At 40.6% G+C, this 120,000-nt stretch overlaps 4 protein-coding genes across 6 annotated transcripts; all 4 read right to left on the minus strand.

Annotated features, from left to right (window-relative positions):
• Nucleotides 1–15,561: 15,561 nt before the first annotated feature.
• socs3a (suppressor of cytokine signaling 3a) lies at nt 15,562–17,432 on the minus strand. Its single transcript, XM_057347108.1, has 2 exons — nt 17,301–17,432; nt 15,562–16,979 (listed from the first exon to the last, which is right to left on the minus strand). The coding sequence occupies exon 2, from the start codon at nt 16,946–16,948 to the stop codon at nt 16,325–16,327; it is 624 nt and encodes a 207-aa protein (XP_057203091.1). The 5' UTR covers nt 16,949–16,979; nt 17,301–17,432; the 3' UTR covers nt 15,562–16,324.
• Nucleotides 17,433–23,724: 6,292 nt separating this feature from the next.
• cyth1a (cytohesin 1a) lies at nt 23,725–60,440 on the minus strand. Of its 2 annotated transcripts, none has more exons than XM_057345144.1 (13): nt 60,317–60,440; nt 48,627–48,709; nt 46,534–46,598; nt 44,850–44,916; nt 44,643–44,761; nt 41,797–41,877; nt 41,586–41,698; nt 41,086–41,234; nt 40,172–40,283; nt 26,440–26,516; nt 25,990–26,058; nt 25,334–25,488; nt 23,725–25,190 (listed from the first exon to the last, which is right to left on the minus strand). In XM_057345144.1, the coding sequence occupies exons 1-13, from the start codon at nt 60,423–60,425 to the stop codon at nt 25,112–25,114; spliced, it is 1,278 nt and encodes a 425-aa protein (XP_057201127.1). In that variant the 5' UTR covers nt 60,426–60,440; the 3' UTR covers nt 23,725–25,111. The 2 variants fall into 2 exon arrangements, with proteins under 2 accessions (XP_057201127.1, XP_057201128.1); XM_057345145.1 differs by lacking the exon at nt 60,317–60,440 and adding an exon at nt 57,466–57,681.
• A 2,207-nt stretch (nt 60,441–62,647) lies between these two features.
• Nucleotides 62,648–94,686, minus strand: usp36 (ubiquitin specific peptidase 36). Of its 2 annotated transcripts, XM_057345841.1 has the most exons (22): nt 94,553–94,670; nt 89,917–92,710; nt 80,678–80,939; nt 80,376–80,597; nt 80,163–80,273; nt 78,968–79,070; nt 78,818–78,885; nt 78,619–78,689; nt 78,454–78,536; nt 78,247–78,358; nt 78,015–78,155; nt 77,796–77,896; nt 77,521–77,656; nt 77,102–77,410; nt 76,525–76,728; nt 70,281–70,384; nt 69,540–70,115; nt 69,272–69,423; nt 64,779–64,958; nt 64,459–64,574; nt 64,097–64,231; nt 62,648–63,879 (listed from the first exon to the last, which is right to left on the minus strand). In XM_057345841.1, the coding sequence occupies exons 3-21, from the start codon at nt 80,928–80,930 to the stop codon at nt 64,100–64,102; spliced, it is 3,174 nt and encodes a 1,057-aa protein (XP_057201824.1). In that variant the 5' UTR covers nt 80,931–80,939; nt 89,917–92,710; nt 94,553–94,670; the 3' UTR covers nt 62,648–63,879; nt 64,097–64,099. The 2 variants fall into 2 exon arrangements, with proteins under 2 accessions (XP_057201824.1, XP_057201823.1); XM_057345840.1 differs by lacking the exon at nt 89,917–92,710 and having other exon boundaries at nt 94,553–94,686.
• A 5,869-nt stretch (nt 94,687–100,555) lies between these two features.
• timp2b (TIMP metallopeptidase inhibitor 2b) lies at nt 100,556–104,040 on the minus strand. The gene is given in 6 exon segments (XM_057345843.1): nt 100,556–101,187; nt 101,189–101,353; nt 101,566–101,690; nt 101,773–101,878; nt 103,431–103,531; nt 103,817–104,040. Coding segments are annotated over 6 exon segments (663 nt in total). The 5' UTR covers nt 103,929–104,040; the 3' UTR covers nt 100,556–101,133.
• Between the last annotated feature and the right edge of the window lie 15,960 nt (nt 104,041–120,000).

A 120,000-nucleotide genomic window follows, 5' to 3' on the forward strand; every position in this document is an offset into this window, starting at 1 on the left:
AGTCAGAGGTTGCCGGGTAAACTAATTTCATTAAGTCTGGCTGCCCAATGCATGCTCAGAAACATAACAATAGTTATTTTAGTCACGATCATGCAACTTGCTAAGGCAGGTGATAGGTGGAATTCTGGTACATGTGAGCTTTAATAAATATGCCCCATTTATTGTTGAAAATCAAAACTCCAGTCCATCCTATCCTGACATATTGATTTTGCGGTAACAAAATAGGTTCCTTTCAATCTACCGGTAATAACAGACTCTGAAGAATTCAGATATAATCAACAATAACAATTTATTATGCCAGGCAGGTACAACATTAATGAAATCATAGAATGCACATCAGAAAATCCAAACTTAACAGACAAAGATGATCAATATAATATAATAATAAAATAATCATACCTGGCAAAATCGTGACACACAGCTGCAGTGTGGGAAGTTCTGGTTACAGATGCTTCCAAATCGAGACACACACTTGCAGTGTGGGAAGTTCTGGTTACAGATGCTTCCAAATCGAGACACACACTTGCAGTGTGGGAAGTTCTGGTTACAGATGTGTACAGTACAAAGTAGGGAAGGAAGGAGGCGGGAACCGGCGAACATTCAAAAACTTTAATAAAATAAACAAACAATACCACAGAAATAAAAGGTGGCTGCCAGCCACAAAAACATAAATACAAACTTAACACATGTCCAGGCCCGGTCCTCTCTCGTCTGTAGTCCTGTCGCTCGTCCTCGTATGCTCCCGATCTCCTCCGTGAGACATGCGGGACCGGTGTGCGCACAGCTGATTCCCACTATCACTCACGCCACCGGCCCCGCCTCGTTGCCTCACGGCTCTCGTCCCGCCTTCCTCTATACAAGATGCTTCCCTGAGTCTTTTGCCAAAGCACCTTATATACCCAGATGTAACAAAGCCAATGGTCAGTGAGGAACTTGGTTTGTTTGTTTTCTCTTGACTGAAGAGAGCATCAAATGGGATCTCAATCTATCTGTAAACAAGATTCCCTGAGAAAGGCACACCTCTTAGAGAAGTGCAGGTTATGTCCTAAAGTTAAAAAGCTCTAATACACTCTTTGTTAGGTTTGAAAGAACTAGACCTTTTACCCATCGCACCATGACCTTTAAAACAATACCAAACATGATGATCAAGTTTTCATAACATGACAATAAATGATATAACAGTATGAAATGTGTAAGGACATTTCCAGTGGTCAAGGCCTGACGAGATGAAGGGGAGGGGAGAGGTGTGATAAGAAGAGGGGGTTCAGTTACTGGGCATCAACAACCCCTGATGGGAGGGCAGGATATCATTCCTCGGGATCTAGCAACAAATGGGGTTTAATTGTTTTGTGTCAGTTCTTAGTACTTTTCCAGCTGCCTTACAACCCTATGCCAATACAATACTTTAATGTTTCATGAACTATGTTGCCTTGCTGTTTAGTTTGTTTATATTGAAAAATGCTGACAGATATACAGATATCTTTGTAATGCCTCCTATCAACATAGTAATATGTTTCTATGTTCTTTCCCGCTCATTCTCCTTCACAACTCCTTCCTGGTGGAACATTCTTCCCAACTCAGTCCGGTCAACCACATCTCTCACAACATTCAAAAAACTACTTACAACCCATCTCCATCTCTATACTCAACCCAACAGGTATTGCTCTGGCTTTTGTGGAAATTAGTAACTTGGTATTAGAACCTATTGTATTATTTAGGGGTGTATGGGGTGTTCAGGGAGGGGTAGCACCTCTGGTGTGGGGCATATCGTGTCCTTTTAGGGCAGCTCGCCCACCTTTGGTCCCCAATTGTCACTCAGCTCTCACATGTGGCTCCCAGTAGCTGTAGCATGTGCAGCGGCCACACCCCGTGCAACAGCTTCGACAGGCTGGCCAAACCAGGTTAAGGGTAGCCGTCGGGTCATAGACCTTCGGTGATAGTGGGACTTATCTGTCCCGCGCATGTGAAGACTGACTCAAAAACTGACTTCAACTCAATTATGCTCCTTCCTCCAAAGGAATGACATCAATGAAGAATTCCAGTCTGGATTTAGAGCATGTCACAGTACAGAGACTGCTTTGATCAGAGTTACAAATGATCTGCTACTGGCGTCTGACCGAGGTTGTATCTCGTTATTGGTGCTGCTAGACCTTAGTGCTGCATTCGATACCATTGACCACAGCACACTCCTACATAGACTCGAAAATTATGTCGGCATTAAGGGAATAGCTTTGAAATGGTTTAAATCTTATTTATCCGACCGTTTTCAATTTGTAGCAATAAACAATGAGGTGTCACGCAAATCGCAAGTCCAGTACGGTGTACCACAGGGCTCAGTCTTAGGGCCTCTGCTCTTCGCATTATACATGCTACCTCTAGGAGATATAATAAAGCGACACGGAGTTAGCTTTCACTGTTATGCTGATGATACTCAACTTAAATCTCCCCGAAGCCTCATGAAACACAGCAGTTCCATCGAATAATGGAATGCATAGTAGATATAAAAAACTGGATGAGTAACAACTTTTTATTACTGAACTCGGACAAAACGGAAGTGTTACTTATTGGACCGAAAACTGCTATAAGTAACAACCAAGAATACTGTATAACTATTGACGGATGTTCCATAAAACCCTCGTCGTCAGCAAAGAATCTTGGCGTTCTATTCAATAGTAATCTGTCATTTGAGAGCCACGTCGCCAACACCTGTAAAATTGCATTTTTCCATTTTAAGAATATATCCAAACTACGTCATATGCTGTCAATCTCAGATGCAGAGAAGTTAATTCATGCATTCATGACATCAAGACTAGATTACTGTAATGCACTGTTAGGTGGTTGCCCTGCAGGCTTATTACAAAAACTCCAATTGGTCCAAAACGCGGCAGCTCGAGTTCTTACACGTACAAAAAAGTATGAACATATTAGCCCGGTTCTGTCAACCTTGCACTGGTTACCTATAAAGCATCGCGTTAACTTTAAAATCTTGCTTATTACCTATAAAGCCTTACATGGTTTAGCTCCTCAGTACTTGAATGAACTCATTTTGTATTACAGTCCTTCACGTGCATTACGCTCTCAGGCGTCCTGTCAGTTGGTAATACCTAGAATTTCAAAATCAAGTGCAGGTGGTAGATCCTTTTCCTATCTAGCGCCTAAACTTTGGAATAGTCTTCCCTGCACTGTCCGGGAGGCAGACACACTCTGTCAGTTTAAATCTAGACTAAAGACGCATCTTTTTAATCTTGCATACACTACTCTTCCATAATATAAATCTTCAGAGGGTTTAGGCTGCATTAGTTAGATCAACCGGAACCAAAAACACAACTGATGAACTTGTTGCATCAAAGAGTACAGAACAGTACTCTACTCTCAGCCAGTCTTGTCTCATTGTTCCAAGGTTACCACAGCGAGCAGGATGCAGTTCATGGCCTGACCTGATGGTAGAGCGGAGAATGGGAAGTGGGGACCTGACAAGAGCTGAGATGATAGAGCTGGATAAAGAAGGACGCGGTCTCTTGACATGTCTTCACCACAAAATTTCAAATGCTGTTAGATTATTAATGATAATCTTAAACTATAATTTATTTTATTATTTAGTTTATTTATTTTATTTAGCCTTGTTGTGCAAGTTCTCTGGAGCTTGTGCAGAGGCAGCAGCTTTTGCCAGAGGGGAACTGGAATCCCCTGGTTGGGCCTGGGTTCTCCTGAGGTTTTTTCTCGATTAGAGTTTTGGGTTCCTCGCCACCATTTGCATACTGTTTTTGCACTATCTGCCTGACCGGGGGGGCTGCTTTAGAATTTTAAAGTTTTACTTAATTAATATTGCATATAGGAATTTATTATCTGTTATATTTGACCTGTGCTTCTCTCTCCTTTATCCTAAATGTGTGCTCTCACTGAGCGTGTGTGTGTGTGTGCGTACTTGTCTGTGTACGTACGTGTGTGTGTGTGTGTTGTGTGTGTGTGCGTGCGCATCCGTGTGTGTGTGTGTGTGTTGTGTGTGTGTGTGTGCGCATCCGTGTGTGTGTGTGTCTCTGTGTCTGTGTGTGTTGGTGCGTGTGCGTGTTGTGTGTGTGGAGTGTTTTGTGTGTGGGTGTGTCTGTCTTCTGTGTTTCAACCTTTTCTTGTTTTTGCAGGTACAACTTTGATTGTTTTGCTTGTAGTCAATGTGTCTCATGTGCAGCTGCTTTGTAACAAAGAAAATTGTAAAAGCGCTATATAAATAAAGTTGAGTTGAGAGTTGAGAGTTGACTCCAGCAGATTGAGCAGATGAGGCCTAAAAAATAAGACCAACGGTCATGAAGGCGGTTTCTGCAAGCGACGTGGTACGCTAAGATCAGAGCATGACACGAAAGACGACCTGGTCAGCCACTGCGCCCGGCCCATCTCTAACTGTCTCGACTTGTCCTGCCATTGGAGCAAGATGGAATCTGGGAAGAGAAAGTGAGGCTGACAATGCGCACCTCCCCCTCACTTTAATCCAATCCACGCGCAAGTCTCGACATCCCCCAACTACTGTACTTAAAGTCCTGTGGCGATAGGTGAGCGACGAAGCAGCAGGTGTGGATTCACTGGCAGTTTCACACAGGCGGCTCAGGTCTAATGGTCGTCTTCTTGCTGACCGAAGCAACAGCTGGATTCGGCGTCAAACCTGAGTGACTGAGCAGCCCTCTTTAGGACGGCACTGCTCACCTCCGTAGTAAAAGGAAGGGGCTAGAAAAGGTGCCCTAAACATGGTTTGCGTCACAGAACCCTTGCCAGCTTGGAGGGGATCCCATCCCATGCGGTCGAACAACAAAACGTAAGGTGACACCACTCACTATTGGCACATGGAACATACGCACGCTTCAAGACAACCACTCAGCAGATCGACCAGAAAGAAGAACAGCCCTGGTCGCCAGAGAGCTCGCAAGATTTAACATTTATATTGCGGCCCTGTGTGAAACTCGTCTAGCCAATGAAGGTCAGCTCGCAGAAACAGGAGGAGGTTATATATTCTTCTGGTGTGGACACAGCAGCGATGAACATCGTGTATCTGGAGTTGGCTTTGCGATTAAGAATTATCTTATCCGCAAACTTGCCAGTCTTCCCAAGAGCGTGAACGATGGAGTCATGACACTGCATCTCCCACTACCGAGTGGAAAGCAAGCCACACTGATCAGCGCCTACGCGCTCACAATGACGAATTCGGATGAAGTAAAGGACAAGTTTTATGAAGATCTTGATGCCCTGCTCTCATCCGTTAAGCGCTGACAGGCTGATTCTACTTGGTGATTTCAACGTGAGAGTAGGGTCCGATCCCTCTGCCTGGGATGGCATCAATGGAAAAAATGGAATCTGCAAATGTAACAGCAATGGCCTACTACTAGAGGGCTGCATTGGGTTTGGGCTCCCGCGGGACCCAACGTAAATCTCGCGGGAGTGGGAGGTTTTACCTTTGCTGCGGGAAGGAGTGGGCGGTCAGAAAATTTCGCAGGAGACCCGCGGGGAACGGTGGGATTTGGCGTGTAGTAGAAATGGAGTCAACACAAGAAGTTGAGAAGAAAATTAAAGCGGCTGTTTACTTGACAAAAGCAAAGCAAGACAAGTCAGACATCTGGAAACAATTCTCAATTGTCACTGAAAAAAATGGGAAAGAGTTAAACTTCGTAAACTGCGATAAATGTGCAAAAGTGTTCGTTTACAACGGACATAAATCTGGCACCTCTGCCCTGAGGCGACATACCTGTACAGTTCTCTGTGGTCAAAGCAAACTCTCGTTCCCCCATAAAGCACTTCCTGCTCACGTTAAGCAAGAAACTACAGAAAAATGTGTCACACTTTGCTGTAAAGACATTAGACCATATGACTTCGTTGCCGGGAAAGGCTTTGTTGACATAGTTCAGCACTTTGTTAACATAGCCGCTAAATATGGTACATTTGATGTGAGAGATGCTCTGCCACATCCACAGCATTGTTTACTTCATCTTATTTAAACGCAATCATGTTTAAAGTCTGATATTCTGGATTTTAACTTGAACGAATATTTAGTCTGAGTATTTGTGTACTTTTTCACAAGCTGTGAGATAAAGTCAGTGGGGGCGGGCGGGAGTGGACACAAACATTGCGGGAAGGAGTGGAACACGCAGGTGGCAGGAGCGGGCGGTCCTGGTCATACATTCGGCAGGAGTAGAACACGTAGGTTGCAGGAGCGGGCGGTCCTAGTCATACATTCAGCGGGAGCGGGCGGGTGCGAGTTTAAGAAAACAGTCCCGCGCAGGGCTCTACCTACTACTACTGAAGACATGTGCGTCTTATGACCTGATCATCACCAATACCATCTTCTGCCTGCCCACTCGCAAAAAGACGTCCTGGATGCACCCAGGCTCCAAGCACTGGCATCTTATTGATTATGTCATCGTGCGGAGGAAAGACAGACGGCATGTAAGGGTGACCAAGGCCATGCCGAGTGCTGACTGTTGGACTGACCACAGACTCATCATCTCCAAATTAAGCTTTCACATCAAGCCAAAGAGACGTCCGCAGGGAAACAAAGCTGTGATGAAAAAGATCGACATCAGCAAACTGAGGAACCCCAACACTGCAGCTTCACTAGCAGAAGATCTTGACAGCCAACTCTCAGAGCTGCAATTACATTTACATTTATGCATTTGGCAGACGCTTTTATCCAAAGTGACTTATATTGCATTGCAGTATACATTTTGTTTCTGACTATGTGAAATCCCCTGGGATTGAACCCATTACCTTGGCATTGCTAGTGCCATGCATTAACCACTGAGCCACAGGAAAGCTTTTAGAAGGAACTGCTGAGAAGGACTGGGAATGCTTCCGGGATATTGTGCACTCTTCTGCGCTAAAAGTTCTTAGACCCTCACACAGGAAACAGCAGGACTGGTTTGATGAAAATGATGAGAAGAGATCAAGGCCCTACTTGCTGAAAAAGCACCGCCTTCACCGTGCTCATCAGAACGACACGTCGTCAACAGCTATGAAAAATGTCTTCAATAACACTCGCAGGACCATACAGAGCAAGCTTCGCAAGATGCAGGACTCCTGGCTGAGTGCCAAAGCAGATGAAATCCAGAAGTTTGCTAATAGAAACGATGCCAAACTGTTCTACGAAGCCCTCAGATCCTTGTATGGACCTCAGCCCTCAGGGAGCTCCCCTCTACTGGACTCGGATGATGCACCTCTCATTACTGAGAAGAATCTGAATCTGTTGGGCTGAGCACTTCCAATCTATACTGAACCGCCCATCCTCCATCAATAATGAGGCGATTGACAGAATGCCCCAGGCGGATATCAACCACAGCCTGGACGTCTCACATCAGAGACTGAAACCTTGCAGGCCATCAGCCAGCTGTCCAGTGGCAAGGCCCCAGGATCTGACGTAATCCCAGCAGAAGTCTATAAGGCTGGTGGTGCAGTGCTTGTCGACAAACTCACTCAGTTGTTCCAGTTCTTCTGGAATCAAGGATATTTTCCTCAGGAACTGAAAGACGCGTCCATCGTACATCTCTATAAGAAGAAAGGAAACCGACAAGTCTGCGATATCATAGAGGAATATCACTGCTTTCCATCGCAGGCAAGATCCTTGCACGAGTGATGCTGAATCGCCTGATTGACCACCTGGAACAGGGCTACAACCCGAGACACAGTGCGGCTTCCGCATAGAGCATGGCATGGTGGAAATGAACTTTGCAGCCCGACAGCTCCAGGAGAAGTGTCAAGAGCAGAATCGTGAACTGTACACCATCTTCGTGGATTTCACCAAGGCTTTTGACACAGTCAGTTGTGAAGGTCTGTGGCGTATCATGTTGAAGTTTGGGTGCCCTGACAGATTCATCCTGATGGTACGTCAGTTCCACGATGGCATGACGGCATGCGTTCTGGACGACGGAGAAGTTTCAGAGGACTTTCCAGTCACAAACGGCATCAAGCAAGGGTGCGTGCTGGCACCGACCTTGTTCAGCATAATGTTTTCAGCCATGCTGTCAGGCGCCTTTCAGAACAGCTCCTTGGGAGTCAACCTGAGATACAGAACCAATGGGAAACTGTTCAACCTGCGAAGACTCTAGGCTGTCACCAAGATAAAGGATAACTGTGCCCTGAATGCTGGATCAGAGCAGGAAATGCAAGCCAGCATGGACAAATTCGCAGCAGCATGCGACAACTTCAGCCAGCTCCAAAAGCCCAACACCAAAAGTCTACCATCACAGTGAAGGGACAAAAGCTGCAAGAAGTGGACCAATTTACATACCTTGGCAGTACCCTCTCCCGCGAAGTGACAATTGACATCGACGTCAACTGCAGAATCGCCAAGGCAAGCTCTGCATATGGCAGACTGAGGATCAATGTGTGGGACCGTCGTGGAATCAGCCTTGCTACAAAGCTTAAAGTCTACCGGGCAGTAGTGCTAACTACCCTGATGTATGCCAGTGAGACTTGGACTGTATACAGGAGGCACACTAGGCAACTAAACCACTTCCACACGACTTGCCTCAGTGGTGCCCACACATGTCTGCCCGACATGTGGCAGAACATTCCGTGCCCGTATCAGTCTTACCAGCCATTTGCAGACACACCGTGGACAGCCCACAACCCGTTAGATGTCAAGGTCCTCTTCGAAAACGATGGCCGAACATCATCATCATTATTGCTTCTGTAAGACATCGCTTTATTGCTCTCTGAACTATCTGTACGTCGCTTTGGATAAAAGCGTCTGCAAAATGACAATGTAAATGTATCAAATATCACATATCAGAGAGATGTGCTTTGCTTATATAGAGAGCAATCAAATCAAACCCTGTCAATCAAACCCCTCATCCTAAATATGAAACTTCAACAGGTTGATAATCATATTAAAGTATTAAAATTTACTCTCATGAGTTAAAATCTGATTACACTTCTTACTTGAATGCATGAAGAACTGGCAAAAAGCATTCATAGTCTTACACTGAGGGGGAAAAGTCATGTCAAAGAGCAGAAAGTCATGAAGTTTTAGCATGCACCTAGTAACTATTCTACATAAACACCCTAGCCCTAGCAACCACATATTAACATGGCACTCACAACACCTTAGCAACCACGTATTCAATTAATAAAACTAGGGCTGTCAAAATTAACGCATTAACGCATGCGATTATATTTTTTCCGATTAACTCGTTAAAAATATTTACGGCAATTAACGCAGCATCCGTTTGTTTTGTCATCCTTTGTCTTGGTTACATAATCATGCTCTTATTCGTGTACAGGCTTTTAAACCACTTAAGAGCAATTTGAAACAGTTGCTTTGACGCGTTCAGTGAAGATAGACAGCTTCTAGCTGTAGGACGCAGCAAAACGCAATGCGAGGTGAAGAAATTATTCGAATGTAAAAGTATATTTTAAAACATTAATGTTATGTGCGATTACAGTTTTTCTCGATTGCTAACACACAATTCATGAAACAACTCACCATTTTCTGACAACCATAAACACATTCTCAGAACAATACACCAACTTGTACAAACCCCACACACAAACAGCCTCAATTTGCAAAGGTTTAACCATGTTCTCATTCAGAAAACACAAACACACAATATAATTAACTGAAGTGTCAAGTTGTAAAATCAAATAGCACACATTTGTCCATCAGTAAACATTCAGTTGCAAGACTGATGACACACCAACCAGAATCTCAGGATAATATCAATAGGAGCACAGGTAAGTGTGCATCCTAGAATCATCTACTGCGCTTTATACTACTTACAGTAAACATTATAGACAGTATAATCACAGTACACACTTTATATGAGAGAAATTTCACTATTCTGTATCCAGTAAACTGTAGCATGTGTACACCCTCAAATTTGTGATTATCAAGTTTACAAATGTGCATTTGTAGCCTTTTTTACCTGTTCCGTATTTTTTGCAGAAAATAGTACACTTTTACGAAATTGGGCCAAAGGTGCAGAGGATGCCATATTTTTTACATCGCCTCCTATTGACAAATCGCCTCACTGTTTTGTTTCCTTTATCTTCTCTGTAAGTCGCTTTGGATAAAAGCATCTGCTAAATGCCTGAATGTAAATGTTATTTGTGCAGATGTGTACTGAATTGTGTTGCATGACCAGTTTAAATTGTTCTTTGGTTTTTGAACTTTTCTTGTCTTGGTAACGTGGTCAGGCCTGATGGTGAACGAGAACCCAAGCGCAGGCAGGCAGTAAGGGGTTAACAAAACAAGACTTTATTGTACACACAAAGGGACAGAAATAAAACACCCACGAGGAGGTAAATGATAAGGTAACAAAACAATACTTTAATAACCAAACAAAAACCCACGATGGGGTGCAAAACAAAACCGGAACTACATAAACGGGAACAAAACTAGAACTCAAAACAAAACACTTCCCATGAGAGGGCAAAAACTAAACAAATACCAAAACAAGGAATAAATCACACGACAGGGGAAGCTAGGTGAACACGAACCACTCACAAATCCAACAGGACCGCAGGATACCACAGAGACAGGACGTAGGCACACGAGTACAGGGTGCACGTACAAACACACATGCAAACGTAATCCAACAGCACAAGACAAAGAAACATGAGGGTATATATAGGGAAGACAAACTAGGGATAACGACAAGGGACAGGTGTGGGACATTAAACACTCAGGGAAACATAAGGAGGAAACAAGAGGAATGGGGCCAATGACAAGACACTGGAGAGAACGTATATTACTGTCAAACAGACAATAATATGTTTCTCTCCACACATAACCAAAAGCTTTGCAAAAGGCTCTGCTACAGGACCAAGAAAAACATGACTAAGGAGGCAGAGCCTGAGTGATTAATCAGATTCATTTTTTATCGATTGACAGCACTAATTAAAACCTTAGCAACCACATATTAAGTGATAGAAATACTCAGAACTCCTTAGCAACCACATATTAACACGTAAAAAGCACAAATGTTCAAATATTTTGTATGAAAATGTTTGTACAAATGTAATAATTTGGCAAATACTGTATGAGGTGGTTTCCTGTATGGGTTTAAGACTAGTCATATACTGACACATTTTAAAATACATCAGTCTCAGTCCCAAAATGCACACAAGTAATGTTTTCTTTTGTAATCAATGTTTGTAAAAACTACTTAAATGTCCTAATTTAGACCAACAGTAGTCCTGGCCTAATCTTAATCTGAAACCACCCCAATATGTTTCATTTATTTGTAAATACATTATTTTCAAGGTCATGATGACTCGCAGTACCCAGATGTGCCGGATGATTTTATTAGTTTAGAGCCGGGTGTTATATCAGACTAGCCAATCAGAACCGAGTATTCCAAAGCCCCATATAATAAAATTGAACACATTAGCAACCACAACCATGACATCCACCCACATCACCCATCATGGAAATGTCAAATCTATTTGTATTTTTTCTCTCATTCTCATTTATTCTCATTTTAAGGGGATCACATTATGTACAGTATGATATTGAAACACATTCCTCTGGTGTTCTCATGTGTCTTTGAGCAGAGTTCCATTGAGAGCACTGGACATGACACTATAAGCTTTTGGGAAATGAACACACGGTGCCAATGACATCACTTCCTCTTCATCACCACACAGCTGCCAATGACAGCGATGTGCTGGAAAGGGGTTGTCCCTCTCCACAGCTTTCATCAAGACAGCGTGTGCTGTCTTCATCACATCATTTTCATAAATGTCTCTGAGAGATTGACTTCTTGGAAGTTATAACAGCTACTGTGACGTCTGAGAATTGTCTTTTTCAGAAAATTATTTTTCTGGTTGTCTTTATACCAGAAGTTTATTCAAGCATGTCCTATTCGTATTCTTCATTTGGACTGGAAACAAGAACGCATACTTTCAGTCTACTTTTTGTGTACTTCTCAGAAAAAAATGTCGTGTGATTTCTACTGGTGGTCTTAAAGTATAATTACAAGTACTCATTAATAAACTAAAAAGTCCCCAGACAGTATTAAAATAATATACTTACAAGAATACTAGTACTTACAACATAAAAAATATAATTGAACTTTGTATACTTGAGCCTGAATATACTTTATCCAGCATGCTTATTTGTTGTAAGGAAGTAAATTCATGAATAATGAGTCAATTGTAGCTTCATACGTGGCCGGCGCGTTCTTTAGTCAGTTATGTCTCCATCAATAAATATATTTTATCAGTCAGTTTTGAATATTTTTCATTCCACTGAACTTCCCTGTTTCTTAAGAGATGATGTGTCACTCTAAAAGAGCGACACACGGCTGCTGAAAGAGAGGAAATGTGTGACGTTACCACAGATCGCCGCCTTGTATAATCACACAGAAGTTCTCTGGAATCACATGATCTCTTCATAGGCTACTAGTGAATTTCACATTTGTTTATGGAGTACACTGGAAAATTTGGCTGGGTTACATACGTGACATGACTCCAACGATCTTTCAATGAACAAATAACTATTAAATAGTATTAAATAGCTGAATAGTTCAGCCTATAATGAACATTTTCTCCTCATTTGTTGTTACCCTCCTAGTTGTCACAAACCTGTATATGTTCTTTTGTTTCATCTCAGTTAACAAAAATATGTGTTGCTAACATTCCCATTAAGCTATGAAAACGTTATTTTTGCATGGTTTAAAACTTTTAGAGAGCGTTCCTGTTAGCCGGGGTGCTGTTCCCATTATTTTGGCTTGATAAGTTATCTTGGCTAGTGGATATTACAGTTCTGAGGAAACTTGAGTTGGTGAAAAACCTGCAGCGTTTTGAGCAGCATGATGCCATAATAACAGGTTTGTATATACAGCAGACATACAGTAAACACTCACGTGAGCATGAGTTCTGGTAAAAAAACATGACAGCTGCTTGTGTGTCGTCTTGTGTGCTCTGACACACCGGCATGACTGTTTCACTTTACTCGAAATATCTTTGTAGCAGGAAGAAGAAAGCAAAGGGTGAAATGTGTCTGTTTGTGTCTGTTCGCACTACATATTTAACAACTGAAAAGCCAGTTTGTTCACAATTCGATTCGTGAAATCATTTTATTTGCATTTTACTATAAAGTGATACAGTTGATGTTACAGTTTGTGCAGGGAACACTCGAGAGACTTTTAATACTCGAGAGACCAATATACTTTTAATATTATCCAGGATGAAGAAGACACAGACAAGCACAACACCATTTACATAAACAATACCAGACAAAGAACTGAACTAAGGAGAGAACTTAAATAAGACAGATAAGAGGGGTAGACAGGTGATGGGAATTAGCAATGATGTCCATATGATAGGGATCAGGTGAGACGAGTGCAAAGGATTATGGGAAGTGTAGTCCAGTGGTAAATGAGGGCATGCGGACCGTGACAGTTCAGGCTTTCTTGGGGATTCTGGGAAGGCTTCGGGACACTCTGAGAGGCCGGACGGCACCGGCTCAAGGAAGAGCTGGGCAACGGGCTCTGAGAATCCCGGATTACTGCTAACTATTAGTTACTAACTAACTAATCATACACAGCTTTTATGTTTTTAAATATGCTTTTACATTCTAATAATTTCACATTTTATCTCCAAATTAATGTAGAAACAACATATTTCTTTAACAGCATCATTTTATGAATGAAAGCCAACATTCTAATATTGTTGGCTTTGCAACTGATGTCTCTATTAAATATATTATTTTTTTCTACTAATCAAACCCGTTATAATAAGTGTGCCTGTCTTACAGGTAGGAAATATACAATAAATAAAGTTCTCAAACACTTTACAGTCTTTACTGCTAAATACACAAAATAGAGAAGAATCCTCATTTAAGCTTCAAAATCACATTGATTTCTTCTTTTCTTTTGTTCTTTGATTGACATTAGTGAGAGGAGTCACAGCAGCAGATTTAAGAACGCGGCCCCTTTAACAGCTGCCGCACTAAGCAGGGGCCCAATTCACATTTTGAGTCTTTTTCCGCGCGCATATTCGTTATTTTAAATGTAGACGTGCGGCAAGCGCACATATTTCTAGTCGATATGGAAATATTTCAACATTTCAGATGGCCGCGCGCGTTTGAAGAGAGAAAACGGTGCGGCTCGCGTTTTCAGCGCGATTTTAGACGCGAAATGTGAATCGGGCCCAATGCGCTTCCTATTTACACTACTCTTTGCATTCATTTAAGACTTCATTTAACTCGTTGAAGACTGAGCTTATGAAAATACTAGACAAAATGTGCTTTCTGACATAATCTTTTGTGTTTTTGTTCATTCAAGTACGAAAGAGAAGTTAATTCTGGTACGCTGTCTGACAGATTCTGACGCAGCCTCATGTGTACACCAGACTGGACCGCTGTCGCGTTGCATTGAGCCATGTTCCACAGCCAGAAGCTGTCAATCTATACTGGACGCGTCACAACCATTTCAAATCGCGCCCTAATAGTTTAAAGGCCTTTATATGAATAAGAGCGTGATTATACAATGTAAGATGATGACAGAAAAAACGGATGTTGCGTTAATGGTTAAAAAAATTTTAACGCGTTAATCTGAAAATATATATACAGTATTATTAAAGATGTTTTAGCCTAAGGATTTTGTGGAAAGTTTATTTTGAAATATGAATAATATATTTTATAGTATAAATAATAATACCTTTATAGTTGATATACTTTATAGTATAGTAATATGTTGAGGATTCTAAAGGTTTGATATCATGTAGTTTCATATATTGATCCGTGTGTGTGTGGTGATGACACGTGTGTTACTGAATCTCTCCTGCTGTCTGTCTAACTACAGTACATGCATTCCTGTTGCATTACCTTCACCGCAACACAACATGACACAGTGATTTGAGAAAACTGCTGGCTTTCCCGGCAGACTGAGAGTCACACCTCTTCCCCTTTATCACCAGCGAAAACAAACACACTGAGATAACTACACCTTACATTTGATTGTATTATATACACCGCTAGTCTAAACGTGTGTTACATAACATGGATGATTCTCATGAACGCCGTTTCATCTACATGCTTCCGAAATTGTTTATAATAAGTGTATGCCCTTACTTCCTGTTCAAAAGGAATTTTGTTTATTGGTGTACTTTGTTTTGTCATATGTGTGTTTGAAGTACTTTTGATGACTGTTGTTTTATGTCTATAATATATAGGGTAACGGTTATATTATTGTAGAATCTATGTGTAAGGCCTACAATACAATGTCATTTTCGACTATTAAGGTGGAACTATTTTCAAGAAACTCAATGTTCTGAACTTCTGAGATAAGCCTCTTACCGAGTGTAATCCTGAGCTTCCTCATATCAGTGTTACTGGAAGAAGAGTGTCTGTGTGTAATAGAGATGGGAGTGTTGCCTGTCACAACACAAGAGAAAACAATCAATCTGCTCTGACCTGATGTTTCCAATATATCTACATAACATTATATTATTATAGCCCTTTATTCTGCTACTTGCATGTATATTTTGCTTTTGTAAATCTTTGTTTAAACTATATTCTATATCTGTTTATATATATATATTATAAACCACTTTAAGTTGCACTACATACATAACACTTTATTTTATTACTATAAGTATCTTTCTTTTCGTTTGTTAGAGAGAGAGGTTATAAAATGAACTGTAACCCACTGCTTCTTGGGGCTTATTGCTTCATTAACCCATACCTTTTATTCATCTCCAGCCCCCAAAAAGCTCCCAAAAACTTGTCAGGAAGATTTGTTTTGCAAAATAGTGATCTTTAATAAATTATTGAAATGTTTTATAAATATAAATATGTCAAAACGTATGGCACAGACAAACCTACACAATCCAAATTCATCTTGATGCATGTAAACAATGTGAAACATGGCTGTTCGTAAGATAGCAAACACCCACGTCTGTTAATACATTCAATAATAAAAGCGCTCCTCGTGCGAACACAACAGACAGCAAACTTTTGTTCCACTCGTTCAAGTAAAAAACTCTTTGTACAGTTTGTGTCCTTCTCGGCAGTTGTCTTGGCATGCGTGAAGCGTTTTGACTTGTTACTCACGTCTTCCCTTGAAAGGCACGAATGATTACTTGGAAGGCGGCGGAGGCTGGTTTCTGTTTACTAGCTTTGCTGTTTCCCTGCAGATCTGGAGCAGCGCAGAGGTCTGCTATAATGGCACTGGTCTAAAAAGAAAAACAGTACAAATGTCCATTCAACAAAACGTTCGCCATATAGAATAGTTTTTCGGGCTCAGTCACATGACCACACGCGCTAACTCCACGAGCAGCTCCAGCTCGGCCAGTGCGCCACAGCTCAGCGCACATCCCCGTCAAGAACGCGGCAGGCAGCTCTTCAGATAGGAGCGTCGTACTCCTGTAAGAACTCCTTCAGCTGCTGAGGCAGCTGCTCTCTTTTACTGGAAACGTTCACGATCCCGTTGACAGTCTTCCTGCACAGATGCTGCAGGGACGACAGGGTGCACGTCAACGGCCTAAACAGCTCCAGGGGGATTTTCTCTCCTCCCGAGTAGATGTAGTACGCGCCGCGAGAGTTCCCTGCGGCCAGAGCGCTTCTCGAGGAGGGCATGTAGTGATGGATCAGCTTGAGCACGCAGTCGAAGCGCGGCGCGGACTGCGAGCTCTTGGAGTCCGTCTGCAGGTGGAAGGACTTGTTGTCGCACTGCACGCGCAGGTTCTTGGTGCCCGAGTCGGTTTTGACGCTGAGCGTGAAGAAGTGTCGGTTGTCCGAGCTGTCCCGCAGGAGGAACGTGCCGCTGGTTTCCGCACTCAGCATGTGATTGGCCTCTTTACCGCTGATGGAGCCCCAGTAGAAGCCGCTCTCCTGGAGCTTCACGACGGCGTGTTGGATCATGTGAAACTGCAGATTCGAGCTGAAGGTTTTAAAGCGGTGAGGCTGCAGACTGCTCTCGAACAGGCCGCTGCTCATAACGCTGTCAAACTTGCTGTGGGTAACCATGGCGCACTGTCAGCTGCGGATGACGAGTTACCTGCACGAGAAGACGAGACACGAGTTCAGATTGGTATAACAGAACAACACATTCAACGCGACAGTCCGTTTGACCACACAACGTCTTCAAATTATTCCATCGCTTTTAGAGAGTCAAGTTGGCTAAATTTGTATTTATTTGTCGTAAAACCAGAGTAACCACAAATTGTCTGACTGCAAGAACCACGTAGTTTAACCATGATAAACCATTCTACCCAAAACCATTTTTATGTGACAAAAACCATGGCTGATGAGACACAACAACTGCCCATAAGCTTAACTTCAAACTTTAGGTTTAATAAATTGTTAACGTTGGTCTTACCTGTGCTTGTTTTTCGCCTGAGATTGTTCTGGTGTGAAGTTAGTGTTTGGGCTGGTTAACGCTCTCTCTGTCTCTCGCGCGCGCGCTCGTGGGTTACTTATAGTCTTGTGTGCCCATGTTCTTGTTAGGCTCCTCCTCAGGGCTCTTCCAGTAATAGTAGGGTGTCTGTAATGCCATTCCTGGTAGCACACATGCCCCTCCCATCAGCTCTTCGGATCTTACTGTAAACCCTCTGTTGATGAACAGATACTGTTGCCTAGCAACAACTCCAGATGATTTGTAAATACATTCTATGAATGAACGTCACGAGTGCCGCTAGGAAGCACACAGTAAAGTACGTGTGACATCATAACTCATGACAAGTTCTCATGAAACACTACCAGAAGAACTCTCTTTGAATTATTATTTATGATATTCATATATAGAGAACAGAGAGTCATTTGACTTCGTTTGAAGATCAAAGAAACATTATATAATGAATGACTATTATTTTGTAGAGTATCTAGTGGAATGCTATATATTTTAGGGAAAATAATTAATGAAATAAAGTAGACTTTTGCTTTAAGGTCATTATTCCATCCAGACCATTCAAAAGAATGACTACCACAACATTGCTAATATGAAGTATTAAAGTGTTTATGTATTTGTTTATTAGAGAACTATGTAAACCTCTGGACATCCAGAGGCTCATTTCTGAAGAATCCAGTTTCATTTTACTCCAGTAAATCTCTCAGTAATGCCCACACTTTCACTAAGCAAAATGACACAACAGTACAGAATGTCTCATTCCCTGAAAATATTGTAGAATCCTTCAGTCATGAAGATGCTGGGAAAACACAGAGAGAGTGCGAGGAGCTGGAAAAGAGAACAGAAAGACTCATTACAAACTACAGAGAAAATCAGCTTCTGTTCTGTTCACCTGCTAGGGGGAAATCACTGTGGACTTTCACATCCAACAGAGAGGAGGTTTTACTCACTGCTAGAGGAAAGAACCGCTGAAATGCTGCTTAAAGAATCACGAGAAGAACCCATGAACTCTTTATTAGACAGTACACAACAGAAGAAGGTTTCTGTTCTCAGTTGTTCCTCCTCACATCTTTCTTCTCTTTCTTGGTAAGTCTGTTGTACTGGACTGCATTATTTTCTTGACAAATGACTCATGCAGGAATAATGCGTTAACAACAGACTTCAAAAGTGTGGCTTTTTGGTCTTGCATTGGCGTGTGCAGAAATGGTTTTAATCTGTTTTAAAGGAGAACAGCTGACTTCAACTTTTTCAGTCAAATCTTATTTGCCCTTTTTTGAGGTGTTTTTTGTCTGGGTTCTCTGGAGATACATGACAAAGTTATGTTTCTCAGGTTTATTGACACAAAAAAACTGTATAATCTCATAAGAAGTTGTTTACAAAATCAAAACATTCTTGAGTGGACAAATGATTTGAAGAATGACTGCAGCTGAACTTTGTGTTTACTTTCAGCTTTTGGGAACATTCCAAGACAAGACAACAGGCAGCAGTGTGGTCCAGTCGAATGTCAAATTAAACAGAGATTGTTTCCTTGATCTTTATTTGTTTTATAGGTGAAAGCTCTTTGTCTTGTGATAGCGAGTGACTTTTATGATGCCTCACAACACCTTCAGCCCAACTCAAAGAAATGGTATCTGTGTGATGTCCGATGATCCTGTGCTTTCATTCGGTCACAGTAATGTGACAGTTTGATGAAAGAGTAGACACACCTACACATTGTATTATTTCAATCATGATTATTATCGTCATTGCTGTAAGGAAATAACTAAACAGAAACGCAACATTTCCTTCTCAATAACATCAGTTCTTCCAGAACATTATTGATTAAAGTCCCCTTGAAATGAAAAATGACAATTCTTATTTTTTCATGAAATATTGCAGCGTTTACAGTAAATAGCTTATCAATGTGGGTCATTTTCTTTTTAAAATCCATGTACCCTCATAATCTTCAGTTAAAATCTGAAAATGCACTTCCTCCCTGAAATGACTATCCATCTCAAATGTCGTAAATTAGACGGCTTGGCCGGAGCATCCATTAACTCCTCCCCTTCAACTGTCAGTCTGCTGCCAGTTTCATTTCAAAATCAATGCAACAGCTGTTTTTACACATCCAATCAATTCGCCGTGAAAAACGCAAGCCACGCCCAGTTATATTCTCCTTTGAAATACCTTTTCACTCGGAAATGTATCAGAATACGGAAGTAAAAACGATCGCATCTTCCGGTTCACGGAGACTTTAAGCAAATTGTGCAAACGTACTGTAGAAGGAAAGTCTTACACAACATAACAGAATAAGATTTATTCGCAAGTAAAATTAGGATTATGGACTCCATCACATTCTGATGGGATTAAACAAATGATCAACTTTTCTAATGTGACATTTCAACCCTTTTCCCGTTGAAAGTGTTTGGTAATGAAAGGCCTTAATGTGCAAATATTACCGCCCCACACAACATTATTTACAGTCTGTTGTCTTGTAGAAATGTGGAATGTTTCCCAATATAACGCCAATGTGTGCAACCCTGAAGGATTCAAACTGATGTCACTTCCTCAAATGAAATAGCACTACTTTATTTTTGAAGGGGGAAATTTCACAGCACAGCAGGTTGGAACAGAAAGTGAGAGAGACATTCTGCATTTCCTCAAAAAATTCTCTGTAGGCTAATTATGAGAAACGCACATGTATGAGAGTTGCAAATATTGCAATATTTCAATGGCTAACATATATTTCACAATATACACAGAACTCAAGATATTTACACAGAAGGTACACAGAAGGTCAAGATATTTAATCATGTGACTAGATTCAGAAGGAAACTTAAGGGGGAAAATGGCATACACTTTTTTTCTGAGAAAGACCAATATAATACATAACATATACATAAAGAAAAAAAGTCACTGGCATCAATGACCTTCAATTCAATAATGAATGCCAAAGAAGATTTCACAACATACAGTATCTCACAGAAGTGAGTACAACCCTCACATTTTTGTAAATATTTTACAACACAGAAGAAATGACACTTTGCTACAATGTAAAGTAGTGAGTGTACATCTTGTATAACAGTGTACATTTGCTGTCCCCTCAACACACAGCCATTAATGTCTAAACCACTGGCAACAAAACGGAGTATACCCCTAAGTGAAAATGTCCAAATTGGGCCCAGTGTCAATATTTTGTGTGTCACCATTATTTTCCAGCACTGCCTTAACCCTCTTGTTCACCAGAGCTTCCCAGGTTGCCACTGGAGCTGGTGGACGTTAGAGACCTCGCGCTCCTCCACCTTCCGTTTGAGGATGCCCCACAGATGCTCAATAGGGTTTAGGTCTGGAGACATGCTTGGCCAGTCCATCACCTTTACCCTCAGCTTCTTTTGGGGTCGTTGTCATGTTGGAATACTGACCTGCGGCCCAGTCTCCGAAGGGAGGGGATCATGCTCTGCTTCAGTATGTCACAGTACATGTTGGCATTCATGGTTCCCTCAATGAACTGTAGCTCCCCAGTGCCGACAGCACTCATGCAGCCCCAGACCATGACACTCCCACCACCATGCTTGACTGTAGGCAAGACACACTTGTCTTTGTACTCCTCACCTGGTTGCCGCCACACACGCTCGACACAATCTGAACCAAATAAATTTATCTTGGTCTCATCAGACCACAGGATATGGTTCCAGTAATCCATGTCCTTAGTCTGCTTGTCTTCAGCAAACTGTTTGCGGGCTTTCTTGTGCATCATCTTTATAAGAGGCTTCCTTCTGGGACGACGGCCGTGCAGACCAATTTGATGCAGTGTGCGGCGTATGGTCTGAGCACTGACAGGCTGACCCCCCACCCCTTCAACCTCTTCAGCAATGCTGGCAGCACTCATACATCTATTTCCCAAAGACAACCTCTGGATATGACGCTGAGCATGTGCACTCAACTTCTTCGGTCGACCATGGCGAGGCCTGTTCTGAGTGGAACCCGTTCTGTTAAACCGCTGTATGGTCTTGGCCACCATGCTGCAGCTCAGTTTCAGGGTCTTGGCAACCTTCTTATAGCCTGGTAATACCAAACTCTGCTACTTCGCTTTGCCTTGTAGACAGAGTCTGGAAGGGCATAATTGACAAGCGTTTACTTTCTCGTGGGGGGGGGGCACTTGTCTGAAGTTTAAAATCATTGGTGTACCCATAAGCCAATCACATAACGTTTGGTTATAACGTATGTTATGCGCTGGCTCAGCCGCCTCGAACTTCCGCTGTAAACACAGGAATGCAGTGAAAACAAAACCATCAAGCGAAATACCGGAGCGAAGATGGCTGTGAACGACTTGTGCAGATTATGTGAAGTAAATCTAAGCATCCACGGTACAATTAGTGCATCTAAACTAATATTTGACAGTAGAGACAAACAAGAAAATATTTGCAGCCAACTGTCAAAGTTAGGATCAGTTCTGTTAAACACAGTTCTTCATTCATTTCGAGTCTGTCGGAAATGTTGCAACTTAATTGCAAGATTACAGCATGACATGGCAATATTTAAGGACTGGAAAAGAAAGGAGACACTGACCTGTCAAAAGGGTGCCAGTTCGAGCTCGACAGATAAAAGAGACCGAGATACACCCTCTAAAACTCCAAGCACCATGAAAAAGCTGAGGAAATCTCACATCCATTCAAAATGTGAACCAAACACTAAACACTAAAGAATCACATGGCACCAGGGAGGGAAAATGGCTAATTGGGCCCAATTTGGACATGTTCACTTAGGGGTGTACTCCCTTTTGTTGCCAGCGGTTTAGACATTAATGGCTGTGTGTTGAGTTATTTTGAGGGGACAGCAAATGTACACTGTTATACAAGCTGTACACTCACTACTTTATATTGTAGCAAAGTGTCATTTCTTCAGTGTTGTCACATGAAAAGATAAAATAAAATATTTACAAAAATGTGAGGGGTGTACTCACTTCTGTGAGATACTGTATACTGTATGATTACTAGTAATAACAGTACATTCAACATGAAATCTTTAACATTTGTATACTGTACTTTGAGGAAGAGAGCAGCAGTCTGAATCAGATGTTGGTTGTTGAAGTATTTCACAGACAGAGCTGGGTAGTAACTGATTAATTGTAATCTGGATTACGTAACCAGATTCCTAAAATCATAATCAGAGTACAGATACTATTTTATTGTTACAGATTGCATTACATAATACCTTTTTATTTTTTGGTAAGCCTACCACTTTAACTGTTAAAACAACCAAGCAACCCACAAAAGCAAGTCTAACATGTTTTTGTTTACAAGCATTTTGTTTACAACCCACAATAGCGAGTCTGATATGTTTTTGTTTACAAGCATTTATGTTCGCTATGTATTATTCAAGAACAGCCAGCAACAATAATACTATAATTTGCAGGATAAGTGTAAATCACAATTTTCGCATTCATTGCGAAACGGCATTAGTCATAAATCCAAATAGATGTGTGCTGTTGAATTGTCCATGCCCAGCATTCACAATATATCATCCATCTCCAAAACTTTTGTTCACAAAGGTAAATATTGAAAAAATATTGATATTTTCTCTATTGTTTCCATTGGATTTTGTATAAGATGATCACAAGCACAGGCAGGTGATTAATGTGATCTTTCACAACTTGATTTTCTTTGTTGTGTACTTGTCATTTGTAATCCAGTCTTTCTGTTGGAAACGTTTACATTTGCTATTAGCAAACCGTTATTAATGTGGCTATAATATATGCAGCTATTTATGAATCTAAATTATGTAGACAAAACCTTATTGTTTAGATTGTTTTGCCCATCACTGCATGACTATTACACCCATTTACATTGATTTGCTATCTGCACTTGATATCTATGTACACTGTATAAGGCCTTTTTTCTATTCTTCAACCATTGTTTTTGTAACTACATGTGCTGTTGTATTGCAATCATTTAGTATAAAGGCCTTTGACCAACTTCTAATACTTCATGTACTATTATAATTTGTTTTAAATTTTAACAAGAAAATAATTGTGGTATATTTATAATTTATTTATAATTGTGGTATATCTATGTGGTATACACATAGATACACCAGGTATAGATAAAACAGACACTTGTAAACAAATGTAATAAAAAGTAGTCAGATTACATTACGAGAAATGTTTACTCTAAGGGATTATGTTACTGACTAAAAATGTAGCCATGTACAGTGGTTTGTAATCAGTAACTGATTACAATTCTCAAGTAATCTACCCAGCTCTGTTCACAGATAACTCTGTAATGTCAGAATGCCACCTGCTGGATTTGTATTATACATAATGCACTTGTGTCCTTTGTGTTTCTGTCCTGCTCTCTTCTGTTGTGTATTTCATTCTCTTCTAAATGAACAACCATTTAAAAAACTAAAAACAAAGAAAAAGGATTTCATATTTTTATTTCAGCAAGGTCTCGCCACCACCCCAATGGTGTCAGCATTCCAAATGAGAATAAATGAAAATAGAAAAGGAAAGAAAATGTCACTAAGCTAATACAATGCTGCTACGTACACACATTTATAAAATGGAAAGCAATATTCTCTATACACTAACATATGTACATCTTACATAAATTAATCCAATACTGATTCAATATAATCATTTGCTTAAAGAAGCAAACGCCCAGACTGAGAGAAACCCAAGAACAGATGAAAGAATAAAAGTGTGAGATGAGACAAACCGAGGGCTAGATGCAATCATAATTAAACAAACGTTGTTAGGCACATTTATTTGTTTCATGACAAGCATGAATGAATCTCACAACATTACTGTGTTTTCATGTGTGTGTACCGAGAGGAAGAAGCATCACGCATGCACGTTCATCTGATCACAACACACCTGACCTGACAATAAAAACACAAAGACTGCTGAAGCTGAGAAAACATTCCACCCTTAATCCCCACGCAAATGCCAAACAAAACGAATGCTTTAACAGTTAAATACACACGTCTACCTCCGAGGTCACTTATGCACAACAAACATGTCGAAATACACTTATTGCCAGAGCACTAGGATGTTGATTCACTGAGCTCACAATGCGATGTCATTCATGATACTGATATCACTATACAATTTTTTTTACAAAATGAGTTGAGACAAATTAGAAATGAAACTGCCCTTTTGTTATTTCTCAAATGCTGCACATTTCTTTGTAAAATAAAATTTTACGCCAAGTAAAACTAAATTGCAATTTTAAAACGAATTCCAAATCAAATAAAAAAACGAATAATACAAAAGTATCTTTAATATAAACAAACTAAGTCTGGTTAACTTGGATTTTTTCCCATTTTTAAAAAAGAAACAAAAGTAAAAACAGCGGCCCCTGCGGGTCAAAACATGTATCGCGATTCATTTTACATCTCAACCCACTTGAATCGTCTAATTCTAATGGATTTTCAACTGGCTCACAGTGAATGTTACATCCCTACAGAGCCCTCCTCCCATTCAAATAGAAACTTTTCCACATTCTGTCAGACCCGCTGATTTCGAATAAAAGTGTGCAAGAGAGAAACGACAGAAGAGTTTTGGTTAAGTGTGAGAAACATCAGGTTCTCTTTGACACACACACACACACACACACACACACACACACACACACACACACACACACACACTTGAGCTGAGCGAGAGGACAGACACCGATCCTGGTGAAGATTTCTCTCCGGTCTGTCTGTATATGATGATGATGGATTGAGACGACATGCAGCTCAGTTGTCTTCACCAGCAGTTACACACACATCATCATCATCAGCATCCTGAGAAACGTTCTCTAGTGTCTCTTCATAGATGACACCTTCTTCTTTCTGGCAGCCAGCATCTCATAGAAAGGATCTCTGCTGATCGCCGCCCTGCGCATAAACACGGAGGAACGTTACAAAACGCTACCATCTGTCACAGCTGTATACGCACGTGTCAGATCATGAACAAAAGGCTGACTGGACACTGCTGTGCTCATCATCACGCGGCTAACTGAAAAACAGTCCCGACTCACTTGATGCTGTTGATCCACTCGTCTTTCTCCTCGGTGGTGGGAGCAGAGATGCGGTAGAAAGTGTGATTTCCCTCAACCACTCGACCGTCTGCCTCCGTCTTACAAGCCTTGATCACCTGATCTTTATTATGGGGTATGAAGAGCTCAAAGGAGTTCTGAGGAGTAAACACGCACATCATCACACAGCGTTTTCTCTTCATTCAAGACTGATTGTTGGTTTAAAAATGAATACTGCACACTTCACAATGACTACTACCTGCTATTTCACTAAAGAGTCTGTGATCGACAGTAGCATGCAGCAGTCACGTGAGCTAATGACTCAGTGACACCCAGTTATCTTCACATTCATTCGCATGTTTGTCTCCAAGTGTGTGTAAAAATGTCTGAAACCCTGAGTCACGAATAGAGATGAAAAGATCTGCTGACATTTCTTCTAGTTCATTTAGCACACTGGACAAACACATTGCATTGTGGGATTTCAGGCAGTGTGCTCTGCTGTATTCTGCACATTTTGGCAAATGTGGTGGGTCATCTGGTTCTTCTGTTCAGACACTGCGTATTATCCAGAAGATGATATGACCGTGGGTGAAAGTTACTGTAGCAGTTCATGCTAATATGAGAAAATATGTTTGCTAATACATGAGCAGATGGTTTACCGGTTTCTTGTCTTCGACTTCACGGATGCTGAGGTTTTCCAGTGGAATGATGCCTCGCGGTTCTTTATCCTACAGAACACCAGACAAATTCGTTTCTCATTGTACTGTACACCATGAATCACAAAAATGTACTAAAACAATTGGTCATTCAAACAAATGAAATATGATTTAAAGTCAAGCACTGTTATTTGTAGAGTGCTTTTTACTAATTGCATTGTATCAAAGCAGCTGTGCAGGAGAAAAACTAATAACTCATGCTAAACAAACAGAATAGATTAAGATAGCCCTACAAGTTATATGAAATAGAGACAAGTTATGAAAATCAATTTCATACACATATGAAAGCTTTTTTTATCTTTTAAGTTAAATCTTTTAAGTTAAATTGATTTTTTAAATAAAAAAATGACATGACAAATGTGGGTTCTTCATGTTTTAATAGTGTGTACTTACAGTAGTGTACTCAAAGTAGTACAGACAGTTATCAGTGAGGATGAACCATCGTCTCTTCCAGGTTTTAACTCGTCCTCCTGAGGAGCAGAGGAGATATGTGTGAGTGTAGAAAAGACAGACATCAGACGAGACAGCGGCGTGCAGACAGACAGACAGACAGCTCTACATGAACATTCACACCCAAGCACAGCAACACACATGCTCGAATGACAGCTGTCAATCATCTGTGTTCACTGTCACCATGACGACCAGTAGCTCTGATGGGATGCAGCATAAAGTTTAAGGAAAGCATCTCACCATACTGACTGTAGGATTAAACATTTATTATCACCTGACACTAATAACTACGGTGGCCGCTAGGTATCAACACACTGCAAGTGAAGAAAACACATGCAAATAGAAAAAACAACAGTAAATCAAGAAAACATCTTCATCAGTTTGACAACACATGTGCTGCAAAAACTCAAAACACTGAAACACACTGCAAGTGACAGAGACAACAGCGGAAATGTTTCCAACGTGACGCAAAAAGTGATGAACCCAACTGGGACGTGCTTGTAGTTTAATGAAGACTATTATATAAGAAGTATTTGCCTGTAAAAAACACAATAAACATATTACATAAACATATAACCAAATTATTTCTACACTTTTTTTCTTTACACTAAAGGGAGACATGAGTGAGTACACAATGAAAATTGTGAAAAGCACTATATAAATAAAATTGAATTGAACTTTTTGCGTCCCGTTGGAAACATTTCTGTTGTTGTCCCATCGCTTGCTTGCTGGTGCTTCAGTAATTGGTTGTGTTTTGAGTATTTGCAGCGATGTGATGTTAAACTGATGTTTTCTTGATTTGCTGGTTTTTTCTGTTTTCCTGTGTTTTCTTCCGTCCGTACATTGACACCTAGCGGCCACCGTATAAAAACACATCTACAGCTGCACATTCAGTAACATGTGTGATGCATGAACAATTCACAGCATTTATTCATCTTTGTTCATGTTAATCAATTGTTCATATTGTGTTTATGTTCATTCATTGTGTATAACTAATGTCTACAGACCGTTTTAATTTCACAAGTGCATTAGTAGATTGAAATGAACATTACACTAAGACGAATAAATGCTGTAGAAGTGCTTTTTAAAGTCCTCTAAAAAAACAACCATTAAAAAAATCATTTCAGCACTCAGTTAAGACAGGCTTTTGCCCCCATAATGCATCTGTCCGATTCACCGCTATTTTCAAAACAACCACTCTCTTGATGATGCTGTGAAGGAGCGTGAAATGGAAGTTGTTGTCTTTACTTTCAATGCCAATCGAGATAAATCCCACTGCACTCGCAAATCATGTTCATGGATGATGTGAAGTTTTTTTTTGTGATCAACATTTTTTATTGGTTCGAAATGCAACGAAAAGCACTCACAAAAACTACAACAACAAAAAAGAAACAAAACAAAACAAAACAAAACAAAACAATAAAGAAAGAAAGAAAGAAAGAAAGAAAACAAAGAAAACATCCAGACAGAAAAAGGAGGGCAAACAGACCTGCTTCCTGCTTTGTGATGAAAGAAGAAAGAAAAAATAAGTAACTATAATTTCTTCATATATTCTAGTATATCGGACCAAAAATTGTGCCAGGCATCAATAGTAACAGGTTTAGCCTTATTAAGACGTGCTGTTGTATATTCATAGGACACTACTGTATATTCACAAGATTGTGAATCCAATATGTTTTTTACACACAGTTAGTGTGAACCAATTCTGTATTATTGCTTTTTTTGCAGATATGAAACCAGCAAACAGCATTTTCTTTTGTATTAGACCTACGTCAAGATCAGAATCATCATTAAGAAGACATAAACTTGGATTTGTATCATAGTCATTATGTAATAGAGAGGATAAAGTAGAATTAACAATTAACAAAAGAAACAATTGCACATTCCCAAAACATATGGAGAAAGTACCTGATAATTTACTGTTGCAGATATGGCAATTACATGTTGCTTGTAACTTCATTTTAAACGTCTTATAGGGGGTAATGTATGCTCTGTGGATAACTTTGAAGTGGATAAGACAGTGTGCCAGATTTTTGGATGTTAAACTGAGATTTGACCACACCCTCTCCCAGTCAGGTAATATATTGAGACAAGATAATTCGCAATTCCAGATAGATTGAATAGAGAGAGGTTTAGTAATGTAATCATTGAGCTTGCCATATACAAATGAAACAGATGTCTGTCCATGAAGGGGAGCAATCAAATCCCACATAGGGTGTGGAGAGACTGGAGATTCCCAAGGAACTCAACATGCCTTGAGAGCAGATCTACGTTGAAAAAAACGAAGTACAAAGATGCTGGTAGAAAGAATTTGGCTCTTAGTGCCTGAAGTGAACAAAGGCCCAAGTTATCATACAGATCACCAAACGTGTTTATGCCCAGTGAGGACCAGGAAGGTTGAACAAATGGACGATTGCCACATAGAAAATTAAAATTGTTCCATAATGGTGAATTGCTAAAGAATTTGAACAGCCCTCCCATCAACCGTTCCATCAACCTTTTCCAGATTTGAATAGAATTTGCTACAATAGGACCAAATCTGTGGTTAACAGCTTTCTTTCCTGTACCAGTAAAAATAATATCTTGTAATCTATGTGGTTTGACAATGTCAAATTCAATCACTCTCCATGAAACTGTAGAGTCCGATTCAACCCAAGTATGGAGAGCCTTGATTTGGAATGACCAGTAGTAGTTCAAAAATTGGCACGGCCAATCCCCCAGAGTTTACAGAATGCTGCAGTGTGGCAAGTTTAAATCTAGGTTGTTTACTATTCCATATAAATTTTGAAATTAAAGTTTTACATCCTTAAAATAGTTAAGGGGGGAGAGAGTGGTAGCATAAAAAACAAGAAATTAAGCCAAGGCAACAGATTCATCTTAAATGTACAGATTCTACCTTGGAGGGAAACTTTGTGTTATTCCATCTTTCAATATCATTTTTGATCTTAGTTAAAATGTTGTTGCAATTGTCTCTGGTTATTATTTTATGGATGTTTTTAAAGATAGTAATGATATGTAAAAGAGTCCTTAACAGGGATAAATGAGGGAATATGGGATTTAATTTGAATATTATTGATCAGCATTAGTGCAGATTTGTTCCAGTTAATTTTGTAGCCCGAGAAGCTACCAAAATGATTGAAATCCTTAATTATGCAAGGTACTGAGGTGTCAAAGTGATCCAAATATAAGATTATATCATCAGCAAATAACGAGATAACATGGTTGTGTTCATGAATCCTAATTGGTGTTGCTTGAGACTTTCTAATAGCTTGTGCTAGCGGTTCAAGTGATAAGCAAAACAAAAGTGGGGAGAGTGGACATACCTGCCTCGTTCCTCGCTGAAGAGTGAACGAGGGAGATATAATATTGCCAGTCAGTACTGATGCTTCGGGTTAGTGATATATTGTCTTTATCATTGAAATAAAGCGTTTGCCAAAGCCAAAATGTTGCAGAACTGCCCACATATAGTTCCATTGCAGTCTATCAAAGGCTTTTTCTGCGTCAAGTGAGAAAACAGCACAAGGACTCATGTGAGAGTTTGCAAAGTCAATTAGATGGAAAACTCGGCGCATATTATCAGACGCATGACGTCCTCTTATAAAACCAGTTTGATCTTGATCTTAAACTGTGAATTACCTTTTCAATGCGAGAGGCAAGAACTTTGGCATATATCTTTATATCACAAGGAATTAATGAGATTGGCCTGTAACTGGAACAATCTAAAGGATCTTTTCCTCTTTTTAAAAGCAAAGAGATCAGAGAGGTTTTTTGATCCCTATGAAATACGCCGTGCTCGGTCGTGAGCGAATCAAGCATAAGAGGTCCTACGACATCCCACAATTCTAAGTATAATTCAGGTGGGATACCATCTAAGCCTGGTGACCTGCCCCTCTGAAGATGTTTTAAGGATTCATAGAGCTCTTCCATGCTTAGAGGGGCATCTAGAGTTTCCTTTTCCAATCCTGAAATCTGGGCCAATTCTAATCTATTTAGGTAGTTCTTGCAAGATGATTAATCAAAACTGGTTTCAGATTTATATACATTTGTGTAAAAATTCCTAAATATGCGATTAATCACTTTGGGATTAGTAGAGATCTGATCATCTGATGATTTTATAGCACTGATATAAGCCTTTGACTCACATTCCTTCAACCTAAGGGCTAACAAATGACTGGGTCTCTCCGACTCAAAATAGTACTTCTGCCTAGTCCTATGCAGAATGAACTCTGCTTTTGAATGTGAAAGCATATCATACTCTTTTTTTAAAGAGGATAATATTGCAGCCTGAGGATCTGTTGTAGGTCTTGTAGCGTTTGGATATTATTTTCTAGTTGTACAAGCTGGCGAGTTTTGGCTTTGGCAAGATTAGAAGAAAATGAAATGCAGAACCCCCGTATCGCACGCACACTTAGTCGTTTCCCATAGTATTTGAGCGTCAACGCCACAGGGTGTATTAATGGCTAGGAACTCCTTTACATGTTCCTTCAGAGAGTTAATGAATGCCAAATTACTGAGTAGTGATCTGTTAAAGCGCCATCTAGGGGCCTTCGCCCTATTACTGGAAAGATGGATATTACATAACACAGCCGAATCATCAGAGAATAAAATTGGTAATATAGAAATAGAAGAGTTAGATGAAATTAAGGCTGGGAATAAAAATATATAGTCTATCCTCGAGTTTTATGCCTATTAGAGAAAAAATGTGAAATCCTTACGCGTAGTGTTTTGAATTCGCCATAGATCAATTATGTTGAATTCTTCAAGGAATTTATTTAATAGCTTGGAGGGCAGATTAGCTGTTGTATCTAGATTGATCTAATGTAGGATCTAAAACAGCGTTAAAGTCACCTCCCAAAACTAAAGAGCAATCGATCTCAGTCAGTTAAGTATTGGAGATTTTTGTAAAAAACACTCTATCAGTCTAATTTGGGCAGTAAATAGATGCCAATGCTATCCTGTCATTATATCATTTGCAACAGATAAAGACCAATCTACCCTCATCATCACTCCCTGTATGTTCAATAGTGAGATGCAACTTTCTATTAACCAAGATAAGCTCCCCTTTAGTCTTATTAAGGACGCCACAATTTAATATGCTTGTTCTGAAAACGTGCTATATCAAATTGTTTTAGGTGTGTCTCCTGTATAAGGGCACAAGATACAGATTTGCGGTGTAGGTATTCTAATATTCGGGTGCGTTTGATTGCAGAATTTAGGCCGTTCATGTTCAGTGAAAAGATATTCAAATTATACGTTTACAGGAACAGGCTAGGTCTTATTGAAGAGAAGACATAAACAAAACAATAAAATAATACATGAGTGTTACTATATGTACTAGATAACAATTCGTCCATAGAGAAGATCAATTTAAAGAAGATTAAACACAAAGTATTGGGGAAGTGGTGTCTGTTGCAAGGGGTAATCTTAAGTAAGAGAATAGAAAGACAGATAACTATATACACAAACCAAAGCAGACCGCACATTAACAAACATGTAGGTCCGTATGAAATCAAAACATTTCGGATACGTGGCTGGTCCACTACAACGCAAGCCATATCCCCCCACTAAGGCAAAATTTAGTTAATTATCGAACATACAGGAGGTTAGCAAGTATCCATGTGTCTTTATCAGGTATCCATGTTTCTCACATCGTTGTCTTCACCCGTGCAGCTAAGATCGCCACGAGCCCTGTCGTTAGAGATTGAGATGGTAGCCGCTGTAGTCCCGTTACTTTAGAGAGCTGCAGCACAAGTCTTTCACTTTTTGAGGAGAGTCAACCATCATATTCTCGCCCTTATGTTGCAGCTTGAGTACCTGGGCCGTAAGGGCCGTAGACCCTGTGCTGTCACCTTCTTCAGAACTGAATTAAAACTCTATCTCTTAGCCGTTGTGGTTGGACTAAAGTCGGGGAAAAAAAGCAGAGTGATGTTGTCCTGTGCGTATGTAACCGGCTACGCCTGCCGAGCACCTTTTAGGATCTCTGACCTGTACTGCCACCTCAGTACCCGAAAGATAAGAGTTCGTGGCCGTCCTGACATATACTGTATATGATGAGCTCGATCAATCTCGATGTCTCGGCCTCTGAGGGACGGTATCCATTTGGAAAGGTTAGCTCTAAGGAAACCGGCTGCATCGGAGCCCTCTGCACCTTCTGGCAGCCCCACCAGTTGAACATTGTTCCTCCTGCTTTTATCCTCAATGTCCGTCAGCTTATCCGTAAGTTTTTCAAGTTGCTTTTTTAGATTTGTGACAGTACGTCTATCCTGACGTGCAACCGCCTGAACTGAATCTATCCACTCCCGTGTCTGTTTCGTCGTGTTAACTAACTTTTCGAATTCAGCTATTAGCATTTTAACAGAATCGTTGGTCGTTCGTATGTCTGTATGCAGGTCACGCAACGCAGGGGTCAATATAGAGTCTATCGCTTCTCTTACTGTAGAAGCTACCATTGAATCCAGTTTACGTTGCTGCTCCTCCAATGCTAATTTGATACCATTAGCAATAGCAGAGTCGAGATCCTCCCTGGAGATGGTGTCTTTGAATTTCTTCTTAATTGCCGATTGTTCAAGTTCCCTTTTCTGATCGCCCTTGACTGCTGAAGTATTCATGGTGGGTTAGGTAGAGATAAGATTGAAATTTACTGACAGGATTATAGTATATTTTGACAAAGAGAGCGGAGCAAACGACTATGCGTGCATTGTTGCCGAAGGGTCACGTGATCTCTGATGATGTGAAGTTTTATAACTGCTACTGCACCTGCTATGCATTTTGTTCATAAGACTCAATGTACATCGTATGGATAAAGTACACAAGTCAGCAAAATATCTAACACTGTGCTAGTGATTTTGGCATATATTCATGTCAATGAATACACGTTAAAGTATGCTGAACATTAAAGAGACCTGTTTCTTTATAGGCAGTGTATGGTCTATAGCAGTGGTCACCAACCCTGTTCCTAGAGATCGACCGTCCTGCAGACTGCAGCTCCAACCCTGCTTCAGCACACCTGTCTGTAATTATCAAGCAAACCTGAACACCTTGATTAGATAGTTCAGGTGTGTTTGATTGGGGTTAGAGCTGAAATCTTCAGGACGGTCAATCTCCAGGAGCAGGGTTGGTGACCACTGGTCTATAGAGAGCATTCAGGGGCCACGTTTACATGCAACCAAATAATCCACTTGCGATCGGATTTATGGCTCAATCGGACTGAAAAGCCTTCATGTAAACACCTTCATCAATCCGATTGAGGTCGATACGATTGAAATTTCAATTGGATTGAAAGGGGTGGTGTAGACCCAAACCAATCCGATCAGGAGGAAAAAGTTATGCATGTAGTTATCTAGTCCGTCCCCTTAGCCGAGATGTCCAAGGGGTTTTACAGCCCTTACTTCATCGTCCCCAAAAAAGGCGGGGGGGTGCGCCCCATCCTAGATCTGCGTACCCTGAACAGAGACCTGCACAAGCTGCCGTTCAGGATGCTCACGCAGAAGCGCATCCTGGCATCCGTCAGATGTCAGGATTGGTTCATGGCAATCGACCTGAAGGACGCTTACTTTCATGTCTCGATTCTCCCTCGTCATCGCCCGTTCCTACGGTTCGCTTTCAAGGGTCGGGCATATCAGTACAGAGTCCTCCCCTTCGGTCTGTCTCTGTCTCCACGAGTCTTTACGAAGATCGTGGAGGCCGCCCTCTCTCCCCTCAGGGAGAAAGGGGTGCGGGTACTCAACTATCTCGACGACTGGCTTATCTTGGCTCACTCGCGAGATCTGTTGTGTGCACACAGGGACCTAGTGCTCCGGCACCTAGATCGATTGGGACTACAGGTCAACCGAGAGAAGAGCAAGCTCTCCCCTGTGCAGAGCATCCTCTATCTTGGTATGGAACTCAACTCTGTCACCATGACAGCGCGACTGTCCGCAGTACGCGCCCAGTCGGTGTTGAACTGCCTGGATCATTTCACGCAGTCGGCGGTTCCCCTGAAACTATTTCAGAGGCTCCTGGGACACATGGCATCCTCGGCGGCGGTGATACCCCTCGGGTTGATGCACATGAGGCCGCTCCAACACTGGCTTCAGAGTCGAGTTCCCTGGAGAGCGTGGCACACCGGCAGCAGGCAGATGGTGATTATGCCTCGCTGCCGACGCACCCTAACCCCGTGGTCTTCCATGGCCTTCCTTCGGGCAGGGGTACCCCTAGGGCAGGTTACGAGGCATGTCATGGTGACAACAGACGCCTCCCTGCAGGGTTGGGGTGCAGTGTGCAACGGGCACGCAGTGTCGGGGCTTTGGACGGGCCCCCGCCTGCGCTGGCATATCAATTGCCTAGAGTTGTGGGCTGTGCTACTTGCACTGAAGAGGCTGCAGCCTCTCGTGCAGGGCAAGCACGTGCTGGTCCGGTCGGACAGCACTACTGCAGTAGCGTATATCAATCGTCAGGGTGGCGTTCGCTCTCTGCAGTTAACACGACTTGCCCGACGCCTCCTCCGGTGGAGTCAGCAGGTGACCCGCTCCCTGCGTGCCACGTATATCCCAGGCGACCTGAACCAGACAGCCGACGCGCTCTCTCGTCAGTCTACGCCTCGCGGAGAGTGGCGACTCCACCCCCGCGCAGTCCAGCTCATTTGGGTGCAGTTCGGGCAGGCCCAGGTGGACCTGTTTGCCTCCCTCGAAACCACCCATTGCCCGCTTTGGTACTCTCTGACCGAGGGACCCCTCGGCACGGATGCCCTAGCGCACAGCTGGCCGCGGGACAAGCGGAAGTACGCCTTCCCCCCAGTGAGCCTCATTGCACAGACCCTGTGCAAGGTCAGGGAAGAGGAGCATCAAGTGTTACTCGTTGCGCCACACTGGCCCAACCGGACTTGGTTCTCGGAGCTAATGCTCTTGACGACAGCTCCCCCCTGGCCGATTCCCCTGACGAAGGACCTGCTTTCCCAGGGGAAGGGCACGTTATGGCATCCCAGGCCAGACCTCTGGAACCTCCATGTCTGGCCCCTGGACGGGACGAGGAGATCCTGAGTGGTCTGCCCCCGGCGGTGGTAGCTACCATTTCTCAGGCTAGGGCACCTGCCACTAGGCGACTGTACGCCTACAAGTGGCGCCTCTTCTCGACCTGGTGTGCTTCTCGAGGAGAAGACCCACGGAGTTGTGCGATCGGGTCCGTGCTGTCCTTCCTACAAGAGAGACTCGAGACTAACCTCTCCCCCTCCACACTGAAAGTGTATGTAGCCGCCATTGCTGCTCATCACAACTCAGTTGCTGGAAAGTCTCTAGGGCAGCACGACCTGGTCATTAGATTCCTAAGGGGTGCGAGGAGGCGTAACCCGCCTCGTCCGCACTCCATACCCTCTTGGGACCTGGATGTAGCCCTGTCAGGTCTCACCAGGCCCCCCTTCGAGCCCCTAGGGGATGCCTCTCTTCCTCATCTTACGATGAAGACGGTTCTCCTTTTGGCGCTCGCCTCCATCAAGAGGGTAGGGGATCTACAGGCTTTCTCCGTGTCCCCTGACTGCCTAGAATTCGGACCCAGGGATTCTCACGTTATCCTGAGACCTCGGCCCGGCTACGTGCCCAAGGTTCCCACCGCTCCCTTTCGGGACCAGGTGGTGAACTTACAGGCGCTCCCCACTGGGGAGGAAGACCCAACCCCGTCCGTGTTGTGTCCAGTACGCGCGCTGCGCCTCTACTTAGACCGCACACAGAGTTTCAGGAGCTCGGATCAGCTCTTTGTCTGTTTCGGAGGTCAGCAACAGGGGAGAGCTGTCTCCAAGCAGAGGTTGGCCCACTGGATTGTGGACGCTGTCAAGGCAGCTTACCAATCCCTAAATCGCCCGTGCCCCCTAGGAGTGAGGGCCCACTCCACCCGGGGTGTTGCCTCCTCTTGGGCCTTGGCACGGGGGGCCTCTCTCGCAGACATTTGCAGAGCTGCGGGTTGGGCTACACCCAACACCTTCGCGAGGTTTTACAACCTCCGCGTAGAGCCGGTGTCAGCCCGCGTCCTGCATGGCCACATGTAGGACCGGCAACTGGTAGGGTGTACGCCTGTTCGGTTCTTTTCCCCCTCTCTCGAGTGGGTCAGTATACCGATTCAGCCTCCATTCTTTCCCCACTGGGCGAAGAACAGGCACTCCATCCATCACTAAGCAAGCACCCTCTGGGGCGGGCTGGGCAGAGCAGCCCTGCCCCTTAGGCCGGGTATCTCCTGAGTTATTCGCAACATAGCTCTAACCGGACCTAGTGCTACCAGACGTTGCAACTCCCCAGTAGGGCGGTTCCGTCTGATGTATCCTCATGCTGGTTCCCACCTTGGTAACCCATGACCTCCCCGGGTGGACCTCCACCTCGCGGTTTTCTCTTCAGCCGCACTTTCTTCCCATGAGTTCTTCCCCATCGGTGAGACCATGTTGGTATCTCCACTATTCTCCTCCCTGCGGTAGGAAGTGGTCTCTGTAGCGCATCCCCCACTTGAGGAAGTAGCGCTTACCCAGTGCCTTACGGTTCCGGGCGGCTTCTCGCTGTTAGAGAAACAAGGCCGCCGCCTGTGAGGCCGAAGGTAGGGGCCTTCCCACCTTTCAAGAAAGCTCTGGGACCCCCTACCTACCCACTGGTAGGTTACAATTTCGCGGTAGCGTTCACGGCTGACACGCCCAGGCCAGTCACCGTCGCTTCGTTGAGATTGTGACAGGGCACAGTGTTATGGCGTTTTCCATTGGAACCCCATCTGTCGGTTCGACACAACGTCGAGAGACCGACAGAAAGGGAACGTCTCGGTTACGTTTGTAACCTCGGTTCCCTGATGGAGGGAACGAGACGTTGTGTCCTCTTGCCACAACACGTGCTGTCCTCTGCAGCAGTCGTGAGAGGTCTCAGGCTCCTCAGAACTAAGGTGAATGAATGATGCACGCCGTCTCCCTTTTATACCCGGATGTCCGGGGCGGAGTCCGGCATGCAAATTTCATTTGCCAATTTTCATTGGCCTTTTCTAAGCAGTCGGAAACGATTGGTTCTCAGGGACGAACCCCATCTGTCGGTTCGACACAACGTCTCGTTCCCTCCATCAGGGAACCGAGGTTACAAACGTAACCGAGACGTTTTCATTCCATATGTGAAAAGTATTGAGATGTTAGACGCTTGCGGTGTTGCCAGGTCCGGCTATGTTTAAAGTACATGGACGACCAGGAAGTTTTTAAATGATTCTCACGATAAATGATTCTTTCCCGTGGGTTAAAAGAGGAATAATGTTGTTCATCAGATGTTAATATTTGGGCTATGCGAGGTCATTTGAGCTAGTTTTTGGATCGGTTTGAATAGCCATTGTTCTGGATTTGTTACGTGAATCTGCCAACCCTAGCTGTGCGCAGAAGTTTTGTTCGGAATATATTTCATGTACATCTAAACAAGTTTTTGAATCGTATTGTAACATTTAGGGGGCATGTAAACAACAGCACTGAAAGTTTCTACAATCAGATTGAATTCATTCGGACTGACAAAAATGGGTGCATGTAAATATAGCCATTGAGCTCAGGATGACCTCTGACCCCTGTATTCTGTCCGGATGGGGATTTTTCTAACAATCCTGTTAGTGCTTATTCAGTTTACTGCTCCTGCGATGTGACGGCAATAATATTGGCAAGTAAATGTTATGATCTCTTGTAACATGAACTGACATCATATCTGAATGCTGATAAAAACACACACAAGCACACACAGTGATTCAGGGTGATGGATGTACGCTCACTGCGCTTTTAAGATTCACATGATGATTATAAATGTATGTGCTAATGTTTGAGTCTCACTGATGGCCAAAGCACCTTCGGTCTGAGCAAATACAGACACACAAACAAACAAGCAAACAAACAAACAAACACAAACGTCTGTACGGCGTGATGAAGAGCAGCTCTTCAGTTCAGGTGCAGTTTTCTGACTCTGTCTTATCAGCACAAACACCACCTAGAGACAATTAATCAATTAAAGGGATAGTTGATCATTTATTGACCCTCATGTGCTTGTAAACATGTACATGAGTCTTTCTTCAGTGGAAAACAAAGGAAGATATTTTGAGAAATTAAATCATACAATCGAAGTCAATGGAGTTCAGTGATTCTCAACATTCTTCAAAATATCTTCTTATGTGTTCTGAAGAAGAAAGAAATGCCACGAGGATGAGTAAACGATGAACGACTTCTCATTCCTTCCCCTTTAACGTCTGTTTGGAACACATGAAGGTGAGAGAGTGTTTGTGTGTTGGGCTCAGGTCAGATACTGCAGATGCCAAAGCTGAAAAGGCACGTGAAGAGAATGTTTGGACACGACAGCAAATCACTTCACCACAGTAATCACAAAATCAAAACACAAGCACCCGCCACCATGTGGATGACCTACTGATTCCACGAAGAACACCCACAATCGGACAAACAAACACATATCAGAAAAAGTCACGATGAGAAGCTAACGGAGGGGACAGAAGCAGCGCTGACCACCTGAAGCACCCGAGAGCGAGCAAGCAAATGAGCGAGGGAAGAACAGGTGTACATACCTCCTGAGGGAAAGACAACAGCCAAAATCATGGGAACAATAACAAACAAACGAGGAGAAAAGGAAACAAAATTAACTTAAATAAGAAATCATACTCCCCACACGCTGTCACGGCAGATTAAGTGAGAATCAACACTCACTTCCGTTAGCACACAAACTGACCGCTGACCAACACTTTCTAGAAAGCCTCTGGTGTGTACTACAAACGGAACTTTCAATCACATACATTACTGTAAGAGCTATAATAAATCACAATACTGATATACCTTGAAGAAGTATAATGCAAATGTTGTGTTAGACTGCATTATAGTTGTTCAAGGTGTATGCTTGAGTATTGGACCACATTTCACATGAGACGTACAGCATATGGGCTGTGTTCCAGACAGGGATTAAAAAAACATAATTCACAAAAAACATTACTGTGTGCATCTAGAGACAAAACAATCACACGGATATCGTGTTTTCAGTTAAGACACCTGCAAGATTTAAGCCCTGTCCGGGAAACCGCCCCATTGAGGCTTGATAGAAAGTGTGCAGAGAATATACCAGCACCTTTATAACACTGTCATGTGTGTGATCATGTGGCTGATATATCTCTGCTTATAAAGATCAAGATAATGCACTCTAATAATGTCCTACACTTTTTGTTAGCAGCATGTTAAATGCTTTCGTTTTGAAGTTGCTTTGGATAAAAATGTAAATAATGTTATGTTAATCTTTTATTTTATTTCATCTTGCAAATGTTTGGAGACAACCGTAGACAATTTGGTCATGAATCAGATTTTGCTTTTCGCTTGAACATCAGTGATTGTTACTGCATGTATTTGGGTAGTTTACAAATGTACCGTACATGTGTCGTGTGGCGTCACACTAAAAATATAGAAAATAAACTGCTATATTTGATAAATATTTATATTTATAATAGAACAATGACAATGTTTTTTTCCCTACATTTTTGCTGTCGCACCGTAGGACGCATTTATTTGTCAACTAGCCACTTGCTGGTTAAAGGTCTATGTGGGAAAAGTATGATGACATTTCATCACATCATGTAGTGTGGAGTATGATTGGATTCAGTTCATTGTGAAGCCCCAAGCGGGAGTGCTATTTCACAAATTCTGTGTCCGTCCGGTCACACTCACCCAGTTTGAGCAGCCAGCCTTCTCTATCAGGGTTGAAGAACGTGTGAGTCAAGTCATTGCCATCATCTTCAGGGATTTTGAAGGGCTCGTTCTTGATGCTCTCATAGAGGTTCTGCACGAAACAAAATAACTGACTGTTAAATGTTACACAAAAAACATTCAAGTGAGATGAGGAGGAAACGTTTAAAGGGGTCATATGGCGCGAATACATGTTTTTCTGTGTCTTTGGTGTGTTATAAGTTGCCCATGCATGTATTAGACACGTAAAATTGGAAATATTAAAATGTCAGAACAAGAGATGCATTCTATGTAAAAGCGAATGCTCACCCAGACCTGCCTGAAACGCCTCGTGTAGCCACACCTCCACAAATCTACGTCAGTTGGTGGTCTGATTTGAGTAAGACCGCCCAAATGTATACGCAAGTAAGGTGGGCGTACCTGTCAGTACAATTGCTTTGGGACCTGATGTTCCAAATATGGTAAGAGGCGTTACATTTCCCTCACACGCTTGCAGTATTCCACCAATCACTACGCACTGGTGAACTGGCCAATCATAGCACACCTCGCTTTTCAGAGCCATGAGCTTTGTAAAAAATCTGTGCGTTTCAGAGAGGCGGAGCAAAGAGGACATACAAACATGCACGGTGTGTGGAAAATACAGCGTTTTTGAACCTTAAATCGTGTATAAACATTACATTACATCTAAAACAAACCATAATATTCCTTTTAGCCGTGTTGTATGAGCCCATTAAAAGAGGGAGATTTATGGTCCTGGGCATGGATAACTAACATAAATGTGAATTTGTAGCAGAACTACAGTCAAGGTATAAAATAAACTGGGGGCTTGACCAGTTCATACATGAACACATGTATACATGTGTTGTGGACATAACCAGGAGTGAGAGGAGACGAACCCTCAGAAGTTCTTCTGGAAGATCTCCTCCATCATTAATGCCTCTGTTCATAGAGATGAAACGCTCCACCGTGGGCTTGTCTTTAACATTTGGATTGTGAAGGCTGGTGTTCAACATGATGATGGCAAAGGACAAGATGTAGCATGTGTCTACAAACAAGAAAGAAAATCACAATCATGCACATGGCTGGAGAACTCTGCACCATGGAGTCGAGAACATTTGAGTATTAAATGTTGAAATAGGAGTGTTCACGAGGAAGATTCTGTGGAGGCCACAGGCTCGTAAATTCCTGTCAAATTCCCAGATTCTGCTCAAGGTTTTTCACAGCTGTTTGTTTTGCTCCGCCACCACCACATGTCTGTGTAGGGATCGTGTCAATCGAAACACAGTTGTAGCTGGTGATTTGAATCAGGGGTGTTAAACAAGAGACAGATGCAAAATATGAAGAGCGGGGGGTCGTGAGGAGCAGGATTAAGAAGCGCTGTTCTACACAGACCCACCAGTGGACTGGAAGACTCCAGGGTTACACTGACAGTAGCGCTGGGCGAAGGCCTCCATCATTCTGTCGATCTTTTGGGCTTCACCAGGAAGTCTGAAGCTCCAGAGAAACTGTCTGTGTGGAGACACATCATAAAATCAAGATGTCAGTTGTTGAAACACCAGCGTTATTAAGAGCATACAAACTGAAGGATGGATTCTACACTGTTTTACCTGAGCGCCTGAACCAAGTTCAGATCTGTGAACTCGTGCAGTTCCACAAACGCATGAAGGACTTGAATGTTGAAGTCATCTCTGCATGTGGAACAAGGTAAAAACAAGCACTTTTATTCAAAGTAATGTACACGACACCTAAAACCAGTTCACCGAGAGCAGGAAAATGACCATATCGTTTACTCAATTCAACATGATCAACTAGAAAAGCACGAGTTTGAGTACATTTTGAGTCAATTTTCCACTGAATTATTCCTTTAACCCGCCTGTCATGTGCACATGTGAGCAATGATTTCATGCGTAGTGGAGTTATACTGACCCAGCAATATTTTGATATACAATAAATTACTAAAACTGTTATTTGCTTTTACTCACACTTTACCTACCTGCAGTTTTAGATCAAATATTAGGACAACACATAACTTTCTGATATGTATATATTGTATTTATACGTTTGATTGCAGAGTTCCTGCAGAAACTATAAAAAACATTCAAGCTCTAGAGCTCCAAACGAGAATATGAAATCATAACTATTATTTGTCATGTAAACCTTGTTCTTGCTAACTATTTTCAAGGCTCAATCTGAACCCAAATATAACAGGAGGGTTAAACTTGAGGGCAACATTGAGTTGTTGGGACTGAACCAGAAACCTTTCATACGCCAGCTCTACACTTGAAGCACTATTACAACCCCAAGCACACAGTTGGCAGGGAAATCACAGGTCAGTCTGGTGTTGCCTGCTTTAAAACCAAAAGCTAACATGATGCCAAATGTGTGTGACAGCAGAGTCCTAATCATTCATTTTAAGATTATTCAAACATCACTCATCCCACGTCTGCTCATTTCTTCATCACATTTGACCTCTCTGTTAGCCAGGGGAGGATGTGACATCCCTCATGAGACGTGATGATGATCTTCCCCTCCCTGATGATCCTCTCTAACAGGTCAGAGATACTGATCTGAAAGTCCAACATTTCTGACTCCTTCGACAGCCACACCCAGAATGAAGAAAAAAAGCCAGGAGGCAAATGAAATCCAAAACGACAAACATTTAGATGGGTATTGTGTGTAGTGTACCCTTTTCCTATCTAGCGCCTAAACTTTGGAATAGTCTTCCCTGCACTGTACGGGAGGCAGACACACTCTGTCAGTTTAAATCTACACTAAAGACGCATCTTTTTAATCATGCATACACTACACTTCCATAATATAAATCCTCTGAGGGTTTAAGCTGCATTAGTTAGATCAACCGGAACCAAAAACACAACTGATGTACTTGTTGCATCAAAGAGTGCAGAACAGTACTCTACTCTCAGATGTCTTGTCTCATTGTTCCAAGGTTACCACAGCGAGCAGGATGCAGTTCATGCCCAGACATGATGGTAGAGCGGAGAATGGGAAGCGGCGACCTGACAAGAGCTGAGATGATAGAGCTGGATAAAGAAGGACGCGGTGACTTGATACGTCTTCACTACAAAATTTAAAATGCTATTAAATCATTAATGATAATCTTAAATCTAAAATTTACCTTATTAGTAAGTTTATTTATTTTTATTTAGCCTTGTTGTGCAAGCTCTCTGGAGCTTGTGCAGAGGCAGCAGCTTTTGCCGGACGGGAACTGGAATCCCCTGGTTGGGCCTAGGTTCTCGTGAAGGTTTTTTTCTCCATTGGAGTTTTGGGTTCCTCGCCACCTTTTGAATACTGTTTTTTTGAATACTGTTTTCCTGGCCGGGGGGCTGCTTTAGAATTTTAAAGTTTTACTTAATTAATATTGCATATAGGAATTTATAGTCTGTTATATTTGACCTGTGCTTCTCTCTCCTTTATCTTAAATGTGTGCTCTCACTGTGCATGTGTGTGTGTCTGTGTGGGTGCGTGCGTGTCTGTGTGTACTTGTGTGTGTGTGTCCGTGTGTCTGCCCGTCCATGTGTGTGTGTGTGTGCGTACTTTTCTGTGTACGTGTGTGTGTGCGCGTCCGTGTGTGTGTCTATGTCTATGTGTGTTAGTACGTGTGCATATTGTATAACCTTTATCTTGTTTTTACAGGTACAACTTTAATTGTATTTAAAGGTACAATTGTAAAGGTATTTAACTTTAACTTTTAATTGTTTTGCTTATAGTCAATATGTCTCATGTACAGCTGCTTTATAACAATGAAAATGGTAAAAAGCGCTATATAAATAAAGTTGAGTTGAGTAGTGAGGACTCTACTTAAATATAACTTATAACATTAAATATACAAAGTACTGGTTTATATTTCCTGTAGCTAAAAACCAAATACCACATACTGTAGATAGGCCTACTGTATATGTCTATGATCCTTGTGATTTATCTTTAAACATTACTGCATGCATCGATCTTGTCTGAAGTAATGCCAAATTATCAATATCTGTATCAGTCAGACTATTTTTTAGTTAAAATACACAGGCATGAAAACGTATACTGTGACATTATCTCAAGTCATGATTATTTGCAAACTGATTCTAAAATATTATTTCTAAAACTGATTCTTGTCCATCAGCGCCACCTGGCTTACCGGAGTGAAATAGCCGTTGACCATAATCGTTTTGCTTTATCGCATCGCCCGCTATGTGGAAAGACCTTTATGCAATGGTGACTGTTGACACCGCAAATATGCAAATAAGAAAGTTAACCCAGGCTTTAGTGATGTTCAGTGTGAAACATCAGGTTATGAATAGCCAGAGTTATCTCTTAACCCCTGGTAAACTCTAAGCAGTGTGAAACGTAAAACAGTTAAACCAGGATTCTGTTTACCCGGGGTTAACCATTTCAAGTGTGAAAAGCCCTCATGTCAGCTGATATGGACTTGACTTCACACACTCACCTCTCTCCTAAATAATCTCCTATAGCCGTCTTGTTAAGACCTTCACCCTTGTAGAGGAATCGTGCGATGTCTTCGCGGGTGTTCTTCAGCAGATCATTTTCAATGAGGAACTGGATTCCCTGCACACACACACACACACACACACATCATTATTCATTGTGTAGTCTCTGACACACACTGACTGATTTAATGCATTTCTTTTCGTACCTTCTTGGGATCCATGTTGAATTTCTTGCGGCCCATGGCCACTTGTTTGTTCCTCTGCATGTTTTTCCTGCAGAATGTACAACATCAGACTCTTCATCATTCCTGACCCCAACTCGACCCTAGAGAGCTAGGGAACTACAGGCCTATATCGAATCTACCTTTCATATCTAAAGTTCTGGAAAAAGTAGTTTCAACTCAATTATGCTCCTTCCTCCAAAGGAATGACATCAATGAAGAATTCCAGTCTGGATTTAGAGCATGTCACAGTACAGAGACTGCTTTGATCAGAGTTACAAATGATCTGATATTGGCGTCTGACCGAGGTTGTATCTCGTTATTGGTGCTGCTAGACCTTAGTGCTGCATTCGACACCATTGACTACAGCACACTCCTACATAGACTCGAAAATTACGTCGGCATTAAAGGAATAGCTTTGAAATGGTTTAAATCTTATTTATCCGACCGTTTTCAATTTGTAGCAATAAACAATGAGGTGTCACGCAAATCGCAAGTCCAGTACGGTGTACCACAGGGCTCAGTCTTAGGGCCTCTGCTCTTCGCATTATACATGCTACCTCTAGGAGATATAATAAAGCGACACGGAGTTAGCTTTCACTGTTATGCTGATGATACTCAACTTTATATTTCCTCGAAGCCTCATGAAACACAGCAGTTCCATCGAATAANCGTTTTCAATTTGTAGCAATAAACAATGAGGTGTCACGCAAATCGCAAGTCCAGTACGGTGTACCACAGGGCTCAGTCTTAGGGCCTCTGCTCTTCGCATTATACATGCTACCTCTAGGAGATATAATAAAGCAACACGGAGTTAGCTTTCACTGTTATGCTGATGATACTCAACTTTATATTTCCTCGAAGCCTCATGAAACACATTCGATATCTTAAATGTGTGCTCTCACTGAGCATGTGTGTTTGTGTGTGTGCGTGCGTGTCTGTGTGTGTGTGCGTTCATGTTTGTATATCCCGGTGGGGACCTTAACCTGAATACACACCAACACATGGGGACTCGTGTCACCGTGGGGACCAAAATTGAGGTCCCCAGGGGCAAAAAAGCTAATAAATTGTACAGAACAATATTTTTTACAAATCTAAAAATGCAAAAAGTGTTCTATGATCTTTAGGTTTAGGGATACGGGATAGAATATACAGTTTGTACAGTATAAAAACATTACGCCTATGGACTGTCCCCACGGGGATAGTCAACCAAAGCCTGTGCGTACTTGTCTGTGTACGTGTGTGTGTGTGTGTGTGTGTGTGTGCGTGTGTCCGTGTGTGTGTGTCTATGTCTATGTGTGTTAGTAGGTGTGCATATTGTGTGTGTGGAGTGTTTTGTATGTGGGTATGTCTGTCTTCTGTGTTCACCTTTTTCTTGTTTTTGCAGGTACAACTTTAGTTGTTTTGCTTATAGTCAATATGTCTTATGTACAGCTGCTTTGTAACAATGAAAATTGTAAAAAGCGCTATATAAATAAAGTTGAGTTGAGTTGAGTTGAGTAATGCTTGTCATGATCTAAAACTGAAATTCTCTCCAACCCGCTGACTAATGGATTTCAAAGTTTTGTTTATTTGTTTAAAACCTTTCGAAAAGTCACCGTTAAGGTTGACTGGACGTCACACATGAATGACAGATGAAAATCAAGCGTGTATACATGAAATCACTCACCTCTCCTCTGTTGAACCCAGATTCTCAATCTCACTTGTGACTTCAGCAATCTCATCCTTCAGACGCTTCAGTGAGAGATCACACAATGATCAATGCACAAGAAAAACACCAAATACACACAATCTGCCATACCTCTGCACATAACATCTGCTTTAGAATTGTTCTCTTTTTTCTTGCTGTATAGTTTTATATTTTACAAAACATGTTCATAATAAAGCAGTTCCAGTACTGTGTGTTTACACTCAGGGCTTGACGCACATGTGCTCCTCGGTTCAACAATTTAGGAGCGCAATAAAAATACTTGAAAATTGTGCTAGTATGTTTATCAATACAGTCTCTATCTTTACATAAAGGTTTTGTGTCTCTATCAAGATCTCATCAAGGCAGTGTTTATACGGTATATGTGATACACAATGGCAAGGTTGTTTGCAAAGTTCAGACAAAATGAGTAAATCACCTTATGAACAGAGTTTACAGGTTTAGTCATTTCTGTGAGCACAAATCTAAATGCTACACTCCTAATTCTGGGCACGGAGATTTTTTGTCATGTAAATATTATTATATCATTGTTTAGGCAGTGTTGGGCAGTAACCCAGCACTGTTTGTACAAAAATGGTTAAGGCTATGAAGAGTCATCGTGACCACATGTGTGTGTGTGTGTGTGTGTGTGTCCACTTCTGACAATCCCACCCTGTTCCTGTCACACTGACTCATTTCCTTTTGGACACATTGCATTGTGTTCATACTGAGTGAATAACCAGCGGAAAGCTAAACTACACCACTACTATTTCAATTTTTTACACTCAAGTTCATACAGTAGTGACCAAAACTGATGTCAGGAGGGCCTATTTTACACAACATTTCTTTTCAATGCCTTCACCAAGTAAGAAAAATGATGTGCTTAATAATTCATGTTAACATTAAAGGGATAGTTCACCCAAAAATGACAATTCTGTCATTATTTACTCACCTTCAAGTTGTTCCAAATGTGTATAAATGTCTTTGTTCTGATGAACACAGAGGAAGATATTTGGAATAATGCTTACAACCAAACGGATCTCAACACCCATTGACACCCATAGTAGGAAAAAAACAATGCTAGTCAAAAGTACCCCAGAACTGTTTGCTGTCCTACATTCTTCATTTATAGTTACGCATTTGGCAGATGCTTTTATCCAAAGCAACTTACATTGCATTAACCTATACATTTGTTTCTAAGTATGTGCAATCCCCTGGGATCGAACCTACGACCTTGGCGTAGTTAATGTCATGCTCTTACCACTGAGCCTTAGGACAGCTAAAAGCTTCTTCAAAATGTCTTCTTTTGTGTTCAACAGAACAAACAAATGATAAAGTAAATTTTCCTACAATGGTAGTCAATAGGTGTTGCGATCTTCCAAATATCTTTCTCTGTGTTCATCAGAACAAAGACATGTATACACATTTGGAACAACTCGAAGGTGAGGAAATGATGACAGAATTTTCATTTCTGGGTGATGTATCATTTTAACTTCATTTTATCAGTGATACAAAATGCAACTCAATTTTTGATGTCAGTGTAATATACTGTAATTGAAATTTAAGTGACACGTGAAGTCAATTTGATTTAACTTGAATTAAATTTTCTCTCAATTTCCTAAAGTTGAACATCAGCTCCTCCATTTTTGTCAAGGCTTCTTCAATTTGCGTGGGGTCATGACCCCAGTAGTTGTGTCTCATTTCGAAGGCTGCGTCCTCTGAATGTCACACTTGTCAGCCGCACACGTCACCGAGGCTGTCCCGTTTCAGACCCTCTGAATGCACCTTTCGAACGAGACCTTCTTTCACAGGAATTTGTAGGGGCATAAATTGTATCCTTTGTTGCCGAGATAACCCACAATTCTTTTTATTCGAATAGACGGCAGCAGCTGCACATTCGGTCAAAATGTGATGCTTCCTGTTTCCTTGTCTTCCAATATGTCTTACGAAGTACGTCTAGGTTGAGGACCCTCTGTAAAACGCAGCCTCCGAAACAAGACACAGCTGTCATCAGGGTTTATTTTGCCATAACAACCAGCTGAATGTATATCATTGAAGATCCGTCTGATGTTCACCTGAATGTCGTCCAGCAGCTCTTGCTTTCGACGCCGGATGTTTTCAAGCTCTTTCTGCTCCTCTGGTGTGAGGTCATCAGGCACTGGCGAAACAAACAAGAACATCATCAAAAATTAAATATGCAATGCGCTCCTCCGAGCTGACATTCAGAACTCTTGTTTCAAGTCATTTTAGAATAAAGAACAAAATGTCATCCCGACGATGTGCACACGCGCGCACATGTGTAGGTCTACTTCTACCTTTCACATAAACAACATCTGAAAAGTCACGATGCTCAAAATTCACAATGGAGATAATCCCTTTTTAAGGACTAAAACGAACTGCTCGTCGTGACAACAATGAGCTTCTTCCTGGGCTAGTGACATTGGGAACCCCAACATGTACACAACATGCAACAAAGAGAAGAACAAGAGCTGCTGGAGTTGTGCAGTTGTCTCTGTTTACTGCTGGTAATAAGAATTCAGCTACAAACGCTCCCAGATAACTAACAGTCACCAATATACACAAATAACTAGGGATGTAACAATACTTTGTATTTTGATATTTCGCGATGCAAAAATGTTACGATGCGCATCGTAGAGAGATGGGGATATTTTACGATGTTTAATTCTATTCGTTCAATGGTCAAGACGCTACCTACTCTGCGCCAGCGCGTCACGTGCGCTTATCTCACATATGCGGTAGAGAGAGACACACAAGACACAATCTGTGTCTCCAAGTGGTTTACAAAGCGTCATATTTTCCTTCACAATCGCCGTTAAAACACAGCAAACTTGAAGCGTGACTGCAGGTGAGTCACCCCGAAACTCATTACAAAGGCAGCACAAACGTGTTTAAATGCCAATGTTCATTTATCCGCTAACGTGAGCTGCTGCATAACGTGATATGCAACATAAAGTAAGCCAAAAGAAACCAGCGCTGTTCCAATCAGTGATGAAGTGAGTCGTACTGTAGATTAAAAGATCGAATGACATGCTAAAAAACAAGTATGTGATCTGCATGATTGAAGAAATGTAATGCAGTTTATGTAATATGTCTTTTTGAAAGATTTTTCTCATTCATTACTGTCTCAAGCAAAGACTTCAAAGCTTCAAAGAGACACGAGCCAATAGCGCTTGAGCGTGAGCTCTGTCAGAGTGTTTCATTGGTTGAAGGTACTGAATGAACACGCCCTTCACTGAACGAACGAGTCAATTGAGTCAAAATGAGACTGAATGAACTGCTACATGTCGTTCATGGCCTAATATTCTCTGTGTTACAACAGTGCATATCCAGTAGTTATTCAACTTTTCTGAAAAATAAAGGTAATGACCTGGTTTCATTTAATTCTAAGGTAAAGTAAATTATGTCGAAACAGTTCAATCTTTGTATGGAACATTTAATTACACCAATTAAATGAGTTAATCCAGATAGATTTTAGTAGACCAATATAATGCGTAGATTTCATCGACTTAAAATAGACTAAAACTATGATAAATTGGGATGACTAAACCTAAACTGCATTTTAGTCAAAAGACTATGACTATGACTAAAACTAAATCAAACTTTGCTGTCAAAATTGACACTGATCTTCATTCTAATTACAGTTAAGCCTTAAAATTCTTTATTAAGTTGTATGTGCAACAAAATAAGTTACTGAAATTGTTAATATTTTGAAAATAAATGTTATTTGAATTTCAGTTTCATTCTTGAATTTTGTTCAAAATATCGATATGTGTATCGTATCGTGAACCCAGCATCGAGATATGTACCGAATCGTGAGCTGAGTGTATCATTACACCCCTACAAATAACCCCTTCCATGACTTCATTGGCTGTGAAAGCTGTTCTGTGTAATACACTATGGCTGCAGGGCTCCAGACTGCCACCAGTTTTTGAGCCAGCGCTAGCATTCTTTACAAGAACTCGTGCATGTGCGACCTGTAAGTTAGAAATTTCTTCTAGTTGTTATTTCATGTTGAAAACGAGTAGATCACAGACCCACCAGTGTAGGCCTGTGTGTGTGTAAGACTCCCAAAGTGAGTAGTCAACTGCGAGGGTCACACGTCACTGATGTTTCTCTCTGTCGTCGTGTCTAAGGTCACAACTCAGTCAAAAATGTGAACCAATGACTGCGTTTCTCCAGCGTTCTCTTACCTGCCACGGCTACAGCTTCTAAGTGACGCAGTGCTTCACATTCATTCCTAATTATGTTGTCTTGACAGAGCCAACATACTGTTCTTTGTTCTAAGCTTATTATTATTCTTATCATCCCCAAAATTTCTGACTGCTACTCCTCCTAGGACCACCAAACTTTCCACAAACCTTCAGTCTGGTCTGACTTGAGTTGCTATATCTTTTCAAACTGATCCGGGTTCTGGTTTTCGAAAACCGGACTCTCAAAACCACCTAATTTCCATTAGACTTAACATTGCGACAAACTTTGACGGCTCATAACTCAAAGCGAGGATGTCGTAGAAACTTGCGAGTTACCACGTTTGAAGAAGCTGGCAGGCTCTGTAAGAACTTACCTCACACAATGGGGTGTAAGTTGTACCCCTGGGGTGTAAGAGCCCCCCAAAATTCCCCATTGACTTATAATGGGACAGGAAACATGCCCATATAAGGCATCATAACTGTCCCATGTTGAATAACTTCGCAGTACAACCACTTAGAGACAAGGGGGTAGGGCTGGGCGATATATTGATTTTTAAGATATATCGATATATTTTTTCAACGCGATGCAGGATTAAACAATATCATTAATATCAATATGGGGCGTGTTCGACTTGAAGCGGCTCTGTGGTGTCTGACATGCGCTGTGCCCATGCGCAGAGTGAGCAGAGCACTCTCGCTCTGCGCGCGAACCAGACGGACCCCGCACGCCCGCTCTACAAGTTTGCTTATGACAAGGAGGAAGCCGCAGTGCCAGTCCACGCAGCAGAAGATGATCTGGTTTGTAAAAAGAAAAACGATGGTTCAGTTATTTGGAAATGGTTCGGATTTAAAAGATCTGATGAGCAGCAACAATAAGCGATCTGTAAACAATTCCATAAAACGGTTATGTCAAAAGGTAGAAGCACAACAAATCTCTTCCACCACCTGCAAAAATGACGCGGCACAAAACGAAACGTGATTGGCTGCTTTACTGTCACTCACGTGGCCTCTTGGGAGGGCCTTGGCCAAAGAAAGCGGTGATAAGAGGCTTGTTTGAGATGACCATAAATTCTCATATATATCGGATATCGCCTTTCATCAAAAAAATACAGAGATATGAATTTTGGTCAATATCTACAAGGGGGTGGGCTCATTTTACTCAGGCAACCAATCAGTATCCCAGGAACTTCCTTAAACTATGAAGCCACGCCCATAGCAACCATTTACAGCAACCTAGCAACTGCTCCCATAGACTCCCATTATAAAAAGTCCAAATGGATATCTTTGCAAAAGGGGGTGGGCTCATTTGGCTCAGACAACCAATCAGTATCCCTGAAACTTCATTAAGCTACGAAGCCACGCCCATAGCAACAAAACATGTTAACTTAGCAACCATTTAACAAGACCTACTGTATAACTCTACATCAGAACATCGTAGAGACATGGGGGTTGGTTTGTTTCACTTGGGACTTGAAGCATCATCAATTGGTTTCTACTAAGCCACGCCCATAGCAACCAAACAGGTTAGCCTAGCAACCATTTAGCAATACCTATATCGCTGCATCAGAACATCGTAGAGACACGGGGGTTGTGCATCAGAACATCGTAGAGACACACGGGTTGGTTCGTTTCACTCATAGCTTAGAGTAGCATTAACTGGCAGATGCTAAGCCACGCCCATAGCAACTAAACAGGTTACCCTAGCAACCGTTTAGCAATACCTATATCTCTGCATCAGAACATCGTACAGACATGGGGGTTGGTTTGTTTCACTTGGGACTTGAAGCATCATCAATTGGCTTCTGCTAAGCCATGCCCATAGCAACCAAACAGGATAGCCTAGCAACCGTTTAGCAAAACCTATATCTCCGCAACAGAACATCTTGGAGACATGGGAGTTGGTTTGTTACACACATAGCTTAGAACAGTGGTTCCCAAACTTTTTACAATGGCGTACCCCACCCCCCCCCCATGACTCACTGCTTAATGAGATGGATGTGCTTGAAATGACTTGCATAACTCTGTGATGTTTGGTTGTATCGGAGAAAGTCTGAGTCTCAAATCATTCTCTATGCAGAGTCTGTATCGATATTTGTTCTTTATATGGGCAAGTGCTGAAAACCCACTCTCGCAAAGATACGTTGTGGAGAAGGGCAGTAATGTTTTCAAAGCGCAATCGGCTAAGGCAGGATACCCTGCATGCAAAGCTATCCAGAAGTCTGTCAGTAATTTTTGTGCGAAGTCACATGAGTGGACGCATATTTTTTGATTGGATGTCATGAATTTGACCTTTTATGGCACTACGTGACTACTATTTTGCTGTGTGTACACTAGAGGGAGCACGTCTTTATATTTAGCTTGTGAGAAAAACATGCCTGATTGATTGTCAGGTGCGTTATACCTAAGTAAACAGTAGATTTCAGGATTTTGTTCACGTACCCCCTCCGTCACCTGGCGTACCCCCGGGGGTACGCATACCCCAGTTTGGGAACCACTGGCTTAGAACATCATCAATTGGCATATACCAAGCCACGCCCATAGCAACCAAACAGGTTAGCCTAGCAACCGTTTAGTACTAGCAACATGCTAATTATGCTAGCAAACATGCTAATCGTGTTAGCATCATGCTAGTTAACATGCTTATAGTGTAAGCAACATGATTGCAAAATGCGAATCATGTTAGCATCATGCTAGCAAACATGCTAATCTCGTTAGCATTAGGCTAGCAACATGCTAATCGCGTTAGCATGATGCTAGAAAACATGCTAATCATGCTAGTATCATGCTAATTGTGTAAGCATCTTGCTAGCAAACATGCTAATCATGTTAGCAGACATGCTAGTAACATGCTAATCATGCTACCAAAAATGCTAATCATGCTAAAAACATACTAAGCCCGGTTTTTACACACTGGGGTCACATTATTTTTTCCATCATGTTCGAAAAAGTTTAACAATAAAACCTTTCAAACAATTTCAAACTCTTCAGGACAGGCTTTGTCAAGCCAACATAAAGTTTGTACTCGAACTTTACAATCTAGTTTTTCCATCTAACGTTGCTAAGTTAGCAACTATTCTACTAGATTTAGCAACTTTACTGACCCTTAGCGACTTTTGTTCAGAAGCACATATTTTGGATAAACCTTGGCTTTCATTCAGTGAAAACTGTTTTATTGCTTTATTCCAAAACCTGTTACTGTTATCAAGTGTTTGGATATATAAACATGAACACAGTTTGTCTGTAAATAAGCACATGGTTACCCAGACAGGGGTTGTGCAAGAATATAGCCAAAATAGCTGTTCTATCAGGTGTGTGTGGTGGTTTTGTTAGGCGATATAATTAGCGCCATTTAATATATTTGTTTAGTTTTTTTCTACTGGCCACATACTTGAATCTATGAATGTGTTGTTGAACCTTTTAAAATGAAAAAAAAAACCTGTGAGTTAAGTCTATTTGTTATCAAAGTATTTATCAGTAATGCAGTTATTTAGGGAAAAATGTCAATAATTGCATTGCAGGCTGGTTTAATTTTCTGCTTGCGCTCCTATCATTTTGTAGGGTCTACAGTGCTCCTATTGAAAAAAGTTAGTCTAGAGCCCTAGGTCTGTCATGATTACTCAATAGGGCTGTGCAAAAATATCGATACATGTAACTATCGCAATTTTTTTTCCAATAGTGTATCGATAGTGATACTGTCACGACAGGTAAGGGAAGAACCCAAGTACAGGCAGTAGCAATGAAGGGGTTAACACAACACTTTATTTACACAAAAAACACAAAACAAAAACCCAAGAGGGGGTGTAAACAAGACAAGATAATAATATGGGTAAACAGGGACGAAAACTAACTAAACACTAAAATAGAAACATACACTTGACATAGACTAAACTTAACACTTACTGTGACAGGGGAAAACGGCAACAAGAGGTACAGGCAATACAGAGCACATCAGAACACGGAACGTATACAAACAGAACTCAATCCACCAGCAACAACACAATGAAACATGAGGATTATTTAAAGGGAGGACAAAGAGGAAGATAACGAGGGGCAGGTGGGAAACATTAGACAGGGCAGGGAAGCAATACATGAAATGAGAGGGGCGGGGCCAATGACGGGACACTGGAGAGAACGCATATTATTGTCAAAAGGACAATAATATGTTTCTCTCCACACATAACCAAAGGCTTTATCATGACTCTGCCACAGGACCAAGAAAAACATGACTAAGTGAGACAGAGCCATGACAGATACCTCTACTATCAATATTTTTTTAAATCATGTCATATACATAGTAAGTAAGTACATAAAGAAAGTGGAAGCGAGCATGGTGAAAAATATAAGAACGCTTCGAGCTCTCAGAGCTGATGTGTGGGTGGTGCTTTGGTTTTAAAAATAAGTAATGGAGTAATGAGTTATATAAATTAAATGCTGTTTGTAAGCATCGCAAGTCATGACAAAAGTCACTTGGCTACTGCAGTGCATTAGACACAAAGTTTATTAAGAAAAGTAACAATGACATTTATTGAGATTATATACGGATGTGACACCAGCACATTTACAGCACGGATGAACCAGAGGTTTTATACTGCCCATGTTCAGTGTTTTAACTGTAATCCACCACAACAGCCAAGTGACTTGCGTGACCCACCTTATTCCCCTGTGCTACCCACTTGAGGGTGCAATCCACAGTTTGAGAACCCAGACCTCTGATCTAAAGGTCCATGCATCGCACATCATGGCCACTCAGCAGAGGTAAGGGATGTTTTTACACTTATCCTTACAGAAAACCCCCGGTGGTGCACAGCATGTTGTATTTCTAGCTCTACTTTTTACATTTTCTATTTAAAGTATTGCAATATATCGCAAATGTGTATCGTATCGAAATACATGGCAATATATTGTATCGTGACCCATCTATCATGATATGTATCGTATCGGGATGCACTTGCCAATACACAGTTCTATTACTCAAGTACCCGGTTTTCAAAAATCCTTGATAACATTTGTACGTGTCAGTCTAATATAATTGTAAAAATGGCAGAGGTGCAGTTGATTGCAACAAACAACGAAGAATTTCAATTGCGTTTGAACACTTTACATTATAAGCAGTGGAAGAGTGCATCACTGCTGTGCCGTCTCTCTCTCTATCTGTTCAGCATGTGTGTGACAGAGAAAGAGCATCCTCGCATATTTCTGCACTTAGACCGCCTTGCTCACTCGTTTCCTGCTGTGATCTTTGGGTTACACATCCGACTCTCTAACCATTAGGCCACGACTGCCCTGGAATGAAAATTCTGTCATTATTTCCTCACCCTCTCGTCATTTCAAACCTTTACAACTTTCTTTCTTCCACAGAACACAAAAGAAGATATTCTGAATAAAGTTGGTAACCGAACAGCACTGGACTCCATTCACTTCTATTGTCTGAACACAAAACCAATGCAAGTGAAAGGGGGCCAGTTACCAAAATTCTTCAAAATATCTTCTTTTGTGTTCTGCGCAAGAAAGAAAGTCATACAGGTTTGAAATGACAAGCGGGTGAGTAAATGATGACGGAATTTGGTTACACTTTATTTTACAGTGCCCGTGTTACAGTGTAATTATACATTTAAGTACTGAGTAATAATAATGAACTATATGTACTTACTATAGGGTTAGGATTAGGGTTAGTTACATGTAATTATGCATAATGAATTTATAGTATGTTTATAGTAAATACATGTAACGTGTGTAACGTGTGTAACAAGGGCACCATAAAATAAAGTGTTACCCGGAATTTATATTTTTGGGTGAACCACCACTTTAAGTCCTAATTTCCAGTTTCCTGTCCACCGCTGGAATGTTGCATATGAATGCATAAGAGCGAGGCATGCAGAGGCCTGTTTAATCCTGTCTGCTGAGTTAGTAGTGTAGTACAGCTAAAAGCACAGATGGTGAGGGTAAGAAAAGAGGACAGAGGACTCATCACTGAGCACTTTCTGTCTGAGAATTACATCAGCATAAACACAACACATCTAAATCAACCCTACACGGTATTCAACACATGTATGTGAAATGCACATTCCCATGTTTAACGAAACACTGGACAGCGTTTCTTATTATCTCAATTTCATTTGACAGACTGACCGAAAAAAAACATCTTCAATATCCTCTTACTGTATGACTTACTCTCGGAGACATCTCTACATTATAATCAAATACATCACTAATGTGAGCCAGTTTTAAAGTGCGGGTAGACTGAGAAATGTGCTGTTATAAATGTTATTTAAATTACATTAAAAACTAAATGAAAGATAAAACCCCACACAACCCAGCCCAACATAAAATGACATATAAACTGAGAAGCACAATAACACTCATGAATGACAACAAAACGCCTTCATCCCCAGCAAAACCAGTGCAGCCTTCATACTAATACAACACCACACTCATTCTGCTCAACTTTATGGTTATCATGAAGAAATTATGTAACTAATGTGTCCCATATGTCTGTAAACCAGCGGTTAGCCTGTAAATTAAACATTTTATCAGTCAAATTGTGTTTTTTATTAACCTTAAACCTCTGTGGCAAGAAGAATATGCACGGAGGATACAATAACACAACTCTATGATAAGAGTTGTAGTGTATGAATTGAATATAAAACAGTGTACAAAAAACACGAGAGCTCGCGCGTGTTATTGAATAAGTTTCGACACTCACCGACCCCGTCCTCGGATTTCAGCACCATCTCTCTCTCTCTCTCTCTCTCTCTCTAATGCAAATAAACCAACAACACGACGAGATTGACACCGTTTACTCAACGGTATTTACTTTAACGCCAATAAGAAAGGAAACGGCTCTTTTACATATCACTCGTCGAGAGAGCGGAAGGATCTTGCGGTTAAATATTGTTCGACGTGATCAAGGGGCGTATCTTCAACCGTGGCGTCACTGCGTCATGACGCTGCGCACAAGGGCCGTGGCTCAAACCCCAGCGAGTCCACTGCCCGTGTCTGCTGCAGTGCGCGGAATGAACGTCGACGTTAGATTTAGCAATCAACGTTACTGTCAGTTTATAACAATCATATTCGGTCAGTTTATGTTTACATCTCATGGTAATGTATTTTTTGGTTCAATTTAAGACGCAGCAACTTTATTAACAAACACAGTATTTCATACCAGAGCCATAGGTCATTTTTCCATTACTTTATTTAAATGAACACGAAAGGCAACCAGATTTTTTTTGAAAAGTCCAAAACCAATTTGACTTAAAAATGTAGGGCAGTTTTTAAGATGACACATTTTACAGAGACACACAGATGTGAAATACGCCTTTATTAGATTCATTCCTTATAGAATTTCCTTTCAACAAACTGAACAAAATATTTGTATAGATTAGCCTACTCACTTGTTTTTAATTGCATATATTTATTATGAGAGAGTCACATAAACGTCTCTATGAAGTACAGATGTTTTGCCAAAGTATGTCTTTTAAGCAACCTTCATGTTGGAAATGTGAATATGTTGTCTAGGTAGGCAACTCACTAGATTTAGAGCCACAGCCACAGTGTTGAGTTTCAGCATCCACACCCTGTGTGAGAAAGCAACTTGCTGTGTGTGTGTTTCCGGGGGGGGAGGGAACAACCCTCTGTGTGTGTGTTGACAAAAGTTGACAAAACACATGTAGGTTTTATGTAGTGTAACAGATCTGATCTGGCACAGTGTATATGACCATACAACAAACAAACGTCACATTAATGCTCTCACTTAAAGATGGGTGTAGCCTACACTATACTTTACTTTGCTAAAAATAAAGCAGCGAGAAGTTCAATGAACACGTGGTAACCGCACCTGTTGTGTTACCTGCTCAAGTATGTGAGAACAAAAGCCCACATTCAGCTGCTGTTAACAGGATCAGGATTAGTGTGTCGTGCTGGCAGGGCGGTGACACACACTCATGCATGTTAAGACGAGAGAGCATTCGATTTCAACGGAGCCCTTCATCTGGTTTTGTTTCTCCTGTAATGTAATCCTCTTACGCTTTTTATCTTCAGGAAGAGAAACTCTCAGAAAACATTAAAGCGAGAGTTCTCTTGAACAAGTCTCTTGTAACACGTCCTCTGAACAGCACACATGAACGTCAAAGAGGCAAGAGAGAGACAAAAGTCTTCCGGGACAGAAATGTGGGATTCATGTGGCATGTAAAACAGATGCTTGTCTGAGTGGGCTGCAAATCTGAGGTTTACTGTATGTAAATATTACTCAAATGTCAACGTGACGTAAATCACTGTGGCCTTTGTTCCATGAGTTGTGGAAATGAGTGTGTAAACATCACTTTCTGTGTCCATCACAGAGGAAACGAAGGAGCTCTGTCCATGTAAAAGCCTAAAGCGCAGACAGTGACGCAGTAATGTCATGTATGCAGTGAGTTATGGTGTTTGTACAGTTCAATACAGAAGGATTAGGAAATGCAGATGTTAAGGTTTGGTTTGGTGTGGTCTGTCTGCTCTTATGACAGAAACATGGGTGACTGTGTGAACGAATGCCTTTACACAGATCAATCCTCATCTCTTCACTGCTTATATTCAGCACAACAGAACAGAGCCAGAGTAAACCACTGAACACATCTAGCTTAACCTTAATATGATGATATGTCATGACTTCTGGTAGACATAAAGTTTTTAAAAGATTACTTGAAATCATGCCACTATAAATGACTGGGACTATAACCCTCACCTCAAGACATGATTTTACTGATGAAAATGTTTCTTCTTTCATTTAAAAAATGTTTTAATCATGCAAATGGGAACATGCCAAACAAGCATCCCAGTGTTGTAGTGCTTGATATAAGGAAATAATACAAACACTTAAAGTGATCAAATAACAACAACCCACATTAAAAACCCTGTGATATCATAATAATGTCAGTCCTGTAAACAAGCCCGATCTGGTTCTACGGTACTTTATTACACACAAAAAAACGGTACTGTACGTAATAATTACGTTCTTAAGATGTTCTTGAAAATCATTAAGACATTTAACTATTTTTCCCATGATGCTAACTGCAATCCATGATATTACTGCAAATTCTGTTTGACCTATTGATAATATATCTAAAGTTTCTCTAACTCATCTGTAAGACTTGCAACATGAGAGTTGTACAATGTATATAATGGCTATTTATGTGCGTACACATACGTTTATGCATTTGCTTAGTTTTTCCCTTCTCTAGTTCATTTTAAAGTTTATCTTCTTGTTTTTTGTGTGTTCAAATGATACTGTTTTCTTGGTTTTGGTTTTCTTGTACAGCTGCTTTGATGCAATGCAAACGGTTAAAAGGGCTATAAATATAAAATGCCAGCTGCATTAAAAAAAAAGTGTGGCACTTTCCATTGGATGCTTTCCGTACCTGAAGCAGAAAGCATTGGATACTGTTTAGAGATGTTTCTAAGATAAAAGAATGTGGTACGACACACATTTGAGATGTGACAATCACATAACAGATTGCTCTCTAGCAACACACCCATGTTACTTTCACCCAAACATGATAATTCTGTCATAAATTACTCACCCTCAAGTTGTTCCAAATATGTGTAAATTTCTTTGTTCTGATCAACACAAAGAAAGATATTTGGACGAGTGTTAGCAACAGACATGTCTGGGACATCGTTGACTACCATACACGGAAACGTTGCAATGTATTATGTAATATTTACTGGCATTTGATGTAATATTACTACATCAGTCTCGATAGAATTTAGTTGTTGGCAATCTAGTTTTTGATGTCATTAACACAGTTAGCTGTCAAAATTGGTGGGTATCACCCGATTCTGAGGAAATGTAAAGCCGGGTATCATCAACATAACAATGAAAACTGATTTCCTGATAATATCTCCTAAAGGAAGCATTAAGGGCTCAGCATACTACATTCGAAATCGAAAAACGTGTGACCTGAGTTCGAACAAAATCTGGTCCAAACGACAATTCGTTTCACTAGTTCACCGCAGCAAACCAAACGGAACTTTCCGGGAACGTTCGTGTTGGCCGGTAAACACCCTCGAGCCACCATTGGTCCATGGCCATTACGTAATAGGTGGGTGTGTTGTTTGTGTGGCCACGTGCGCAGAGGCTATTTGCATACGTCATGTAAACCCCGCCTCCAGAAACAAGGGGGTGTTGGATTGTTCGAAAACGCTATACCGTCTCTCAACGTTTTCGAGCTTCGTTTTACCCCAAAGCGCAATTCGCCTGGACTATGCTGAGCCCTTTAAAGTGAAAAAAGGATGGGGCCTAAAACTGATCCCTGTGGCATTCTGAATTTAACCCGAGATTTACATGACATCTCATCATTAACATAAACGAAGTGGCATCGATTGGATAAACAGGATTTAAACTAAGCCAATGACTGACCACCTGTGCCAACACAAGTTTCTAGTCTATCTATTAGAATCTATTGTCCCAGTAAGACAAGAACGGTGCCACAATCAGATGCTACGAGAAGATCATTTAAGCAGAGGTAAAATGTTTTCCTGCAGAAATGCACACAATTGACCTGCGATCTTTTTTGGAAATAAAAGAAGTCTCAAATGAACCTATTCTCCCAGACCGCCAATTTAAAGGCTTCTGGGACATGTCCTAGTGCTAGTGATGAATTTATAATATTGAGGAACTGTTCTGTCACAACAGGAAAACCCTTCAATAGTAAATTAGTGGGAATAGGGTCTAATAATACATGATGAAGCTTTCACTGTTTTTATCAGTTTTGAAAGCACTTCCTGTCCAATTGCAGTGAATAACTGAAGCTGTTTGTATGGCGTTCTATTACTAAGGGGCGGTTTCCCGGACAGGGTTGAAGCCTAGTCCCAGACCAATTTAAATGTTAGAGGTGTCTCGATCAAAAAACAACACTGACATATCTTAAAGTATATCAGTGCGATTGCTTTGTCTCAAGAGGCACACAGTAATGTTTTTTTTTTGTAAAGTATGTTTTTTTAAATTTCCTAATTTAACTAAGGCCTAGTCCTGATTTAAAATAATCCCTCTCCAGGTTTGCCCCAAAGCCCAGTTTCACAGACCGGGATTAAACCATGACTAACGTTTAGTTAAATTAGGATATTTAAATTGCTTTTATTAAAATGCCTTAGTAAAAAAAACATTACTGGTGGGCATCTTGAGACAAAAAATGGCACTGACATATTCTAGGCCAAGTTATTTTCAGTTAAGGCAGCTCAAACATTCATTTTAGTCTGGGACTAGCCTTAAACCTCGTTTGTGAAACCGGGCCTAAATGTATCAAAAAATGCTTAATTTGCCAGCTGCACAGGTGCAATATTTTCACTGACAGCCTTAATTTGATTAGAAAAAATTCATGAAATCAATGCTACGGTTGTAATAAAAAATCTAAATCTTGTGTTAGATAGATGTCTAGGATTATGATTTTCTTCCAAGTTAAAATATTTCCTGTAAAGTCCTAGCAGTCTATACGTGTGTGCACTCACTTTCCACACGTTCAGGAAAAACTTGATTACTAAATGTAGTAATGTTACTATTGTGATGTTAATTGTAATATGAAAGTGAGGTGTGTTCTTAACTCGAAGCTTTACATCTTGAACAACACTTACAGACTGACAATAGTATGAATAACAGCAGCACACTGAGGTCATTGTCATGTCTTCATGTGGACAGCATTGATCGTTCACTCGGAAGTGTGCACACTTTATTTCCAACCTGAACAGTAACTTGATGACATCACATGTCCATCAGCCGTTTGACATTGTCAAAAATCCTTTTATATGGATTATAATCCTTCAACTTCAAAGACAAACATGTAGGTTATATTTCCCCAAAGATTAAATTTCAAGGTAATATGATTATAAACGACGTAAAAGAAACAAATGTGAAAAAAGTTCACAAAAGTCACAACTTTATTGCACCAGTATATCTATGTTTATGTATCTGCAATATTGAATGACTTCTCTCTGTCAGGAAAGGCATTAGATACAGAAGCATCAATTCAAACATGATACACTAATGTGTTCTTTAGACTTCTGTCTTTCTGAAAATATCTCAATTCAAAGAGAAATACAGAAACTACAATTCAATAAAACTTTAATACTAGCTTCTGTTTAGCAATGTGCAGTTTAACATATCTTTGTAAGTATCATTTGTGATATCTTCTATTCAGTTTTTCAATTAAACTCAAAGCAAATTTTCTAAAAACAGAGGCATTCATAAAAGGAAGATCTTTTAACAACAAGAACGATGACGGAGGGGCATCACAGAGAGCACAGGATCCACTGTACAAATGTTCTTCAACGCCGCTGTCATCCTAGCAGTTCATTTTAGGAGAAACACTGGAAACCATTTTGCATTAGTACTGTGCACACACACATGAATGCTTGGTGTGGTACTGACAATAAGACCCTCCAAAAGCATCCGTGGGATTTGTGCAAAAGTTGCATAGAGAATAAGAGATGAGACGAGATTCAGCCATCCTGACACAAACACACAGTGCTTCGTGTTAAGGCCTGTGTGTGTTTTTGTGTTTATGTGTACGAAACGAATGACGTCCATTGCGTTGTGGTATGCAGCACTGTGCACAAAAGACCATATGATCTGACTGACAGACTGGGACAATGCAGAGATTTCTTGAATGCAGTAACTGTCGCCACAAGAGCCTCATTTCCCTTCAAAATATGTCAAACTATGATATTCTTATTTGACACATGAAATAAACCCCCACAGAGATGAAGAAGGATGGGTACAGTATGTCGTAAACAAGAATAAAACGAGCACAATACATGTATTCCGATGCAAGTCGTCAGGGGTGACACACAGATGACATTGTATAACAGCATCCCGAGAGAATCATGTGCTGAACAGACATATGGAGTCAAAGGAAGCATGAGGTATCTCTCTTCACATAAGCAGTGTGAATGATATGATGAGTTCAGAATTCTTCTTCTGATGAACATCACAGTCTGCCTCATTCACTACGGTCACAACTCCACAGATGGATTTCAAACCTCAGGAGACCGGCAGCGCAGACGTTTCACAGTACTGATGATTTGGACACGGCTCCCGCAACTTCTCATCCAATCAGCATACAGTCTGATCAGGATCCACATTTTACAGCTGCAAAAACAATCATATAAACTACTGTACTATTACACAATAACGGCATCTTTGTCGACCTACAGATATGTTTACTAAAACACTTTAATAGATTTATATTATATATTTTATGCACACATATTTATATAAAGAGCGTCTTAGATTGGTGAAAATCAGAAGCTCTGTCAAGTCCTCATTAATAAAGTGAATGTTTTGTAAACTCCCTCGCTCGCTCTACCTGTCAGCGGTGATATCCCAGACTGCCCCATCTGCCTCGGCCTGTGACTGACCATTTGGTACGATGCTCCTGGATCTTCTGGAAGACATTTCCATTCCTTCGCTTCTCCTTCTTACATTTTTTTATTTTCTTTACCTGTCCCAGAGAAGGGAAATGCAGTTTGTACAAGCTGTGCAAGTAAGTACACATGATCGTGTTGGAAAGGAAGGTGCACGTCCAAAGAATTGCACAACATTCAAGAGTGTAATATTTGATAGTGGAAATACCCAGATGACATTTGTTTAAACGCGTGCACAATGGACAATGTAGTCGATACAGCAGAAACGGCAGTATGAAAGTGTTAGGCACTGCTGGACACTCACTTTTCCACTGTCAAACTCCTCGTCCCACTCATCGATGACTCTCGTGCTTTTGGCACAGCGCGTGTCCTCTATAGCATCTCTGCTGATAGCCGACTGCTCGCCGTCCCAACTGAGCACTGAGGGTAATGGAAATGATGATTTAAACATACGTCAAGAACTTTTAAAAGTTGTGCTTTATAAAGGCAAAGAGCAGAAAACAGAAAAGGCTGCAATTAAATAATGTAAGACTTTAACTCTGAATGCAGAAACAAAGCATGTATTTTCTTTATGCACTGTGTGCGAAACCAAACACTTCAGTCATCTGTGTCAGTATCTCTCACCTTCAGTCCCGTATGCTTTATCTGAAGATCTCCTCAGGAGCTCTTCAACAACATCACAGCTTCTCTTGCCGTCCCAACCCATAGGGGCGAAGCCTCTTCTGGACATGCCCTCAGCTTCTGGACAGATCTGCTTGCGGTTGTAGCCGTCCTGAAGCTGACTGTCCCAAACAATCACTGCAGCTGATCCACAGAATAGCAGAACAGTTTTTCAGCATTTTTCAGGGCCGATGTCGATATCGATTATTACAGGTCAAGTAGACCGATAACCAATATTTCGAACCGATATATATGTCAGATGTAAAAATGAAATATATGTTCAAAATTAAGAATAACAAGAGCTCTGACAAAAACTTTGCCCAAAACCCATGGTTACTACACATTTACTATAGTAACACCGTGGTAAACAGTAAGGAAATAAACAAACAATAGTTAAATCAACATATTTAACGAAGATCATTGCTGTTTTGTTGTGCCATAGTTTGGGCGGATCGTGTGAAATAGAGCGAAGGATGTGATCACATAACAAGCTGATGCGGGAGAAACTGCACCCGTCTTTACTTTCATGCATAGTATATAATCCGAAAATATACATATTAATTGGATCATTTAAAAGTAGACACTTCAAGCTTTCTTTAGACATATGCTTTACGTTTCTATGATGAGTATTCGCAGAATTTTAAATCTGTTTTAATGACGCGTTTCAGACAGATGCACGCGGAGAGAGACGGCTGAAAGCACGGCCTGTATATTGTCATTGTTTTATAAAAGCAAAACATTCTGTAGATAATGAGTACACACAATAAAAGTAGACCAATCACAGTTTCGAATCATGTATTAGTCCTATTTGTATGACCAAAATTACTGGCGCAGTAATAAAAAACATAAAGGAAGACATAAGACACAAAGGAAAAACACTTATTACACAGATCTGAAGACAACGGACTGTGCTTACGTGTATATGTGCCAAGACCGGCATTATAGCGTGTGTGTCTGAACATTTATGCATAATAAGTTGCGAAAATATCTTGACACTTGTTGCGAGCAGTTTGAGTGGTGGCTGTGTCCCGTGTGCGCGTACTTTGCCTGAATGCACTGACTGAAGATCGTCTTTTGAGAGCACATGAGTACATGATGCTTTAAAATGGTTTGTACAGGTGCTGGTCATATAATTAGAATATCATCAAAAAGTTGATTTATTTCACTAATTCCATTCAAAAAGTGAAACTTGTATATTATATTCATTCATTACACACAGACTGATATATTTCAAATGTTTATTTCTTTTAATTTGATGATTATAACTGACAACTAATGAAAATCCCAAATTCAGTATCTCAGAAAATTAGAATATTACTTAAGACCAATACAAAGAAAGGATTTTTAGAAATCTTGGCCAACTGAAAAGTATGAACATGAAAAGTATGAGCATGTACAGCACTCAATACTTAGATGGGACTCCTTTTGCCTGAATTACTGCAGCAATGCGGCGTGGCATGGAGTCGATCAGTCTGTGGCACTGCTCAGGTGTTATGAGAGCCCAGGTTGCTCTGATAGTGGCCTTCAGCTCTTCTGCATTGTTGGGTCTGGCATATCGCATCTTCCTCTTCACAATACCCCATAGATTTTCTATGGGGTTAAGGTCAGGCGAGTTTGCTGGCCAAGTAAGAACAGGGATACCGGTCCTTAAACCAGGTACTGGTAGCTTTGGCACTGTGTGCAGGTGCCAAGTCCTGTTGGAAAATGAAATCTGCATCTCCATAAAGTTGGTCAGCAGCAGGAAGCATCAGAAGCGTCTCGCATGGGCTAAAGACAAAAAGGACTGGACTGCTGCTAAGTGGTCCAAAGTTATGTTCTCTGATGAAAGTAAATTTTGCATTTCCTTTGGAAATCAGGGTCCCAGAGTCTGGAGGAAGAGAGGAGAGGCACAGAATCCACGTTGCTTGAGGTCCAGTGTAAAGTTTCCACAGTCAGTGATGGTTTGGGGTGCCATGTCATCTGCTGGTATTGGTCCACTGTGTTTTCTGAGGTCCAAGGTCAACACAGCCGTATACCAGGAAGTTTTAGAGCACTTCATGCTTCCTGCTGCTGACCAACTTTATGGAGATTTCATTTTCCAACAGGACTTGGCACCTGCACACAGTGCCAAAGCTACCAGTACCTGGTTTAAGGACCATGGTATCCCTGTTCTTAATTGGCCACCAAATGAATCAACTTTTTGATGATATTCTAATTATATGACCAGCACCTGTATTTGTGATTGGCATGACTTAAAATAATGTGCAAATGCCTATTCCGTCAACTGATGAGCGATCACTGAAGCAGCTCGAACTAGTTGCTTCCAGTCCATGCTTCCAGTCCAATCCTTCCAGTGCCTTCAGCCTCCCGCGTTGATTGGCCGGACTTGTGACTCCCAACAAATCAGATGGGCGGTGGGCGGGCATTAGTCTAGGCAACAGACTAGAGTGCTGTGTTCCGACGGCTCTCAATAAATCCTTGGCTGCATCAGAGCCAAATAGCGCATTTCAAAATTAAATTACTTTATCAGCAAATCGGCTTTTAAAATGACCGATGCCGATAATGGAAAAAATGCTTAATATCGACGTCGATAATTGGCCAGTTCGATAATCGGTCGACCCCTAGTCACAACGTTACCAAGCTTTGTCTGACATCATAGCTTGTTGGATGCTGAGTCACACACAGCAACTAACACGTCATAAGCCTATAATAGTAGGGCTGCACGATTAATCGTTTGTAAATCGAAATTGCGATTTGAAAGGATGCGATTTTCAAATCGCAAGGCATGCGATTATTTCAATTAAGCCCATCAAATACAAATATAGTAATAACACACATACACGTAGTCGTTAAAAGTTTGGTCCTGCGCATTTTATGCTTGACGCAGAGTTTAACCAGTAGGGGGCATTTTAACACTGAGCGTGCTGATATGCAACGAAAGTCATTTGGAACAGATGAGCGCCATCAACTTCACAACAAAGTGTGTCTGCAGAAGAGCCTGTAGACGACTTGGTACCTAAAAACAAAAGCACCGCATACGTCTGGAATCATTTTGGATTTCGACGTTCCAATATACTTCAGAGGCAAGTACTGTGTAAAACATGCCGAACGTCTGTGTCGACCTCGTGAGGCAACACGACCAACGTTCTACACCTGCAAAAGTACCACAGACAACTGTATGATGAATGCATAGGCACAAAGTCCAATGATGAACAAACGTTGTTGCAACCACCGCAATCAAAGCAAACTTCAATTACTCAAGCGTTAGAAAGTGGTACATCTTATGACAAGTCTTCACGAAGGTACTGCGAAATATCTGACGCTATAACAAGATACCTGGCTAAAGATATGGTACCAATTAATGCTGTCACAAAAGAAGGATTCAGGAATCTAATCCTAACGCTCGATAAAAGATATCGCATTTCCTCTCGTGTGTTCTTTACTCAATCCATATAAAAACTATGATACGACTCGGAAGAAGGTTGAAGCTGAGCTGAAAGAGGTGGAATATTACGCAACGACAACTGACATGTGGTCCAGTAGGACCACTGAACCATATCAAAGTCTCACTGTGCATTTCATAAGTGAGGATTTTGAATTAAAGAGTAGTTGTTTACAAACGTTGTACTTCCCCATTGATCATACGGGAGAGTATTCAGTGTTTTACTGAATTGTTTACTCTTAAAGGTAATCTTTTATTTTTATTTGTTTATTTAACTTAATTAAAAATACTGTAGTTATTTTCCTAATTTGTCAATATGTCTGCATTATGACAACATTTTTCTAAATTGAAACAGTGTTAAGGTGTTTTAAATAAACAGTGGCACAGTGTTAGAGTAGTTTGTGACTATTCTTGGTCTTTCTTTGATGCTGTTAAAACCTCCACAACAAATATGTAGCTCTTTTTTTATAATAATAGTAAATCACATTTTAAATCGCAAATCGCAATTTTGTTGAGAAAAACTGCAATTAGATTTTTTCTGCAAATCATGCAGCCCTATATAAATAGTGATTCATGCATTGATTTATTTGTGCCGATCAGCCACAATATGAACCTTAATGGCACAAATTTCCATGTCACACACGGACACGCACAAACCAGTGGCAATTTAGCGACTTTAGCACTGTTTCAGACCACTTCATCCATAAAAGGTGCACAGCTTTCATTCAGTTGGAAAAGGTGGTCAAGTACTGTCACGTGAGATCTTGCTTTCTCAGCGTTTGTTTCGTGCAGTGTGCGCGGCAGCCGACTCGAGTACAAAACAGCGTTTCCAAGCATCTGTCACAAGTACAATTTTGGCCCTTAACTGTTGAAAAATGACATCCATGATCCTGAAGTATATTCAAATCTAGTACTTTCTTTCTTTGACTTATTACTTGTAGTATTTTTCCCTCATATTTTAGTTGAGTAAACCTAATAAACGTGATGGTAAAGTCAAATTTTCAGATGAAATGTGCTTGAGTATTATTACCGTTACCTGTGCTGAGTTCAGCAGCATTCTGTGTGTTCTGATGAGACGTCACGTCATCCAACTCAATCCTTTTCATCTCCTCTGCCTTCTGATGTCTCTTTGTTTGGTTCATATCTGCAGTGTTTGTGTGTGCACCAGAATCATCTTCTGTCACGTCACTGACAAGAGGAAAAAGATCAGAACACTGACAAACTAAAGAACGAGTGTTGAGATGGATCCCTGGCACAGATACAGCTGTATTAAAGCCGATGTGGTTTTTAATGTGTTAACTGACCATTTGGAAAGTGCAGCTCCATTTCTGAACTCCACAAGCTTGTGTTTCATCTTCTTTTTCTTCTTGAGGACGGGGTCGATGACGGGCGCTACGGCCGGCGACGCTGACTGATGTTTGTTGTGATAACCCTCAGTGCTTTCCTTCACCGCTGAACCGAGACTCCAGGATTGTCCAAGAAACCAATCCTCATCCTGATGACACTTGACACGGTCTGCCTCGAGACGGTTTACCGTTTCCTCTCTCTTACTCTTCTTCTTCTTCTTCTTTCTTTTTTCAACACTTGACTTTGGTTCTTCTGTGGCAGAGGCTTCAGGGGCGTCTTGCTCCACCTCCGAATGACGTCGCTTTAATTTATTTTTCTTCTCGTTATGCGTGGGTCCCCGCGCGAAACCCGTGGCTGATGCAGAAAGGTTCTGGCCTTGGATTGGTCCGTGTGTACTGGCCAGTCGAGGCTGAAAGCCATTGGTCTGTGGTGAGGGAGCATGAGCAGGTGACGGGGGCCATTTAATGAGACTTGATTCTTTGGAGAGATGAGGTGAAGATAGAGACGGCAGGTGGAGCGAATCAGCTGAGACTCTAAAGACAAATCAAACACAAGAAAGTAATGTTGAGTAACCTCTGACATCATTGCATGAAATTTCAAGCATGCAAACCTACTAGCGTATATTAACCGTCGACACCAATTCAGATTTGCTCTGTTTTTCCTGATTTTGCAGTGATATTCGACCTGGTGTGATGTACCTGTGATGTAGGTGGGGCGGGGCCGGGCTGAAGTCACTGGACGAATGAAGAGATGAGGTGGGCGGAGCCTCAGTTGTGCAGCTCGGGCTCTGCTGCTGATTGGCCTGCAGTTATTGACATAAATAAAAACTTTGTGGTCTAAAAAAATATAAAATAAAATGAAATAAAAAACAGCCATGAAATGTGACAAAAAGAGCCAACAGGAAGAAAATCATCAAGACCAAACAAAATAAATAAAAGTAGAAAGGGTGAAGGAAAAAAGAAAGTGTAGCAGAGAAGAAATAGAAATAGTTAGAAACGAAACAAAACGAAAAATTAAAAAAAGACAGCAAACCTAAAGCAGACACGAGCTGAGAAATATTTTAAAGATACAGTTACAAGAATTATTCTCACAATCCAAAGAAATTCAGTAGCATACAGTAATGACTGAAATGTTAAGGCCACTATGGATCCGTCGATTGAAATCTTGTGCATTCCCTTTTAAGTTTTCTCAATATATTCTACAAAACACTACAACGAAAGAACCAATAGTGTATAAATCTAATTAAGGTGTTGGATTATGGGATACGGCCCTTCCTCAGAAACTGGATTATATTTCAGGAGCTGACACATATGTTGCTTGTGTTTAGAGGAGTCTTTCAAAACAAATACACACCTCTACCTCACATCACATCACATCACATCACATCACACAGAGAGGACGGGTGAACTGCTCGCACATTTCACTTTATGAAATCAAGTTCTTAATGTTGTTCTTAATAAGTTATATAAAGCATCAAATGTATTTGATCGAACAGAAAAGTTGAAAATTGTAATACAAGCCTTTTATCCTTTTCAATTAACTTTTCAGCCCATAATTAAAGGTGCAGTTTTTAAAATCCACCGCTAGAAGGTGCACATTCAAAAATGTCGCGTTTGATGAAGTGATTTTATTTCATTATAATGAATTAGACTTGAATTACTATTTAGTCAGATGATCTAAAAACGATTACTGCTTGTTCAGTAAATAGTGTATACGACACTCATGCTAAATTAAGAAAAAGACTAACCTTGTTGATCGATATAATAATCATACGTTTTCTGTCAGTAAAACACATGCAAGATCAGTTTCTCTGTCTAGTAAAAATGTCTTTGTTGACAGAACAAGCTGCAAACAGTAAAGAACAACTGTGCTCCATAACGACTGCGCAAAACAAGACAGTTGCTTGATAGATGCTACAAACTACACTGTAAAAAATGATTTTATGGCTTTGTAAATAAAACAGAAAAATGTATGTATTTTTTGCAAAGAATAATTTTGTTGAAGTAAAAACTTTAGATAATTTAGTAAAATCTGCATATGTACTTCATTTAGACTTGTAAATATTAGACACTCAAGTAAAATTTACTTGTGATTATTTGGCAAATGTACAAGAATTAATAAAGTACGCGTGGCAATTAAAAAAATCAAGTAGAATTTACGCCGAATTCCAGCAATCTGCGCATGCGCGAAAAAGTAGCTAACACGCCATCATCACGAAGAGCTTCTCCATTTTCTTCTACAGGTAAGTAGTTGAAAAGGCATTCTATTTTGGCATATTCGATTTAATGTATTTGGTAATGGTGATAACATTGAACAACTGAGTTGTCATCGCTTAATTATGTATATTTTCTGCACATTTGGAAAGTTTAGAGTCGTCGACAATCTTTAGTCTAAGCCAACGTTATACGACATCTTACAATCTCTAGTTTTACATAAAGACACATTAAAGCAATGAATTTGTTACTTTACCTGTGATATACGTTTTTTGATAGGTTTTGTTTTGTGTGACTGTGTAGTGGTTCGTAAAATGTATATACTACATCTTAATACCTCAAGTTACATAAATACGTCTAAAACCCTTAAATATGTGACTTGACCCATGATATACGTTTTTGTTCGATACAGTAGATGTTGTTTTGTATGCAGTGATTCTTAAATGAAGAAACGTAACGATTGTTTCAACAGTCATAAGACCACATCTACAGCAGATGCAAGTGATGCGATGCTTAATGGGGTTTATATTCTCTTTTAGCGTCTGGTGTTAATAATAATACGTCAGATCTGAACTTTTTAGTGATTGCTGTTTTGTTTTATTGCGTTTGTATGTCATTCTGGTTGCGTCAAATAACGTAAAACAGACAGACTCTTATGTTTAACCTTATTTGTTTCAGGGGTGCGAATTCAAAAAATGATTTTTGGTTTGTAAATGGAATTTGAGTTTACTAATTACTTCTTTTTATGTTTTCTTTATTGCAGAATACAGTATATTTCTCATTTGGATCCTGTTCGTTGTGTCCGTCACTTGGAAGGGAAGCAGAAAAGGGACCAAACATTAATTGTTGTCTTCAGTTCACATTGCATAGACAAAAGTGTAAATGGTTTCAATAAGTGAGCAAAAGTTTTAAGTGTCATTGCACACAGATGTTTACTGCTTGAGCTGTTTAAATATTTACAAGCATTGATTAGCATTATTATTCATCTTAAAGTTGTCTTAAAGATCATAAGTTTCTTTAAGGGCGTGTTATTCCTTAAAATTAAGCTCTTAATAAAAAACTCTTGATCGCACATTTGTTGTCACAGTACTATTCTGTCATATTGTAATAGTAACTTGTTTTATTTAACTAAAAAGAATTAATAACTAAATAAAACAAGTAAAATTTAATTAAAAGAGAAATAGAGTTTACTTAATTATATCAATTATTTACATCAGATCAGTAAGTAAAAACTACACAACAAAATTTAACTGGCCAATTTATATATGTGCTTATTTACTTGTTAATTTTACTGAACTTCCTTAAGCAAGTTTTACTTAGTTAAACAGGTATGAAATTTACTTAATAAACCTGAGTGCAAAAACTTGCAAAAGAAAAATTGAGTAAAATTTACTTGTAATCACATTTGTCCACGAGACTGTGTTGGTTTCTACGGCAATAAAAGAGGAAACCGAGGGTAACGCCAGAGACCGTGTTATTAGGGAGATGCAAGGTCTGGAGAAAGCGACGGCTTACACGAATCACGTGAAGCACCTCAGCCAATCACATGACAGCCTCTGGTCTGCTTTCCTGCATTCCGCTGAAGGTTGCAGGCTTTCCATCTAGTGTCTTTGGTAACTCAGATATGACGCCATTGACAGGCGACTGCCAGACACGGTCCCGTGTCACTGGTTAAAATGACAATTTTCTCACAATTTACAAATAGTTGGAAACATTTGAGATATTGTAAGTACTCAAATGAACAAAATATATAACACTGGCCTAGTGGTTTTTGGATATTTTGCTGCAAAAAAATGACAAACTGCATCTTTAACCAGTCTTACTAAATGAGCAAAGCTCATTCACACTCTACGTTCTCTTGTGCTTCAACTGAGCTTGAATAATTCACTGATCTCTTACATTCTGTTTAAACAAATCGGTTCAAAGTAGTGTTGTCAAAAGTACCGGTACTTCCGGTCCAAGTCGGTACCTAAAAATAAAAAAGTTGTCGGTACCTCATTTTCATAAGACCCGGTACCACCGACGTACCGGGTCAACCGGGTACTGATGCTCTGTCTGACAGGTTGTATGGAGGAATTTCATGATATGTCTTTATGTTTTTGATCATTATTCACTATGTATTGCTCTTCGTTTTAAACACATTTGTATGAGATTCTGAAAAGCTGTGTTTTTGATGTCTGGCAGTGTTTATGAAATCTGGGGACTTTTTCCGGCCCCAACCCTACAGTATGACCAAATCTGGGCATGTTCCGCCCCGTTACTATGACTATAATCTACATTGAGCAAGGCCACAGTTTTACCACAGGAGGTGAAGAAGGGGAAACAGGTCATGATGACCATGACATAATTGTGGTGGGCGAGGATATATAAAAATATATTTTAAAAATTAGGTAATAGCCAGCCTACCACGAATAAATACACACCTTGTTGCCTGGGATATATTGGTGGCAGAAAATAACAATTGGTTAATAAAAATAAGAGATAACGGGAATCTACCTGATTGGTTTTAGAAAGGACCACCTTTCAGACATTTTACTATAACTGTAGACTGAAAACACTTGGTTTTTAGATGACTTGGAACATCTCACTTTGTTTGACTCGAGCAAATAAAGTTAACCCCTTGACACCCGGACCTTCTTTGTCTGAGAGATTTTTTGAACTACAAGACTGATATTTTTCCACAACAGTTGTCAGTCGGAAACTTTTCATAGACGCAACAAGACGTGATGAGCAGATAAGCGCGGCTCCGATCCACAAGAGATGCGCACAGAAATACTTCAGATTAAAGTCATATCACGAAGAAAACGAACAGAGTTTTGTTGTGAAAGGAGGAAACATCTGGATTTAAGTTAACAAGTTCAAGCGGTAAGTTTCAAATTCTGTTTGCGTTTGCATTATGAATGTTGTATCATATGTTAAATTAAAGGTTACGTTAAAATAAACGTCCCTGTTTTCGTGTTAATTTGTTAGCGCCAATGCTAATCCAGTCAAGTGTCCTTATTAACCATTTAATGCTTTTATAACTGTAATGGGGTAAAATAAATGGGAGGACAGGATGGGGTTTACAGTACCTATTTTATATAGGCCTATCTGCAATCTATGTGCTAGAAAACTAGCATACTAACTGTATGACTAGCAATGTGTATGTCTTGGATAGATAACTCTATTAGGTTTAAAAAGCCACATTTAAACTAAAGAAAAATATATCTGTTGCATTTATTATTTTAATATACAGTTACCTTAATGTAAGTAATCTTGTGTAAATGCAGTATAAAAACTGAGGTTTGTTTTAATATTGCATATGCATGTTTGTTCAGTCAGTTGACTTACTGAAGTTTATTCTATTTGTCTTATACAGCAGCAGACTGAGGAGGATGTTCATCAGCATGAAAGACCCCAGTGAGCACACAACCGTTTCGGGAACAATTAACTTGTATACTTCATGTATACAAAATGGCATTGCTTTCTATACATTTATATTAATAATGAGCTTTATTAATAAAATTGTGTTTCAATTAGCATGTACTGGTGTTTTGCTTTGGTACCGAAATAGGTACCGAGAACCGTGGAATTTTACTGGTATTGGTACCGACTACTGAAATTTTGGTACCGTGACAACACTAGTTCAAAGGAGTCATTTGTTTGCGAGTCGTTCTGATCGCAATGTGCGTTCATAATGGCGAACTTGCTGTGTACAGAATAACGCCTATTCAACAAGCCAACTTCTCAGCTAAAAACATTACAATGATGTACATGACGTTAATGTAGGAAACCTTTTCAAGAAAGTGAAAGTAAAACACCTAAACAGCCGTGAAATGCAGCTAATACTGCTCCTAATATAGCTCTTTTAACTGCAGCTGTGCTGGAAATGAAATGGCGCCTCCATTGTGGCGTAATGGTGCAACTGCAGTTAAAATTGACAGTCTGTTTAATGCATGTAGTGTTTATTGTGAAGACACTCTACATAATTTTGACGAGAGTCTGAGGCAGCTGCTTTCAAGTTCTTTATGCAGGAAAAACCCTGCATTAGCTTTCTGTATCTTTATGTCTTGTAACAGTTTCAAACACCGTTCTGTCAACACACTTGCATGGCTGGTAGTTCCTTTATTTCTGGGTTAGACACCGCTCTGGGGAAGGAGCTAATTTGGTTCCTCCAAAAGGTGTTCTTGAAAGGGTGTGGTGTGAACGCCCTTAATAATAATATCAGGTTTATGAGTGTCTATTTACCACTGGTGTATATAGAGCGTCTCAGTGATGATTGAGGGACTGAAGTGGACACACACAGGGTATCTTCAGGTTTCTGAGAGTTAGATTTAAGGCTTTTTAAGACCTTTTTAATACCGTGCAGAATGAAATTTAAGACCAATTTCATAGCAACAAATTTGCACTTCCCCATGGCAAAGCTCAAACTTTTCTCCATGTGGTAGTGTCCAGTCCACTCACCTACCCCCCGCGAACGTGTTATTTGTTAGTTGGTTCCGCCTATTTTGTTCTGCGTGACAAATCAGATATACATGATTTTAAAATGAAAATAAAATCTTCTTTACGGTAACGGTTCGACTGCATTTCTAAGACCTTGGAAACGCGGATTTAAGACCTTATTTTGACATTATGGAATTTAAGACTTTTTAAGACATTTTAAGGATCCGCGGACACCCTGCACACACACACACACAGAACGACACTCCTGAAAGACACAAGCAGATGAAACGCATGCATGTGAACTGACCTTTCTGGCAGACAGGGCGAGACGTTTGGCGGGAGGAGGAGACATGGTGCTGACGGTCTCTGATGTTACATTCATGAGGGCCTGTGGTTTGAGTTTCACCACCTTCTGCTCTTCTGACATCACACGCTCTATGCTTTTAGCTGGAGACGCTGGACTGTACACACCGGATACATTAGCGGGAGCGCTTCTCGTGCCAATCGACTCCTGACACGACACACACATTTAAAGATCACGAGTCAGAAAAATAAGACTTCAGACAAGAGGTGCTTCTAGATTTCACTTTCTGGTAGACCAGTAGTGCTTAACTGCAGGTCAAACCCCCCTCCATAGGGGTCTCTAAACGTTTACGAAGATTCAGCAAGGTCCCTTTGGTTTAAGTGTTAATACTGGATATTTACATGAACAGATCAGACTTTACTGCTGTTATTTGTTCACCAGCTTCAGAAAAGAATAAATCGATCCTGCAGGAGAAAAGCAGGTTGGAAATAGCTGTGTTAGAGCATGATGAGTGCAAATCTCCCAAGCATTCAATTTAGTTTGGTTTTCTAAAATGTCTAGACAGCTGAATGAGTCTTACTTTAGATTCAGAGGTGTCCGCTGAAGAGGTGTCAGACAGGGATTTGAGTGAGGTAGATGACGTCAGGCTGTCAGGTTTTGGGAGGCCGTTGGTTGAAGTAGAGAGACTGGCACGAGGCTGACACTGAGGTACAGGTTTCTTCACTTTCTTTACGGGCTCCTGGATCAGTGTGGGTCCACCGGACGGTTTGCTCAGGGCCATACCATTGGACATCTTGGGCGAATGGACCCCTAAACCATTCCTGACTACAGGAACTCCAAGACCCCCATCAACAGACTGAATTTTCCTCAGCTGAGCCGGATCAAGTTTCTGTACGAAAGAAACGTGACACAAAAAGTCTTGAAATCAGAAAAGAAATGATTTAAGCTTGTGAGCAACAACTGATTTTGGAGTTTGCCTACAACAAACTTTAGCGATACCTTAGTGACCTGCGGTGAAGACAGAGGTCCATTGAGCGAGCTCTTCTTCAGCTGCTCGGGGGTCATGTTGCTTCTCCCAGCATGCAGTAGGTTCTGTTTTGTATTTGAAGCATCTGTATTCTTCTTCTCTGGGATCCTGCCAAACAAAACCATGTGTTTGTGAAATAAAGACGTCTCTGACGTAGTATACAAAGAACAGAGGAAAGAGAGTAAAGGAAAGCTTTGGATAAAAGCGTCAGCCAAATGCATAAATGTAAATATAAAATGTAAAGTACCTCAGGTAAAAGAGAACATAAGCCTGCTGATTGAGGACAACCTTGATGTTACTGGAATGAACCATTGAGTCATTCATCTGGTACCACTGTCCATTACTGGCCTATCCAAGAGTTCCCATCCAAACATTTGACAAAGAAAAAACACCCAAAGGTCAATTTTGATTGGATAAAATAGTCAAGAAATGACAAGAAAGACTTCACAGAGAGTGTGTCCCTCACCTTGACGTAGCAGTAGTAATGTCCGGCGTGACAGCTGTACCCAGAATGCACCAGTACAGCATACAGACCGTACATCACAGGATCACCAGCGCTCTGAGACATGTACGGACGGATGTTCAGGAACTCTGGGTAACCGACATCCTGACGGGAAACATCATTGTGTGAAGATCAGCGGCTCATCACGGGCATAATCTATCCACCGATGCTGTAAGTGTATATATCCACATCATACCTTTGTAATCTTCCCTCCGCTGAAGTTAGCGAAGCGTTTGAGCGACAGCGTCAGAACATTTGATGTCCGGTGAACTGTGAAGCGCTTGGTTGCTGGAACCTTCTTCTTACATCTACACACAAGAGAACAATGGAAGATCACAAACGCAAGAGAGAATGGCGTAAAGCGGAAACAGCATAAACAGCGTAAAGCTAAATAAATACTCACTTGGCGCACATGTAAGCGTTCTCACCACTCAAAACATCAGGCTTGACAAACAGCTCGAGAGCACGGACGATGTTCACCGCTTGCTGAGACACACCGAGAGATATCATGTGATTTTCAAGGAGTTTTATAAACTGGACATCACGGTCATCACAATGAGAGTCTTACCCGAATCTCCAGAGCGATGTCCAGGTATGGGTCATAAGTATCAGACACGCTTTTACACACCGAACACTTCACTGGAAAAACAACGTAACCATACTCAGCACACACTGAATGATGTTTCATATAAAGAGTGCTGCATGTATTTCAGTGTTTTCATTCAGAGAAGAGAAGAGCTCAATGATGTGGTGTGTTCGTGCTTTACCTCGTGACCTCAAATAACCTCCGAATATCTGATGGATTAGAGTGGTGGCTTGTGTCTGCCGGTCCAGTCTGAGAACAAAAGATTGAGTTATTCCTCAGAGCCATTACAAAACAAACTGTCAGGGTTCAGTAACTCAAGCATCGCTCTTACTTTGGATAACCGCTTAGACAAGCTTTCTGCATGGCATCAATGGTGTAGCGCAGGAACTCATGAGCGTCCTCCTGGCTGCCGAACCGGAAATGCCGCGCAATTTCTGAAGGGACAGAATAAAGGAAAACAGCTTACGTCAGAGGCCACTACTAGGTATGGGCGATATGGCCCTAAAACTCTATCACGGTATTTTCTAGTAGGCTTATTTGTGTCTAACGAATGTTTAAATAAAGACTTTTAACCAAACTAAATGTTGTAATGTTTTAATGTATTATGACTATCAACAAATACTTAACAAACGAATGAAATAAAACTAAAGTGAAACAAAACATGAACTCCGATGCATCTACAGTGCCATCCTTCACGAGAGTTAGAGCTCCTCTTTTATTGCAAACTCTTTCTCAGCTTCACGTCTACCCTCCGCTATACACGTTTTCGCTCCGCATATGAGCTGTGAATGGGTCTCACAAAGAAATACGTCATCAACTAGGATTTATCTTATATCGCGGGAAGACTAATTCCTATCGTGGGGAGAATTTCTACCAGTATATCGCAAAAGATATAACATTGCCCATCCCTAGCCACTACAACTGTTAGACAGAGATAACATTGGCATAGGAAATGAAAGTGCCAGGAGTATGTGGAAACTTAATCTCCTGACAGTCATCAGCGAGTGTGATGAGCCATTACTAGAGCTGCACGATAAATCGAAAAAAAAAAACCACACACGGCTGTTGTCTGTGATTTTTTTGTGCAGTTTGTCTGTGAAGTACTGCATCTGAAAGCCAGAGGGCGGTCTCGCTCAGAAATTCCAAATAAATGCCGCAGAAGTAGTACCATAATACCTATGGGCATCTTTCTATCACTGTTCTTCAAGCCTCCTCAGGTATTTTCATGATAATAAAGTCTATTTATAATGATGATGTTTGACAGGAGTTGTTTTTCATAAGCAACTCAAACTCGCAGTGCTTTCAGATCGAGCAGCATTTCCTTCTGAACACAGAGCGGTGCTTCACCGACAAACAGCACATGAAACATCACAGACTTTGCAATATCATAATCGCTCTAGACAGGTGGATTCAGGTGATATTTAGCGTTAATCACGGTTTACTGTGCAGCCCTAGCCACCACACTTCATGATCTGTGACATGACTTCACAGTTGCTGGAGGTCATTTGTAAAGGATTGCAGCTTACTCTTCAGGTCTCGGATGAAGGACACCGGTTTGATGGCATTGCCCGTGTTAGCGAAGGCTTGGATGATATGATTCTGCATCACACATATCATACAGAATCCAGACTGATGACCTGCAGGAGACAAATTCACATTCAGAGCATGCTTGTGACACAAACAAACGCATCCAGCAACACATTACGTTCTGAAACGTCATTCATTTCCCGTTTGCTCACAGGATCGGCTGTGCTCTTTTGACAGCAGGTAGTTGGCCAGTGGTGGGGTGTACGTGAGACACTGCACGGTGGAGTTGAGAAAGCAGGTGTTGCCCAGGTTGTGAAGGCCGGCTCCCACCCGATACACCCTCTCCCACTTCATGGAGAGCTTGTTCCCGGGAAAGAGCATCTTCTGTGGAGCAGGGATGCCATCGCTCTGTCCACCGATCAGACTCTCAGACACTGGAGGAAAACACAGGTTACAGCATTACATCATCCGCTCAGCTCTTTCAGAGAGTGACCTCTGATCACTGCCATCTTACGCTGTCTCTTAATCTGAGCGGACTCTGGAGGTCTATGCAGCGCTGCACCATCGTTCTTGGGATTCAGGATGATGTATTTGGTCTTGAGCGTGTCAAGCTGGTAGCTGAAGCCTTTGCTGGCCGGTTCAAACTCGATCTTCTGCAGCAGGACTTTCTTGGCGGATGAAGCGAGCAGTTTGTTGAGGTCGCCCTCATCGCTGGAGTCTTTACGGCCCGGCTTCAGGGCCTCTTTCAGTTTGTCCACTATCGGCATCGTGTGTCACTGACGGAAAACACATGACGGCTTAAAGAGGTGCTATTCTGCCTATTTTCCAAGTTTAGATTAGGATTTTTTTTGGTGCTCAACAACAGATCTTCATGTTTCAATGTACATATAAAAAGCTTTATATTACAAACTTTTCATCTGTATGCTACACCGCTGTCTCCATTCGCATGAAATGTATTGCCTTGCCATGGTTACACTGTTCAAGATATAAAAACGTGTTTGCAATTTAGTATCTCCCATGTCTAGACATCATGTTCACCAAGTTTGGTGCCAATTGCATAAATCGCCTAGGAGTATTTCCAAGTTCATCACATAGAGTTTACGCAAAATCCAAAACAGACGACTTCCTGTTGGGTGGAGCTAATAGGTATCAGAGCGAAAGCTGCTTGGGTCGATGAGTTTTGTATGTGTACATTCATGTTTGCGTAATCTATGTGCAAATGGGCAGCTGTAATTGAGGCTTTTGACAATTACGCAATTGTTGCATCCCTAATCGTAATCCCAATGAGTTTGTTTGATTAGTTGTGTAGCCCGAACACACACTATATCAGTGTTTTACACAGAACAGTGGAGGTTAACATCATGTTATCTTTTAGAATGTGTGTAGCTGAATCACCAGAGCTAACAGCAGTAAACAGAAATGTACAAAATAGCATTTTGGTAATAAAACCCCTGATGTATAAAAAAGAACTGGATTGCTCATGACATCATTACATTGAAGCCACCGCACCGCCATGTCAGTATGCCCAAACATTCTATTGCATTAACATAAACATCATGACAGTAAAGATTTGAATTATAAAACATACAATAAAGATATAAAAATGATCATAAAGATAATTTCTACCTTGGACAAAATATAATTTTGACAAATTATTAATTATTTATTGAATTTTATGGCTTTTCTACTGAAATTTTCATAACCATATAACCATAACCATATAGTCCTGATTTGAGTGTATTATATGTGGTAGTTTAAACAAAGAAAAATTAAAACATTCTGAAAACAAAGCAATTGGATGTTCTACTAAATGTTCTCAAATAAAAAAGATTGTCAGAATATTCATGTTTAATAAAAATGAAGAAAGAAGTGTCCATGACTGATATTCTCATCCTCCGTAACATTTTTTAAAACACACAAATATATTTACATTAAGTCTGATTTTACGTGAAGAAACACATACGTTAGTACCTTTCAAATGGCTAATAGGTTTACAGATTACTTTATATTTTCCTAGTTTAAAACTTAATATTCTCTTGTCATGCTTTGTACACATGCTCATTACTGATACTGGTAGTTTTACACATTAAAAAAAGTTACATGTATAATTTTCTATTCAAATAAAATCCATTAATGTTTTATGTATGACTAATAAAAAAAAGGCTTCCTAGGAATGTAGATTAGGAATATAAGACTTTATTTGTCATAATTATAGTATGGACTCCTGGGCACAGTAAGCCGCCAAGTGATAGTTCACCCAAAAATGAAAATTCTGTCATCATTTGCTCACCCTCATGTCATTTCATACCTGTATAAATGACTTTGTTCTGATGAACACAGAGAAAGATATTTGGAAGAATGTTAGCAATTTCAATTCTGTGACATCATTGACTGCCATAGTAGGAAAAATTAAATGGTAGTCAAAGGTGCCCCAGAACGGTTTGTGTTTCAAAATTCTTCAAAATATCTCAATTTGTGTTCAACAGAACAACAAAATATACACAATTTTTTTCCTACTATGGTAGTGGATGATGTCACAGAACTGAAAATTGCTAACATTCTTACAAATTAGGGCTGTGCGATTTGGGGAAAATATCTAATTGCGATTTTTTCTTTGACAGACATTGCGATTGCGATTTGATTTGCGATTTTAACTTTTCTAATTCAAGCCTCAGCTCAATATTGTTGTGTGGAGCACAGTATGGGTATAATTACCCTGCTGAAAGAAAACAACTAGGGCTGCAGCTATCGATTCTTTTACTAATCGAGTATTCTACTGATTTTTCCATTGATTAATCGGATATTCCGATAATAAGTACTTTTTATTTATTAAAAAGCAATACTAAATATACAAGAGAAAATAAGACAGGTCTCTTAAAATGAGTAAAACAACTAATTTGTTTCCTTTTTAGAACAATTAGTTTTTATTGCTGAAATAGCATACATTAATATCTGTGAAAACTAAACCCATTTAGTACATTCCATTGCCATATTAAATTCAAAATGCAATAAAATACAAATATATAAATAAGAAACATTAATAAAAATAAAAATAAAAATTACAAACAATAGCCTATGACTTTTATTTTGGCAGGTTGTCAGAAGACCCTTATTTTTTAGTATGTCTGTTTGTTTCTTCACTCAAACAATAACATGTTTGTGAAAAAAACTCTCAGCGCAACTCTGGAGGTGAAGTTCATGTCCTCATTCAGCGCAGACGCAGACAAATTTATGAGCATCACGCGTGTAGCACGTTAAACTGTGCAGTTCATTCACAGACCAGACAGATGAAATGTGTAAATAACAGGATTCGGTGTCCACTAGTCCGCATCTAGTTTGATGGACTCAATGCAGCCGGAAAACAAGTTTCACTCGTAAAATAGACTAAAACTAAGTAAAATATCAGTTCACCATTTCAATAAGCTATTAGGGCTGTGACGGTGGCAGTTTTTTACCACGCGGTGGTAATAGATGGTGCGGTGGTTGAGAAATATATATTATTTATATAAATAATATTTATATTATTATATTTGCGTGTAGCAACCACATGACGAGTGGAAGAGAAATATAGACCTTATTTAAATACTTGAAATTGTTAAATAATTGAAATATGATATCTGAAATAAATGAGGATGAAACATCCGTCAATGTTTAACGCGCAAATCCATCAGTGAAACGGCACACTACAGCATATAAAACATTTAAATAAACATCAGTAAATAATGAAAACTTAAATGATATAAGAAAGCTAAATACTAAATAAAAAAGCTCTTGTTGCAGTAACTTCAGTCAGTGGCGTATTAACCCTTACAGTCCTTAACAATTCCATTTGAAACAAACTGTTTAAACCTACATTGGCTTTCCTATTCAGATTGCCATAAAAACTTTACTTTTTCCGACTCGTTGATGTGAAACTTACTTGTTGACATTGTCCAGATTAAAATGTGTACAGCTGCACTAAATGCGCGTTCAGAAGATGTGCACAGGAGCGCAAATGAAGAGATGTCTCTCCGCAACCGCGGCAAAACCTGCGCGCGCTCCGACACTAAGCAAGCGGGTCATAGCCAGTTTTGATTTTACGTATCTGTTCATTTCACAACAAGATCCATTGCAAAACCCGCAGAATAACCTGGGTTTTGCCGTGCAGGCCTGCGCTCGAACGCACCAACGGAAACGTATGCCAATAATTTCTGTTAATTTAAAATCTTTTAAATAAAACCATCCACAACTGAAAGGCTACAACTAGCAATCGTTATCGCAACTCTCATATTTATTACACCTATATTTGTCAGAGTGACGTGCACTACCGCCGGTGGCAGTTCACCGTCATGGCACTTTACCATCGCGGTGGTGCGGTTGTTACGGCAACCGTCACAGCCCTTGCTATCAGTTATTTATCAGCATGAGAAACACGTGTGAGCGTGTGAACATACTAAAATGCGTGTGTCTCACGGTGAGAATGCATGAGACTGCTAACATGAATAGAGTTTAGCGGGCTGTGCGTCAGTAATAACGGTCCGTGGGGAAACGCAGTGCTCCGTGTGTACTGTAGTTAAATGGATTAAACGAGGCTTCGAGGCAACAAAAATTGCCTCGATGATTTTTTGTATTCGAATAACTCGAGTTACTCGAGGAATCGTTTCAGCCCTAAAAAACAAAAAAAAAACATTACAGAAATTCTAATTGTTTCCATTAAAACCATTACAAAATTCATTTTGTAGGCTATTTTGCAATTCGGGCGTGCTACTGTTGTTCAATTGGTTCCCAGCTTCAAGATTACATCACACCAATAGAATCCAAATACCAGTGTACACTATTATAGTTTCCATTAAAACAAATACAACTCCCATTGTAACCCTTAAATCCATAACATTTTCTATTGTGTTAGTGAATTATTAAAATAGTTCATAGGTTACATAGGCTGATTTATTATTTTTTAAGTATGTGGGATTTTTTAAAACAAGTAGAAAATGTGCTGAATGTTTAATTTCATCCAAGTGAAATTAGCAAAACAGTTAGATAGAATTTACATTTGTTTGAAACGCGGAGCTAGGCGTGAGTTGACACAGGGTGCGCGCGTGCGTCAAGGCAACAGGCTGTGTGTGCGCATCAAGTTTAAACGGCTCGTCCACGAGACGCGCAACGCGGGGCAGAGACGTGCGAGTATGAAACAGGCTATGTGTGCGCTCAAGTTTAAACGGCTCGTCCGCTAGACGCGCAACGCGGAAGAGTCGCGCGAGTATGAAACAGGCTATGTGTGCGCATCAAGTTTAAACGGCTCGTCCGCGAGACGCGCAACGGGGGAAGAGGGTCGCGCGAGTATGAAACAGGCTATGTGTGCGCATCAAGTTTAAACGGCTCGTCCGCAGACGCGCAACGCGGGGAAGATCGCGCGAGTATGAAACAGGCTGTGTGCGCTCAAGTTTAAACGGCTCGTCCGCGAACGCGCAACGATCGCGAGTATGAAACAGGCTATGTGTGGCATCAAGTTTAAACGGCTCGTCCGCGAGACGAGCGAGTATGAAACGGGCTATGTGTGCGCGTCAAGTTTAAACGGCTCGTCCGCAAGACGCGCAACGCGGGAAGAGAGCGAGTATAACACAGGCGTGTGTGGGTCTTCTGAATTGGATGGTTCTTTAGTATTTATTTGCCTAATATGATCGATCTGACTCTGCAGATGCCATAATAACACACTCTCTCTCTCTCCCGCTTTCTGTTTTTTTTTTTTTGATTAGGCATAACGGAGGTGCGCTCACTCTGTTGGTTAGCAAGAATGCCACTCAAAGCGGGCTTGGAACAGACGGTTTTATTAATTTCACATCGTTTCCACATCGCAGCCTCTTGCGATTAGCAAATCGCAACGTCTCACATCGCGATTGCGATTCGATTTCGATTAATCGTTCAGCAGTCCTTTGCTAATCAAAATCATCCTTTTGTGGAGAATCATCGTTCATAGTAGTTCTAACAAAAGATTATACCAGAGTTGAAATAATCGAGTAGTAGAATAAGATTTAATTGTTGTTGACTGAGCATCTGTATAATATCAGCTACTGACTAGCATTAGTTAGACTAATCGTCTTATTTTTATAGTTCAGTTAGCCAATCTATCCTTTTTATGTACTAAGATTAATTGGACTGAGCTATATTATATTATTTAAATAGTGATACTTCTAACTGTGCGTTCAGACCGCCGCCGTCGAGAGCGTCAAAAATCGCTCTGGCCGCCCTGCCAACAACGCTGTAGAAAGAGTCTTGGGCGCGCTGACACTGACGTAGATCGAAATCTTATCTTTATTTAAAGGGGCCGCAAGCAAACAAGCTTGTTGATCTTGTGCAGACTGACCACAAGAAATTGATCGGTGGAAAGAACTTTATTGTAGTTACACGTTTGCTAACGAAATAAACCAATTAAAAGCCATTTGTGTGGTGTGGCTTTTGTGTTCATGGTTAAGTGCTAGTCTAATTTCACATTATAGGAGACATTTACTAGCCTTGGTCTTTAATTAACATTAATTTGTGTGCAACCTACATTACAAACTCTCCTGGTCGAAGTGTAACGTTAGCTTTAATGCAGTTGGTCAAAGCGGTGTTATTTTGAGCAAATGAATTTCATTCCCGCTGGAAAACAAGCGTTCTGTTGTTGCATATAAATAGTTTATTTAATATTCTGCAGCAGTAACACTGTTTTGCATGCTCTGGCGCTAAAGTTAGCATGAAATTCCCGCTTATTTACAGAAAATGTATAACGTTAATGCACATCATCAGCAACTCACCAGGAAAACAAACAATCTCAGACACCTTGGTCCACGCATAATTTTTATTTATTTATGTCCCTGTACGCAAACAGGGACGCGTCGTATAGGATTGGGAAACCCGCCACAGCAATTACCAACTTCTCCTCCATTTTGCTTGGGAACTAATGTGGTCGGAACCAAAATTTACAGGGCTGCTTTCTCTGGAATCATCTCAAGCGATGGACTTCTACATTGGTTGCCGCCAAACCGCGTCATAGCTCATTACCATAAAGTTGACCTGATTTCAACTCTCCTTGCACGGCCAAGATGCGCTGCGCTGCGCCGCTCCTCGCCGCTGGCTCACATTGAAAATGAATGACTTCCGGCCACTTTGACGCTCCCAACGGTGGCGGTCTGAACGCACAGTAAGACTAGTCTAAGCAGTTTATGCAAGCGGCCCCTGAACTCACTCATCTGTGGGGTGAGCAAATCCCTTCATGTGTGAACCACGCTTCAGCTTCTGACACATTGCGGCTGTGTCAAAACCCTAACTAGTGTACATACAGTGTTTCCCCTAGGTCTAAGGCTTGGGGGGGGGTGCGGTCTCTATATTTTTTTTGCGGCGGAGGTCCGGACAGAGAATGTGATGTTGGCTCTGGTGCTGAAGCGAAGTCCCAGTTGTCTATTTTAATATTTTAATAAACTACTGACAACAAACTGTAACAACTGAAATAAATATATCATGAGCAGGAGTACTTACAAAGTTACTAACAGCCTTTCCATGCGATTCATATTAGAACTGATTCTAAATATTCTTTCCAATTAAAACATGATTCACAATGAAATGCTCTTATAACATGCTGATTATTTATGCTATTATTATCATAAATGCTATATGTAGATACAAGACGTTATGTTTTATAATCTGTCACAAAGCTATATAGCAAACAGTAAACTGACTGATAGCTAGGGTTGGGTACCGTTCACTTTTTAGCCGGTACCGGTACCAAAACAGTACCTGGAATTCGGTGCCGATACCAAACAGTACCTTTTTTCGGTACTTTACTTATTTCAGTGAAAAAAGGTCCAAACCTCTCAATTCAAACATTTTGTTGAAATTTAACAAAAAGACTATAGAAATAACTATTACAACCAGCTTATTCTATTTCCTCCTCACACACATAATCATTTATTCATGCAGTGTGATAATTTACCTAAACCATGAGGCCTCCACCATTAACAGACCATTAGAAAATACAGAAAAACAAAACTTGAAAAGTCTACAAAAATATTTTTAACAGCATCATTACTGAAAATAACAGATTGACTTGTAATATACATTTTTAACAGAGATACTGAAAGAATTACATATAAATATTAGGGCTGTTAACGCATGCGATTAATTTTTTCAAATTAACGCGCGAAAAATATTTAACGCAATTAACGCAGCATCCGTTTGTTTTGACATTTTTTGTCTAGCGTTACATTATGTAATCACGCTCTTATTCGTGTACAGGCTTTTAAACCACTTAAGCGCGATGTTAAACAGTTGCTTTGACGCGTTCAATGAAGATAGACAGCTTCTAAACTGTGGGACGCGGCAAAACGCAACGCGAGGTCCAGTCTGGTGTAAACAGTCATGGGCTGAAGGCTGCGTCGGTGAATCTCGGTCAGACAGCGCATCCATGTTAAGTTCTCTTTCGTGCTTGAATGGATAAAACCATACAAGATTATGTCAGAAAGCCCGTTTTGTCTAGCATTTTCTTAAGCAAGACTTCAAAGTGTAAAATAAAATCTTAAATGAATGCAAAGAGTTGTGAAAATGGGAGTGCGGTGACGGTCAGATCTGCGTACTGAGACAGCTCTTAAAGGGGCCACGTTCTTAAACGTGCTGCTGTGACTCCTGTCACTAATGTTAATCAAAGAACAAAATAAAAGAAGAAATCAATGTGATTTTGTAGCTTTAATGAGAATTCTTCTGCATTTAATTTATAATTTAGCATTAAAGACTGTAAAGTGTTTGAGAACTTCCTTCAATTTCTGTATATTTCATGATAGCTCTCAATTATATTGTTGAATGGCTATAATTAATGTTAAAATAATCAATTTAATAGAGACATCAGTTACAGTACTAATATCAAAATGTTTTTTTTTCATTCATAAAATGACGCTGTTAAAGAAATACTGTATGTTGTTTCTACATCAATTTGAAGATTAAATGTGAAATTATTCAAATGTCAAAGTATATTTTAAAATATTATTGTTATGTGTGATTAATCACAGAAAATGTGTGATTAATCCGATTAATTTTTTTAATCGATTGACAGCACTAATAAATATATAATGTTGATCATACAATAATACATAATGTAAATGTGCATCAGTCTCCTGCGGCGCTGTTCACAGCTTTAAACTGCACCTTGACGGTTGGCCTCACTCACCTCTTTCCATCGACTGCTCTAATCTGTCACTAATAACTTTGTTTCAGGACTTCATGAGATGATTTTATTCATTGGTGGACAGAAAACACAAAGCGCCTTAACAAACTTAAATGTTCAGCGCAGTGTTATGTGTGTGCGTGCCGGCTGCGTCTGAGCGCACATTTCCTTAACGCAATTGTATGCTTAATTTTCTAAACAAGAGCGAGTGAAATAAATAATATAAATATGATAACCATATGTAGAGTCAAGTGTTTATTTTCATTTTGTATGTTGATAAGGACAGCCTGCTTTATTAGCGGTTTTAGTTTCGCTTTGTGTGAAGTAAAATTTTCTCTCTCTCTCTCTCTCTCTCTCTCTCTCGTACCTGCTCACGCGCAGTACCCGATGCGTTCTCAAGTACTGAAATTTGGCACCGATTGATTTAATGTGAATCGATACTCGGTAGTACCGACGTAATTCGGTCGGTGCCCTTAAAAGTACCGAGTCCGGTACCCAACCCTACTGACAGCTAAAAATACTTTATTACTGCTGCATTTTCATTTACTTAAGTGTTACAGGAAATGTGTCCATTTATTTACCTGCTATTGGTGTCTGCAGGTCTTTATATGCGACGTGTCTTTGGCTGGAGAAGCAGCGCTCACGGAGCGGAAAGGGTTCAAATGAAGCGTTTGTTGCTAAATAAAGATATTAGAGGATATAGCTGCAAAATATAATCAACATAAATGTCCCTGAGTGCGCATGATGTGTACATCTCAGTTATGTAGACGCGCTGCTCAATTGAAACCACAGAAAGATTTTTTTTAATGGTTCATTATGTCTTGCGGTCCGGATGGAAGGAAGGATAAGGTGAAAACCTGTCATCCGGTGGTAACTTGACTGTTGCTAGTCCAGGGTTTTTCCTGCATAGAGAAATTGGAGGCGGCCACCTCCATAAAATGTCGTGCCACCTCAGGCTCTCGCCAAAATGATGTTGTGAGTCTTCACAAGAAATGCTGTGTGCATTAACAGACTGTCATTTGTAACTGCAGTTGCGACATTACGCCACAGCGGAGGCGCTGTTTCGTTATCGGCACACTGAGGCGCTAAAAAGAGTTGCAGAACAAGAGCCAGCCTGTGTTTCACGGCTGTTTGTTTTGCATCCAAGTCATAGGCGTAATTTGCGGGTGGATGGGTGGGTCATGTCCCCACCACTTTTTGCCAAAGTCAATTTTGTCCCCACCACTTATTGTAAGAAATAAAAAATACGGAGCGTCTATTTACCATGCAAGTAGCCCGCTTTGTAAACAGAGGCTATTTATACTAACTCAGCCCATCAGTTTCAGATTGGAATAGACAAAATGTAAGAAAGGCACACAAAACTTCACTGCTCCGGTGGCATAGAGCGTAAAGCAAGTGTTACCTGCTTTACGTCGTCGTGGGTTCGCGACTGCTGTTTGCTGAACTTTTTCCCTATCACATATCAGATTGTAAAAGTATTTATTTTTAATAAAATTATGAAAATATGTGAAAATGGCTGTTCAAGTCATACATGTACCAAACATTTTGCGCTTAATTGCACTTTGGTGCTAAATATTCGTCCTTATTGTTCTCGACATGCGGTTGCTATCGCCTATTGCAAGATTAATTACATTTTGATAATTGATAGAAAACTCCAATAAATGGAAAAAGTCACAACTTTGTAGTTTCATGAGTTCAAAACAAAATTTGGAAAGTTTGTTGTATATTTGTAGCCTATCAGGCAATGCCCGTAGTAATTAGTGAAAATATGATTTTTTAAAGATATTATTTTCCATCTGTTTCCCCTGTATACTTGAATGTTTGTCCTTATTAGCAGGGGGTTGTCAAACACCAAATTTTTAACATGGGGAAAACACATTCGTTTCAGTAGTTTTTGTTTAATCACGAATTAATACGTTTAATTACGTACGGCAACAGCCATCCTTACATAAAATAAAGCACAACATGCTTTAAATTATATATTGATGAAAACATGATATAGTTTAAAAACAAATGGAAGCAGATCTGATATGTGATGTGAAAATTTAGAATAGTGAGATCAGCGGATTCGAACTTGCTTCACGGCAGTATCAATATTACTTGTCATGCGTCTTTCGCACTAATGTTACACCACTGAAGCCATCGATAAAGCGGCGCAGTTTTTATACTGTTTTCTTGAGGAGTCACCTACATGTTTCGCGCTTGTGACGACCATGAATATTCCCAACGAGTTCATACAGAAACAATTTATTAAAGTATTGTTTGTGTCGTCTTTGTCCCCACCACTTTTCAAAACAAAGTTACGCCACTGATCCAAGTACGTTTAATTTCCTGAAATTTATTAAGTTAACATGACGTACATCTTTGTAATGTCTTTAGCTGTGCAGTTGGATCGTTGAATCAGCGTATACTGTACACAGCGAGTTCGCCAGTATGAACGCACATTGCGTTCAGAACGACTCGCACACGAATGACTCATTTGAACAGATTCATTTAAACTATTGAACTTTTTAGTCACTAGCGAATATAAGAGATCCTTGAATCATTTAAAGTGAACCACAGAGAATGCAAGATGTGAATGAGCTTTGCTCATTTAGTAAGACTGGTTAATTCAGTTGGCTATTGTGGGCTGAAAAGTTAGTTGAAAATGATAGAAAAGCTTTATTTTATTAAAAAAACATTTCTGTTTGGTTGAATAAAAGTAATGTTTTATATAACTTAATGGTTGTCATTTTTATCTAATTTTACTCAAAGTCACTTTGATTAAGCCACTTAAAGGTACGGTAGGCCTACGTGTGTGTGTACAAGATCAGGATGGCACCACCTCCGCCTCATTTTGAGCAAGGAAAAACCCTGTAGTCAGGGGCAGGGCATGCGTATTTTCACCACCCTGGGAGCGTTTAAAAACGCAATTTTTTTAATCTGCTTTTCAGGTGGTTGACGCGACATATTTTCCCACACGCGCTCTCTGTCCACTGGTGAAAGTGTGCTTACCGGTGTATGTGAGCGCACGTGTGTGTGTGTGTGTGTGTGTGTGTGTGTGTGTGTGTGTGTGTGTGTGTGTGCGCGTGCATCGGGTCAGAACTCAATACAGAGAGCAGAGGAGAATTGTAAAGGCTACGCGACCACGTAGAATCAGAAATGACATGCCGCCATGTAAATAACATAATGCTATTTAGTTTGTTTAATACGATAACAAGGTATAGACATGTTATATAGGAAAGATAACCTTAAATGACTTCTCTTGTGATCTAACCCAACATAAAACATTTAAATAACTTGACCTTCAAGCGGGCGGGAAGTGCCGTTGTAGGGGCGGGGTGGGGCGGGGCGGGGCGCCTCCATCAGGTAATGGTAGGGGAAACACTGACATACCTAGACAGCAATATAGTCTGCATATAAGATGGTAATAGAAGGATGATAATAGATGGGAACTAACACGTAACAATCTACTGCACAATATCCGCATATTAATCCAGCAAATCTGATTTAATTAATAAGAATAATAATGATGATGATATTTACAAAAGTACCTACTGACAGCATTATGCACACAGTTTATGGTAAAAAGATATTTAGGTAACTTACTGCTGATGTGATTCACAGTAATTACACTTATATGATCACTATTCTCCAGTGATCAAGGACGTCACAAGGATGATTAATAGATGAAAACTAACTTTGGCCCTGTCCCAAATGGTGCACTCCGGTCTTGTGGACCTCCTCCGAGTCCACACTTGGTGATGTCAGGAAGTGCAGACCTATAGGGCACTAGGCACGAGTCCATAAGGGTACATGGGAGTGCTTTTTGAAAGAGCAAGCGGTGCTTTCTAATCACTCTCGCGGTACTTTGTTGTCATTAGCTGATCAGTCTGCGCAGCGCCGTGTGAAGTCGACCACTTGTTGTCCCATTGTTGTTATTTGGGACTGGAGCTGCCGGTTTTTATTGTTCTGTATTTCATATGTTTGTATTTCATATGTTGATATGCCACCCGAGCATTATGCAATAGATACTTATGTTTGTAATGCATTCATTTGTCATGAATGTATATTTATTAATTTGTTTACACTATAGCCTACTTAATGTGCATAATGTGTTCTTAATATGCATATATGTTGTTATTTATATATGCACAATTTAGAATGTTTTAGACTGTAAATCGTATTATATTGTATTGTCATTGTGTTGAATGTCTGTACTAGAAGCTTCCAACACCAAAGAAAATTCCTTGTGTGTGCAAGCACACTTGGCAATAAAGCTCTTCTGATTCTGATTCTGATTTAGTATTTCTCTATAATACAGAAGCTGTGTTGTTCAGCTTTACAGAGCCCAGAGACAACTAGATATAAATCTACAACAAAACCTGGCTTATTACCTTAAGTAAGAAAATGCACTGCATTAAAAGTTTTTATTCTTGAATAGCTGGCTTAATAGAAACTAAATAAGCAATAATATGAATAAGTAACTAACTAATTAATAAATTAATTTAGAATTTTATCAAAACATACATCTAAAAATGTATCCGTCATGTTTACGTATATGTCTGACATCCACGACACTCCTCCCATCCGTTCTGTGATTGGGCGTTCGCAAGGATACCTGGGTAGGGGACTTCAGTGGAGTCTGCATCAATGCGGGCTTCGCCGAAGACCGCATCGAGGGCACAAAGGAGGCGCTCGCGAGCAGACTTCTGAGCGCTAAAAAGACAAATGGGACACCCTACATACTCGTAGACTTGGCGAGAACGCGCAATTTAAGTCCACGAGACCGCAAGTGCGCCATTTGGGACAAGGCCATACATGGGATTGGGAACCTACAGCCTTACAGTTAGCTGAAACTTGTTAACCACGAACGCGCGCACACACACGAGTGTACATGAGTGAGGTTTGCGCTAGTGTGTTTCAGTCCACATGAAGCGATTACAGCTGGAAGCTAACATGCTACATTAGCATCTACTCTAGCTGTCGCTGACAGTAACGCACATCAGCCCCATTAATAATAGTGTAATTACATCGAGTCCTGTCGTGTGTTTGCTGCATGTTTACGGCTGATATGAAGAGCTTCACTTCCTGACTTGAGCCACCCCACAAAGCGAACGTGGCGTTCATATTGCTGCAATGTGCTCCTGACCCTCACGCACAAATTTTCTGACAGATTCACCCAAATACTTAATATACTCACTGTAAAACTCCGCGAATAGAACATGACGTACTTACCCATCCGTAAATGCGCAGGAATCGTTTGTTCTACTTTGATATTGAGCCTTTTTTCCGCAACGAATCCTTCATTTTTTTACCATCTTTCCCCCATGCTGCATTACGAAAGGGCGTGTACATCCGTGATTGACGCGAAAGAGCGACCAATCGATGCTAAGCGCGGCCATGACGACACACTTCATTCGCACTCCGAACCTCCAATCAGAACTTTAATACGCATCTGAATAGGTGTGTTCGACTGCACTCGATCGGCGTATAACATCAACTATCGCGAGAGCTAATGGAAAGCATAAGGAGCATTCTGATCTCGCGGTACATACGCCAATCCGTCTGCGCAGCGCCGCAACTTCCCAACAAATCGCGGTTTCCATGTATGCGGACTTTATTAAGTAACGTAACGTTAGCACTAATAAATGATGAATGTGTTAATGATTAATCTCTCTTAATCTATAAATATGTATTAGAAAAATGAGACGTAAGCAAATACTCAACAGTGCCGCTAGACATGGCACAAATTCCGAGTATGGAACTATAACGGTTGAAATGTGCCACGGATTACCTACCGAAGGAGACTGTCGTGTACTTTTACGTGAACGGAGTCTACGTCGTCACAACAGACGCGTGACACTATCGTCGTGGATAAGGACGTCGTCACAACAGACGCGTGACACTAACGTCGTGGATAAGGACGTCGCCGTCACCCGCTTGTTAAGCCTGACGTCACGCACCACCATATATGTAGGTCATATACTGTTTCCGGGTCCATGATAGTTCTGTAGGAGAGCATTAGTGACTTGAATCAGAGTATTCACATCAGTGAGTGTACATTAATATCAAGAGTAACAATGGCACATTTAAGAATATATATTTCTAGATTGTAATTATGTAATTTATGTGTTCTTGCCTCCTATGAAATATCACTTTATTGTTTCCGAATCTCTCTGTAGGTCGCTTGAAATAAAAGTGTCTGTTAAATGTCTAAAAGTTGATGTAAAGCGGTAACCTGTCTGCCTTAGTGTGGGACATAACATACAGTATATTTTTAGACTTATTGTACAATGCTTATATGTACTTTTTAAATATTTGATTGTTGGTTTCCTTATAATAAACAAGATGTCATTGTTTTTCTACTTTCTTGTGTTTTTTTCCAGTTGTAATAATTTATTGTTGAATATTTTGCTTTGAAATATCATCACTTGAATGTGCTCTTTTTACTCTGTTTGATACGGGCTTGTCTGTCACCCGGCCTAGTACTGCAATATCTGCAAACCAGGATAAAACTATACAGCATTGCTTTGTCTGAAAGTGCTCATGACATTAGCTGTATAGTACAGTAGTAAATACAACTGTCTGCCCTACAACAGACTCCATATTCTTCACTATTCCAGACACAAACATGACTCTTGGACTCTAAGAATTGTATGATAGATACAACACAAATTCATTTACATACAAATCTAGAAAATTACAGAATACGAAATACACTTTTGTATTCTACTCAAAGTAACTATGTTTTAATTTATTCGTCACATTAACTTTTAGTCTTGATATTTCAGGTGTTTTAATTCTATTGCTTTTGTACTTTTACCTGAAGGGATAATTACACCAGACAACAATAATCAGTGATCATTAGCTTCTCTTCATGTTATTACCTTATACCTGTATGCCTTTGTTGTTGTAACCTAATATATTTTGAGCCTTGTTATACAATACTTTGATGACGCCCACACATGTGATTTTAGGCTTCGTGATAAATAAAATAGCTAATTTCATTTTTTTTTGTGAACACTACCAAAACCAATATTTCTAATATTTATCCATTTATGGAATACATTACATGGCTATGCAACACAAACAAACACAGCACAGAAACTCAGCTATTGTGTTGTGTACTATGTAACACTGCTTTGAGGAAATCCAGATATTTAACAATTACAGTACAGTTTACAACACATTCAATGATTACAGAAAAAAACACTAGCAGTTTGTTTGAATCTCATATGATTGTTGTTTGTGCCTATCATGGTTCTGCCCCACCTTGTCTTGCTTCTCTTGACCTAGTGGCAGAACCATGATAGAACCTCTTGTTTTATGTGGAGAGTGACGTTTTGTCCCTGATGGTCTTCCACTCTCCGGTGTGGCGTCTCTGTTCCCGCCCTTTCGTCACGTTATTGTTTGTTAATTAGTTAATGTCCTGCACCTGTCCCCTCTTGATTTATCCCCTTTATAATGCCCTTGTGTCTTCTGTCTCGTGCTGGTTCATTGTACTGTCGTGTGTGTGTCATATGTGGTGAGTTCCTGTCTTGTCAGTGTAGTTTAGTTATTTTGTATTTAATTCAAGTGTTGTCTTAGTCTGGTTAGGTGTAGTTAGTCCTTGGTGTCATGTTTTATACCCTTGTGTTTTGTTTTGTTTTGTTACCCCCACGTGGGTCGTTGTTTTGTTGCTTATTATTTATTCAAATTTGTGTTAACCCCTTACCCACTGTCTGCACTTGGGTCCTCTGTACTGTGTCCTTGTTCCCTCACCAGTCATGACAGTGCCTTTATAGTTAGCAACTCTCACAAGCTAATTTAACTTTGCTATCATAATAATTGTACAACTTTAAATAAATACAACATAATTCACATTCAGTACTCACATTTGATTGATTGATTGTTGTCCGTCTTGTACTCGCGTTCTGTTGCTAGAAGGATCATACTACTTTCTCTCTGCACACGTAGCTAACTGGAGACGATGTGTTTATTAGGCGTCTTGTGAGGCGATGTACATGGTAACGACATGTATATCAGGCGTCTTATGAGGTGACGTACATGGTAACGACGTATTTATCAGGCGTCTTGTGAGGCGAAGTACCTAGCTCAGACGTAGTTAGTACACGTGTATTTTAAAAAAAAAAATTATATACGCCGTCGTAACGTCGCCGCCAGTAGACGTTCCTACCATGACGTCGCCGCCAGTCTATCGTCTGCATTCCCTATCAAATCCATTAATAACTCCACACAGACTGACGGTGACGAGAGGGTAGGCTGCTCCTTCTCCTGGTTAGGCTTAGGTTTGTCACATTTTAACTATCATAATGGAACACATACTTGGCCTCACATCACTCACACAAGAAACAGGTCACCCCAAAATGAACATTTTGTCATCATCTGCTCACCCTCCAGTTGATACACACTTACCAGCTTTCCTGTAGCTCCGTGGTTAGCGCATGGCACTAGTAATGCCAAGGTCATGGGTTCGATCCCAGGGATGGCACGTACTTTGATACAAATGTATAACTGTCGCTTTGGATAAACACGTCTGGCAAATGACAATGTACAAACAAACCTGTATACATTTCTTTGACCCAAAACTAAACGACTTCGATAAAAACTTTTACAAAAAAAATCTTAATTTGTGTTTAGCACAACAGAACTGTTTACAGGCTTGTAACAACTGGACGGTGAGCAAATGATGACAAAATCTTCATTTTTGGTGTCACGTGTCACGGTGAAGAGAAGAACCCAGATGCAGGCAGCGGGAGATGAAGGGGTTAACAGGAAGCTTTATTTTAATAAGACACGCAAAACAAAAACCCACAGTTGGGAAAACAAGACACGCTAATAATGGAAATCATTAAACAGGAACATAAACTAACTAAACTACAAAGACTAAATACCACACTAGACAAAACTACAATAAACTAACAATAACTAGACTCACGGAACCACCAGTAACAGGAACAAGTATGGGTCAGGAAACTTTGGCAACACAGCACAAGGCACAGAGGTAAGTAAACAGACAAAGAACCATATACAATGCACCAGCACAAGACAATGAAACATGAGGACTATTTAAAGGGAAGACAAACGAGGGATGATAACACAGGGCAGTTGGGGAACATGAGACACGGCCGGGAAGTAATACAGGAAATGAGAGGGGCGGGGCCAATGACAAGACACGAGAAAGCACATGGGATGTCAAAAGATAAACACCCCATGGCTTTCTCACACTAAACCAAAGGCTTTGTCACGACTCTGGCACAACACCAAGAAAACCATGACAAGATAAGGCAGAGTCGTGACAGAAGCCCCCCCCCCCCTTAATGAGCACCTCCAGGTGCTCACCAAGGGGTAGACTGACGAGACAAGACCGACTGGGTGACAGACAAGACAAGGCAAAACAGTGAAAACAAAATCAAGGGCAAGCATGACAGGACAACAACAGGATTAGTCCAAAGGGGGGGAGTTCAAAGGGGTTGGGACATGGGGGAATACTCTTAGCCCCTGGGGGCGCTTGTGCGGGTGGAGTCCCTAGAGGCTTGGTTGCGGCCGACTTGGTTGTCGGCCGGACCCGGCTAGGAACCGGCCGCACTGCCGGCTGAGATGCCAGCTGAAAGGCCGGCTGGAAGGTCGGCTGCTGCACCGGCTGGAAGGCCGGCTGCTGCACCGGCTGGGCTGGGCAAGACACTGGGCTGGATTCCGGCTGCACCGGACTGGACATTGGGCTGGATTCCAGCTGCACCGGACTGGACATCAGACTGGAAACCGGCTGCACCAGACTGGTCACCGGCTGAACCGGACTGGATGCCGGACTGGGCGCCGGACTGGACGCCAGACTGGACGCCGACTGGATCACCGGCTGGGACGCCGGCTGGATCACCGGCTGGGACGCCAGCTGGATCACCGGCTGGGACGCCGGCTGGATCACCGGCTGGGTAAGACTGGATCCCGGCTGCACCGGACTGGACGCCGACAGCACTGGACTGCGTGCCCCTCTCCGTTGCCTTTTCTTCTTCAGCCGAACCACCCGACTGGTGGTCGGCTGAAGGAATGAGGTGAAGGACGCAGCTGGCTCCGGGTTGGACGCCTCCGACGAGGAACTCCAGGACTCCCTCCTGCTTCACCTGCCTCGAAGGCTGACTGGTGGGGGAGAGGCTGCAGGGAGCGAGGCGGACAGTGCGGTGATGCCCACGACTCCGATCTGCATGGCACGATCCTCCGGGATCGTGACCAACGGGGACGGAGACTTGGACTGAACTGAGACCCCTGGCTCCGACCGGTTCATGGCATATCGAACCACGTTCTTGAAGCGCAGCGGTCTCAGCATCCTCATCTCCGCCCGCGAGATCGGATCGTTTAGGTCACCGTTGAAAATCACCGTTAGCTCCACCTCACCAAAAGCCATCTCCTCTGCAGCCTCCAGGAACCTCTCGGTGTACTCCACCATGTCAGCCTCACCCTGACGGATGCTACAAAGGAGGTGAGCCTGGCGAGATCAGAGGACGTCCATGGTGCCGCCTGCTGGGTTCAGCGATGGCTGGTGCATTCTGTCACGTGTCACGGTGAAGAGAAGAACCCAGATGCAGGCAGCAGGAGATGAAGGGGTTAACAGGAAGCTTTATTTTAAGAAGACACACAAAATAAAAACCCACAGTGGGGAAAACAAGACACGCTAATAATGGAAATCATTAAACAGGAACATAAACTGACTAAACTAAACTACAAAGACTAAATACCACACTAGACAAAACTACAATAAACTAACAATAACTTGACTCACGAAACCACCAGGAACTGGAACAAGTATGGGTCAGGAAACTTTGGCAACACAGCACAAGGCACAGAGGTAAGTAAACAGACAGAGAACCATATACAATGCACCAGCACAAGACAATGAAGAGGACTAAAGGGAAGACAAACGAGGGATGATAACACAGGGCAGGTGGGGAACATGAGACACGGCCGGGAAGTAATACAGGAAACGAGAGGGGCAGGGCCAATGACGAGACACGAGAAAGCACATGGGATGTCAAAAGATAAACACCCCATGGCTTTCTCACACTAAACCAAAGGCTTTGTCACGACTCTGGCACAAGACCAAGAAAACCATGACAAGATAAGGCAGAGTCGTGACATTTGGGTGAACTATTCCTTTAAAGCACATGTAAAATCATAGATGGTTGTATTAATTAAGTTACAAAAATGTATGTAATATTAGTGATGAACAACACATTGTTGAGTGAATGTTTCTGCTCTTTTATTCATAAAACAGTTACAATAATACGAGTAATTAACAGCCAATTTTGCAAATCTCAAACTATTTTAAAATAGTTTTAACACAGGAAAACTACACAAATTTAAAGAAAAAAATACAGCATTCCTTTATTTTAAGAAAGAAAAAATGCAGCAATTAAGAAGAACCCACAGCATATTTTCAATATAAGATTATTTATATAGCGCACTTCACAATTTACTCTATAGCAGAGTGGCTATACAGAAAACAAAAAAAGCAAAACATAAGTCGCTTCTTTAGGATATTATTCGAATATTTGTTTTCTTGACCCATTCAGAGCAAAATCATGTACATTATACAATTATTGCCAGATCTTGTATTATAGTTCTACTGTATGTACATATGACACTGTTTTTGCACACAATTCAGACATTCCTGGTTAAAGGAGCTGTCTTTGTCCTGATCAACCTTTCGGGTCTTGAACTGTGCAAAATGATGAAAACAACAGAACACATTCTTCAGACACAACACTTATATGACTGGAATATATTTCAAGCAATTAACTGTGTCATGAGTGCTTTCTGAATCAGTGATGTTGGGAGCTATATTGAGGATCCTCCACGTTCAGGAACTGTGGTTTTAGGTGGGGCGGGTCCACGGTACCAGGAGCAGCTGCCGTCATGTCTTTTAATGCAGGTGTAATACTGAGCCTGAGGCCCTTGAACAGTTCCCTCCACCACCCAATCAGTCCACAGACACTCAGCAGCATCAGTGATGGAGCAGGGAATGACAGAACATGGAATAATCTGAATAAAGAGAAGGAGAGACTTTAATTAATGAAGATCTTATGACAGAGATGAGGGTTTTACATCTGTCTAATGAACACTTAATAAAGAGCACAACCTTTAAACACAACAACATGTCAAAATGTGAGCAGTTTTCGTATTACATGAAAGGTTAATAGTTAATACTTTGTTCAGATCCCTAATCCTAACTCTGAGTCATCTTGATCCCGTACCTTACACTCACAGCCCATCTGGTAGCGCTGTCCCAAACTCTTCTTCTGAGTCAAACTCAGTGACTCCCAAGATTCAATGTAGTCACAGAGATTAACACGCAATGTGCCGTTTGAATCCAGATTACCTGAACAAAGCGAAGACAGTGTTTGAGTTACAGACAAGCAAATGTTATTTGGTTTCTTCATAACGGATGGATCAGTGTTTACCTGTGATCAGGTATTCTTTGTCATTGCTGTCAAGGTGAACGCCACATAGAGCTGCGGACGGGCCTGTGATGATAGTGTCAATTTCCCCATCGGGTCCCTTAAACATCTGTGAAAATAAGATGACATGAGGAGGTCACATGTGTCCATAGCAGAACCATAGAACACATTCACACAGCTGTCCACACCCTCACATCATTAACCTGATTCCAGTGCCCACCCGCCGCCCCCAAGGATGTCTCTGAGGTCATTCAGAATTAAATAACATGAATATGCAGCAATTAGGGGTGTAACGATATTCGAACCGAACCGAATGATCCGCGATACACCGATACGAACCGCGGAATTCCCATGGCGTACCGCGAACTCCCGCCCCCATGCGTCAGCTGCGCGTGACGAGCGCGCTTTTCCTTGCGCAGGTTAGAGCATACCACTTGTAAACTGAAGCAGCAGTGCAGCAACTTTTGATCACGCTCAATAATGTGATGACAGTGCATTGTTAATGGCCAGAATGCACATAGATTGACAGAAACAACAAATACATATTCAGTAACTAATTCTCCTTAAAAGCGTCCAAGTGAAACATGTGTTTAAACTTTAAGCACTGAACTATTGTATAAAGCTCTCTAACAATACTGCAAAGCATACAAAACGTTATACATCACGCTAAATACTTTTTATTTGTCGCTATTGATAGAAGCCAAACGTGTATCAATGCAGCTTTCATGAAGAATAATCACTAAAAGCCTTCAGGTCTCGCGGGTTGTTTGAGATATGCGCGCGCCCAGAGAGTCAGAGCACAAAATACTAAACGGAGTTCTCTTTCACGCCTTCTTACTCTGAAACGGACATATTCACACAAAATAACGTCAAAATTCCCATATTAAAAAGAAACCTTGTAAAGGTATTTAGTTTCGTGACCAAACAGTTGGGAAACAAAACAAATGTTTGTTCCAGTATATTGCGCGAGCTCTTAGGGGCAGCAGCATAATAAAGATCTCTGTTTATAATGTTCATCAAACAACAAAGGACGGGCCCAAAAACACTCACTGATATTAAAGGAATTGTGTTCTCTAAAGTGTTGAAAGAGAGTTTACATATACAATGAAATAATTTAATCATAAACAATGATTTTTATTAATATCTAATTGATTTATTAATGTATAAAATAAATTTCAATTAAGTTTTAGTGATTCTTTTTTCTTATCTCACCCCACGACTCTGGTACTATTAAATTAAAGGTTGGTGCCACCAACTGAATAACTTGGTAGCACCAGTGCCACCTCTCTCAAGTGTTAGTCTAGAGCCCTGTTCTGAGTTTAAGTTTACATTAGCATTATTTATTTCATTTTTGTTTACTGAGGCTTACTGTTCTAAAAAATACATAAAACTAAAGTCAATAAAGTTCAAGTAAACAAGTAAAATTGTTGTTGTTGCTGTTATTATTAAGTTAAAACGATTCTAGTGTTCTGTAGCATTGCTTGTGCCATGGTATGAACGCTGCCCTCACACCGAACCGAACCGTGGTCCCAAAACCGCGGTCTGAACCAAACCGTGGCATTATTGTATCGTTACACCCCTAGCAGCAATACATTTTTTTATATCTAATTGTTGCCTTTACAAATGAGCAAATAAAATGGTGATGATGATCCTTCTCTAACCTTTGTCTGTTTGATATCATATAAGATCATCTTGACGGGATTACCATTGATGTCATTGCCAGTAACCACCTCCTTATGTCCCACTACTTTAGCTCTGATAACTGGAAAAAGGAGAAATAAAACATACATTTACAATCACTCTCTGCTGTTATTGTGCAGATGCGGAGAGTCTAAAGTCTGTAGAGACACGAGAGATTGTGTTCCCACGTGTACTTTAGAAATTACATTTTACAGTTACATTTAGTCATTTAGCAGACTCTTTCATCCAAAGCGACTTAAAGAGAGTTCAGGGCGCAATAAGCGATATGTCACACAGGAGCAATAATACAATAGGTGAACCTAAGAATGAGAAAGGTTCTCGAAAAGGTCAAATAAATCAATCCTACCGATATCTGCGTTGCAATAAGCTTGCTGGGGATGTGTAGGAGAACAGCTGCAGGCTTCGGCAAACTCTGCGCATGCGCACAGCGACATCAACAGCAGCGCACAAACACTCATTTTGAACAATATCTGGAATAATCGCTATAATACTGCTGTTATACTAATACTGTAACACACTTTAAAAGTCCTTAAGAGCACTGCTGACTGCTGTGTGTGAATGTTACTCTGAAGGGCTTTTATTGTCACTTGCAGCTCCGCCCATCTCTGCCTTTTGACTCAGACCCTCAGTCAGTGTTTACGGCTCGTTTTTACGGTTTTCTGCGGTTGGCAGACAAAAGTATGACTAATTCAGATTTCAGGACAGTATTGAAATAAAAAACATTGAGTAACACTGAGTCTCTTGACGTTCAGTTGTCTATGACCTGACATAGTTCCCTTTATCAAGTCTAGCAGACTTCATAGTGTCTGTTATTATTGAATAATTGCATACATACACCAGAACAATTTGTCTTGAGAGGGGGCACAGCATTTTTCTAAAGACATTTATACAATAGGCTATATATGAATGCAGACTAATTAAGATTTGCTAGCCTAAGGTGCTATGTGTTGTTGCAAGAGCATTGCTAAAGGGTTGTTGTTAAAGGAATAGTTCACCCCAAAATGAAAACATTGTCATCATTTACCCTCATGTCATTCAAAACCTCTATGCCTTTTTTTATCTTTGTGCGCTGATTTAAAAAAAAAAGTAGGCTAGGCTAGTTTCTAAAAGGACACAAAAATTATTTGAATTAACGCCACTCAGGCCGTATATTTCAAATGCCCTGAAGGCAAACATATGGGTTTGGTGTAGAAAAATAAAATGCAACACTTCATCTGATGAAGTTTTGACCTGTGTGCATCCTCTCACAGTGAAAGTAACAAACTGCCTGTTGCCATAACAACCGGAGCCGTCAGCAACACAGAGAAATTCAGGTAAAAACAGAATAGAATTATTCATATCGCACCCGCATGCCACAAACCAGCATATATCTACAGCATGTATGAATGAATATGTATGCCTATATGTATATGTATGAATGTGTTATGAATAATAGATTCAAGCTGACCACCCATGCTTCCACTGAAGCAGCCCACATCTGCTCTGCTTCCCGCTACACATATCAAACACGTGACATCACGCCAGCCCTGGGCATTCCTCGTGTGAGTAATCAGTGAAAGGTTCATACAGCCGGGATGAGTAACGTCATAACATGAGCAGCTTTCCTGTATGTGTCGTAATAATGTCTTTCATCACATTCCTTCTGCTCAAACGATGGAATTGTGTGAAGGGGTCAATGAAGGGTACGGAACATTTACAGGCCAATTTGAGATGAAGATAAAAAGAGGAAAATATGTTAAAGGCATAATTCACCCGAAAATGAAAACTCTTGCATCATTTATTAACCGCTTTATTACCATTATTCATTTTTTATTACAAAAATAAAATTTGATTTATAAAAGTGATTTTTTTAAATGGATGTCTTGGACTGAATAATTAAAGAAGATCAGACAGTAAAAGGTCAGAAAAGATGTGAACTCTGTTTTAAAAGCATTTCGGGGTGAGACCTCAAGAAGCTAATTGTCCTATCGGTAAGCCCCTCCCCTCAAACACAGATGAGCCAATGGCAGTTGCATGGGGGAACTCGAACATTGAACATCTTTAGGTTTCAGCGCCAGAGAAACATTGTAAGATCCAAAGCTCTAATGGATTTTTTGGTGTTTATGCTACACAAATGACGAAACGATGTGTATTCTGTACTTGTAACACTGATTCCAGGTATCCTGAGAGGATGGGGCATGGAATTTATGAAGCAAAATGTGGCAGCAGTAACCTAGTTCCCTAATGATTGGAGATGCATGATGGCGGCGCCGGTGTTTGTGGCTTGCCGTCGGTCTCGGGGCTTTCTTTATTTCCTATGTATTTTGTTTGGTTGTTTGTCTTTTCTAACGGAATATGCCTCGTCACTACTGACTTATGATAAAGCTACTCTTCTAAGCCTAAACCCAGGTATTAATGACCTTTCATCTCAAATACGATTTGAATTTCTACCACCTCCGTTACTGATGTCGATACCGGGCTGACTACGCCGCGGGCTTTGTTCCCGGCCGGCGAGGAAGCGTCGGAAGCGGCGTGGAAAGCGAGGAGGTTACGCCGTCAAACTGAAGCTCTATCTGGCCCAACAACGTGGATCACAGTCTCTCCTGCGGCTCTACAGAAAGGATCTGGGTGATGGTCTCTTCATCCGCTGGCCCTCTATGGATCCAGTTGGAAACTGGAATGTTTTGTTGTCTCCATCTGCTTCTCTTCCGGCTCATGCGTACGGCTTGCCTGTGATACATCGCGGAGGAGTGTGTGGAAGGCATCTTCGGGCTCTTCAACGGACAAGGATTTCTGAGGTCGTGTCTGAAAGCACACCGCGGCTTAAGCTGGCACTGCTGAATGCGAGGTCGGTGGTAAATAAGATGGTGATTTTAAACGATTTTTTCACTTCCCGAGACTTGGATTTATTTTTTATCACTGAGTCATGGATTACAAATGGAGATCTTAGCCCCTTCTCTGAGCTCTTACCTTTAAACTGTCTATTTTTAAACACACCCCGGAGAGTGGGCCGAGGAGGTGGCCTGGTGACGATTTTCAAAGACACAATTCCTTGTCGGACTATAGCAACTGATGATTATCTGAGTTTTGAGCTGCAGGTCTTCTCATTAGTCCTGTACTCTCCACTTTTAGTTGCTCTGGTGTATCGCCCCCCTAAACAAAACTCTAATTTCCTCAGGGAGTTTGCAGACTTCCTGGGTGAATTTGCACCAAAATATGATAAACTGCTGATTCTGGGTGATTTTAATGTTCATGTCTGCTGCACTGGAGACTCTTTTGCTAAAGAATTCGCCACTCTTTTAAATGTGCATGACCTAGAGCAACATATAAATGTCCCTACTCATCAGCAAGGCCATACTCTTGATGTGGTACTGACGTGCGGGTTTTCTCTGTTTGATCTTGAGCTCTCTGAAAATGGGTTTTCGGACCATAAATCTATAATGTTTTCTGTGCCTGGGGAATTTAATGTTCCCAAAGTAAAAAAGCTCTCCCGTAAATCTCGTGTAATCACTTCTACCACAAGTTCTGACTTTTCTCTTGCCTTCTGTAAAGCTATGGAACGAATGGATTTCAGTTCCAGTGATCTTGGTGCAGAGGATCATCTTCTGGGTAAACTCAGTGCAACATGTCCGTCTGTCCTGGATTTCGTCGCTCCAGAAAAATCGTTAAGCCTGAAACCTAAGTCAGAGCCCTGGATTGATGATCATATTCGCTCGCTTAGACAGGTTTGTAGAAGAGCAGAACGAAAGTGGAAGAAGGATCGTCTCCAGATCTCATTTGAACTCTTAAGAGACTCCCTGTTTCACTTCCAGAAGGCTGTTAAAGCAGCTAAATCAAAATTTTTAACTGAGCTCATTGATAAGAACTTGCATAGACCCAGAACATAATTTACTATTTTTAATTCAATTGTGAACCCAACTGTCTCTGAGCCTCTTATTGCATCTGATGTGCTATGTGATGATTTCCTTGGATTCTTCATAAGTAAGATTATGGCCATTAGATTGGCCATCCCTCAACATGTTTGGGACCCATCTGTTTGCCCTATCTTTACTGTGGAGTTTTCCAAATTTGAACCAATCTCCCTGTCACTTCTTCATGAGATAGTTTGGCAGTTAAAGCCGTCTGGCTCTTGTATTGATGCCATTCCACCTCATTTTTAAAAGATGTGTTTGATGTCGTGGGTCCTTATCTGGTAATTTTTATAAATCGCTGTTTGGCTACCGGTGTTGTGCCTGATGCATTAAAAATTGCCACAGTTAAACCTCTGTTGAAGAGGGCAAACCTGGATCCCACTGTTATGTCAAATTTTAGACCTATTTCTAATTTGTCTTTTACGTCTAAGATCTTAGAAAAGGTAGTCTCTCGGCAGCTTCAAACGTTTCTGGATGATAATAACATTTTTGAGGTTTTTCAATCAGGTTTTAGAAAATATCATTCCACCGAAACTGCTCTCTTAAAGGTTTTAAATGACGTGCTATTAAATGGTGATTCTGGTAATCTCTCTATATTAGTGCTACTTGACCTGTCGGCCGCCTTCGACACTGTCGACCACACAATTTTGCTGTCACGGTTGGAGCACTGTGTAGGGATAACGGGGTGTGCATTAGACTGGTTTAAATCATATTTTACAAATCGTTGTTTTAAAGTTAAGATAGGTGACTCTGCCTCCGAAGTGGCTCCCCTATCTTGCGGCGTTCCCCAGGGATCCATTCTGGCCCCCATCCTCTTCTCCTTATATTTGCTTCCCTTGGGCTCCATCTTTAGGAAATACGGTCTGTCGTTCCACTGTTATGCTGACGACACCCAAATTTATCTCCCCCTAAAGCAAACCTCAATCGACTTGAACACACTTGCATCGTGCCTGTCTGATGTTAAAACCTGGTTATCTTTAAACTTTTTAAATCTAAATGAGGATAAAACCGAAACTATAGTGTTTGGTCCGCCGAACTCAACTACTCCAAATATTAACCTAGGGGATTGGACCTCCTGGAAAAAACCCTATGTTAAAAATTTGGGCTTTATTTTGGATGAAGGTCTTAAATTTGATAAACAGATTAATATGCTGATAAAGTCCTGCTTTTTCCAACTTAGACTACTGGCTAAAGCCAAGCCTATTTTATCTAGAAAAAATTTCGAGAAGGTTATCCATGCTTTTATAACAGCTCGATTGGACTACTGCAACTCCTTGTATTACGGGATTGGCCACTCAGCCATATCCAACCTACAATTAGTTCAAAACTCAGCAGCAAGACTACTAACAAGTACAAAGAAAAGTAAGCACATCACTCCAATTTTACGCTCTCTACACTGGTTGCCTGTTCGCTATAGAATCGATTTTAAAATTTTGTTACTAACCTTCAAAGCATTACATGGTCTGGCTCCCTCATATTTATCTGACCTTTTAACTGAATATAGGCCCACAGTTCCTCTTCGGTCTTCCAACCAGCGTTTATTATGTATCCCAAAGTCTAGGCTAAGATCTAGGGGTGATCGTGCCTTTACTGTTGCTGCCCCCAGACTTTGGAATGCATTGCCCCTTTCTGTAAGAACAGCTCCACCACTCTCCTCCTTTAAGTCTCTGCTGAAAACATATTTCTTTGACCTGGCTTTCTGTAACTAATTTTGTATTTGTATCTGTTTTGTGTATGTATTTTAATTATGTGTAAAATTGTGCAGCACATTGGTCAACCTCGGTTGAATTTAATTAGTGCTATATAAATAAAACTGACATTGACATTGACATTGACATTGATTCAACCCCAATCCCATATGAAGAAGAAAACATACATTTTCTGGTTGACACACTCATTAGGTTACAATTTTCCTCTGCGCTGTTTGTTTGTTCGAGTTAGCAACACAACAGTACCTAAGGGGGGGTGGCAAATATAACAGAAGGTATTTCACCTTCTTTCTATGTCTCCCTCCTCAAACCCTTCACTGACCTTGTCTCTTCTTCTCCCACAGAGTGCAGCGGTGGATCCCCCTCCTCCACCCATCGGCGTCACCCAACAGATCTACCACGTTGAGGCCATTCTGGACTCCCGACGATGAGGTGGCTGCCTCAAATAAGTGGTGGACTGAGAGGGGTATGGCCAAGAGGAGCGATCATGGGTGACCCACTGTGACATTCTGGACTCTGGTTTACTAAGAGACTTCCACACCACCCACCCCAACCATCCTGCCCCGATCGTCCTGGGAGATCTGCTGGACCATGGAGGGGGGGTACTGTATCGGACTCTGCCTCGCTGCTGACCACGCCCCATGCACCAATGCTCTAAACAAGCTACTCACATTCCTGCTCATCTGAGTATTGATTCCACCTGCACCTGCAGCACATTACCTGTACTCTATTTATACTCACCTCACGCCACAGTTCATTGTCAGGTCAAGTTTGTGTTTGCTGATGTTCTCCCTCTAGCTCTGATCCAGTTGTTACTTACCTGTGATTATAACCTGTGGATGTATTACCTGTGAATGTTAACCTGTGGACGTTTACCTGAGGATGTATTACCTGTGGATGTTAACTTGTGGGTGTCTAACTGTGTATGCCTGTGAATAAACTGCCTGATACCTACCTCCTGTTATCCTCTGGTCCCTGTGTTGTAACAAACATTCCTGTAGCACAGCAGAATCATTTGTAATGAAATCATGCATTTCAGTTTATTATGGCTCTAATATGAGTTTCCCTGTTACATATCTGATACCTGAGATTGTGCCATCCAAACAGATCCTGCACACAGCATCAGACATTCTGGTATAATACTTGGTGTGTTGTGTGTTGCTCTCTTATCAGCTGTGTTTGTGTCATGGTCGACACACGAGAGACCCAAGTGCGGGGTTTAACAAGGCTTTATTGAACAGCAATAGTAAGCAAGACAATGTGAAACCAGCCCGTGAACGTTCCCGTCTGCGGAGGAGTGAGCAAGCATCCACTGTAGCACGGCGAACCACCAACGGCTGTCGAGGACCGTCCGCTGGTGTGAGGAGACTGAGGGTGGGATTCGGGAAACTCTCTTGACCCGGAACCACCGCCGTGAGGGAGGCAGGCAGTTCGTGTAAGGGCAGCGGCTTTGCACTTCTCGGAGAGGCGCCGCGTGGTCCAGGAGATCGCCGTCCGGGACGCCAACGAGAGCTGGATAGGACAGAGAAGAAGGCAGAGGGTGACGTGAGCCAGCAGAATCCGCCTGGTAGCAGCGCTCGGCAGAAGAGGCAACCTGAGGGATAATCCAGGCTAGGAAGAACGTGACTGAGGCTTGGAGCAGAGACTTAGACAAGACAAGGTAAATGTTTTAACTTCTGATGAGCCGCAGCTACATCTAGGGCAGTCTGAACAGGCTGTAACATGCAACGGTCAGACATCAGACGAGAGACACTGAGGGAAAATTAAGGGGAGCATAACGAGGAGGGAATGGTTGGCAGGTGTGGGGTAATTACTGGAATGAACTCTCCTAATGAGTGAGTGTCAACAGGAGTGTAGGTGCAGAGTGGAAAATCACCAGTGCAGGGAAAAGCCTATGGAGACACGATGGCGGGGTGAATGACGCAGACACCGAGCACACGGTCAGCGGACGACTTTCCACGTGCTCGACAAATAACAAAACAACCCACGTTCAGATAATACCCCGACTAGACCAGGTCCGTGACAGTTTGTTGCCATTTTAATAATACAAGATTTGATTACATATATTCAATATAAATGAAACATGTCACTTTCACACTCAAGGGAATATACAGGTGCTGGTCAAATAATTAGAATATCATCAAAAAGTTGATTTATTTCACTAATTCCATTCAAAAAGTGAAACTTGTATATTATATTCATTCATTACACACAGACTGATATATTTCAAATGTTTATTTCTTTTAATTTGATGATTATAACTGACAACTAATGAAAATCCCAAATTCAGTATCTCAGAAAATTAGAATATTACTTAAGACCAATACAAAGAAAGGATTTTTAGAAATCTTGGCCAACTGAAAAGTATGAACATGAAAAGTATGAGCATGTACAGCACTCAATACTTAGTTGGGGCTCCTTTTGCCTGAATTACTGCAGCAATGCGGCGTGGCATGGAGTGGATCAGTCTGTGGCACTGCTCAGGTGTTATGAGAGGCCAGGTTGCTCTGATAGTGGCCTTCAGCTCTTCTGCATTGTTGGGTCTGGCATATCGCATCTTCCTCTTCACAATACCCCATAGATTTTCTATGGGGTTAAGGTCAGGCGAGTTTGCTGGCCAATTAAGAACAGGGATACCATGGTCCTTAAACCAGGTACTGGTAGCTTTGGCACTGTGTGCAGGTGCCAAGTCCTGTTGGAAAATGAAATCTGCATCTCCATAAAGTTGGTCAGCAGCAGGAAGCATGAAGTGCTCTAAAACTTCCTGGTATACGGCTGCGTTGACCTTGGACCTCAGAAAACACAGTGGACCAACACCAGCAGATGACATGGCACCCCAAACCATCACTGACTGTGGAAACTTTACACTGGACCTCAAGCAACGTGGATTCTGTGCCTCTCCTCTCTTCCTCCAGACTCTGGGACCCTGATTTCCAAAGGAAATGCAAAATTTACTTTCATCAGAGAACATAACTTTGGACCACTCAGCAGCAGTCCAGTCCTTTTTGTCTTTAGCCCAGGCGAGACGCTTCTGATGCTTCCTGCTGCTGACCAACTTTATGGAGATGCAGATTTCATTTTCCAACAGGACTTGGCACCTGCACACAGTGCCAAAGCTACCAGTACCTGGTTTAAGGACCATGGTATCCCTGTTCTTAATTGGCCAGCAAACTTGCCTGACCTTAACCCCATAGAAAATCTATGGGGTATTGTGAAGAGGAAGATGCGATATGCCAGACCCAACAATGCAGAAGAGCTGAAGGCCACTATCAGAGCAACCTGGGCTCTCATAACACCTGAGCAGTGCCACAGACTGATCGACTCCATGCCACGCCGCATTGCTGCAGTAATTCAGGCAAAAGGAGCCCCAACTAAGTATTGAGTGCTGTACATGCTCATACTTTTCATGTTCATACTTTTCAGTTGGCCAAGATTTCTAAAAATCCTTTCTTTGTATTGGTCTTAAGTAATATTCTAATTTTCTGAGATACTGAATTTGGGATTTTCATTAGTTGTCAGTTATAATCATCAAATTAAAAGAAATAAACATTTGAAATATATCAGTCTGTGTGTAATGAATGAATATAATATACAACTTTCACTTTTTGAATGGAATTAGTGAAATAAATCAACTTTTTGATGATATTCTAATTATATGACCAGCACCTGTATATCAACTCATAAGTGGAATACCACTGAAGATCACTCACGTTAATATGTAAAGTCTACAGTAATCATTGATCTTTACTGAAATATCTCCTTTAATGTAAGATAGAAAATCCCTCCTATGAAAGACAGAAAAGAGTGGACAAGAAAGATAGACGGGTGTGGACAGTTAAAACATGAAGGGGAAATGATGACACACTCTGAAGTTTTCTATATCTGACGTGCTCTCTTTGGGTTGTTGTTTCTTTTGTGAATGCCTTTGACCAAAAGGCTCTGATGTTGTAGTATCCCAGGAATTTAGTCATTCTGAAACTATTTATATGTTGAACAGAGATTTAAACATGAATAGAGCAATGCTGAACCTGAATCTCTGCTAGGTAACCATATTTATACATATATAAAGACAGAACATTTGCATTAGCATCTTCTCTTAGCCATTATGCAGGGGCAGTCTGGCCATCTGGAGAAGTGGATTCACACAATCGCGGGTGGTTTGCTGCTCTTGTCGAAAATGTCCAGGGCCACTTTTTTTGTGTCAGTCAGCCCCTGCCATTATGTAACCATGTATTAAGACACATACACTTGCACTATGTGTAGCACTAACAGCACTATGAATTTTCTATTATTTTTTTACCTGCTTTTTATGGAGTCAAAGTAGGATCACATATATTTGCAAACAAAAAAAGTTTTGCAAACAAAAAAAATGTTTTGCTAACAAAAAAGTTTTGCAAACAACAAAAAGTTTTGTAAACAAAAATAAGGTTTCCAAACAACAAAAAGATTTTGCAAACAAAAAGAAAGTTTTGCAAACTAAAAGAAAGTACTGAGAGATAAAATGTTTTTTTTCCAAAGAAAACCTGCAGCAATGATTTGGCAACACATCTTTTCCTTTGCAGTACCTACTAATTCATTTGCACTGCCCCTTTAATTCTGCGTTTCAGCCACCAGTGCTTTTGCGACTCGGTTTTTCCTTTGCGCTTCACTTTACTTTTCGTTTGGCATTGTGGCCATGGTTTGACGTGGGGGAGGAGTCAACGGATTGGGGCGTGTATAACGGGTCTGGGCATGCCTTCCTCATTACGTCATCAGTGTGAGTCACAGTAGACAACAGTGCAACGGATCGATCTCAAGTATGTGTAGGTGATTGTTTTTACAATTAAACCTATGTTTTGTTTCTGTTTGTTAACTAAAATGTATATTAACACGTTTGCTCAAGTTAAAGAACTTAGAGATCAATAAATGCTGTGGTTTTTTTAAGCAGTATGAATGGCTGCTACATGTATTCTACAGGCCATCAGACAGCGCAAGTGGTAACTAATCAATCTGCCAAAAACGAAATGGTTATTACACTTTAATTGTATAAAATGCTATACATATTTACCTGTTGTATTAGCATAGTTGTAGTACATATACCATGGTTAAACTATAGCTCCTGTAGTAAAACCATGGTAAATGGGTCGTATAACTTCACTCACTAGACTTATAAAATATGGCTTGCTTTAACTTGCTGATTCTCTGTACTCAATGCACATCCTTGGCGTTGTTGTGCATGTTTATATGAACTGTGTTATTTGCTCTTTACTCTGTGTCTCATATGCAGATGCCTTTGTTCAGACACAAGACACTTTACATAGCTTAGATATTAAAGTAAGTATATTTATGGTTAGAACGGTTCCATGATTTGTGTAAACATTTTAATGCTCATATAAGGAGTTAATAATTCTGTTGTTTTTCCTTTGTTTTGGCTACAGGTGTTGTGCTCTGGAAGAAATGCAATGAAACATTCAAGGCTCAACTCACACGATCATTCTATTTGATCATTTACATACGCTGTATTCTTAATCATGTTACTTGGACAATCAATGGCTGTTTTTGTTTTGTGGTTATTAGTACCTTGTTTGTCCTCACCTGTTAACTGCCCGCTGATCTTTAGAAAAATCATCCAGTTCTTGCACATTCTTTGCTTTACCAGCATCATATTATGATATATGGCACAGCAAAATGTCTCCATACCGACGCTTACCTGGTCTGAACTATATCTGTATGAGGAACACATCTGCTACAACCAGCATTTGGTCACATTTTCAAACAGCATATCATTTTATTTTAACTTTTATACCTCAACAAAATGGTTAGTATCATATGATTTAAGCAGAATTGTAACAGAATCAAAACAGAAATGTAAAATCATCTTAAAGCAGTTTAAAGGTTACTTGTAGTGATACAGTATGTTAATGTGCCTATTCCCCATCACAAAACTTTCTGTTTTATTCTTGACTAACTGTTTATTTATTAACACATTTGATACTTTTAAAGCACATTTTAATCTCACTTTTATATTGAAAAGGTGACTGTTGATTACTTACTGTGCAGACACATGTGGAAAAATGCATAATAATAATAAAAAAACATTTAAACTAAAGCATGTCATCCAACTGTATTTTGTTCCATCATTTGTTCAAAATAGCAGCGTAGGCTTTCAGCCTAATGTTCTAATAATTTAATCCTTTTCTAACAGTGACTGTATGATGTAAAGAACTTTAAGAAACTTATACACAACTATTACAAAAAATACAAACATTCACTTATGCTCAATCAGGTAACATTATACAGAATATTAAGAATCCAGTGTATGTAAATGATCAATCAGAATGATCGTGTGAGTTGAGCCTTGGATGTTTCATTGCATTTCTTCCAGAGCACAACACCTGTAGCCAAAACAAAGGAAAAACAACAGAATTATTAACTCCTTATAGGAGCGTTAAAATGTTAACACAAATCATGGAACGTTTCTAACCATAAAGATACTTACTGTAATATCTAAGCTATGTAAAGTGTCTTGTGTCACGTATATGTGGTATATGTACTACAACTATGCTAATACAACAGGTAAATATATATAGCATTTTATACAGTGAAAGTGTAATAACCATTTCGTTTTTGGCAGATTGATTACCACTTGCGTTGTCTGTTGGCCTGTAGAATACATGTAGCAGCAGCCATTCATACTGCTTAAAAAACCACAGCATTTATTGATCTCTAAGTTCTTTAACTTGAGAAAACATGTTAATATACATTTTAGTTAACAAACAGAAACAAAACACAGGTTTAATTGTAAAAACAATCACCTAGACATACTTGAGATCTGCCTCCTCTGCTCTGCCATGACGATCGATCCGTTGCACTGTTGTCTACTGTGACTCACACTGATGACGTAACAAGGAAGGCTTGCCCAGACCCGTTATACACGCCCCAATCTGTTGACTCCTCCCCCACGTCAAACCAGGGCCACAAAGCCAAACGCAAAGTAAAGTGAAGCGCATAGGGAAAACCGAGTCACAAAAGCACTGGTGGCTGAAACGCAGAATTAAAGGGGCGGTGCAAATGAATTAGTAGGTACTGCAAAGGAAAAGATGTGTTTCAAAATCATTGATGCTAAAGGTTTTCTTTGAAAAAAAAAACATTTTATCTCTCAGTACATTCTTTTTGTTTGCAAAACTTTGTGTTTGCAAAACTTTTTTTTTGCAAAACTTTTGTTTGCAAAACTTTTTTTGTTTGCAAATATATGTGACCCTACTTTGACTCCATAGCTTTTCCCGTATGTCTCTACTGTTTGTTCCACAATATGTTCTCTGCGCTTTGCATTTATTTGAAGATTTACAGCTTTCCTGTGGCTCAGTGGTTAGAGCATGGCACTAACAATGCCAAGGTCATGGGTTTGATCCCTGGGGATTGCACATAGTCAGAAACAAATGTATAATACATTGCAATGTAAGTCACTTTGTATAAAATGTCTGCCAAATGTGTAAATGTACAGTATGTGGCCATCAGGCATTCAACTTTCCAAACATGGTGGCTACATGGGGGTCAATAACTATGCTTCTATGAAATTATGTACCAATGCTTCATAGTACGGAGAAGTGAGCTACACAACTGAAACGCAATCTGCTGTTGATGACATGGTTATAATGAACTTTTCAACTAAATGCAATAACCATGCTTCTATGAAATTCTGTACCAATGCTTCATAGTATGGAGAAAGGAGAAGTGAACTACACAACTGAAACGCAATCTGCTGTTGGTGACGTGGTTATAATGAACTTTTCAACTAAATGCAAGAAAACCTTGCAAGATTGAAATTTCCTTAAAAAGTTCACTGATAGAAGAAACACATCTCTTTTTTAATCACAATGCATCAAACAAATTATTTTTTAATATTGAAATTGTGTTTTTTACAGGTAGTACGGGCTTTAGTGGTATCATGTTCATGTATGTCAACCAACCACTCGTAAACTTCATGGCTTGGTCCTTAGACCGCTCCTTTTCTCGAAATAAGGAGCTTTTTTTCTGCATAGATCAGGGTTAGTCAACTCGGCTCCCGGAGGGCCACTGTAGAGTTTTGTTCCAACCCTAATCAGGGCCAAGCTAATCAATGTATGCAGGACTACTTAAAAATGATGACCTGGGGTCTTATTTAAAAAACTTTGCGTAGATTTCACCCTTAGTGTGTGTGCACTCACCAAAGGAAGATTTTACGTAGGTAACAAAAGATTCCAGATTTATAAAATGCCAGAACCTGCGCATAATTTGTTTTATAAATCCCAGTCAGGGGAAGATGTGCATTCGTTTATCTCCACCCCATCTCCTCCCAGATATAACATATATGGAGCTTACCATGCCTAGTTTAACGAAGCATAATGTCATCTGCAAATCATTTCCAAACTGTAAAAATTAAAGGTACTTTGAGGAACCATTTGGGGTTCTTCACATTGCCACGCCGGCAGAACCCTCAGGGGAAACTCAAGGCACCGCTTAATGAAAGGCGGTTCTCTGAGGAACCCTTTTATTAAAATGGTCTGGAACCATCTTGGGTGCTTCAAGGCACCATTTCACAGTTTATATTTGCTATTCACAATATTTTAATAAGCAGAAATACTAAATCAAATACAACAGTTTATTGATAAACAACAACAATTTACATTGAATAAATATTTACAGAATGGTCAATATTGAACATTACCATCCTAAATTCATGAACTCACACGTATAATTAATATTGTGTTGGTGATATTGTTATAAATGAAAAGTCTTTATCTTAACAAAACTAACCAAATAATTTGCCTTAATTTTAAATATACTGTACATACAGAAATATTTCAGGTACTTTGTACAAATGTACAATTGTAAAAAAGTCCAGCAAAAAAGTAGTCTCTCATAGCAAGGCCTACACCCATGGTAAAGTTGTAATTTGCCAAAAAGCAAATCCTTGCGAGCTAGAGAAAACAATGCTGTTCTCCCCAAATGGGTTTCCTGCTATTACCAGGTGGTGTGAGGATCCATGTAGTCAAAGTAACAATTATTTGTATAGTACATTTCACAATTTTGCATTGCTAAAGTAGATATGTATTTATGGCAAAAAGAGAACAGGAGCTGCGCCTGTTGGCCTTAGGTGTCCCAGGCAGTGCAAGGATGAGCATCAGGGTGGGCTGGGTCTGTTGGCCTTGGTTGCCCCTGCGAATAAGACATGGAGACCAAAAACAGGGATTTAGATAACGTCTCATAAAACATTAAATTTAATCATTTAGCACATCACAAATTGGTTTACAAATGTAACAATAAACAAAATATTACAATGCCTGAAAGTCACTGTTTTGGTCTATGGTTAAGGAGTAGGCTATTTATAGCAACAACTGTAATAATCCACTTTATTCAGATTTTCCATTGTCAATGAGTATTTTTACATGTGCAAATATAACAAATAACGGTAAAAAATAAACTTACTAATAAGGTAAATTATAGTTTAAGATTATCATTAATAATCTAATAGCATTTGAAATTTTGTGGTGAAGACGTGTCGGGTGACCGCGTCCTTCTTTATCCAGCTCTATCATCTCAGCTCTTGTCAGGTCGCCGCTTCCCATTCTCCGCTCTACCATCAGGTCAGGCCATGAAGATGTGTCAGGTGACCGCGTCCTTCTTTATCCAGACTACCATAGTAGGAAAAAATACAACGGTAGTCAAAAGTGCCCCAGAACTGTTTGCTTTCCTACATTCTTCAAAATGTCCTCTGTTGTGTTCAACTGAACACAAAAATGATAAATTAGTATTTCCTACTATGGGAGTCAATGGCGGTTGAGATCTGTTTGGTTATAAGCATTCTTCCAAATATCGTTCTCTGTGTTCATCAGAACAAAGACATTTATACAGATTTGGAACAACTCGAAGGTGAGTAAATGATGACTGAATTTTCATTTTTGGGTGAAGTATCGCTTTAAGGTATTTATTTGACAAAAATGATTTACAAAAGGGCAAGCTACAGCATCTTAGGAAATTATTTTCTATTATGGGACGTTTTATTCCAATGTGCTTAAAATAGATAGATATAATAGCATAGAAAAGCAAAAGCAGCAGTCAGTAAGCTTTATTTCAGTCAAACATTATTTTTGGCTACTACTGTATGTGTTATGTGTAAATGCTCCAACATGTCATTTTACCTAATGTTTAGATGGCATGTATAAACAAATTTTCCCTATTAGATCCTCTTACTCATAGACAATCAAAAGTGGGATGGCTCAACTCACCCAATGGCCCATCTTACCCCAGTGTTCCTGTTGAATCATGTCAAATCCGCAGTAGATCTGCTCTAGGGAATGGAATTCGGTGAATGTTTAACTCCATCAAAATTAACTTTGTTCTCCTCATCCTGTTAAAGTCCAGTGATCAGATGGAAGCTGATAACTTTTTAGTCTGCTCTTTGCATGTCTTCTGGCTTCACAGATCTATTGTTTTTCAACACTAAAGTTACAATCTTCATGCAAGTATGGGAAATTCCATGTTCGGATATTTAAAGGCTGGGAGTTTCTATCTGTGACTTTGTAAAAAAATCAATCCAAACAGCTTAATGTGTGTCTGTGAGTATGTGTCACATGGGACTGATGGTTGCTGCACATCTGGTTGTGTGATTCCGTTTTGAGCAGCCGTGTAATTTAAAGATACCTCATGGTTGGAGCGCAAACAGCCTTTACAATTTACAATACTTAAACTCGAATCTAGAATTACACACTCGCAAACACACACTTGTATGTCTGTAATTATTGCCAGTCGGAGCGACAAACAGTCTCGCAGGAATGCTGCTGACAACCAAGAAACATGCTTTTCTTTTTTCTCTGTTCAACTTGGTTATCTTTCATTTTTTCTTTCTTGCCGTCATTTCTTTTTTCCTGGCACTCCTTTTCTTTACTATATCAATACCCCCCTCTTATCTC

This window comes from Triplophysa rosa, linkage group LG11 (assembly GCF_024868665.1).
Source record: "Triplophysa rosa linkage group LG11, Trosa_1v2, whole genome shotgun sequence".
In the NCBI taxonomy this organism is placed as follows: Eukaryota; Metazoa; Chordata; class Actinopteri; order Cypriniformes; family Nemacheilidae; genus Triplophysa; species Triplophysa rosa.

Coding starts and splice junctions, on each gene's coding strand:
- socs3a (XM_057347108.1), bottom strand. CDS start 16,948: ATGGTTACCCACAGCAAGTTTGACAGCGTTATGAGCAGCGGCCTGTTC.
- cyth1a (XM_057345144.1), bottom strand. CDS start 60,425: ATGGTAGTCAACGATGTCCCAGACATGTCTGTTGCTAACACTCGTCCA. Junction 46,599..48,626: donor AGCTGCTGGACGACATTCAG/GTGAACATCAGA, acceptor CTCTCACTGAAG/CGTCTGAAGGATGAGATTGC. Junction 41,235..41,585: donor TGGAGTCTTCCAGTCCACTG/GTGGGTCTGTGT, acceptor TCTTGTTTGTAG/ACACATGCTACATCTTGTCC.
- usp36 (XM_057345840.1), bottom strand. CDS start 80,930: ATGCCGATAGTGGACAAACTGAAAGAGGCCCTGAAGCCGGGCCGTAAA. Junction 77,897..78,014: donor ATTACTACTGCTACGTCAAG/GTGAGGGACACA, acceptor ACTCTTGGATAG/GCCAGTAATGGACAGTGGTA. Junction 77,657..77,795: donor TATGTTCTCTTTTACCTGAG/GTACTTTACATT, acceptor TTTGTTTGGCAG/GATCCCAGAGAAGAAGAATA.